Source organism: Lathyrus oleraceus, chromosome 2 (genome assembly GCF_024323335.1).
Source record: "Lathyrus oleraceus cultivar Zhongwan6 chromosome 2, CAAS_Psat_ZW6_1.0, whole genome shotgun sequence".
In the NCBI taxonomy this organism is placed as follows: Eukaryota; Viridiplantae; Streptophyta; class Magnoliopsida; order Fabales; family Fabaceae; genus Lathyrus; species Lathyrus oleraceus.
This window is the reverse complement of record NC_066580.1, coordinates 142,335,919-142,480,097: the sequence shown is the minus strand read 5'-3', so window position 1 is coordinate 142,480,097 and position 144,179 is coordinate 142,335,919. Positions and strand designations below refer to the sequence as shown.

Here is a 144,179-nt window from a genome sequence, read left to right as displayed (position 1 = left end):
CGTCGAATTTCCTCCCGGTCATTGGTTAATGTCTGGTCGTGTTTTCTTTGGTGTCAGTAAACATCATTGTTCGATGTCCACTAAACGTCGAGTTGCCTCCTAGCCATTGGTTAATGTCTGGTCGAGTTTTCTTTGGTGTTGGTAAACATCATTGTTCGATGTTCAGTAAACGTCGAGTTTCCCTCCCAGTCATCAGTATATGTCTGGTCGAGTGTTTTCTTTGGTGTCAGTAAACATCATTGTTCGATGTCTAGTAAACGTCGAGTTTCTTCCCAGTCATTGGTCAATATCTGGTTGAAGGTGTACCCTCTGATATGTCGCCATTGGAGCGGTGTTTTGGTGTTATTTCCGATGCTGCCAACAGGATTATCACAAGTGGAGAACGGGGTTCAAACAGAGAAAGGGAAATGTTGAGGCATTTTCTGGAGAGCGGGGTTCACGATGGCGATCGCGAGTTATCGTCAGGCGACTGGGGTTCAAATGGAGAATGGGGTTCATTATGTTGGCAAACAAGATGTCGGGGTTCAAATGCAGTGATCCGGGATCACTTGCGCGAAAGGAAATTTCGGGGTTCAAGAAAACGGAAAAAAAAAGGAAATAGAAAAAGAGAAATCATCAGAAAATTTCGGGGTTCAAGAAAAGCAAAAAAAAAAGAAGAGATGATAATCCCCAGCGGATGTGGTGTTCAGGCCATGGTTATCCCTACGCTACCATTTATTTTGGTATCCAGGTCGATGTTTCTGTTTCGGTATTCCGGCCGACTTCTCCGTACCAGACGGATTCTTCTTCGAGGTTGCTTCTTTGCCGATTCTGACAGGCATTGTTAATTATTTTCCCATCAGAGTGCAAATTGTTCGTCTGTTCTTGGTATTCAATCACTCTTCATCCTGATCATCTGAAAGCCGAGGCTATTCATATCGACAGGTTCACAGTGGATTGAATAGGGGCAGCTGTAACACCTCAAAATTTGCCCTCCTCTCTTGGGACTAGCTTAGCACATTGCATTTCATTTGTAGGTCATTAGGCATTGCATAATTGCATATCATGTGGCTACATCAAGCAAGTCATCCTCCTAAGTCTTGATCAAAAGATAAGAGGTTGAGATATTCAAGCTAGGGTTTCATTGATTGATCACTAGCCATCTGAGGGTTGTGCATCAATTAGGGTTTCATGGTGCCTCAAGGAGGTTGAGCATCATCTTGGTTGAAATGGTACATCATCATCATCATGGTTTCATCACCACCAAGAGATTCAGAATGCTTGATCAGATTCCTTGAGATTAGGGTTTTGACCTCTGGTCAACCCTAATCAGTTGCATTGGGCCAATCAGGGCTTGTCAAGGAGATGAGGTTTTTAATGGGCATGGGGATCATCATATGATTATATTGAGCTTATGGAAGCTAGGGTTTCATCTTTGAGCCATTTCATCAGGAGTTTGAGGCTCAAGTTCATCAGTACATGGCCAATTCATCTATCAGTCAAAAAAGTCAACTGTGGTCAATTGTGCCTAAATTCAGGGATTTGAAGGTGGGAGAGGGTTAGAGACACTTCATTCATGTCTAAACAAGTTTCATTTGACATTTCAAACATCAAGAATGAAGAAAATAAAGTCAGATGAAAACTTTCCAAAAATAGAAAGTGACTTGTAATTGAAAACTGCCAAAAATGGAAAGTTTTTCTCCTCAAAATTACATGTCCAAAAATGATTCAAATGAAATTTTGTTGAACATGAAAGTTGAAGATCTTGCTCTCACCTTTCCAAAAAGTTCAAGAACATGAATTTCTCATTTGTGGTTGGCAAGTTATGGATTGATCATTGTCCAAAAAAGTTGAATTTCAAAGTGGCATAACTCTTGAACCATTTGGCCAAATTGAGTGAGGTTTTTTTTGAGAAAACTCCATTTGACATGCTCTATCATGATCCATCATCACATTTCATCAAAACTCATCACATAAAAAGTCCATTTTTCAAGTGGACCAATTTTGAAAAAGGGAGGGAAAAAGGTGATTTTGAGAAATATTCATTATTTTCACTCCATTCCACTTGCATTAGCTCACATACACCATTTGAAACTTGCTGCAACAAAGAATTTCTACTGTTACATTGGTTTGGCATAAGTGAGGTGAAATGACCAAATTGGCATTTAGCATGAAAATGCATTTTCACTAATCCATTTCATTAGCACTAATCTTGATTACTAACATCATTAACATCACATATATATTGCTAATTGTAACTGTTTTCATGATAATCATAACAGAATTTCAGATCTAGATCCAAAATTGCACAATTCTCTCAACTTTTCATCTTCACTTTTTTGCAATTTTCTTCAAAAACCTTGCTTAGATCTTCATTGTTTCATCATCTACAATCATTATTGAAGCTAATTGGAGCAAGAACCATTGGAATTCAAGCTGGATTTTGGACTGCTAAAGAGAGCTTCATCCATGGAAATTTGAGATTTCATCAAGATCGTGCACAATCAACACATGAACCTTGCTTCATTCACTTCTACAAGCATCAAAGCACATCTGTTTTCACATTCCATGGCCTGAAACACGCGATTCACAACTGTCTTCAAATTGAAGGTGATTTTTCGACTTCAATGATTCTTGAAATTGATTGATGATTTGGATAGATCTTTCTTGGTAGATCATTCTGCAATTTGTTTCACTAAATTTGGTTGAGAAATGAGAGAGTTATGTTGATTTGAACTTTCATGCATGATTATGTTTGGCTTCGATTCTCTTAATTTAGGAAGAATTAGGACAAAATAATTATGGATTCGTGATGTACATTAGAAGAGCTTTCCATTGATATATGGTTTGTGCAATTTGGTGGAGATTTGTTCTTGAGCATATGAATGTATGAATGTCATGAAGAACGCATGAAGAACATTCAATTTTTTTCCAGAAACTGCTTTTAATCCAAATTTCGCTGACTGCGCGTTTGCGCGCTGGTTTTTGAATGAGGACACCGTTCGAGTCCTGCTGGCGCCAATCCACCTTTTTGCCTTTTGTATTTTTTTTCATTATGCTTCATGATTTCACATGCCATTCCATACTTTTTTTATTTTTCTTTCAATTGAAAAAATCATAACTCATGAAATACAACTCCAAATTGCATGATTCTTTTTTTGAATTGTTCATCATGTTGTTTACTTTTTTATGGACATTTTTTCAAGATTTATGCACGGTTGGATTTTAAAAATGCTTAGGGTTTGTTTTCACATGTCACTTCTTGCACCATGTTTACTCTTATGATCATGAAATGATGATGGCTAATTAGAAATTCTTGAAATATTACATGTGTGTTCTAGACTCATTCCTGGTCATTTTGGTATATGATTTGTGATTTTTGAGTTCCTGGATTGTGAGATATGACCTGATCATTAGAGGTGTGACAATTTGTGTCACACCATGTCTTGTGCAACTTCATGAATTTTGTTACCATGCCATATGAACTTGAATTGAGCTGAAATTTTGCATGTTGAATATTCTGGATGTTAAGTTTGAATGTGAATTTTTGTGGAATTTTTGGAAGTGTTTCCAATTTGATTGAGAATTTCCTTTCTGTTTGGCCAAATGTGGACTTTGTGTGAGTCATGTTTTTAATTGATTTGTGAAATTCTGGATATGTATTGGATGAACCTGAAATTTTATGGAGTGATTGTAGACACATTGAAGTTTGTCATGGTTTTGGTTTGGTGCATTTATCATGCTCCTACACTGTTTTATGCTTGCTTGAAGTTGATACATGAAATTGTGCTTTGTATGGGCTTGTTTGAGTATGCTTTGACTTGTGGAATTTAATTGACTTGCTTCCCATTTTCCAATTGGCTTGAAATTTGGTGTGATTGACATGTTATGAGTGTTGTTTAACCATGAATTTTTTGATGATTTATTGAAATGTTTTGGTTTGGATTTGAGTGGAATCATTCTGTTTGGTCCAATGAGCTTCTAAATGGCATGTTTTGTACTATTTGCTTCATGAAATAATAATGATGAATGATATGAACATGAGACCAATTGGATTTGCTTCTTATTTGGTTGAACTTGATTTTGGATAAATTTCATGTTCTGTTTTGAACGTTTGATCCCTATTGGACCCTAGGCTTTGTCCTAGGGGTTTGCTTCTCATGTTTGAAGTGTGTTTTCAGGACAAAAGGCAAAGGGAATGGAGGAATTAATGCACTTGGCTTAAGTTGCTCATTTGAATGATGTTGATTAACATTAATTTTGTTTTGTAGGTGGTTTATAAGTCATTTGTGTTGAGCATGGGCTTATGCTTTGCTTGATGCATTGCTTGTGTACAGTTAACTGTTGACTGTTTAGCTTATCTGTTTGACTGTTTGAGCTGTGTACTGATCATGTTAGATTGATTTCAGGTACATTAGTTGCTTGAGTTATTTTGAACTTGTGTTGGCTATTGCTTGGTTGCTTAACCAATAGAGCTAGAACACTCTAACTCCATGTAGTCTGGAAGACCTGGCATGTTACTTGGCCAGGCACCTGTCTGAAGTCCTCCTTAAGAGGCAATGCTTGTGCTTGTTTATATTTGTGCCAAGCAGGAAAAGACCTTTGTTAAAGCAATTGGCAGATAAAAGAGATGTGCAATCCATCTTCTGCTATTCAGTTGAGTCATCCCTTTGCTCACACAACTGGTGTTGATGCATTGTGGATACTAACCCAAGATCTTTGTGCAGTTGTACAGTTGAGTCATAAGTGTAGAAGGGTTCCCACTTTCTGGACCCACACTTCTTTGTCTGAAGCTCTCCCTATCCAGGGATAAGAGCTGTGAAGTCTAATCTTCACTCACCTTTCATCAGCTTCACCCTGACTCTCAATGTCAGGGTTAAGAGCTAACCTCACCCTGATACAGTTGACTTGCTTTGGCAGTCTAACCCTTTGTTTGAGCCCACTTTGTATGGATATAGTGTGTGCTAACTGTGAATGTTTTCTTTGTTTTGTTTATGCTTGCATGCTTGCTCTGCCTGGATAGGAGTAGCTTGCTGTTGTGCAAGTAGATAGAAAACTCAACCTAGGACCATTGTGGAATACATGATAACTATTAGGCTCGAGTCAGTCTCCCTTTTAGTTGGTCATTTCCCGGTCTCTGGTTAGGAGAAAGTTTCTCCCCTGTTGAGGGGAACTACGTTGCCCTGATCCTCATACCAGATGAGGTACGTAGGCAGGAGGTCTTCCGAGATCTCTCCGGGCACCCTTTGTTTTCTTTTTGTGTGTGTTTGCTTGACAGTTGCTAGGCTCGAGTTCCCGACTCCTTAGTAACTTGTTGCTTGTTTGTTCTTGTGTGTGTAGGAGATGGATGTAAGCCCAGCGATTGGCATTCCGTATCCTCTTGTTGTGTGCTTGGAGTCCGGTATAAGTCCAGTCAGTGGCATCTGGTTTCCAGTGTGGGTTTGTTTGGTTCGGAAGCTGATGTAAGTCCAGCGATTGGCATTCGGGTTCCGTGTTTGCCTGTCTGTGTTTTGTTTTGTTTGGCGTGCGTGAGCCGAACTACGGTAGCTCTGATTCTCATTCCAGATGAGATACGTAGGCATAGGATGCGATATCCTAGCGAGCCCGTTCCTCTTTTCCCCCACCTGTGTTGTTTTCGATGTGTGTGTGTGGTGTTTGTTTTAGCAACCTTTTCTTTTTCTAGAGCGTGGATCCCGTCGAGTACGACGGATGCGTAGGGGTGCTAATACCTTCCCTTCGCATAACCGACTCCCGATCCCATTTGTAGGAGAATTGCGGTCCAAAACACAGCGGAAATTAAAATTTTCTCCTTTAGAGATCCTTACGAATGGTCATGATCAGTGATAGAATATTTACCTCTTGTGACGACTGAAACCTTTGGTGCAGATCTCTTGTGACGATCAAAACCTTTGATGCATATCCACGAAGCGATCACGAACGTTGAACGATGACAACGTCTCTACTCAGTCCACACGAACGGGTTCCTTCAATCTCAGTGCTAGCTGGTACGAATGAAGGCTTTGAGTGAGAGAGAGAGAGAGTGATAGAAAACAAAAATAATGCAACCGCCAATTTTTGCTTTTGCACAAGGGTTCTATTTATAGAACCACTTGTGTGGGCTTCAAGCTAAAAGCCCACTTAAGTGTATTTTGGCCCATATCTTATAATATGCCCAAAATCACTTAAGCCCATGGTACCTTACCATATTTCGTATTCTACTCAAGTACACCGTACCTTACGATGTTCTATAATTCACTTAAGGGCACCGTACCTTACGATATTCCTTAGTTACTCTATCTCTCATCAATCCGTCCTTTGTGTGTGACCCTGTAGGTTTTCGTGACGTTGGCAATTATACTAAATCACGCATTTAACATAATAAACAGTGAGCGGTATCTAGCAACACATCACTGCTACCCAAGACACGAAAATGTCAAGTGATCTGACAATTCCTTCTGTGATAATAATTATGTGTATAATTACCCTTTTGCCCTTATGTCTATATTGAACACAAGGCATAGACCGTGTCATCCTTGTGCAGTTCAATATTGGGCCCATAGACATTTATCCTGTTATGCAGGATGGGAAAATTCCATCTAGGTCACTCATGTCCCTCAGCATGCTTCGTGGGGTACCCATCAACTGTCTTTATGGTTATCCAGTTACGGACAACGTTGGATCAGCAATAAAGCACTCGACTCTACATCTAGGATCCATAGTGGTTTCAGGTCGAAGAGTGGAATACACTATTATCACCATGAGAATAACTTATGACACTTTGCATAACTTTTTATATAGTATTCTCATAGCGGGTCAATCCGGTATAAATATTACTCCTAATATTCATACCTATGTTTAAGACTTGATAACTCTTTATCCATGATCCATGAGATGTGATCATCAGTCTACAAACATAATAGTCTTAATGCTTTAATGTTATCCCACTTCACACTAAAGCTCGACTACGGATACTTTAAGAATAGTGTCCTTATGTTTAATGTGTTCTCACGATTAAGTCACACTTAATACATTAAACGGACTATCTATTCCAGGGACTTTATTAATCAATCATAATAAAGAAAAAACCTTTTATTAATTCGATACAAGTACCAAAAAGTATTGGCCTCTAGGGCTTACACCAACAATCTCCCACTAGCACTAGAGCCAATCAGGCATACCCCGTATGCCCATTGATCTAGTATAGCCATCATGCTTCTGCTGTGCAAGAGGCTTTGTCAGTGGGTCAACTATATTGTCAAGTGTAGGTACTTTACATATTTTCACATCTCCTCTATCTATTATCTCTCGAATGAGATGATAACGCCTAAGTATGTGTTTGGATCGTTGGTGAGATCTAGGCTCCTTGGCTTGTGCGATAACACCATTGTTATCATAATAGAGACCAATGGGATCCACAATGCTAGGGACTATGCCAAGTTTATTGATCCAAATAGCTTCCTTTGCTGCACTTAAGGCAGCAATATACTCGGCCTCGGTTGTAGAATCAGCAACTGTATCTTGCTTTGAACTTTTCAAGCTCACAGCGCCACCATTTCAGCAAAACACATAACCAGATTGTGATCTAAAGTCATCCTTATCTGTCTGGAAGCTAGCATCGGTGTATCCAATTACAGCCAACTCTTCCTGACCTCCATATATCAAGAATGAGTCCTTAGTCCTTCTCAAATACTTAAGGATATTCTTGACAGCTACCCAGTGAGCATCACCAGGATCAGATTGGTACCTACTCGTTGCACTTAAAGCATACGAGACATCTGGTCGAGTACATAACATGGCATACATGATAGATCCTATTGCAGATGCATATGGAATCTTATTCATGCGATCCCTTTCTTCCTTAGTTAAAGGGGATTGTGTTTTTGATAGACACAGGCCATGTTGCATAGGTATGAATCCTTTCTTGGAATCATGCATATTAAAGCGTCTCAACACTTTGTCTATGTATGTACTCTGACTTAGGCCAAGCAGTTTTTGTGATCTATCTCTATAGATTCTGATTCCTAATATATAGGCTGCTTCACCTAGGTCCTTCATAGAAAAGCATTTCCCTAACCAAGACTTTACTTGTTGTAGGGTAGGGATATCGTTTCCAATGAGTAATATGTCATCCACATATAATACCAGGAAAACGATCATGCTCCCACTAACCTTCTTGTAGACACAAGGCTCATCTTCGTTCTTGATGAATCCATATTGTTTTACTGTTTCATCAAAACGAAGATTCCAGCTCCTGGAAGCTTGCTTCAATCCATAGATTGATCTTTGTAACTTACATATCTTTTGGGCTTCCTCTGGTATGTCAAATCCTTCAGGTTGTGTCATGTACACATCCTCAAGAAGATTTCCATTAAGGAAAGCAGTTTTGACATCCATCTGCCATATTTCATAATCATGATATGCAGCGATAGCAAGTAAAATCCGAACAGATTTAAGCATTGCAACTGGTGAAAAGGTTTCATCATAGTCAATCCCATGAATTTGTTTATATCCTTTTGCAACCAGTCTTGCCTTATAGGTATGTACCTTACCATCCATGTCAGTCTTCCTTTTGAAGACCCACTTGCATCCTATAGGGTTAACCCCTACAGGAGGCTCTACCAAGGTCCAAACTTGGTTTGTGTACATGGAATCTATTTCGGATTTCATGGCTTCTAGCCACTTCTCAGACTCGGGACCAGTTATGGCCTCTTGGTAGGTCACAGGCTCATCTTGATCCATGAGTAATACATCACCTTGATCAGTTATGAGATATCCATATCTCTCAGGTAGTTGACGTATCCTGCTTGACCTACGTTGGTCTTGTTCTACTTGAGCAGGTTGCTCTTCCACAACTTCTTGTGTTCCCTGCTCTAATTCCTCCATAGGTGTATCTATGCTTTGTGATTCTTGAATTTCTTCAAGCTCTACTTTCCTCCCACTGGTTCCTTTGGAAATAAAATCCTTTTCTAGGAAAACTCCAGTTCGAGCAACAAATACTTTGCCCTCAGAAGGATTGTAGAAGTAATACCCCTTTGTTTCTTTAGGATACCCCACAAATAAGCATTTGTCAGATTTGGGCTCAAGCTTAGTTGAAATTTGTCGTTTCACATAAACTTCGCAACCCCAAATCTTCATGTAAGACATATGTGGTTTCTTACCACTCCATATTTCATATGGTGTCTTGTCAACCTTCTTGGATGGAACACGGTTAAGTGTGTAAGCTGCTGTCAATAGTGCATGTCCCCAAAAGGAGTTTGGAAGATCGGCGTGACTCATCATGGATCGGACCATGTCTAACAGGGTTCGATTTCTTCTCTCAGATACACCATTCCATTGGGGTGTTCCAGGAGGAATAAGTTGGGATAGGATCCCACACTCTTTCAGATGGTCATCAAACTCTAGGCTTAAATACTCACCACCTCGATCTGATCGAAGAGTTTTAATATTCTTACCTAGTTGGTTTTGTACTTCATTCTTGAATTCCTTGAACTTTTCAAAGGACTCTGATTTGTGTTTCATTAAATACACATAACCATATCTACTGAAATCATCAGTGAATGTGATGAAGTACTGAAAACCTCCTCTGGCTGGTATGTTCAGTGGTCCACATACATCAGTATGTATGAGGGCCAAAAGATCATTAGCTCTTTCACCTTTTCCTGTGAATGGAGACTTTGTAATCTTTCCAATTAAACAAGATCTGCATGTCTCATATGATTCATAATCAAAAGAGTCCAAGAGTCCATCTTTATGGAGTTTGGAAATGCGTTTCTCATTTATGTGGCCTAATCGACAATGTCAAAGGTAAGTTGGATTTAACTCGTTAGGTTTCATCCTTTTAGTATTAATGTTATATATAGGCATTTCGAGATCAAGGACATACAGTCCATTGCTCATTTGTGCAGTAGCATAGAATATATCATTCAAATAAATTGAGCAACAATTGTTCTTTATTATAAATGAAAAACCAAACTTGTCCAAACAAGAAATGGAAATAATATTCCTGCTAATTGCAGGTACATAATAACAGTTCTCTAACTGAATTATTAAACCACTAGGTAAAGTTAATACATAAGTTCCTACGGCTAAAGCAGCAACCTTTGCTCCATTGCCAACTCGTAGGTCAACTTCACCTTTTGCCAAATCTCTACTTCTTTTTAGCCCCTGCACATTTGTACAAATGTGAGAACCGCATCCAGTATCTAATATCCATGATGCAGAAGTAGATAAATTTATTTCAATAACAAAAATACCTGAAGTTGAAGTCTCTACTCCATTCTTCGTATCTTCCAGGTACTTTGGGCAGTTTCTCTTCCAGTGTCCGGTCTTACCGCAATGGAAGCAGGTGCTTGCCTTTGCTATGCCTCCACTAGGCTTCAAAGCAGCAACAGTGGGTCTGGGTTTGGCAACTTGCTTGCCTTTCCCTTTATCACCCTGCTTGGTGGGCCTTTTGTTCTGTCTCTTTCCATTTCCGATCATCAGAATGGACTTCCCTTTTGTCTTCAGATTCTGCTCAGCAGTTCTTAACATGCCTAGCAGTTCAGGAAGAGATTTATCCATATTATTCATATTGAAATTTAGGATAAATTGACTGAATCTATCTGGCAACGATTGCAAGATCAAATCAGTTGCAAGTTCCTTTCCGAGGGGAAAACCCAATCTGTCAAGGTTTTCCACATACCCAATCATCTTGAGCACATGGGGACTTACAGGGGCTCCTTCAGCTAACTTGCTTTGAAAAAGGGCTTTTGAAACTTCAAACCTCTCATGCCTTGCTTGCTCTTGATAGAGCAACTTCAGGTGTTCGATCATATCGAACGCTGACATGTTCTCATGTTGCTTTTGCAATTCTGAGTTCATGGTAGCTAGCATGAGACAAGCAGTTTCATTGGCATCATCGACATGCTTCTTATAAGCATCTCTTTCTGCCTTAGGTGCAGAACTAGGAGGTTCCTCTTCAGGAACAGGAGTCTCCAAGACATACAACTTTTTATCATGTTTGAGGACAATCCTCAGGTTTCGGTGCCAATCCAGAAAATTTGTCCCGGAACATTTTTCCTTATCAAGGATTGATCGCAAGATGTTGTTAGAGGTGTTTGCTGTCATGGTAATCTACACAAGGATTAATGAAAATATAAGTATCATTGACATATTTAATTAGGCCTTTAATTAAATATGCTCCCACTATTTTACTCAAAACAAATGACCCTCATCATTTGATTCGGAAAATCCCGTTGGAAGATTTTCTAGTGGGTCGAGATCCATATTTCACTTCGTTCTAAGTCCGCGTAGGCGGATTACACAAAACTAGGTTATTTAGGTAGGAACTCCTTCCAATTGTATCTCATACAACTCTCGAAAATTTCAGTTGGGTGAATAACTCCTTATTCGAATCCATCATATGGATCATTCCCAACTCTTGCTTCTAAAACATATATGATATTATTATAATTAAGTTTGACCCATTGTCTTAGCAGTTGGATATTACAATTATCCCATCGCACCTTACTAATATAGAACATGCACCTCGCTTTGGCGAAACCTACATTATCCGATACTAGTCTTGATGAGTGCTAAAACTTGGAAAGCAAACACATATAATATCATCATAATTTGTTTAGTTAAGTTTGACCCATTGTTTTAGCAGTTGGATATTACAATTATCCCATCGCACCTTACTAATATAGAACATGCACCTCGCTTTGGCGAAACCTACATTATCCGATACTAGTCTTGATGAGTGCTAAAACTTGGAAAGCATAAACTTAATATTTTAGTTTGAGGGAATTGCAATTGTTATGATCTCACCGGCTTATTTATCATATAAATCGTCTCTCACATGCATCAACATACATACACATGCATCAACATACATACATAATGAAACAGTTATGGCCCCTAGCGCAATTGTTCTCCCAAGCCAATGAGAGAACCTAAGCTAACCTAATAACGATCTAAGCTTCTCCAAGCAAGATCTTCAAGGTTGTCCTCCTTTAGTATTGAATTATTCTCTAAGGTTCTCCGAGCAAGATCTTCAAGATTGTCCTCCTTTGATCTTCAAGATTGTTCTCCTTTGATCTTCAAGGTTGTTCTCCTTTGATCTTCAAGGTTATCCTCCTTTGATATTGAAATCTTCTCTTTCTTCATAACATTACATTCCAGAAGAAACTCGTTTTACATACGAGGGTTTGAGATGAGAAAAGAAGTTACATTAAGAGATCAAAAGGAGAGGCACGACACGCAGGTCGTATTTAAAAACCCAAAACAAAATAAAGGAAGACTAAGGCCATAACTGATCACAACAAGGCAACAATAATAAAACATTATTATTATTATTATTAATCTTAATTCCTTTAATTAATTAAAACAAAATTAAATTTCGACGACCGATCACACTACTCTGTGAGTGTGACGACCATCACAGGCGTGTGACGACCGTCACAGGCCATGTGAGTGTGACGAGCGTCACAGGACACGTTACGACCGTCACAGGTCAAAACAAAAACGCCTAGAATTTTGTGAGTGTGACGACCGTCACAAGGCATGTGACGACTGTCACGTCCTTGTTACGACCGTCATGGCCGTGTTACGACCGTCACACATCCAGTTTGTTACGCTTGTTACGCTCGTCACACGAGCTTCACGCGGCCAAAATAACAGAACTTTGAAACAGTCTACAGACCTCTTCCAAAAGCCCTAAATTCACAACTCCTTGACGGCACAACCCTTGCGCCGTCACCAACCCTAATGCGCCAATTTCAGACCGTCAAACACACCTCGATTGTTGATTCAGTATGATTGATCAACAGGTCATTGCTTCACCATACTAATGTCGGATTCCGAAGCAAATGACCATTGATCGCTCAAAGGAAAAAAATCTTTTAGTGTTCGAATGAACGAAACAGAAACAGTATATCACATATACCGTATTTTGCATTAGGATTACTTATATCATATATAAGTTGATCGGTCTCAATTGCGTAACCTATGGACGATCGATGTATCGCTGCTTCACCATACTAATGTCGGATTCCGAAGCATAGTCAACATCAATCATCCAACTCGTACACTCATGATGCCAAATTTAATTTCTCGTTTAATTAATTGATTCATTCTGTCTTTTAATCATATTAATACAGAAAATAAACAACTATCCGAGTCATGGTTTCGTAAGTGGCTCTGATACCACTGAAGGAGAATTGCGGTCCAAAACGCAGCGGAAATTAAAATTTTCTCCTTTAGAGATCCTTACGAATGGTCATGATCAGTTATAGAATATTTACCTCTTGTGACGACTGAAACCTTTGGTGCAGATCTCTTGTGACGATCAAAACCTTTGATGCATATCCACGAAGCGATCACGAACGTTGAACGATGACAACGTCTCTACTCAGTCCACACGAACGGGTTCCTTCAATCTCAGTGCTAGCTGGTACGAATGAAGGCTTTGAGTGAGAGAGAGAGAGTGATAGAAAACGAAAATAATGCAACCGCCAATTTTTGCTTCTGCACAAGGGTTCTATTTATAGAACCACTTGTGTGGGCTTCAAGCTAAAAGCCCACTTAAGTGTATTTTGGCCCATATCTTATAATATGCCCAAAATCACTTAAGCCCATGGTACCTTACCATATTTCATATTCTACTCAAGTACACCGTATCTTACGATGTTCTATAATTCACTTAAGGGCACCGTACCTTACGATATTCCTTAGTTACTCTATCTCTCATCAATCCGTCCTTTGTGTGTGACCCTGTAGGTTTTCGTGACGTTGGCAATTATATTAAATCATGCATTTAACATAATAAACAGTGAGCGGTATCTAGCAACACATCACTGCTACCCAAGACACGAAAATGTCAAGTGATCTGACAATTCCTTCTGTGATAATAATTATGTGTATAATTACCCTTTTGCCCTTATGTCTATATTGAACACAAGGCATAGACCGTGTCATCCTTGTGCAGTTCAATATTGGGCCCATAGACATTTATCCTGTTATGCAGGATGGGCAAATTCCATCTAGGTCACTCATGTCCCTTAGCATGCTTCGTGGGGTACCCATCAACTGTCTTTATGGTTATCCAGTTACGGATAACGTTGGATCAGCAATAAAGCACTCGACTCTACATCTAGGATCCATAGTGGTTTCAGGTCGAAGAGTGGAATACACTATTATCACCATGAGAATAACTTATGACACTTTGCATAACTTTCTATATAGTATTCTCATAGCGGGTCAATCCGGTATAAATATTACTCCTAATATTCATACCTATGTTTAAGACTTGATAACTCTTTATCCATGATCCATGAGATGTGATCATCAGTCTACAAACATAATAGTCTTAATGCTTTAATGTTATCCCACTTCACACTAAAGCTCGACTACGGATACTTTAAGAATAGTGTCCTTATGTTTAATGTGTTCTCACGATTAAGTCACACTTAATACATTAAACGGACTATCTATTCCAGGGACTTTATTAATCAATCATAATAAAGAAAAAACCTTTTATTAATTCGATACAAGTACCAAAAAGTATTGGCCTCTAGGGCTTACACCAACACCATTCTCTTTGGTCGCGAGACCATGCTTTTTCCAGGTTTACTCTGAGCGTTTCCTTTCCCTCTTTTGGGATAAATAATGCACGGTGGAGGCTCTGTTTGTTTTTGTTTTAGCCCGCCGGTTGTTTTTCGCGGATGCGACACATATTAATCCAACTTGTCACCCCCGTGTGACCAAAACTATTTTCAGAAAGAACACCATTTAATCCTTTCTAATGCGCATAACAAACCAATGCTTAAGCCTCCGCCGAGAGTAGACAAGCCAATGTTTAGCCTTTAGAACACGATCTAAAGAGTTGTTCACTAAAAGACACCAACCAACCGTAGTTCCCCGAACTACGAATGCTCTGATTTCCTTATTGCACCATAAGGATACGTAGGCAGGAGATTGTTGTATCTTCGCGAGCACACTAATAAAAAACCTCCCTTTCTCCTTTCTGAGGTTCTCATCCATTTCCATTTTCGATATTTTATAACCCAAAGATAACAAACAAACATAAATTAACACTCGAAACACAAATTAGAACTAAAAGGTTCTCGTTGAGTACAACGGACGTGAGGGGTGCTAATACCTTCCTCTTGCGTAATCCACTCCCGAACCCGAATATGGTTGTGACGACCATTATTCTATTATTCAAAAGGTTTTATCAATATTTTCCTATCCCTTTACTGGATGAATAAAGTTCGGTGGCGACTCTGTTCGAACATAAAGTTTTCCGCGACCATCGCGAGGAATCGTATTTTTCGAGATGCCACACAGAGCAACGTGCATAAAATGAATTTCCAAAAACCAATTCATATATTCTCTACCCGGTTTAGACTCACCAAGTACTGAGTTCCCTTGTAATAGCAAATGCCTTCTTTTTTTTCATTTTTTGACCTCTTCTTTATTCAAATTTTGCAAATGTGTATCCCAAGCTTCGACCATAGTCATGTTATGGTGTTCCCTTAGACATCTTGGCTGAGATGGGATGTGTTGTTCAAATCCAAATTGGATTTTGACCCTATCTGTCTGATGCATCTCAACGGTAAAGAAATATAGTATATATGGTGTCACACTCCAGACTCAACTATCACTATAATTAGGCACTAGGTAATGTAGGTACGACCTCCATATAAACTGTCATAAGAAATATAATTGTTATAATGTAAATAAGAAGTTTAGATAACTTAAGGATTATAATGTACGATACTTATATCATTTTCTTCCATGTGTTCAATTGCAACTCGGTACCCACGTAGATGACGACAAGGATTATTTCCGTAATGCATACCTTGTTGGCACCATCTTGCGTTTACAAAAAATATATATTAATATTATTTATAATTTACTGTGAGAATAATAAAGTGCATTAAATAAATTTGAGTACCTTAATGCATAGGGATATTATTGCACCTCAATACTAACAGGGGAAAACAACTGTATGCGTGTGAATGCCTAAACACTGAGTAAAAAAACACATCTTCCTATGCTTTTCACTCCTTTTTGGGCTGCCTTGCATATATGTATATACAATGTTGCCAGACAAGCAAAACTCCAACTGTATGTGTTACATTTTTCTAAGTCGCATACTAAAGGTAACCAAGATGAATGCAATAAATTGTGACCCTTATCTGACATCAAGAATGTAACAATTAGTAGTAGAATATATACTTTAGCATGAAGAATGTTTTCTGCTTCCGTCGGGGAAAAATTATTTTTTAACATTGTTAACAGAGCTTCTAACCAAACAATTTTCACAGAAACCCCATTTTTATCCGAAATCGTCGGTTCTACGCCTAAATTCTCCATGTAAACATCGTTAGTTACATTAGTTGGGCCATTAACAAGTTTACCGTTAATTCGGAGATCGAGTAACATACTAACATCCTCCAAAGTAATGGTACATTCACCAGTTGGTAAATGAAAAGTATGTGTCTCGGGTCTACATCTCTCTAACAACACAACAACTAGTTTGGAGTCTATTTTTAAACTTGATATTTTTGCTAATTTAGCAAAAACGGCTTATTCAAAATACGGTAATATAACAACACTTGGTTGAATATGAGTATGGTAATGGACTCGGAACCTAGTGTCTTCCTGAAATATAATAGAAAACATAATGAATATGTTGATGATAGAAGCTGAATTTATAAAAAAACTTAATGAATACGTAGAGTATAAAATACTTACATATTCTGTGATGTTTGTTGTTGTTCCACTGTGTGATTCTCCCATCCACAACAAAGTCATTTTATAAGTTAGAATTTGAACTTGTAGATGAATAGATTTGATGAGTGAATGTTTTGGAACTAAAAGCTCATTTTATAGAGTCTGAAAATAATATTTTGGAGTTTTTTTATGTTGATGTAACATAGCATTGCATGCATGCAAACCTAGACTATGCATGCAAACCTATACTTGTAGCATTGCATCCAAGATTCACTGACTGGAGAGACAATGCAATGAAAAACAAAGAGGTCAACCAATGGTTGGCCGAGTTGCATCTACCCTATTTTTCCTCGCCCAACCATTGGCCGAGTTAAGCCTGCATGTGTTATGCTCGTCCAACCATTGGCCGAGTTAAGCCTACATGTATTATGCCTCGTCCAACCATTGGGAGAGCTAAGCAATGATGTTTCTCATGCTATGACCGAATTTGGTATTCTTCCATCCATTAGGAATCATTTTTTGACTATAAAAGATGTATTTAGTAGTATCCTCATTCCACATTCCACCACCACTTCATTCATTTCTAATATCTAAATGACTCAGAAAAATTTAGTAGTATCCATTCACTATAACGGAACTATTTTCACATATATTAATGAGTGATTCTCATTTAGCAATACAAATATCCATTTATTCAAAATCCACATCAATTTTAATTTCCATCATCTGAAAGATCGAATTAAAAAAAGGTTGCAAAGTCGCGTTGAAGAAATTATTTATCGCCATCCATTAATTAATGAAGACGATGATATTGTCTTTTACATAATGACACCTATTGAGAATGACGAACAAGTCAAGTCAATGTTTCAGTGTCACATAACATTTTCTCAATTATCCACCATTGAGATATATGTTCATCTACATGAACATCTTGAAACATGTTCGACTAAATCCATACAATCACACTAGTATGGAATGAGTCAAACCATTGACGATGAACCGACACAAAATAATGAACCTTTCATACCGAATGAAGAGGTTGGAGAAGACAGTGAGGATGATCAAGAAGAGGTCCGCTTTGAAGATCTATTTAGTTATAGCGATGACGATGGCAATGAAGACTCATCGACACACCTACTGTAGAAGTAAGAGCCCAACTGATTACTTTGTACAATCCACCTGTTCACATGCAAAATATAAGTTTGGATGATGCTCAACAGATCTCTGTTTTTGGAAGTTTCACACCAATCCACAATGTTGACGACATAGAGGAGGGCATGGAGTTTGAAAACAAGCAAGTGTGTGTTGTCGCGTTGCAACATTGGCATATAAAATGTAGTCTTGATTATTCAGTGACTAAATCTGACAATGTATGATACTTCATCAAATGTAATAATTTTGCTTGCAAATTCAAACACAAGGCTTCTTTGCGTAAGGGGAACTCAAAGTGGAAGATTGGTAAGCTTGGTGGGCCTCATACATGCACAACCACTTCTATGTCACAAGACCATAGAAAACTCAATTTAGAAATGATTAGTAAGAGCATAATGGAGAATGTTAATTGCGACGCTTCTCTTAAGGTGAAGGTGATCATTGCTCATGTTATAGAAAAATACAGGTACATAATATCGTACAAAAAGACATGGATTGCAAAGTGTAAGGCAATAGAATTGATGTATGGAAATTGTGAGACATCTTACAACGACCTGCCGTAGAGGATGCTGGTAATGAAAACATATCTTCCAGGTACTATTACAGAATTGCAAACCTTACTTATGATTTCATACGATGGATCCTAATTGGGTGACAAGAGGATCTTCCATCGTCTCTTTTGGGCGTTTCGACCATGTATACGTGGTTTCGCCTATTGTAAACCTATTGTGCAGGTTGACGGAACATGGTTATATGAGAAGTATAAAGGGACTTTGTTGATGGTTGTGGCACATGATGGGAACTGGAACATTTTCCCAATAGCTTTCGCATTAGTTGAAGGTGAGACAAACTATGCTTGGAGTTTCTTTCTTAGGAATTTGAGAATACACGTTATTCCACAAGCAAATATGTGTCTTATACCAGACAAAAGATGAATCAATAAAGAGTGCATATAATAATCCTGAAAATGGATGGCAATATCCTTTATCTTCACACGTCTATTGCATTAGACACATTGCACAAAACTTCATGCGTGAGATTAAAGACAAGGAATTGCGCATAAAAGTTGTTAACATGGGTTATGCGTTGACAGAGGCGACATTTAACTACTATCACGGGGAAACCCGAAGAACAAACAATGACACTTTATCATGGATATACAACATCCCTCGGGAGAAGTGGACAATGGCATATGACGAAGGGGAACACTGGGGTCACGCGATAACTAATTTGGCAGAAACAATGAAGGTACTTAAAGAAACCTAAAACCTTCCAATCACTGCATTGGTCCAGTCTATGTATTATCGGTTAGGATCACTCTTTGGTAAAAGAGGCCATCAGTGGATAAAATTGTTGTTCTCTGGCCTAGTTTTCACTGATAACTGCAACAAGGGGATGACTGAAGAAGTGAGTAAAGCTAACACACATAACGTCATGCAATTTGATCGCGAGAGATTCTATTTCATGGTCCATGAAAAGATTAATCAGAATGATGGTCGACAAACCGGTACTTTCAACGTTGATCTTAGGAAATAACACTGTGATTGTGGGAAATTTCAGGCATTTCACTTACCTTGCTCCCATGTAATCATAACATGTTCGAGTATACGCCAGGACTACTCCATTCACATATCAGACGTGTTCAAAATTCTTAATGTCTTCAAGGTCTACAAGGAGACTTTCCTAGGACTTCCCCATGAGGAGAATTGGCCATAATATGAAGGATTTACTCTTTGCCACGACGGCTCTATGAGAAGGAGGAAGAGAGGATGCCTAACCAGCACCCGGATTAGAACCAAAATAAGCAACGTTGAAAAGGAAAATAAAAGGTGTGGGATTTGTCGCAAAATAGAACACATGTGTAGGAAATGTCCAAATGTTGCAGGATCCTCTAGATGATTATGTTGTTTTTTTATTATCAACTTTTAAGCATGTATTATGTTATCAACCCTTATGTACTTCTAATGCCTTTTGGAAACAAACATTATGGAATATATTTAATAATAAAGGCTTCCGGTTACAAAGTAGAGTAGTCTACAAAGTACAATCACAACAACTTAAATTTATATAGCGTGTTAACTAACTAATCAACAACAACAACCAACACAAATGGACATTCAACTCCTCTGTTAACTTCACCACTATATGCTGAAAACACACACTGAACATCTAAATCATTTTTTATATGATCCAGGTAATACATGTACGTACCCTCATGGCTTGCATCAGTCAACGTTATGTATGAACAATGATACTCTACTTTTCTCACCTTCATACGACGCTGATCAGTCACCATTTATGCTAGACAGTCCACTATTTAACCGTAAATAAGTCAGGTAAACTGTGTAAATTGAAGCAATTTTAGTTAGATATAAGCTCAATTCTATAATATTAAGTGTGTTGTTACTTATGAGTTTCTTGAGGATATTTTACACTTTTTGGTATGTAGCAGGTAAAAAGCTAGTTTGGAAGCTCAGGAAATCAAACGTAAGATGCGAAATCGAGCCCGAGCAAGAAAATGGAAGAAAAAGCCAATTTTTGGAGAACCTGTTGTCCATACGCGTATGGCCCTACATGATACGCGTATGGACCTTCCCAGTACGCGTAGCATACGCAAATGACCAGAGGGATGGAAAATTCAGCCAAAAGACAAGCTTCTGGTGATACGCGTACCAGTCTGGGCAATACGCGTACCAGTCTGGGCAATACGCGTACCAATGGTTGTGTTACGTCCAATACGCGTTTCATACTAGGCAGTACGCGTATGGGACAGCGCAGTACGCGTATGGAGCACAAATTCAGGAAAAATCCAACTGAATAGCTATTAAGAGGCCAGACCACGATTTTCCGGGGGTTGGACATTCTTGGAGAGAAAAAAGACGCGTTTTGAGAGCTGGAGACTCAACGAATATCAAAGGATTCATATGTTCAAGAGTTTTCAGACGATTGAAGATTGATTCCTCACGAAATTCTGTAATGACAACAATATTAATCTTTGTTTTTACTTCTATTATGAGTAGCTAAACCCCCAATTGCTAGGGGGTGACCCTGATTCTGAATGTGACAGATTTGATGTTTATGAATGTATTGCTTATTTCTTCTTTTCCATTGATTTGTTCTTATCGCCGTTCTTTATGCTTTATTTGTCGGACCAACGAATGATGATCAATATGAATAGTGTAAGCGGGACTGCGATTATTCATTGACCTGGATAAGAACTTTGGATAGTAAAAATAACCTAGGACTAGGGATTTTCTATCTGACCGGTAATTCTTGATATTTGAATGCTTGAGTATGAACCTAATCGTTTGTGGACATAGTAATTAGGTTACATAATTGTCATACCCCGATTTTGGTCCTGAATTTTTCTTTTTCATTTCGTCATTCATTTTCTTTTTCTCATTTATTCGAGGTTTGGAAATTCCCTCCATATTTCTCCATTCATGTTTTGTTTATTTCATTCATTTATTCAATCATAATCATCCATTTACATGACATGTGGATAATGTATCTCATCACCTGAATACCGGGAAGTTCTAAGAGTCCATGCAGCTTGATACACTCTTTGGCTTACCGCTGTTGCCACTCGCAAGTAGTTCCTTTACATTAGTTGATAAGGAAGGAATTAGAGAAAGATTTTACATTGCACGTGATAGCAAAAATATTTCTTTCTTGTCATGCCATGTGCTCAAGAAATTTCTCGTGAAAGGACTTCCTGTAGAATAGCAACATGCCTCCCAATTAACACCGAATTCAAATGTGATGAAAATGGCAGTCAGAGACTTAGCAGTATGTCACTATGGTAATGATGAGAAGAATGAGTCAATGGAAAAGCTTAGTGTAAGGTCTAGCGCAGTGTTCGACAAAATAATGTTGATGGTACTTAATGAAATGGATGGAATACTAAGAAAGTCGTCGAAGATTCTTGCCTCCGGTGGAAGAAAATAGATTGTAACGGATTTGATGAGCACAAAAGCAGTGGAGGACTTATGGCCATATAGTGAAGTCCTACATTGGAAATGCTCTCCACATTTTGAATCAAATGACTGACTCGCAAATGATATCATTTGCTTTACACCGGCTTAAATATTCTTCATTGTTATTGGCTGCTTTTCCTTCGCTCATAAGGAAATACCTGAAGGTGGCTCTTCATTTCTGGGGTACTGGTGGAGGTGCCTTTCCAGTGGCTTCGTGACTAAATAGAATTGTACATTTGTATTGGATTTGGCTGCATAGACAAATTTTCCAAAGGAATGTATAAAGCCTATGTTTTGAATTGCCGTTTCGTAAAGGCTGTGAAACTTAAACACATTCGTTTTCTTAACAACTGCGGCGTGGATCTTCCAATTGCGTATCGGCATGCTTTCATTTTATCCAACAGCTGGCCATGATTTCAAGGAATGCACTTAATACAAAAACTAAGGAAGCTTTCCGCAAGGAGACATTTGGATTTGCATTTGAGTATCAGGCATATTTTCCCAGTTCGATGAGAGCATGCTGTGTTTGCTGATTCGGCTCCAAGATTTCAGCTTTTGGCAGGAGAAATGTTACAGAGGCAAGTCCACTTTGTTATTTATAACTTGAAGTTATTTATAACTTAAAGGAGGCTATAGATAGTGCTGATGGATTTCAAAAGACTCCTCAAATGCAACAATTTGAGTCTGTTAAATTCAGCATTGATCAGGTTGTTTTCATTCTGGAAAATTTTGTATCATATGAGAACCATTCTTGTTTCACGCAACTTACCGGAAAAGCATGTGTGCAGTATTATGATCAGTTTTTTCTCTAGAATTTCAAAAGAGATACTTCTGCTAGATGACATAGCTGCAGATGAGACTTTACAGTTACAAAAACTAATCCATTTTATGCTGGAAAGCCTATCATCGTTGTTTAAGGAGGATGCAAAATACAAAGCTTTTAGGATAAATCTAACTTAATACATGATGTGTAAAGTTTAAAACACTCTGGATGACCATCTTTTCGCGGAGCAAGTGAACTTGATGCTACTATAGAAAAGGCGGAGACCTACAACATTAACACAATTCAGCAGGTTTTGAACGACTCCGGTCCACCTAGTCAGCTACAGCCACCAACCTATCAAATTGATCAAAGAAGCGAAATGTCAAAATAAATATCCAAACAAATTCAGCAATGAAGGATGTTCAAAGAGACATAATTTGTGCAGACCTGGTAAAACAGATTAAGGATGCTGAAGCTGCTACAGAACGTTACTCTCAAGAACTTCATTCTCTTAGGATGGAGGAGCATGATTTGAAAAAACAGGTAGAAGTGATTGAGGGAGAAAAGAAAAACAGCAGTAGTAATGATCAACCAGCTTCCGGCGGCATTCGTTTGTGAAAGATCTTGTGCCATGGATGATTTTTGATGTGAGGAAATTTAAACTCTGTATAATTAGGATACATACACTTGATGTCTTCCCTTGTTGGAGTCCCTAAAGCTTTGATAATTTCCACGAGTTGGTCGACACCACTCTCACCAGAAAAAACCGGCTGACCAAATATCAATGGCTGTGGTGTATTCATTTGCGCCAAGTATATGCTCATGAGCTCTATAGTACTTAGAACAAATGTAAGATATGTTCGGTTCACCTTTAACCAAGACTTTAGCACTTTCGAATGTCGCATATCTTCAGTTGGTGCGTGTGAGGATTGACCAGTAAATTTTGAGGTTTAATATCCCTGTGACATACTCCGACACTGTTATGAATATACGCAAGTGCTCTACAAATCTGGCAACTTCTCAACACCAACAGAACCTGCATTCTTGTCTATAAATCCAGAAACAGGTGCTGCAACACCACCTGATGCCATCGACACAGTTTACTTCTTTACTTCAAAAGTGAACATCCAATACCAAAATCAACACTTCAATTTCAACCCTACAAAGAAATCAAAACCTGCATCAAATTCAGAGGAGAGGAAAGCAAGGATCGGATTAATGGAAGGAATAGACCTCTCACCCGTTGAATGTCGCAAATGACTACTGATCAACTTTATGTTGCTGCTGCTATCGCAGACTCCGCGGGAATGAGGAGATCAAACCAATGCTCAATTTCACTGCAGTAAAAAAAAAGAGCACAAACTAATTAAGGCAGTAAAATCCGAAATACCCAAAATGGAATCAAGACGAAACAGAGGAAGAAAAAGCAAGAGCTCAGGTTACCTTTCCCAATTTGTAGCATCAAATAGGATAAAAGTGATTCTGAGCAGACAAAAGATTTTCTGGAGCTTTCTCCTTTGAATCTTCATACACCAACCGAAACCCTAATTTGCAAGGATAAATAGAAAAGGCAGAGATCAGCAAAGGGGACGAAAAAATTGAAAAGAGGAGAACGGCAGAAGCTTAGCAAAAAACCCTAATTTTCAAAACGAAAAGAGAGGAGAGGTTAGCGGCGAAGAACTTCAAAGCAAAAACCCTAATCCCCAAATTAAAAAAGAAACCAGTAAAGAAGCGAAGAGAGAAGAGTGAACCGTTACCTGAACCGTTGAGTTATCGCCAAAGGTGAGCCCAGTTTGGTTTCCTTCATCTTGTTTCCATTTTCGCCTTTGGGTTTGATAGCGTGAGAGAGATGAGAGAGACGCGATGAGAGGTGAAGGATTGAGGGCAAGTTTGAGACGCAGGAGAGTGAGACGAGCGTGTTGAGAGAGAGAGTTTGCACGTGAGAGAAGAGAGATGATGAGCGATTTTGTGGAAGAGGTATTGAGAGAGAGTGATTGAGAGACGCGAGAGGTTGAGGGAGCTGGAGGGAGTCTTCGTGGAGAAGACGAAGGATTTGTGTTCCTTGTCTTCTGTTCCATTTTCTTTTATCTTTTTTTAAGGAATAGTATTTAAAATAATGATTAAAGACCATTACCTTTGGTATTCCTTGGCATTAATTTAATTATTGGTATGTTGTTAGTGCACCTATTAATTTCCCTTTGAAAACCCAACAGCCATGCGGCTGGGTTTAATTACCAGTAGACCAATAGTTTTCTTTTATTTTGGTTTTTATTTTAATTCTTTTTTTAATTTATCTTAGTTTATATATATTTAGGTTAGTCTTAAAATAACAGTTAGTTGTTAAGTGGCCTGGTGGAGAGGAGTGGTGTTTAGGTCTTTAGTGTAGTGAGTTCGATACTCCTAGGTGTAGTTTTTTCGTTCTTTTAATATTTTCTTTTTATGCTTTATTATTCATATTTCTTTTTTCTATTTATTGTTTAATAATATGGTTTGTTTTTTTTCTTTTAACTGTATCATGCATTCGAAACCATTTTTTTAACTTATAAAAATCATATTTTCTCGATTTAATATCGAGCCCCTTTTTCAAACCCTTGTAAGTCGATTGCTTTTTTAAGCATCGCCGCCAACCTCACATATCTTACTCTTGGGCTTTCTTACAATGAGCCGGTTCTCTTGCACTTACACGCATGCATTATTTGTTTGGGCCCGATTTTATTTATTTAATGATTTTTTTAATCCCCATTTGACAACATGTACCCCACTCCCTCGATGTGTAATAATCCTGTACTATTTTATTTCCTTATTGTTTGACTGTGTGGTTAGCTACTAACACAAGAATAAAATCAACAAATTTCAAAAAAAAATACAAAAATAAAGACTCGATCCAACGTCGAGCATTTTCTCAATAAACAAATCAACTCATTTCTCCCTCCTATTCCATCCCATTTCAAAACTTCATCAAATGCTTGATCCAACGTCAAGCCATTTTCATAATAAAAACTCAAAAAATATTAATCCCTATCTAGACATTTTCAATAAAGATGGAAATGGAACGTGGTGTATACCGCGCACTCCTGATATTAGGATTCGAGATGTATATCTCGCCAATCCTAGCTCTCGCCATCATCCAAATTTATCCATTTTATTTTCTCAAACACTCAGTCAAATCTTTCTTAAACGTCCATCAATACTTGATCTAGGTCAAGTCATTTTCACAACAAAACTCAAAATACCTAATTCATATTTAACACTTTCTCAATAAAGGTGGAAATGGAACATGGTGTATACCATGCACTCCTGAGGTTAAGATTCGAGACGTATGCCTCGCCAATCTTAACTCTCGCCATCGCCTAAAATTGTCAATGCGGTTTCTTCAAACTCTTTCTCAATCAAATTCCAAAATACTTAATTCCTATCTTAAACTCTTTCAATAAAGATGGAAATGGAACATGGTGTATATCATGCACTCCTGAGGCTAGGATTCGAGATGTATATCTCGCTCATCCAAGTTCTCGCCATCACTCAAAATACATCCAACCAATCAAACTCTTTTTCGCCGTCGTGCGATTAATCAAAAACCTTTTTCATAAATGAAAGATATATTGTCTTAAGTGATACAAAACAATGTTTCGGCCACGATTGTTGAGTAGAGATAAGTGACGCTTTTCCGAATGTAGATTTATAAATCCGTTCGATGTGTGGTATGCGTCCATTCCTCATCTGTTTTGGGTAAAACAATGTTTTCGTCGATTAATACAGTATAGCTTTCGCTAAAATCGACCAACAAACAAACATTTTTCTACCCAGAACTACGTAAGCCTTGATTTCTCTTTTGAGATACGTAGGAGCAGGATTTTTAAATCTTGTCAGGCCCACTAATAAAAAACTTAGGTTTAGTCCTTCGTTAAAAATCCAAAAACATTTCTTCTATCTTCTATTCTTTCCTTCCCACCTAATAATTCGAAAAGCCTAACATTTCAAACTAACATTAATGCACACAACTGACCTAATGGTTCCCGTTGAGTACAACGGACGTGAGGGGTGCTAATACCTTCCCCTTGCGTAATCGACTCCCGAACCCTGATATTGGTTGCGATGACCATATCTTATCCTTTCTTTTTGTCTTGGGTTTTATCGATATTTCCCCTTTCCTTTTTAGGAATAAATAAAGTTCGGTGGCGACTCTGTTCAGTCCATCATTGTGAGCGTGCGATCGCGCTTCGCTTTGTAGTCGTATCCCCATTTTTTCGAGGTGCGACAATAATCAAAGGTCTTTTACTAAGGACTTAGGAATAGATACCCTTGAGGACCGGAATTAATTTGACAGGAATAATGTCTATGTTTTCATAAATTATATCTGTTACAGGAAGTTTCATTCACCGAACCCTAGCAATCTTCTCTCATTTGTATCTCGTTCAACCTTTTTACTTGTTTTCTTTATTTGAAATTGGTAGTATAATTACTCACCACACAAAAACCAAAGACTTTTGTCTAATTGAAACAATCTATAAACTCTGTATCGTCAAGCAGTCCTTGAGATCGACAAACGGGGAAATTCCCTTTTATTACTACAGTGAGCAAAATAGTACACTTGCTATTTTCCCATCAAGTTTTTGGCGCCGTTGCCGGGGACTGCCAAAGATAGTAGAGTTTATTAATTTATTTTCAATTAGAATTTTGTTGCTCTGCATCTAAAATTTTATTTTTTGTTAATTGTATTTTTATTATTATTATAACTAACTTCTGTCTAATCTGTGTATGCGAGGTAAGGCCTCAGCTGATTTTCATTTTGACGCAGAACCAGAGAGAACATTGCGCAAAAAGCTCAAAGAAGCTAGAAGAAAGAAACTGGCCAACTCTGACACCGAAGAACCGGTCACACCTGTCACACCAGTTTCTGTTCACTCCGAAAAATCTGAGTCAGACACAGATTCACATCCAGACACTGAAAACATGGCTGCAGACCCACCTCTAGCGGAAAGACTTTTAGGTGATTATGGCAGACAGAATAACCCAGCAGTGCGGTTGACCATTGTTAACCAACCTGTTAATGTTGCTCACTTCCAGTTACATCCCTCAACTATCCTCCAGTTAGAAAGCAAACCTTTTGCAGGAAAGATCAATGAGGATGCAAACAAGCATTTGCAGAGGTTTCTGACTATGACTACATCATTAAAAATTGATGGGCATTCTGAAGAGGCAAAGAGATTGGTCATGTTCCCATTCACGTTATCTGAGGACGCTGAGGAATGGTTCTATTCCCTACCCGCCGGAAGCATTACTACTTGGCAACAAATGGAAACAACATTCTTGAACGAATATTTTCCTGCTTCTGTGTATATCCGTAAGAGGTATGACATTGTGAATTTTAAACAGAAAGACGGAGAGACACTTGGAGATGCATACAAAAGATTCAAGAGATGTTTAGTTGCATGTCCTACACATAATCTGGATGAAACTGAACAAATGCAGAATTTTGTAAACGGGCTGAAAATGAAAACTAAGCAACTCATTGATACAGCTGCTGGTGGCTCATCTAATTTTTCAACAGCAACCGGTATCAAAAAGATCATCGAAGCTATTGCAGCAAATGAGCATTTGGAATTATATGAGCGTACTGTGAATCAGCCAGAGGGAAAAATTGACTTGAAATTAGCAAATCAGGTAGTGAAAATGGAGGACCAGGTTGCTGCTGAGGTTGAAAGAAGATTGAAAGCTATGAATTTAGGTACCCAGGCTGTTGCTCAAGTGCAACCGGTTCCGACCATGATTTGTGAGATTTGTAGTGGACCACACTTTACCATGCATTGTGTTGCAACCGCAGAACAAGTGCAAGCTATAAATTACTTGAGGCAGAATAATCCCTACTCAAATACTTATAATCCGGGGTGGAAAAATCATCCTAATTTCTCTTGGAAAGATCAGCAAGGTAATATTCAGAACCAAGGACCTCCACAACAACAACCACCGTACCAACAGCAACCTTATCAGCAACAAGTTCCAAAGAAAGCTGATTGGGAGATTGCTATAGAGAAGATGGCTACCCAGAGTATGCAATTTCAGGAAGAAACCAGAAATAATCAAAAGAGCACCAATGCATCCATTAAAAATCTGGAGATTCAATTGGGTCAGATAGCACAACAGATAACAAATTCGCAAACACCAGGCGCATTACCTAGTGCAACAGTGACAAATCCGAGGGAGCACAATAATGTGAGTGCGGTAACAACAAGAAGCGGGAAATCTGTTGAAGATCTTAAGAAGAAGGATGAAGAAGAAGATCAATTGCTTGAAGTGGACCTGGAAATCTTAGAAAACAAGACACCAACTGAGGAAGAAAGTGTGACACTGCCGGTGGTGCAAGAAAAGCTACCTGAACCAAAACCCATCATTAAGCTTCCATTCCCACAAAGAAACAAAAAGAAGAAGCAAGATGAGAAAAATTTTCAGAAATTCATGGAGTTGTTCAGGAAACTAGAAATCAATATTCCATTCTCTGAGGCACTCGAGCAGATGCCTATCTATGCGAAGTTCATGAAAGACATCATCTCCAAAAAGCGCACCACTGACACTGACCCTGTTATATTAACTGAAACTTGTAGTGCTATTTTGCAGGGTATGAAGATTCCAGTAAAGAAGCCAGATAGAGGTTCTGTGACCATCCCGTGTACCATTGGAGACAGGTCTTTTAAAAGGGCACTGATTGATTTGGGGGCTAGTGTTAGCCTTATGCCTTTGTCTATTTACAGGAAGTTAGGAATTGGAAATGTTCAAGATACCAGAATGACACTTCAATTTGCTGACCACTCAGTGAAGAAACCTTTTGGGGTAGTTGAGGATGTTCTGGTCAAAGTTGATAAATTTGTTTTTCCTGTTGATTTTGTAATTTTGGAAATGCCAGAAGATGAAGAGATACCTCTGATTCTGGGCAGACCTTTCTTAGAAACAGGTAGATGCATGATAGACATTGAGGGAGGTACCTTGACCCTAAAGGTATATGATGAAGAGCTCAGAATTGATGTCCGAGATACTATGAAACATAAAGAGGAGATGTGTACAAACCACTCTGTGGAAGTAATTGATCAAATGGTAACTAGCACAATGCAAAGAAAGTTTCCTGAATTACATTGGAAAGAGTTCTTAGTCTGTCGGTCAGAGAGATTGAAGAGAATGATGATGAAAAAGAAAAAGAAGTGCTTGCCATGTTGGATACACAACCTCTTTGGATGAAATCCAAACCACGCCGGTGGGAGGATCTGAGATCTTCACCAGAATTAGAAAATGAAAAGGTAAGTAAACCAGGTATAAATTTTGAATTAAAACAATTGCCTGTAAATCTTAAATATGTTTTTCTAGGATCTGGAACAAATTATCCTGCTATTATCAGTTCTGAGCTAAATGTCATAGATGAGGAAAAGTTGATACAGGTACTAAAGAAGCATAAAAGTGCTATAGGGTGGACTATTGAGGATTTAAAAGGTATTAGCCCCACAGTATGCATGCATAAGATACTGATGGAGGATAATCAGAAACCAGTAGTACAACCGCAAAGGAGGTTAAATCCAGCAATGAAAGAAGTGGTAAGGAAAGAGGTTGTAAAGTTGTTAGATTCGGGAATGATTTACCCCATTTCTGACAGCTCGTGGGCGAGTCCAGTGCATGTGGTACCAAAGAAAGGAGGAACCACAGTAATTTTAAATGAAAAGAATGAACTGATCCCAACTCGCACAGTGACAGGGTGGCGAGTATGCATCGATTACAGAAGACTGAACACTGCAACAAGAAAGGACCATTTTCCTCTCCCGTTTATTGATCAAATGTTAGAAAGACTTGCAGGTCATGAGTATTATTGCTTTCTGGATGGATATTCGGGATACAATCAAATTGCTGTAGCCCTGGAAGATCAAGAAAAAACTGCATTTACATGTCCTTATGGTATTTTCGCTTACAGACGGATGCCATTTGGGCTATGCAATGCCCCAGCTACTTTTCAGAGGTGTATGACATCTATATTCTCCGACATGCTTGAAAAGTATATGGAGGTGTTTATGGATGATTTCTCTGTATTTGGTTCTTCTTTTGATAATTGTTTAGCTAACTTGTCTCTTGTTTTGCAAAGATGTCAGGAAACTAACCTTATTCTCAATTGGGAGAAATGTCATTTCATGGTGTAGGAAGGAATTGTGCTAGGACACAAAATTTCCCACAAAGGAATTGAAGTGGACAAAGCCAAAGTGGAGGTGATAGCTAACCTCCCACCTCCTGTGAATGAAAAAGGGATAAGGAGCTTTTTGGGTCATGCAGGTTTTTATCGCAGGTTTATCAGAGACTTCTCAAAAGTCGCCAAACCGTTGACTGATTTGCTAGTCAAAGACAAGCAATTTAATTTTGATAAAAACTGCATGGTAGCTTTCGAAACTTTAAAGAGTAAGTTGATCAGTGCACCTGTTGTAATCGCCCCCGATTGGTCCTTGCCTTTCGAAATAATGTGTGATGCAAGTGACCTTGCTGTGGGGGTTGTCCTAGGACAGAGAAAGGACAAATTATTGCATGTGATTTATTATGCTAGTCATGTCCTTAACCCGGCCCAAATGAATTATGCAACTACCGAAAAGGAGTTGTTAGCCGTGGTTTATGCTTTTGACAAATTTAGATCATATTTGCTTGGTTCAAAAGTCATTGTGTATACTGATCATGCTGCTTTAAAGTATTTGTTTGCTAAGCAGGAATCAAAGCCGAGACTTTTGAGATGGATTCTCCTCCTTCAGGAGTTTGATTTGGAAATCAAAGACAAAAAAGGGTGCGAGAACACGGTCGCGGATCACTTATCTCGCATGTCCCCAATCAAAGAAACTGAGGAGGAACATCCTATTCGGGACACATTCGTTGATGAGAAAATACTTGCTGTTCAGGAGATACCATGGTTTGCTGACTATGCGAACTATGTGGTAGGTGGGGTTATACCTGATGACTTTAATTCTCACCAAAAGAAAAAGTTTCTTTATGATTGCAGGTTATACCTATGGGATGATCCATTTCTCTACAAAAAGGGAGTGGATGGTTTGATCAGAAGATGTGTTCCAGAAAGAGAGCAAGCCGACATTCTGAAAGCTTGTCATAATTCAGAGTATGGTGGACATTTCAGTGGAGATAGAACTGCAGCAAAAGTCCTCCAATCAGGTTTGTATTGGCCGTCACTATTCAAGGATGCAAATTCTATAGTCCGAGAATGTGACAGGTGCCAACGAATAGGTAACATTACAAAACGGAATCAGATGCCGCAAAACTCCATGCTAGAAGTGGAGCTGTTTGATGTTTGGGGAATTGATTTTATGGGACCCTTTCCGCCATCATCTGGTAAGAATTACATATTGGTTGCGGTCGATTATGTGTCAAAGTGGGTAGAAGTTGTGGCATTACCAACAAATGATGCTAAAGTGGTGGTGAAGTTCTTGAGGCATAACATCTTCTCTAGGTTTGGGGTACCACGGGCTTTAATTAGTGACCAAGGTACGCATTTTATAAATAAACTCTTGGAGAATCTGTTGAAGAAGTATAATGTCAAACATAAGATAGCCACACCATATCACCCCCAGACGAGTGGGCAAGTGGAAGTATCCAACCGTCAAATAAAGCAGATCTTAGAAAAAACGGTAAGTGCTTCTCGGAAAGATTGGTCAATAAAGCTGGATGATGCATTGTGGGCATACAGGACTGCATTTAAAACACCAATAGGTATGTCCCCCTATCAATTAGTTTACGGTAAGGCTTGTCATTTACCACTCGAACTCGAGCACAGAGCTTTCTGGGCCTCCAAATTCCTAAACTGTGATCTTTTTAAAGCTGGTGAATCCCGAATTCTTCAACTTCATGAGTTGGAAGAATTCAGGAATCAAGCTTATGAAAATGCCAAAATTTACAAAGAACAAACAAAAAAATGGCATGATCAAAAGATACAGAAGAGGGAATTTCGGGAGGGACAACTTGTACTGCTGTTTAATTCCAGGTTGAAGTTGTTCCAAGGGAAATTGAGGTCAAGATGGTCAGGACCGTTCGTCATTAACAAAGTACTTCCTTATGGAGCAATAGAGCTTAAAAATGAGAAGAATGGCGACACCTTCAAAGTTAATGGTCAGAGGTTGAAACCATACAATCCTGGTGAAGGGGGACCGATTGAAACTGTTAAACTCATCTGAGTATGAGGTGTCCCGTCGAGCCATGCGACGTTAAACGAAGCGCTGCTTGGGAGGCAACCCAAGGGAGGTTTGATTGTTAGTGTCATTTTATTTTTGCCGAGTCAGTTTTTTTTTAAGAAAATCAAAGAAATGTTATTAAAATAGAAAAAAAATTTGAAAAAGAAAGTGAGACACTGCCAATACGCGTATGGGTCTTATGATACGCGTATTGGACACAAAAAATGCGCCCCTCTGGTGAAACGCGTATGATACGCGTATAGGAGAAGAATACGCGTATGATACGCGTAGGGGACCAGGCCATACGCGTATCACTTTATGATACGTGATCTGTTACGCAGCTCATTTTTTTGTACTTGTTTCAGCAGCGTATGATACGCGTATGGCATATTGATACGCGTATGGTACGCGTATGTGCACCAGATACGCGTATGGGCAGCGTATGATACGCGTATCAATTTTATGGGCATGCTTATATAGTTTTTGTCCGTACGGACTTTATTTTCTCACTTTTTCGTTACGTGTTTTGTGCGCATTGCTGTGATTTTTCTCTGTTTTCTTCCCTTTCATTCAGTTTGCAGATCAATATCATGTCTCAATCACCAAACGAAGTCAACACATTCCGTACCACCTACCATGAAGAAAGATATGAGCAAATCAAGAGTCGAAGCATGGTCGAAGAAAAACATTGGATGTATCAGAATGACACGTATCCAGAGGTCACTAATATTCTAAAAAGGCAGAAGTTGATCTACTTCAATGACAAAATCCAACCGGTTTCACTGGATCTGATCTGGGAGTTTTACGCCAATGCACTACGGGTAACATCCGACGAAGACGATCCCACAGGAAATGCAACGTTCGTTTCATGGGTGCGGGGCAAAGTCATCAAATATGATGGGAAGACGATTAACAGTGTGCTGAAATGCAAATTCTATGATTCCGTTTGCCCGTTTGCCGAAATGAAACGGTCTGACAAGAACTACTGGCCTTACACTGATATGAAGAACTCACTGATTAGGCCAGGTCACGATTGGGCACCCACTTCAAAAATTTCTCCGGCGAAGATTATGGCGGTTGATCTCGCTCCGATTCCTAAGGCATTGGCTTATTTCATTCATCACAATTTGAGTACGAATCGGAGCGGGTCAGAATTGATATCCGAACGTGCCCTACTTCTCCATCAGATCCTGCATCAGAAACAAGTGAATATTGGACAGATCATCGCTGCTGATATGGATGACATCGCTCAGTCGCCTAAGAAATCCTTAGGCCACGCGACTGTGATTTACCTGCTGTGCAAGAAAGCGGGTGTTCCGGATTTCTCTGATTCGCTGATGTTGCGGCCGGCTGCACCGCTGAACACCCATTGGATGAAGGAGAGGACGGTCACAGATGATCCGCCCCGGCCTCTGAGGCGACCACGAGACAGGGAGGGAAGCCCCAGTGCTCTGCACCAGGAGGCTCAGCCGAATGCAGCAGAGACACAGCCACCTCAGCCTCCTCCAATTGATGAGAACTCCAGAGAGTACCGGATGCAGATGTCACAGTTCTGTATTATGCAGGACTTCTGCTTTCAGTATGGACTGTCAGGCAGAGTTCTTACTCATCAGACAGATCTGTGGGAGGAGGCACAACGCTTCAGAGATAGATTCTCCAGACCGCCTCCAACACCTCATTTTGGCCAGTTCACCTTTCCTTGGTGGAACCAGCCAGTTCAGATAGGGGGAGAGATTCCGCAGCAGCCACCGCAGCAGCCACCGCACCAGACACCTCCTCAGCAGCAGCAGTCTCCGTCGGGCCACACAGAGACGTTGACGCCTATCTCTGCCTTCGCACGAGGGCAGACTATGTTGGATCCGACAGATATGATTAACTTTGATACCCATATGCAGGACGGTGGACAGAGTGATTGATTTTGCTTGTTGTTTTTGTACTTTTGGTTTTCTTTGTGTAATTTTTGTTTTTTTTAGTTATTCAGTTTTTAATTTCTGTTGCTTTGATGTAACCACCTATTATGGGTTGGCTTATTCTAATGAATTTGATTTGGTTTACCTCCAGTTTCCTGTTTATTTCATTAGATACGTGACTATGTCTGGCTATTGGTTTTCTTGATCACGTACACCAACTACTTGGGCGTTCTCTCTTTCAGTCCCCTGACTGTAGATACTGTTGTTTATGATTGGACGCACTGGTTAAGATTAACATTAGAACCACGAGCATGAGCTTTGGAACTCAGAGGTATGATAGAACAAGTCAGCTTAACCCGTCCTGGTGAGTTCATAAAAAGCCAAACACTTATTATCATATGAGCGATATCAGGTATGTCTTTATCAATCTTGGTTTGCGTACGTTCTTTTGTTATTATTAGCTGTACGAATACACACACTGAGGCATGTTTTTTGTTTATCACCTAGAGCCTTTCTAGCCATCCCATTATTATCATTATCCATTGTTTTACCCTGTTGAGCCTTTAATCATTTATTGTTGATATACCCGTTTTTTTTTCTAAAGCCATGACCTTGGACCTATCTTACCCTGTTCAGAGTATGTGAGAATTGATTTCATATCTACGTTTCTATCTAAGTTTGGGGTTGCTGTTGGTATAGCAACCTTTAAGTTTGGGGTAGCTTTGCAGTACATGAATAGTAAGTGAATGTCGTATAAAAGAAAAAAAAAAAAAAAAAAAAAAAAAAAAAAAAACAACAACATGAAAAGAAAGAAAGAGAAAAGCGAAGAACAACTTTTGAAAGATGCTACATTCACTAGAAATAAAAGGAAAAGAGGATTGCATAACCCTACAGGAATAATAAAAAAAAAAGAAACGTAGTAAGAGAATGGTTTCATGTACTCTGAACCAAAAAAAAAAAAAAAAAAACCCCTAGGTTCAACTTTCATAGCCTACCTAAACCCAAGCCCCGTTACAACCCTAAAAGACCTCAAAAAGTGTGTGTGATTGTACATGTTGATAGGATGAGAGAATTTATTCAAACTGCTGATTTGATATTGCATATTGTGACTTGAGAGTGATAACACTTTAACCCAGAGAGACTTGGTGAGAGTGTGATATAAGCTGACAGGTAAAGTCATATCTCTGAGGGAAAGAGTTTCTAGCTCGTTGGCTATGTGGAAGAATCAGAAAACCTGAAAAACATCAAGAGGTCCAGTGCGAAAAATTTCAGCAGTATTGTGGTAAGAACTGTTTTACAGTAAGTTTGGGGTGACATGATCTTTGATGGTAATAAAATGTTACTTGAGGACAAGCAACAAGCTAAGTTTGGGGTTGTGATCAGTCACCATTTATGCTAGACAGTCCACTATTTAACCGTAAATAAGTCAGGTAAACTGTGTAAATTGAAGCAATTTTAGTTAGATATAAGCTCAATTCTATAATATTAAGTGTGTTGTTACTTATGAGTTTCTTGAGGATATTTTACACTTTTTGGTATGTAGCAGGTAAAAAGCTAGTTTGGAAGCTCAGGAAATCAAACGTAAGATGCGAAATCGAGCCCGAGCAAGAAAACGGAAGAAAAAGCCAATTTTTGGAGAACCTGCTGTCCATACGCGTATGACCCTACATGATACGCGTATGGACCTTCCCAGTATGCGTAGCATACGCAAATGACCAGAGGGATGGAAAATTCAGCCAAAAGACAAGCTTCTGGTGATACGCGTACCAGTCTGGGCAATACGTGTACCAGTCTGGGCAATACGCGTACCAGACTGGGCAATACGCGTACCAGTGGTTGTGTTATGTCCAATACGCGTTTCATACTAGGCAGTACGCGTATGGGACAGTGCAGTACGCGTATGGAGCACAAATTCAGGAAAAATCCAACTGAATAGCTATTAAGAGGCCAGACCACGATTTTCCGGGGGTTGGACATTCTTGGAGAGAAAAAAGACGCGTTTTGAGAGTTGGAGACTCAACGAATATCAAAGGATTCATATGTTCAAGAGTTTTCAGACGATTGAAGATTGATTCCTCACGAAATTCTGTAATGACAACAATATTAATCTTTGTGTTTACTTCTATTATGAGTAGCTAAACCCCCCATTGCTAGGGGGGTGACCCTGATTCTGAATGTGACAGATTTGATGTTGATGAATGTATTGCTTATTTCTTCTTTTCCATTGATTTGTTCTTATCGCCGTTCTTTATGCTTTATTCGTCGGACCAACGAATGATGATCAATATGAATAGTGTAAGCGGGACTGCGATTATTCATTGACCTGGATAAGAACTTTGGATAGTAAAAATAACCTAGGACTAGGGATTCTCTATCTGACCGGTAATTCTTGATATTTGAATGCTTGAGTATGAACCTAATTGTTTGTGGACATAGTAATTAGGTTACATAATCAAAGGTCTTTTACTAAGGACTTAGGAATAGATACCCTTGAGGACCGGAATTAATTTGACAGGAATAATGTCTACGTTTTCATAAGTTATATCTGTTACAGGAAGTTTCATTCACCGAACCCTAGCAATCTTCTCTCATTTGTATCTCATTCAACCTTTTTACTTGTTTTCTTTATTTGAAATTGGTAGTATAATTACTCACCACACAAAAACCAAAGACTTTTGTCTAATTGAAACAATCTATAAACTCTGTATCGTCAAGCAGTCCTTGAGATCGACAAACGGGGAAATTCCCTTTTATTACTACAGTGAGCAAAATAGTACACTTGCTATTTTCCCATCATGGCTTGCATCAGTCAACGTTATGTATGAACAATGATACTCTACTTTTCTCACCTTCATACGACGCCCACCCAATTGTCGAAAACTGGTGTGGATGGCTGCAATCAGTGTTCTGAAATTCCATTACAGATCTAGGCAAACGCTGATTTTTTTTGTCTTGCTCATAAAACATAAGACCCCAAACAGACATTCTTACAAAAACAATTTGCTATGTGATCTGAATTACATTTCTGCAATTCAAGTTATTTATAGAAAATTAAGATGTGAATACTCGGTCATTCATTGACCGAGACTCTACAATCAGTGGCATCTCTCGGTCAATGAATGTCATGAGCGATAAAATTATTATTTGAAAGCAATAGAACATGAAAGTTGAAAATCTTTCTCTCCTCTTTTCAAAAAGTTCAAGATCATGAGCATCTGGTAAAGGGTTGAGAAGTTATGGCCAAAGGATCACAATGTGTACATGGAAGTTCAACATGGCATAACTTTTAATTCAAAACTCCAATTTGGTCCACTCTTTTTGCAAAATGACTTATGACCAATGCTTTCCAAATGAATCATTGCCTTACATGAAAAAAGTTCATATGACCACTTGTTCATTCAAGTGCATTTTGGAGGGAAAATGCATAATTTGAAATTGGTTGAACACATGAGCCAAATACCAATCCTATCATGTTCATGAGCTGATTTTAAGTGGAATTGCACACTTGCATGGCACTGTTCACGTGCATACCATCACATGCTAAGCACACTTGTGTATTTTGCACTTTCACCTCATTCTTCCTTAATTTTCAATTAACCATTGCTTAATCTCCATTTCAGCATGATTAGTGGGAAGTATAAAAGCTTAATCATAACTGAATTGGCTCAGAATCACAATTTCAGATCTAGAAATCTCATTTTCCCTCTCAATTTTCTCTCTCTTCAAAACCAAAAATTCTTCACATATTTCTGAAATTTCCTTGCATAATCATGATCATGGAGTGCTACTGAGCAAGATTCAACGTTTATTTGGTGGAATTCAGTTCAAATTCGTGCATGCCAAAAGCTTGAACACATTAATGGAAGCTTCAAATTGAGCTTGATTCAGGTCGTGTCAAGTGGTAGTTTGCGCATAAAGCTTCAGTAGAGGATTGAGGGAGAAGATCTGGAAGGTTTGAGAGCTGTAGCACACGAAATCAACACACTGCATCTCAAGGTAGGTGAAATTCGATCTTCACTATTTGCCTTTTCATGAACATAATCTTGTAGATCTTGTTGTGCTAATGATTTTGATATCTTTAGATCTTGATTTGGTTAAGAAATGAGTTAGATACATGAACTTTAAGTTTGTATGCTCAAAATGTTTTCCTTCGATCTGCTTAATCCATGAAGTTTTAGGCTTAGATAATGTGAGATTTGTGATGTACGTAGAAAGACCTTTCCATTGATGTATAACATGTTAGTTTCTGGAAAAAAAATTGGAACCTCCACCGGCGATGCAACCGGGGAAGACGACCGGAATCACTATTCCGGCCGTCTGGTTCGTGACCTAAGGCTTGGCATTTAGCGCGCCTGTGACCTTGCTTACTTCAGTTTGATTCTTACGCATGGCAATTGTTTTAATTGATTTTCCTCAAGCGCGCCTGTGAACCACACAACCTCTGTTCGAATCTTGCCTAGCGCATATTTCCATTTGATTTTCCTTGAGCGCGCGTTAACCTCACACACCTGAGTTCGAATCCTCATGTGTGCGCTTCTGATTTTAATATTGCATATTATTTTTGACCATTGGAGCGTGGGTTCAACACTGGCCTCGTGCATTTTCTAATTTCTTTCACATTTCATTGTCCATATATTTTCCTATTATTTCATGTTATTTCAATATTTTTCATCAATTTCCAAAAATCATAACAAATAGAAAAATTGTCCAATTTGATCCAAACTTTTTTCCACATGCTTGTGTTGGTGTCTTTTATTTTTTGATGTGAGTTTCATGATTTTTGTGCTGCTGGATTTTTAATTGTGCTTGATTGTTTGAACATGATGCCATAATGATATGTTGCATTCATTTGCTTGTAAAATGCTCATGTTTAATCCAATTACCCTGAAATTTGACATGCTTAATCATAACATGTAACATGATTTTTTGGCTTTGGTTTGAGATTTTTACCATTTAATACCACTGTTTTGGACACATGGACATATGTTGTGACATTTGGTGTAACATTCTTGACCTTGTACTTGTGCATTTTCATTCACACACCATTTGTTATCTCCTGGACTTAATTTTTGGTATGATGCTTGTCCATAACATGTTAAGTGCAGATAAAAAATTTCATGATCATTGGATTCATTTCTGTTTTAATGTGAATTTTCTATTCTTGATGTCCAATTTTGATCACATTGCTTGCCTTTGCCTTATCTTGTTCATGTGATGACTTTGCTTAATGATTTGGCTTTGGTCCTTTTGAGGACTCTTTCTTGTTTGATTGAATGTGCTTCATGTGAAATATTTACTTCTGTTTTGGTCATTTGACTTGCCTTTGACCCTAGTCTTTGTACTAGTGGTTTGTACTCACCAATTGCGTTTGTGTTTCAGGTATTTAGCACTAATGATTGGTGTGGTCTCATTATTTGAGATGCAAGTTGCTTTGTTTACTAACTCTTGTTGTGTTGTAGGTCCATTGATGTGATGAACTCACTTGAGTGCTTGCACTTGTGACTTGCATTGTGTATAATTGTTGGATGATTCCACTGTTGTCTGTCTGGGTTGCTGAATACAATATTGACTGTTTGGTTTTTGTACAGGTACATTAGTTGCTTTTAGCTCTTGCTTGAGCTTTTCTTTGGAGTGTGGTTGGTACACCACTGAGGTAGCTTAGCCTTCTAACTCCATGTAGTCTGGAAGCCCTGTCACTTTTTTGGCAGGCGTTTTGGCTGAAGTCCTCCTTAAGAGGTAATGTCTGTGTTTGTTTATATTTGTGCTAAAGACCTCCTTGTCGAGGCATGTTACTTGTTAAGTCCTCCTAAGTGAAGAGGCAATTGACAGATAGAAGGGATTAGCAATCAATCCCCTGTTATTCAGTGAGTCTTTCATTATGCTCGCACTATGTGCTGATGCTTTTGAATAAACACCCAAGATCTTGTATAGAGTCAGTCAGGTGGAATAGGGTCCCTCATTCTGAATCCCCACACCTTCTTTATCATAAGCTCACCCAGGCCAGGGTTAAGATCATGAGGTCTTATCCTCATTTCCTATTCATCAGCTTCACCCTAACTCTCAATGTTAGTGGTTAAGAGCTTCAGAACACCCCTACAGTTTTGGCTTGTTTGTCGAGGTTGATATGACCCCTTGACTAAAGCCCAACTCTTGTCTGAGCCTCTTGTTTGTATATAGAGAGTGATGCTGGATTGCTTGTTTGCTTACTTGTGAATCTGTCATGTGTTTGCTTTTCATGCATGTTTGTTTGTTTGCTGTTTAGATTGACTTGCTTCCTGTGCAAGTTAGGTTCTGATTAGAGACCTCAACTTAGGGATCGTTTGCATGATAACTTTTAGGCTCGAGTCGTAGTCTCCCTATTAGTTCGTTATCTCCCTGGTCTCTGGTTAGGAGAGAGTTTCTCCCCTGTTAAGGGGAACTACGTCGCCCTGATTCTCATACCAGATGAGATACGTAGGCAGGAGATCGAGCGAGATCTCTCCGGGCACCCTTTTTCTTTTTCACCCTTTTGTTTTTGTTGTGTGCATGTGCACCCTTTTATGTTTTTTGAGTCAACCTTTTTGTTTCTTGTTTGTTTGAGGAGTTAGATGTAAGACCATTGATTGGCTATCTGTTTCCTGTTTTATTTTGAGGAGTTAGATGTAAGACCATTGATTGGCTATCTATTTCCCATTTTGTTTTGAGGAGTTAGATGTAAGCCCATTGATTGGCATTCCATTTCCAGTTTTGTTGTTCTCTTATGAGACTTGCTTATCGTCTCCCCATAGGATTGCTAGACTTCGTATAGTCTCTCGTTTGCATGTCAATTAAGGTAGCACGGTTCCTTCGTCTAGGACTTCCTTTCTTGCATGAGCATTCCTAAAACACAAACAAACTCTATCTTCTCTTAAGGACACGTTAACTCCTTCTACTACAGGTGAGTAAGTCTCCAAAGGTCGAGCATCCGGTAGATTGCGTAGTAACGTCGTTCATCTAAAAAACACAAAAACAAAAAGAAATAGATTAGCCGAGCTACGATGCTCTGATTCTCAATCCTTCTTGAGATACGTATGCAACAGGGTAGGTCCTGTGCGAGCAATAACTCTTTATTTTCCCTACTTTGATTTTCTCTCTTTCGCATTGCATGTAGGACTTTTACACACACTTTAGACATAAATAGCAACGTGGATCCTGTGGAGTACCACAGACGTGAAGGGGTGCGATAACCTTCCCTTCACGTAACCGACCCCCTTACTCAGTTTCTTTGGTTCGAGACTTTGTTTTATCCGTTCCCTCTAGGTCATGCAGTACTACCTTTCCCTCCTCTTGGGATAAAAGTACATAGCTGGCGACTCTATTCTTTTCTCCTCGCCACTCTTTTTCGCGTTTGTACCTGGATCTGGGAAATCCTGGGGAGCGACAACAGGCTCCTTTGAATACTTGCATAATTTACATTCTTATAATGGCAATCAGCAAATTCAAATTGTTGATGGTAATAAACTCACTATCACTGATGTTGGTGACATAAACTCTAACTTTCGTGACGTGCTTGTATCACCCGGACTTGCTTCCAACTTATTGTGAGTTGGTCAATTGGTGGATAACAATTATAATGTTAATTTTTCTCGTGTTGGTTGTCTTGTGCAGGAGCAGGTGTCGGGGAAGGTGATCGCGAAGGGGCCTAAAGTGGGAAGATTGTTTCCGCTCCAGTTTAGTTCTAGTCATTTATCTTTTGCTAGTAATAGTGTTTTAAACTCTTATGAGGATTGGCATAGAAAATTGGGCCATCCAAATTCTGTTGTTTTGTCTCATTTATTTAAAACTGGTTTGTTGGGAAATAAACATGTTTGTACTGCTTCTATTTCATGTTCTGTTTGCAAATTGGCTAAAAGTAAAACACTTCATTTTCCATCAGGTGCTCATCGTGCCTCCACTTGTTTTGAGATGATTCGTAGTGATGTGTGGGGAATGTCTCATGCAGCATCTCATGCTCACTATAAATATTTTGTCACATATATTGATGACTACAATCGTTTTACTTGGATATATTTTCTTCGATCTAAGTCTGAAGTGTTTTCTATGTTTCGGAAGTTTTTGACATATGTTGAAACTCAATTTCAAGCAAGTGTGAAAAATTTTCGATCTGACTCTGGAGGTGAGTATATGTCTCATGAGTTTCAGGAGTACCTTCAACAAAGATGGATCTTATCTCAATGATCTTGTCCCAATACCCCCCAACAAAACGGGATGGCAGAGCGAAAGAATCGTCATTTGCTTGATGTAACGCGCACTTTACTTCTTCAAGCTTCTGTGCCATCCAGATTTTGGATAGAGGCTCTTTCCACAGCCGTATTCTTGATCAATCGTCTTCCTTCTACGGTTATTGATTTTTATTCTCCTTTCTTTCGTCTTTTTAAAACTCAGCCTGATTATAGTTATTTACATACTTTTGGATGTGTGTGTTTTGTTCACTTACCTCAGTTTGAACGAAATAAGCTTGGAGCACAGTCTATTCAATATGCATTTATGGGGTATAGCAACTCTCATAAGGGTTTTGTATGTTATGATGTGTCTAATCACCGCTTTCGAGTTTCTAGGAATATTACATTTTTTGATAATCAATTTATGTTTCATTCTCTTTCTCCTGTCACAAATGAAATTGTTATTCTTCCTAATTTTTCTGTTATGCCTCGATCTATAGAACGTTACAAACCAGGAATCACATATGTCAGACAACGCAAAAAACAGGTTCCCACTGCCCCTCCCAACACAGATCCGCCACCTGATCCTGAATCGGTCAAACAACGACGTTCTAGTCGAATATCTAATGCACCAGATAGATATTCACCAGACAGGTATGATTCCTCACATACTTCTCTGACCGCCTCACTGTCTAGCATATCTATTCCTACTTGTTATGCACAGGCTGTTAAAGACGTGCGCTGGATAAAAGCAATGAATGAGGAACTTCAGGCTCTTCAAGAGAATTTTACATGGGATATTGTCTCTTGTCCCCCTGATATCAAACCCATAGGTTGCAAATGGGTGTATTCTGTGAAATTGAATTCTGATGGGTCTCTCATGAAGGTGAGAAAAACAAGAAAGGGGGGTTTGAATTGTTTGAAAAATTAAGCGCTTTTGCAAAATGAAATCACACAATGATTTTATACTGGTTCGCTTATAACACAAAGCTACTCCAGTCCACCCGGCCAAGGTGATTTCGCCTTCAACAAGGACTTAATCCACTAATCTTGAAAGATTACAAACAACCCCTAAGAGAGAAGAAAATCTCTTAGTCCTCTCAAGTCTACAGACTACAAAGAGTCACTTGAGGAAATCAAATAAAAATTAGATACAAGATGTGTAATCTAGAGTGCTTCTAAGAAAGCAAATATTACAAACTTAAGAACAAATTTTTCACTTGATAAGCAAAAGCTTAGTGAAAATCTTTGAAGAACAAAGATGTTTTTCTTGAGCGTGATATGATTTCAGTATAGTTTTGGCTAGTGATTTCTTCGTGTATACTGAATGAGATTTCTTCTCTTATTTATAGGAGTTGAAGTAGAGTTGAAGTAGCGTTGAATCTGTTGGATATTGAGATGTAATTACGCCATTCCATTAATAGCTTCTGCAGTAGACTTTTTCACTTAGAAGTGACTACTTACCACAATTAGTATCTTCTTTCTTGGAAGTGGAGATTAACGTCTCTTTCTAATTAAGGAAATCCATTTGCAGAACTTTAACTTGGCTTAAACGTTACTTCATCATGATTAACAATTCTGATTAGAGTCTTTGTGTATCTGGAGAAACTTGCTTCTGATGTTATTTCTTGAATGTTCAGATGGCGCTGATAACTTCAGAATTTACAGAAGGCATTTGTTCAGAGTCAGAGCTTCTAGACTTTACTTCATGTTCAGATGCTTCTGATACTTTGCAGTTTTGTCCAGAGTCAGAGCTTCTTGAAACGAGATTCCACTTTAGATGCTTCTGATACTTGAGATTTTGCATCTGATCTTGTTTTGCATCTGATGACATCATCAGATTTATTTCTTCTTTCTTTAGAACCCTGCACACTTAGAAACTTTTCGTTAGGGTACCACTTTTGGTTTCATCCTTTGTTATCATCAAAATCATGGAATCTATTGTAGAACTATTTTTGTTCTTACATCTCAATTGTTTCAAGACTCGATTGGTTGCCTTAGGAAATAAGCAGGAATATGGAATTGATTATGATGAGACATTTGCACCGGTTGCCAAAATGACATATGTTCGTACAATACTCTCCATAACTGCTTCTAACGGGTGGTCTCTTCATCAAATGGATGTGAAAAATGCTTTTCTTCATGGTGACCTGACGGAATATATTTATATGACTCCTCCTCAAGGTTTATTCTTGTCATCTAAGGGTGTGTGCAAGCTCAAACGTTCCTTATATGGTTTGAAACAAGCGCCTAGAGCATGGTATGAAAAATTCCGCTCAACTCTACTTAGGTTCTCCTTTACTCAAAGTCAATACGATTCTTCTCTATTTATTCATAGAACTTCTACTGGAATTGTCTTACTTCTTCTGTATGTTGATGATATGATTATTACTGGTTTTGATCATGCTTCGATTCAAAGCCTTAAACAACAGTTACAAGCATCGTTTCATATGAAAGATCTTGGTAATTTGCATTACTTTCTTGGTCTTGAGGTTCATTCTACATCCAAGGGCATATTCCTCCATCAACACAAGTATGCCACAGATTTAATTTCTATGGCTGGTCTACAATCGGCTAATCCAATGGATACTCTTCTTGAGGTTAATGTTAAATATCATCGTGATGATGGTGATCTCTTGCCTGATCCCTTATTGTATCGTCAACTCGTGGGTAACCTTAATTACCTGACTATTACTCGCCCTGACATATCTTTTGTTGTTCAACAAGTAAGTCAATTCATGCACTCTCCTCGTCATCTTCACTTGGCAGCAGTTCGTCGCATAATTCGCTACCTGAAGGGAAGCTCTCATCGTGGTTTATTCTTTCCCACTAGAATTGCTCCTAAACTGAGTGCTTATAGTGATGCCGATTGGGCAGGATGTCCTGATACTCGACGATCTGTCACTGGTTGGTGCATGTTTCTTGGCTCTTCATTGATATCATGGAAAAGTAAGAAACAAGCGAGAGTCTCTAAATCTTCTACTAAATCTGAGTATCGTGCCATGTCTGCTGCCTGTTCTGAAATAATTTGGCTTCGTGGTCTTTTGGCTGAACTTGGATTTCCTCAAACAGAGCCAACTTCACTTTATGCGGACAATACAAGTGACATCCAAATCATTGCGAATCCTGTTTTTCATGAACGCACCAAACATATCGAAGTTGATTGTCATTCGATCTGTGACGCATATGATGACAGACTAATATCACTTCCACATGTCAGTACTCAGTTGCAGGTTGCAGATATTCTTACCAAGGCCGTTCCGCGTCCACGTCATCAGTTTCTTGTTAGCAAATTGATGCTCATTGACCAACAACATCAATTTGAGGGGGGATGTGAATAGGAATTAGTTTATTCATAGATTAAAGGTTTGTTCCTAAAATAAGGGAAACAAATCAGTGTGAATAGGAATTAGTTTATTCATAGGATTTGTTTCTAGAATAAGGGAAACAAATTAGAAATTAATTTGTTTTCATTAAATATAATTAATTAGTGTAATTACTTGTATAACTCTATAATCTCTATATATATATACCAGAAATAATAATGAGAGAGACATCAATCCTATTTTAATGAGATATTCACGTGTTTTTCTCTCACATTCTGATCTTATCCTCACCTCTCAACCACTTCTACACCTGTCTCCATTTCATTTGCTATTCAAGATTTTCATTGCTTGCATCAGTTATTGAACTTTGCACTGGCTATATATGCTTGCTTACTTGCTACCATTGCATTCTACTCACACTTCTTTCTGCTTACTTCAACACTCCGAAATTCAATCTAAACCAATTATAGTATCATCTTCTTATTTTTTCATCTCTTTCTATACTGAAAAAATGGCCGAGGCCTTGCTTGGATTTGTGTTAGAAAATTTGTCATTTCTGCTTCAAAATGAACTTTCCACCATGTTCGGAATCAAGTCAAAGGCTGAAAAGCTATCAACCACGTTAGGTCTCATCCAGGCTGTCCTTGAAGATGCTGAGCAGAAACAAGTCACTGACCGGTCTATTAAGATATGGCTGCAACAACTCAAAGATGCTGTATATGTGCTAGATGATATCCTTGATGAATGTTCCATTGAATCTAGCCGACTGAGGGGCTCTATCAACCCGAAGAACTTAATTTTTCGTCGTGACATAGGTAACAGGTTGAAAGAAATTACAAGGAGATTAGACGATCTTGCTGATAGTAAAAACAAATTTCTTCTACGAGAGGGTATTACTATTAGGGAAAGCTCAATTGAAGTACCTGAATGGCGCCAAACCAGCTCATTTATTGCTGAACCTAAAGTTTTTGGACGACAAGATGATCAAGACAAGATTGTTGAGTTTCTTCTCACGCAAGCGAGGGACTCTGACTCTCTTTCCATCTATCCCATAGTTGGCTTAGGCGGTGTTGGAAAAACAACTCTTACTCAATTGGTCTACAATGATGTTAGGGTGACTGGAAATTTTAATGCAAAAATTTGGGTTTGCGTTTCTGAGGTATTTTCGGTCAAGCGGATTCTATGTTCCATTATAGAATCTATAACATCTCAGAAGTGTGATTCCTTACATTTAGATGCAATACAACTAAAGGCGCAAGATTTGTTGCAAGGTAAAAGATATTTTCTAGTTTTAGACGATGTATGGAACAAGACTCAAGAACTAGAATCTGGATTAAGCCAAGAGAAATGGAATAAGTTAAAATCCGTGTTGTTTTGTGGATCTAGAGGCTCTTCCATTTTAGTTTCCACTCGAGATGAGGATGTTGCGGAAATTGTGAGAACATGCCAAACTTATCATTTGTCTGGTCTCCCAGAAAATGAATGTTGGTTGTTGTTCAAACAATATGCATTTGGACATGATAAGGAAGAACGCGCAGAACTTGTGGCAATAGGGAAGGAGATCGTGAAGAAATGCGGTGGATTGCCTCTTGCGGCACAAGCATTGGGAGGTCTGATGCGATCAAGGAGTGGAGAAAAAGAATGGCTTGAAGTTAAAGAGAGCAGAATTTGGGCTTTAGCACATGAGAATACAATCTTGCCTGCCTTGAGGTTGAGCTACTTTCATTTAACTTCGACCTTAAAGCAGTGTTTTTCTTTTTGTGCTATATTTCCCAAAGATTGGATAATCATGAAAGAAGAACTCATTCATCTTTGGTTGGCTAATGGATTTATTTCGCCTAGAAAAAATTTGGAGGTCGAAGATGTTGGCAGCATGATTTGGAATGAATTGTGCCAAAAATCATTCTTTCAAGACATCAAGATTGATAAATATTCTGGAGACATTTCTTTCAAGATGCATGATCTTGTCCATGATCTTGCTCAGTCGATAATGGGGCAAGAGTGTGTGATTTTAGAGGATGAAAATATGGCTAGTTTGTCAAAAAGTACGCATCATATCAGTTTTCACAAAGCTCTTCATTTATCAGCCGACAAGAGTGCCTTGAAAAAAATAGAATCCTTACGCACAATGTTTTACTTGAATCATAATGGTTATCTAGACACCGATTACTTCCCAGGAAATTGTTCTCTTCGTGTTTTATGCATCTCCCTTCACCAGGTATCATCACTCAGAAGCTTAATTCATTTGAGGTATTTGCAACTTTATGGTCTTGAAATTGAAAACATCCCTGACTCAATTTACAACTTGCATAAATTAGAAATCTTGAAATTGATAAAATTTTCAAAACTGAGATATCTACCGAAACGTTTGACTTGCTTACAAAATCTTAGGCATCTTGTTATTGAAGATTGTGATGCACTTTCTCAATTGTTTCCCTACGTTGGAAAATTAACTTGCCTTAGAACACTAAGTGTATACATCGTTAGTTTAGAGAGAGGACAAAGTTTGACAGAATTACGTGATCTAAACCTTGGAGGAAACCTGAGTATCAAAGGGTTAAAAGATGTTGGAAGTTTATCTCATGCTCAAGATGCCAATTTGACAGCTAAAAAAGAACTCCATGAAGTATGCTTGTCATGGAGCGTCAATGATGAAATCCTTGAGACTCCGACTTTTAGTTCTGAGCAAGTACTAGAAGGGCTTCAACCTCACACAAATCTCAAAAGCTTGAAGATACATTATTATAACGGATTATGTTTCCCAAGTTGGATCCAAACTCTAACAAGTTTAGTTTCTCTTGAACTTAAGGGTTGCAACAACTGTGTGCAGCTTTCAGGACTTGGTAAACTACCATCTCTTAAACAACTCCAACTATATGATATGGATAATGTGAAATTTGTGGATGATAATGATGAAGATGATGACGAATCTCATGACAGTATGGGTGTGAAGATTTTCCCTTCTCTTGAGGTACTCATATTATACTCGTTACCAAGATTAGAGAGGTTGTTGAAAGTGGAAAGAGGGGAGATGTTTCCTTGTCTTTCTATCTTAAGAATTAAATTTTGCTCTCAACTTAGATTGCCATGTCTTCCTTATGTTAAACACCTGAGGGTATTTGACTGTAACAATGAGTTACTGGGTTCAATCTCTAGCTTCTATGGTCTTACTACCCTCTGCCTTGTTCTAGGTACAGGAATAACATCCTTTCCAGAGGGGATGTTCAGAAAACTTACTTGTCTTCAAAGTCTAGAAATAAGTTTATTTTCTAGCTTGAAGGAGTTACCAATTGAACCCTTTAGCCTTGCTTTGGACTCTCTTCAAGTCTCACCCTGCAAAGAGATCGAGTCTTTACCAGAAAAAATTAGGGAAGGTCTGCAATCCCTTCGAACCTTGACAATTAATTATTGTAAAGATATGAGATGCCTGCCGGAGGGTATTCGACACCTCACTTCTCTAGAGGTTCTGAACATTTTTGGTTGCCCAACATTAGAGGAGCGATGCAAGAAGGAAACAGGGAAGGACTGGAACAAGATAGCGCATATTCCAAAAAAAATTATTCGTTAGAAGGAAGAAGTAGAGACGTCCACAGTTCCACCTCCACCATTTGCAATGGAGTATAAAAGAAAGCAGTTGATTGATCAAGTTATGTCTACTGTTTTGTTTGAAAGTAAGATCTTCATGCAGTGGAAGTTCATATGATTGCTCAATTTTATTGTTCTTTTAGTTCTTATGATTGCTCAATTTTATTGTTGTTTATGTGATTGTGCTCTGCGAGTGATTATGTATAAATTTGGTAAATGTATGACAGTGAGCTTTCTGATGGTACCAATATTATTGTTGTTAGTGTTTTTGTTTGGGAGAGTTGGTTTCATGGTTTTTTTTTTTTTGTTGTTTTTTAATTTCATTTTTTGAAACTTTTTTGGACTATTCTTTTAATAGATTTTTCTTTGTTTTGTTAGAGCGGTTCTGTTAGGACATCTAGGCAAGGAAATATTAGTCTATAATTTTTTTTTAAAATTAAAATTAAAAAATTATTATTTACAGGAAAGTGATACTAACAATGAAAGCAATTCCTGTTGGAAATTTTTTTAAACTATTTAATTTATTAGTAAAAATGAATAATTTCATTTTATAAATATTTTCAATAAAAAATTGTTAATTATGATTTTTGATAAATATTAAAATGTCACGGATTCAAGGTTTTGAACATTTTTTTTGAAATTTTGAATTTATTTATTAAAATAACAAAATAAATGGTCAAATATTACATTTGTTTTAGAATGTCATGAGTTCAACAGATTTTGAACATTTTTTTTAATTTACTTATTAAAATAACAAAATAAATGGTCAAAATTACATTTGTCATAGAATGTCATGGGTTCAGCACTTTTGATTTTGAATATTTTTTGAATTTATTTATGAGATTAATTATTATGCACTGTCAGTGTAAAATTTTTTACACTGTCAATATATCACAATCATCCGTTTGAGTTACTTTACATGTGATTATAGAAAAAGTCAAACTTTTCTAAAAAATCAATGGCTGTGATTAACTGACAGTGTAAACTTTACACTTTCAGTGCATTAAAATTAAACTATTTATTTATTAAAATAATAAAATAAATAGTTAAAGATTGCATTTGTCTATATTAGAAGTTTAGAACCAAAGATCTCTTGGTCAATAGGCACAAAAGCCAAAGGTACCATGACATCCATTTGTTATATATTAATGTTAGTAGTATATAACCGTTTCTGACTCATTATCTTGAAAATCATATGAAACATTGCTCCTCCCATCAATTGTTATAAATTTTTGTTAGACTCTATATGAACATCAAAATTCCATATTTTAGAGCCAAAATTTATATATAAGTTATTCTTTTATTTTTTTAGTACACGAAAATTAGTAAATGAATTTTATTCTATAAAATATCATTGATTAATATGTTTAATGTAAATATGCGATTCATATTAAGATTTCAAAAGTATCACGAAAGGGATTCGCCGGATTAACCATTTATATCCAATTTGTCTAAATTGGTGGGGTGAATCAAACTTAAAGTTTAGTGTAAACACATGTTTTGTAATTTATTTTGTGCAACTTTCATCATTCAATTTTTGTCTTCTTCTTGTTCTTGTGTTGCATCAGACCCAAACACAAGATTTATCAATCCTTAAGTTTGATTTTCGATTTTGATCCATATTTTTTATAAATAATATTAAAGGATGCAACTTTAAAGAAGATGTTAACAACTTTTAATGACGGTGAAAGATACACAACTAGTTTATATAATTTTTAAAACTATAGAATTTAGGTTTAGGTAGTTGACTTTAGATTTATTCAGTAATGAAAAATGGTGATTTTGTAATGGTAATGCCCTTTTGAAATGAAATGTAGCTTGTATGTTAAGAAAGATGAACTTTCCCTCAAAATTGAGTTTGAATGTCTCTTGACTTGCTTCTGACCACTTGAATGAAATACCATGTCATAAACAAAAAAATAATCAATGGTGATCACTAAGTAAGATTTTTAAATAAAAATGGTCAACAAAAAGTCAATTGTCATTGGTTGACTTTTATTGACTAGAATCAAGACTTGAAAATGACCCCTAAATCTCAATGACATAGTGTAACTAAAATGATCAGAAGTAAAAAACCAAGGATTAGGGTTCTAAGAAGATTCAACTCAAGAACAAAGATTAACCACCAATTTGTTATGCTCACAATCCACAATATTAAGATAAAGCATAATGACCATAAGCTTACAAATCATAAACTACTGTCTTATATCTTAAATAACAAGAAACCTGTAAATCAATTATGTTATTTGCATCTATAAATGAATGTCTTATGATGGATGACTAGGGAATTTGAATTATACAAATGAAATGAGCCATGGGCTAGATGCAATGAAAAAAAGTAGGACAAATTTTGGGGTATGACACACGTGTGCAAGGACAATTCCCAAATTTCCCCTAAAATCAATTTTCCCTCCAAAACACACTAACTAACTTTTGAAGTCCTAACTTCTAAATTGTCAAATAAACACACTTGTATCCCTTTTTTACACTGATTTCAGTTAAAAACCAAACACAATCACTCGAATTTTCTTCACTTCAACTAGCACAGAAACCCTAACTAATTCATCAATGATTGAACTAAGAGCATTGGGAGGTCTGATGCGATCAAGGAGTGGAGAAAAAGAATGGCTTGAAGTTAAAGAGAGCAGTATTTGGGCTTTAACACATGAGAATTCAATCTTGCCTGCCTTGAGGTTGAGCTACTTTCATTTAAATCCGACCTTAAAGCAGTGCTTTTCTTTTTGTGCTATATTTCCCAAAGAGTGGATAATCATGAAAGAAGAACTCACTATTCTTTGGTTGGCTAATGGATTTATTTCGTCTAGAGAAAATTTGGAGGTCGAAGATGTTGGCAGCATGATTTGGAATGAATTGTGCCAAAAATCATTCTTTCAAGACATCAAGATTGATGAATATTCTGGAGACATTTCTTTCAAGATGCATGATCTTGTCCATGATCTTGCTCAGTCGATAATGGGGCAAGAATGTGTGGTTTTAGAGAATAAAAACATGGCTAGTTTGTCAAAAAGTACACATCATATTAGTTTTCATGATGCTTCTCATTTATCAGTCGATAAGAGTGCTTTGAAAAAAGTAGAGTCCTTACGCACAATATTTGAGTTGAATTGTGATAGATTTGTACGAACTGACTACTTCCCATTTCCAACAAACTTTTCTCTTCGGGTTTTACGCTTCTCCTCTTTCCAGGTATCATCACTCGGAAGCTTAATTCATCTGAGGTATTTGGAATTTTGTAGTCTTAACATTGAAAACATTCCTGACTCAATTTACAGCTTACATAAATTAGAAATCTTAAAATTGAAAAATCTTAAAAGACTGAGATGTCTTCCGCAACTTTTGGCTTGCTTACAAAATCTTAGGCATCTTGTCATTGAAGATTGTGATGCACTTTCCCAATTGTTTCCCTACATTGGAAAATTAACTTGCCTAAGAACTTTAAGTGTATACATCGTTAGTTTAGAGATAGGACAAAGTTTAACAGAACTATGTGATCTAAACCTTGGAGGAAAACTGAGTATCAAAGGGTTAAAAGATGTTGGAAGTTTATCTCATGCTCAAGATGCCAATTTGAAAGCTAAAAAAGAACTCCATGAAGTATGCTTGTCATGGAGCGTCAATCATGAAATCCCTGAGACTCCGACTTTTAGTTCTGAGCAAGTACTAGAAGGGCTTCAACCTCACACAAATCTCAAAAGCTTGGAGATACATCATTATAACGGATTATGTTTCCCAAGTTGGATCCAAACTCTAACAAGTTTAGTTTCTCTTGAACTTAAGGGTTGCAACAACTGTGTGCGGCTTTCAGGACTTGGTAAACTACTATCTCTTAAACAACTCCAACTATGTGATATGGACAATGTGAAATTTGTGGATGATAATGATGAAGATGATGACGAATCTCATGACAGTATGGGTGTGAAGATTTTCCCTTCTCTTGAGTTACTCATATTAGACGGGTTACCAAGATTATAGAGGTTGTTGAAAGTGGAAAGAGGGGAGATGTTTCCTTGTCTTTCTATCTTACAAATTTACTTTTGCTCTCAACTTAGATTGCCATGTCTTCCTTATGTTAAACACCTGAATGTATTTGACTGTAACAATGAGTTACTGAGTTCAATATCTAGCTTATATGGTCTTGCTAACCTTTTCCTTGGAGGTACAGGAATAACATCCTTTCCAGAGGGGATGTTCAGAAAACTTACTTGTCTTCAAAGTCTAAAAATAAATTCATTTTCTAACTTGAAGGAGTTACCAAATGAACCCTTTAACCTTGCTTTGGACTCTCTTCAAGTCTCATGCTGCAAAGAGATCGAGTCTTTACCAGAAAAAATTTGGGAAGGTCTGCAATCCCTTCGAACCTTGTCAATTCATGATTGTACAAAATTGAGATGCTTGCTGTAACACCCTTCTAAAATACCCCAAATATTTAATTAAAATAACAATATATCAATCAAAGTAAATTATGCAGTTAAGGGTGTCACACAAACAACTTCACACCATTCATCAAAGTAGCTTGTCATGCTCATTTATTTATCAAATAAAACATTTGCATAATACGCAGCGGATAGAGACCAATTCAATCATGCAAAACATGTAACCCATTACATGTAAAATGGTTCACAACCAACAATAAAACATTTAAAACATCCCATCCCGATGTTACATCTACCAGAGCATGACCCACTAAGGAACTACACTAGACTCCAAGCATTAGCTCCTACTCAATCACTGCTCGTTACCTGAAAAATAGTTGTAAGGGTGAGTTCCTCAATCGATATAATAAGCATTATAAAATATCATGCAATGTTAAGTAATTTAACACATTTCGTCACCCTAATCAGATTACACATTCAGCAACGGCAATATCAACTCAATCATACTCAACATCAACACAACACACAACACACATCACAAGTATAATACTGGAATACATCCATTCATATCATACGCCATACATACATTATGCAATGAGACTCCATGCATGCGGTACCGACTATTCGTGAACATATAGTTCAACCTCACCGACCAACTCCAGGTACGGCTACCAAGCCCACTAGTCCCACTCATTTGAGACCTAGTGACTCACTCACTAATTCCTCACCATGGGAATTAGCTACCACCCCAAGGCCATGCTATGCACGCTAATTCACCTAGCATGCAAACATCAACAACAGTCCATAATGACTAACTCACTAATTCCTCACCATGGGAATTAGCTACCACCATAAAGGCCACAATATGCATGCTAAATCACCTAGCAATGCAAAATCATCAACAATAATCCACAATGGACATATGCTCACACTCTAAGCCATAAACAGTCCATTCACAATAGCATACATAACATATACATTCACAGCATTATGCATACCATCATACATCATCAACATATGTATCAAAACATCATATCATGTCAAATAATTAATCACAGTATTAGCACACTCTACTAATACCTATACTGCTCAAAACAACGGGAAATGATCCCTATTACATCATACGCCAATATAGGCCAACCATCAAATAAGTACACAATATTTAAATACCAATTTTTCCACTTTTCAACAGTGTTAACCGGTTAACGCCCTGGGTTAACCGGTTAACGCAACACAGAACACGCTTTCTGGCAAAACTCAACAGTGTTAACCGGTTAACGCCCTGGGTTAACCAGTTAACGCAGACAGAACAGCAATTTCTCAGAACTCACAACAGTGTTAACCGGTTAACGCCCTGGGTTAACCGGTTAACGCAAGCAAAACAACAATACTTCACAATTCCTAACAGTGTTAACCGGTTAACACCCTGGGTTAACCGGTTAACGCAAGACAGAAAGCTGTTCCTGCGCTAACACAAAGCAGAATGCAGAATTCTCCGCATTTTCCGCCATTGGGGGACTTCCGGACCTCCGATTCCAATTCCGTAAAAAGCTACACTTTTGGAAAATCACTACCCATCCAATTACAGATTCAATTACAGCTTTAACATAGTTTATTCATCACAATTTTTCAGCATTCAACATCCCAATTAGGGTCAATTCAACGGTTTATCACTACCCATTTCATGTTAACCCATAATACCCATTAAACGACGATAAACCCCCCTTACCTGAGTTAATCCGGAAATCCTTAAGCTCCAATCTTTTCCGTTCTTCAAACCTTGCTCTCTTGCTCTTCCTCTTTGCCCTTTCTCCCTTTTCAGCCGCTTCTCTGCTTTCACGTGAAAACCTTCTTTACCAAAAATGAGACTCTTTTTACTTATTTCCCACTTATATACCAACTCCAAATTATATTATTCCAATAATAATAATAATCCAATAATATTAATCCAATAATTCCAATTACTTAATTAAATTAATAAATATAATATTAACTTAAATTAAATAATTATCTTATTTTTATCGGGGTGTTACAACTCTCCCCCACTAAAAGAGTTTTCGTCCTCGAAAACATACCTCAAGCGAATAACTCTGGATAGGACTCCTTCATCTGACTCTCAAGTTCCCAAGTCACATTGCCACCTGCTGGTCCTCCCCAAGCTACCTTCACCAAGGCAATCTCTTTACCCCGCAACTGCTTCAACTCTCGATCCTCGATCCTCATAGGTGATGTCTCAATAGTCAGGTTATCTCTCACCTGTACATCATCTACTTGGACCACATGCGACGGATCAGGAATGTACCTCCTCAACTGAGACACATGAAAAACCTCATGCAAATTCGCAAGTGACGGCGGTAAAGCGATACGATAGGCTACCTCCCCTATCCTCTCCAAAATCTGATAAGGACCAATAAATCGAGGTGTCAACTTCTTCGACTTCAAAGCTCGACCAACCCCAGTTATCGGAGTAACACGGAGAAACACATGATCTCCCTCTTGGAACTCAAGTGACTTCCTCCTCTTATCATGATAACTCTTCTGACGACTCTGAGCAATTCTCATCTTCTCTTGAATCATCTTAATCTTTTCCGTAGTTTGTTGAACAATCTCCGGTCCAACCACAACACTCTCACCGGACTCATACCAACATAAAGGTGTCCGACATCTCCTACCATACAAAGCTTCAAACGGTGCCATACCAATGCTCGAATGAAAACTATTGTTGTAGGTAAACTCAATCAAAGGCAAATAACAATCCCAAGCACCTCCTTTTTCCAAAACACAAGCTCTCAAAAGGTCCTCTAATGACTGAATCGTCCTCTCAGTCTGACCATCAGTCTGCGGATGATATGCAGAACTCAATCTCAGCTTAGTTCCCAAATCCCTCTGCAAACCTTCCCAAAACTTCGATGTAAATCTAGGATCTTTGTCCGAAACAATACTCGACGGAATACCATGCAAACTTACAATTTTCTCAATATACAACTCGGCTAATCTCTCTAACGGATAATCCATTCTGATCGGAATGAAATGAGCCGATTTTGTCAATCTGTCAACAATCACCCAAATAGCTTCAAAATTCTTACTTGTCCTCGGTAAACCAGAAACAAAATCCATACTGATACTATCCCACTTCCACTCTGGAATAGCCAACGGTTGCATTAGCCCAGACGGCTTCTGATACTCAATCTTTGACTTCTGACAAGTCAAACAAGAATAAACAAAACTTGCAATTTCTCTTTTCATTCCCGACCACCAAAATAACTTTTTCAAATCATGATACATCTTCGTAGCTCCAGGATGAATACTCAGGCCACTACGATGTCCTTCCTCAAGAATACTCTTCTTAAGTTCGGTAACATCCGGAATACACACCCGATTACCAAATTTCAAAACACCATTCTCATCAACTCTGAATTCACCACCTTGACCTTGATTCACTAGAGTCATCTTATCAACCAAAAGCACATCGGATTTCTGACCCTCTCTAATCTCATCCAGAATACTACTTGTTAACTTCAACATTCCCAATTAACACTATTGTGAGTACTCTCACACACCAAACTCAAGTCTCTAAACTGCTCAATTAAATCCAATTCCTTAACCATTAACATAGACATATGCAATGATTTCCGACTCAATGCATCAGCCACTACGTTTGCTTTACCCGGATGGTAATTCAAACCAAAGTCATAATCCTTCAGAAACTCTAACCATCTCCTCTGTCTCATATTCAGCTCTTTCTGATCAAACAAATACTTTAAACTTTTATGGTCACTGAAAACCTCAAATCTTGACCCGTACAAGTAATGCCTCCATAACTTCAGAACAAATACCACGGCTGCCAACTCTAAATCGTGTGTCGGATAGTTCCTCTCATGAACCCTCAGTTGTCTCGAAGCATAAGCTATAACCTGCTTATTTTGCATCAACACACCACCCAAACCCAACAATGAAGCATCACAGTAAACCTCAAATGATTCCGACGAACTCGGTAATATCAGAATAGGAGCAGTAGTCAACCTTCTCTTTAACTCTTGGAAACCTTCTTCACATTTTGAGTCCCAAACAAACGCTTGCCCCTTTCTAGTCAACATCGTCAACGGTAACGCCAACTTAGAAAATCCCTCAATGAACTTCCTATAATAACCAGCCAAACCAAGAAAACTCCTTATCTCAGAAACTGACTTCGGAGCTTCCCACTTAGATACCGCTTCTATCTTAGAAGGATCAACAGCAACACCATCTCTTGAAATCACATGACCAAGAAAACTAACCTCTTCTAACCAAAATTCACACTTTGACAGTTTAGCAAATAACTTCTTTTCTCGCAGAACTCCTAGAACCACTCTCAAATGTTCAGCATGCTCTTCTTCAGATTTCGAATACACCAAAATATCGTCAATAAACACCACAACAAACTTGTCTAGGTACGGATGGAAAATCCTATTCATATACTCCATAAATACCCCAGGCGCATTAGTCACACCAAAAGGCATTACAGAATACTCATAATGTCCATACCTTGTTCTGAAAGCAGTCTTCTGAATATCCTCAGTTTTCACACGTATCTGATGATATCCCAATCTCAAATCTATTTTGCTGAATACACTCGCACCAACCAACTGGTCCATCAAATCATCAATCCTCGGTAAAGGATACCGATTCTTGATCGTCACTTTATTCAGTTGCCTGTAGTCCACACACAACCTCATAGTACCTTCTTTCTTCTTAACCAATAACACTGGTGCACCCCACGGTGACACACTCGGACGAATAAATTCCTTATCCAACAGATCTTCCAACTGACTCTTCAATTCAGTTAAGTCAACAGCAGACATACGGTACGGAGCCATCGATATCGGCCTAGTACCAGGTACCAAATCAATCGAGAACTCAACTTCACGCTCTGGCGGTAATTCATTCACTTCTTCAGGAAACACATCAGGAAAATCACACACCACGGCTAGATCGCAAATCGCCAGTCTATCTTTAGCCTCCAAAGTCGCTGACAGCATAAACAACTCTGCCCCATCGGCTACTTCCTCATTCACCTGCCTTGCTGATAGAAACAAACTCTTTCCTTCCTCAATCTCAGGAAAGATCACAGTCTTATCAAAGCAGTTGATATAAACTCGGTTACACACCAACCAGTTCATACCCAGAATAACATCAATCTGCACTAGTGGAAGACACACTAGGTCCATCCCAAAGTCTCTACCAAAAATACTCAAAGGACAATTTAAACAAACTGAAGTAGTAGTTACTGAACCCTTCGCAGGAGTATCAATCACCATACTTCCATGCATCTCAGATATCTCTAACTTAAGTTTCACAGCACAATCCAAAGATATAAAGGAATGAGTCGCACCTGTGTCAATAATAGCTACAAGAGGAAAGCCATTAATATAACACGTACCTCGGATCAAACGATCATCTGCAGAAGTCTCAGAACCCGATAGAGCAAAGACCTTGCCTCCTGACTAATTCTCTTTCTTCGGCTTAGGACACTGTGGGCTGATATGACCCACCTCTCCACAGTTGAAACAAGTCACAGTCTTCGACCGGCACTCTGCAGCCAAATGACCACCTTTTCCACACTTGAAACACTTCCTCTCAGCACTGGTACACTCATGGACACGATGTCCAGCCTGACCACATCTGTAACACTTAGCAGGGGCACTAGAGTCTCCCCCACTAGGCCTCTTCATCCCACTCTGTCTCTGGAAACCTTTGCCAGCTGCATACGGTTTCCCACGATCATTCTGATTCTTGCCCTTCCTATCAACCCTCTGCTGATAGCTCTCCGCTCTGGCCTTGGTATCCTGTTCAAAAATCCTGCAACAGTCAACCAAATCAGAAAACACTCTAATCCGCTGATACCCAATAGCCTGCTTGATCTCGGGACGTAACCCGTTCTCAAACTTCACACATTTTGAAAATTCCCCAGTAGCCTCATCATAGGGAGTGTAATACTTCGACAGCTCTGTGAACTTAGCAGCATACTCAGTAACAGACCGGTTGCCCTGCTTCAGTTCTAAGAACTCTATCTCTTTCTTTCCTCTGACATCCTCTGGAAAGTACTTCCTCAGGAATCTCTCTCTGAACACTGCCCAAGTGATCTCAGCACTCCCAGCAGCTTCCAACTCAGTGCGGGTAGCAACCCACCAATCATCTGCTTCCTCTGACAGCATATGCGTACCGAACCTGACCTTCTGGTTATCGGCACACTCAGTCACTCGGAAGATCCTCTCTATCTCCTTCAACCACTTCTGAGCGCCATCTAGATCGTATGCTCCCTTGAACATTGGAGGATTGTTCTTCTGGAACTCACTCAGTTGACGAGCAGCTCCCATTCCCACAACATTCGGATTCCCTCCAAGTACTCCAGCTAGCATACCCAGAGCCTCAGCAATCGCAGCATCGTCTCTACCTCTTCCAGCCATCTCTATTCTGAAAGCCCAACAAGCTAAAACAATAAGTACTGATAGGGTTACACAACACCTATCCCGTACAGAGAAACAGAATAATTACGACTCGACTCGACCGACTATGCTCTGATACCACTAATGTAACACCCTTCTAAAATACCCCAAATATTTAATTAAAATAACAATATATCAATCAGAATAAATTATGCAGTTAAGGGTGTCACACAAACAACTTCACATCATTCATCAAAGTAGCTTGTCATGCTCATTTATTTATCAAATAAAACATTTGCATAATACGCAGCGGATAGAGACCAATTCAATCATGCAAAACATGTAACCCATTACATGTAAAATGGTTCACAACCAACAATAAAACATTTAAAACATCCCATCCCGATGTTACATCTGTTGGTGTAAGCCCTAGAGGCCAATACTTTTGGTACTTGTATCGAATTATTTATTAATAATAAAAGGCATTTTTCTTTATTATGTTTGTTTAATAAAGTCCCTGGAATAGATAGTCCATTTAATGTATCAAGTATGACTTAATCATGAGATCACATTAAACATAAGGACACTATTCCTAAAGTGTCCGTAGTCAAGCTTTATTATGAAATGGGATAACATTAAAGCATGGAGACTATTATGTTTGTAGACTGATGATCACGTCTCATGGATCATGGATAAAGAGTTATCAAGTCTTAAACATAGGTATGAATATTAAGAGTAATATTCATACTGGATTGACCCGCTATGAGAATACTATATAGAAAGTTATGCAAAGTGTCATAAGTTATTCTCATGGTGATAATAGTGTATACCACTCTTCGACCTGAAACCACTATGGATCCTAGATGTAGAGTCGAGTGCTTTATTGCTGATCCAACGTTGTCCGTAACTGGATAACCATAAAGGCAGTTGATAGGTACTCCACGAAGCATGCTGAGGGACATGAGTGTCCTAGATGGAATTTGCCAATCCTGCTTAACAGTATAAATGTCTATGGGCCCAATATTGAACTGGACAAGGGTGACATGGTCTATACCTTGTGTTCAATATAGACATAAGGGCAAAGGGGTAATTATACACATAATTATTATCACAGGAGGTTTTGTCAGATCACATGACATTTTCGTGACTTGGGTAGCAGTGATGTGTTGCTAGATACCGCTCACTGTTTATTATGTTAAATGCATGATTTAATATAATTGCCAACGCCGCGAAAACCTATAGGGTCACACACAAAGGACGGATTGATGAGAGATAGAATAATTAAGGAACATCGTAAGGTACGGTGTACTTAAAAAGAATACGAAATATGGTAAAGTACCAAATACTTAAGTGATTTTGGCATATTCTGAGATATGGGCCAAAATGCACTTAAGTGGGCTTTTTGGCTTGAAGCCCACACAAGTGGTTCTATAAATAGAACCCCTTGGGTAGAAGCATTCACACTCCAGACAACACAACTGAAGAGTTGGAATTTCGTATCTCTCTCTCTCTCTCTCACTCAAAGCCTTCACTCACAAACAGCTAGCACTGCGATTGAAGGAATCCGTTCGTGTGGACTGAGTAGAGACGTTGTCATCATTCAACGTTCGTGATCGCCCCGCAGATTTGCTTCAAAGGATTCGATCATTATCAGAGATCTGCACCAAAGGTTTGAATCGCCACAAGAGGTAACGATTCTATCACTGATCATGCCCATTCGTAAGGATCATTAAAGGAGAAAATTTTAAATTCCGCTGCGCCTTGGATGGCAATTCTCCTTCAGTGGTATCAGAGCCACTTACGAAACCATGAATCTGATATCTGTTTTTGTTCTGTAATAATATGATTAAAACAGAATGAATCAAAGGTTAAATTGAGATCGATCAAGTTACATATATGTGATATATGTGATCCTGATGCAAAATACATTATATATGATATAGTGTTCTCGTTTCGTTCATTCAAAAACCTCGATGATTGTTTTCCTTTGAGCGATCAATGGTCGTTTGCTTCTTGATCCGACATTAGTATGGTGAAGCAATGACGTGTTGATCAATCATACTGAATTAACAATCGAGACGTGTTTGACGGTCTGAAATTGGTGCATCAGGGTTAGTGACGACACAAGGGTTGTGTTGTTAGAGAGTTATGCGATTGGGGTTTGATTGCACAAGAGTTGTGCGTCCTAAACACTTTTCCGAACAGTGTTAACTGGTTAACGCGTATGGTTAACCGGTTAACGTAATTCGAAATATTTTTTTTTTAATTTTTGGAACAGTGTTAACCGGTTAACGCATATGGTTAACCGGTTAACGGAATGCGAAATAAAGTTTTTGAGATTTTCAAACAGTGTTAACCGGTTAACGCATTTGGTTAACCGGTTAACGCAAGGCAGAAAAGAGTTTTTTAAATGTTTTCAAACAGTGTTAACCGGTTAACGCATATGGTTAACCAGTTAACGCAAGGAAAAATTCACCAGTTCGGCTAGAAAAAGTGCTTTGAAGTATCAAGTGTTGATACGAAAAACGACGTCAATTTTAAATGAATTGTTCATTAAAATTTTCGAGCAGGGGCGCTGCCCCTTAGACCCCGCAAGGGGCGCTGCCCCCTTGACCCCTGTCCGCTAACCGGGCAGCGGAACACCCGTTCCCGCTGTCCGGGCAGCGGACCCCCGGCTAACTCTGCGTAGTGTGATCGGTCGTCGAAATTTAATTTGATTTTATTAATTAAAGGAATTAATAATAATAATAAAGTTTTTATTATTGTCTTGTGGTGATCGGTTATGGCCTTAGTTTTCCTTTGTTTTGTTTTGGATTTTAAAATACGACCTGCGTGTCGTGCCTCTCTCTTAATCTCCCAAATGTAACTTCTTTTCTCATCTCACTCCCTCGTATGTAAAACGAGTTTCTTTCATGTAATGTAATGATATGAAGAAAGCAAAGAAGTCAGTGCCAAAGGAAGACAACCTTGAAGATCTTGCTTGGAGAAGCTTAGATCGTTATAGGTTAGCTTAGGTTCTCTCATTGGCTTGGGAGAACAATTGCGCTAGGGGCCATAACTGTTTCATTTTGTTTATATGTATGTTGATGCATGTGTATGTATGTTGATGCATGTGAGAGACGGTTTATATGATAAACAAGCCGGTGAGATCAGTAAAATTGCAATTCCCTCAAAACTAAATATTAAGTTTTAAGCTTTCCAAGTTTTAACACTCATCAAGACTAGTAATGGAAATTGTAGGTTTCGCCTACGCGAGGTGCATGATCTATATATTAGTAAGGTGCGATGGGATAATTGTAATATCCAACTGTTAAAACAATGGGTCAAACTTAACTAAACAAATTATAATAAGATTATATATGTTTAGAAGCAAGAGTTGGGAATAATTCATATGATGGATTAGAATAAGGAGTTATTCACCCAATTGAAATTTTCGAGAGTTGTATGAGATACAATTGGAAGGAGTTCCTACCTAAATAACCTAGTTTTGTGTAATCCGCCTACGCGGACTTAGAACGAAGTGAAATATGGATCTCGACCCACTAGAAAATCTTCCAACGGGATTTTCCGAATCAGATGATGAGGGTCATTTGTTTTGAGTAAAATAGTGGGAGCATGTTTAATTAAAGGCCTAATTAAATATGCCAATGATACTTATATTTTCATTATTTCTTATGTAGATTACCATGACAACAAACACCTCTAACAACATTTTGCGATCGATCCTTGACAAGGAAAAATTGTCTGGGACAAATTTTCTGGATTGGCACCGAAACCTGAGGATTGTCCTCAAACATGATAAAAAGCTGTATGTCTTGGAGACACCTGTTCCTGAAGAGGAACCTCCTAGTTCTGCACCTAAGGCAGAAAGAGATGCTTATAAGAAGCATGTCGATGATGCCAATGAAACTGCCTGTCTCATGCTAGCTACCATGAACTCAGAATTGCAAAAGCAACATGAGAACATGTCGGCATTCGATATGATCGAACACCTGAAGCTGCTCTATCAAGAGCAAGCAAGGCATGAGAGGTTTGAAATTTCAAAAGCCCTTTTTCAAGGCAAGTTAGCTGAGGGAGCCTCTGTAGGTCCCCATGTACTCAAGATGATTGGGTATGTGGAAAACCTTGACAGACTGGGTTTTCCCCTCGGAAAGGAACTTGCGACTGATTTGATCTTGCAATCGTTGCTAGATAGATTCAGTCAGTTTGTCCTAAATTTCAATATGAATGATATGGACAAATCGCTTCCTGAGCTGCTAGCCATGTTAAGAACGGCTGAGCAGAATCTGAAGTCAAAAGGGAAGTCCATTCTGATGATCGGAAATGGAAAGAGACAGAACAAAAGGCCCATCAAGCAGGGTGATAAAGGGAAAGGCAAGGAAGTTGTCAAACCCAAACCCACCGTTGCTGCTTTGAAGCCTAGTGGAGGCATAGCAAAAGCAGGCACCTGCTTCCATTGCGGTAAAACCGGACACTGGAAGAGAAACTGCCCAAAGTACCTGGAAGATAAGAAGAATGGAGTAGAGACTTCAACTTTAGGTATTTTTGTTATTGAAATTAATTTATCTACTTCTGTGACATGGGTATTAGATACTGGATGTGGTTCTCACATTTGTACAAATGTGCAGGGACTAAAAAGGAGTAGAAAATTGGCAAAAGGTGAAGTCGACCTACGAGTTGGCAATGGAGCAAAGGTTGCTGCTTTAGCCGTAGGAACTTATGGATTGACTTTACCTAGTGGTTTAATAATTCAGTTAGAGAACTGTTATTATGTACCTGCAATTAGCAGGAATATTATTTCCGTTTCTTGTTTGGACAAGTTTGGTTTTTCATTTATAATAAAGAACAATTGTTGCTCAATTTATTTGAATGATATATTCTATGCTACTGCACAGATGAACAATGGACTATATGTCCTTGATCTTGAAATGCCTATTTATAACATTAATACTAAAAGGATGAAACCAAATGAGTTAAATCCAACTTACCTTTGGCATTGTCGGTTAGGCCACATAAATGAGAAACGCATTTCCAAACTCCATAAAGATGGACTCTTGGACTCTTTTGATTATGAATCATATGAGACATGCAGATCTTGTTTAATTGGAAAGATGACAAAGTCCCCATTCACAGGAAAAGGTGAAAGGGCTAATGATCTTTTGGCCCTCATACATACTGATGTATGCGGACCACTGAACATACCAGCCAGAGGAGGTTTTCAATACTTCATCACATTTACTGATGATTTCAGTAGATATGGTTATGTGTATTTAATGAAACACAAATCATAGTCCTTTGAAAAGTTCAAGGAATTCAAGAATGAAGTACAAAACCAACTAGGTAAGAATATTAAAACTCTTCGATCAGATCGAGGTGGTGAGTATTTAAGCCTAGAGTTTGATGACCATCTAAAAGAGTGTGGGATACTATCCCAACTTACTCCTCCTGGAACACCCCAATGGAATGGTGTATCTGAGAGAAGAAATCGAACCCTGTTGGACATGGTCCGATCCATGATGAGTCACGCCGATCTTCCAAACTCCTTTTGGGGACATGCGCTATTGACAGCAGCTTACACACTTAACCGTGTTCCATCCAAAAAGGTTGATAAAACACCATATGAGATATGGAGTGGTAAGAGACCACATATGTCTTACATGAAGATTTGGGGTTGCGAAGTTTATGTGAAACGACAAATTTCAACTAAGCTTGAGCCCAAATCTGACCAATGCTTATTTGTGGGGTATCCTAAAGAAACAAGAGGATATTACTTCTACAATCCTTCTGAGGGCAAAGTGTTTGTCGCTCGAACTGGAGTTTTCCTAGAAAAGGATTTTATTTCCAAAGGAACCAGTGGGAGGAAAGTAGAGCTTGAAGAAATTCAAGAATCGCAAAGCATTGATACACCTATGGAGGAATTAGAGCAGGAAACACAAGTAGTTGTGGAAGAACAACCTGCTCAAGTAGAACAAGACCAGCGTAGGTCAAGCAGGATACGTCACCTACCTGAAAGATATGGATATCTCATAACAGATCAAGGTGATGTATTACTCATGGATCAAGATGAGCCTGTGACCTACCAAGAGGCCATAACTGGTCCCGAGTCTGAGAAGTGGCTAGAGGCCATGAAATCCGAAATAGATTCCATGTACACGAACCAAGTTTGGAACTTGGTAGAGCCTCCTGTAGGAGTTAATCCTATAGGATGCAAGTGGGTCTTCAAAAAGAAGACTGACATGGAAGGTAAGGTACATACCTATAAGGCAAGACTGGTTGCAAAAGGATATAAACAAATTCATGGCGTTGACTATGATGAAACCTTTTCACCAGTTGCAATGCTTAAATCTATTCGAATTTTACTTGCTATCGCTGCATATCATGATTATGAAATATGGCAAATGGATGTCAAAACTGCTTTCCTTAATGGGAATCTTCTTGAGGATGTGTACATGACACAGCCTGAAGGATTTGACATACCAGAAGAAGCCCATAAGATATGTAAGCTACAAAGATCAATCTATGGATTGAAGCAAGCTTCCAGAAGCTGGAATCTTCGTTTTGATGAAACGGTAAAACAATATGGATTCATTAAGAACGAAGATGAGCCTTGTGTCTACAAGAAGGTTAGTGGGAGCATGATCGTGTTCCTGGTATTATATGTAGATGACATATTACTCATTGGAAACGATGTCCCTACCCTGCAACAAGTAAAGACTTGGTTGGGGAAATGCTTTTCTATGAAGGACCTAGGTGAAGCAGCCTATATATTAGGAATCAGAATCTATAGAGATAGATCACAAAAACTGCTTGGCCTAAGTCAGAGTACATACATAGACAAAGTGCTAAGACGCTTTAATATGCATGATTCCAAGAAAGGATTCATACCTATGCAACATGGCATGTGTCTATCAAAAACACAATCCCCTTCAACTAAGGAAGAAAGGGAACGCATGAATAAGATTCCATATGCATCTGCAATAGGATCTATCATGTATGCCATGTTATGTACTCGACCAGATGTCTCGTATGCTTTAAGTGCAACGAGTAAATACCAATATGATCCTGGTGATGCCCATTGGGTAGCTGTTAAGAATATCCTTAAGTACTTAAGAAGGACTAAGGACTCATTCTTGATATATGGAGGTCAGGAAGAATTGGCTGTAATTGGTTACACCGATGCTAGCTTCCAGACAGACAAGGATGACTTTAGATCGCAATCTGGTTATGTGTTTTGCTTAAACGGTGGCGCTGTGAGCTGGAAAAGTTCAAAGCAAGATACAGTTGCTGATTCTACAACCGAGGCCGAGTATATTGCTGCCTCAAGTGCAGCAAAGGAAGCTGTTTGGATCAAAAAGTTCGTTAGTGAACTTGACATAGTTCCTAGCATTGTGGATCCCATTGGTCTCTATTGTGATAACAATGGTGCTATCGCACAAGCTAAGGAGCCTAGATCTCACCAACGATCCAAACACATACTTAGGCGTTATCACCTCATTCGAGAGATAATAGATAGAGGAGATGTGAAAATATGTAGAGTACCTACACTCGACAATATTGCTGACCCACTGACAAAGCCTCTTGCGCAGCAGAAGCATGATGGCCATACTAGATCTATGGGCATTAGGGATATGTCTAATTGGCTCTAGTGCTAGTGGGAGATTGTTGGTGTAAGCCCTAGAGGCCAATACTTTTGGTACTTGTATCGAATTATTTATTAATAATAAAAGGCATTTTTCTTTATTATGTTTGTTTAATAAAGTCCCTGGAATAGATAGTCCATTTAATGTATCAAGTATGACTTAATCATGAGATCACATTAAACATAAGGACACTATTCCTAAAGTGTCCGTAGTCAAGCTTTATTATGAAATGGGATAACATTAAAGCATGGAGACTATTATGTTTGTAGACTGATGATCACGTCTCATGGGTCATGGATAAAGAGTTATCAAGTCTTAAACATAGGTATGAATATTAAGAGTAATATTCATACTGGATTGACCCGCTATGAGAATACTATATAGAAAGTTATGCAAAGTGTCATAAGTTATTCTCATGGTGATAATAGTGTATACCACTCTTCGACCTGAAACCACTATGGATCCTAGATGTAGAGTCGAGTGCTTTATTGCTGATCCAACGTTGTCCGTAACTGGATAACCATAAAGGCAGTTGATAGGTACTCCACGAAGCATGCTGAGGGACATGAGTGTCCTAGATGGAATTTGCCAATCCTGCTTAACAGGATAAATGTCTATGGGCCCAATATTGAACTGGACAAGGGTGACATGGTCTATACCTTGTGTTCAATATAGACATAAGGGCAAAGGGGTAATTATACACATAATTATTATCACAGGAGGTTTTGTCAGATCACATGACATTTTCGTGACTTGGGTAGCAGTGATGTGTTGCTAGATACCGCTCACTGTTTATTATGTTAAATGCATGATTTAATATAATTGCCAACGCCGCGAAAACCTATAGGGTCACACACAAAGGACGGATTGATGAGAGATAGAATAATTAAGGAACATCGTAAGGTACGGTGTACTTAAGAAGAATACAAAATATGGTAAAGTACCAAATACTTAAGTGATTTTGGCATATTCTGAGATATGGGCCAAAATGCACTTAAGTGGGCTTTTTGGCTTGAAGCCCACACAAGTGGTTCTATAAATAGAACCCCTTGGGTAGAAGCATTCACACTCCAGACAACACAACTGAAGAGTTGGAATTTCGTATCTCTCTCTCTCTCTCACTCAAAGCCTTCACTCACAAACAGCTAGCACTGCGATTGAAGGAATCCGTTCGTGTGGACTGAGTAGAGACGTTGTCATCATTCAACGTTCGTGATCGCCCCGCAGATTTGCTTCAAAGGATTCGATCATTATCAGAGATCTGCACCAAAGGTTTGAATCGCCACAAGAGGTAACGATTCTATCACTGATCATGCCCATTCGTAAGGATCATTAAAGGAGAAAATTTTAAATTCCGCTGCGCCTTGGATGGTAATTCTCCTTCAACATCTACCAGAGCATGACCCACTAAGGAACTACACTAGACTCCAAGCATTAGCTCCTACTCAATCACTGCTCGTTACCTGAAAAATAGTTGTAAGGGTGAGTTCCTCAATCGATATAATAAGCATTATAAAATATCATGCAATGTTAAGTAATTTAACACATTTCGTCACCCTAATCAGATTACACATTCAGCAACGGCAATATCAACTCAATCATACTCAACATCAACACAACACACAACACACATCACAAGTATAATACTGGAATACATCCATTCATATCATACGCCATACATACATTATGCAATGAGACTCCATGCATGCGGTACCGACTATTCGTGAACATATAGTTCAACCTCACCGACCAACTCCAGGTATGGCTACCAAGCCCACTAGTCCCACTCATTTGAGACCTAGTGACTCACTCACTAATTCCTCACCATGGGAATTAGCTACCACCCCAAGGCCATGCTATGCAAGCTAATTCACCTAGCATGCAAACATCAACAACAGTCCATAATGACTAACTCACTAATTCCTCACCATGGGAATTATCTACCACCATAAAGGCCACAATATGCATGCTAAATCACCTAGCAATGCAAAATCATCAACAATAATCCACAATGGACATATGCTCACACTCTAAGCCATAAACAGTCCATTCACAATAGCATACATAACATATACATTCACAGCATTATGCATACCATCATACATCATCAACATATGTATCAAAACATCATATCATGTCAAATAATTAATCACAGTATTAACACACTCTACTAATACCTATACTGCTCAAAACAACGGGAAATGATCCCTATTACATCATACGCCAATATAGGCCAACCATCAAATAAGTACACAATATTTAAATACCAATTTTTCCACTTTTCAACAGTGTTAACCGGTTAACGCCCTGGGTTAACCGGTTAACGCAACACAGAACACGCTTTCTGGCAAAACTCAACAGTGTTAACCGGTTAACGCCCTGGTTAACCGGTTAACGCAGACAGAACAACAATTTCTCAGAACTCACAACAGTGTTAACCGGTTAACGCCCTGGGTTAACCGGTTAACGCAAGCAAAACAGCAATACTTCACAATTCCTAACAGTGTTAACCGGTTAACACCCTGGGTTAACCGGTTAACGCAAGACAGAAAGCTGTTCCTGCGCTAACACAAAGCAGAATGCAGAATTCTCTGCATTTTCCGCCGTTGGGGGACTTCCGGACCTCCGATTCCAATTCCGTAAAAAGCTACACTTTCGGAAAATCACTACCCATCCAATTACAGATTCAATTACAGCTTTAACACAGTTTATTCATCACAATTTTTCAGCATTCAACATCCCAATTAGGGTCAATTCAACGGTTTATCACTACCCATTTCATGTTAACCCATAATACCCATTAAACGACGATAAACCCCCCTTACCTGAGTTAATCCGGAAATCCTTAAGCTCCAATATTTTCCGTTCTTCAACCCTTGCTCTCTTGCTCTTCCTCTTTGCCCTTTCTCCCTTTTCAGCCGCTTCTCTGCTTTCACGTGAAAACCTTCTTTACCAAAAATGAGACTCTTTTTACTTATTTCCCACTTATATACCAACTCCAAATTATATTATTCCAATAATAATAATAATCCAATAATATTAATCCAATAATTCCAATTACTTAATTAAATTAATAAATATAATATTAACTTAAATTAAATAATTATCTTATTTTTATCGGGGTGTTACACTTGCCGGAGGGTATTCGACACCTCACTTCTCTAGAGGTTCTGGATATTTATGGTTGCGCAACATTAAAGGAGCGGTGCAAGAAGGAAACAGGGAAGGACTGGAACAAGATAGCGCATATTCTGAATTTAAATATTCGTTAGAATGAAGCAGTGAGCTAAGCAGTTCTACCTCCACCATTCGCTATGGTTATGCTGTTTTGCTGTGGAGTGTATGTCTGAGTCTGAGACTTGAGTATAAAAGAAAGCAGTTGATTGATCAAGTTATGTCTACTGTTTTGTTTGAAACTAGGAGCTTCATGCAGTGGAAGTTCTTATGATTGCTCAATTTTATTGTTGTTTGTGTGATTGTGATTTGGGAGTGATTATGTTTAAACTTGGTATTATGTATGACAGTGAGCTTTCTGATGGTACCAATATTATCGTTGTTTGTGTTTTTTTTTGGAGAGTTGGTTTCATGGTTTTTTTTTTGTTTTTTTTAATTTCATTTTTTGAAACTTTTTTGGACTATTCTTTTAATAGATTTTTCTTTGTTTTGTTAGAGCGGTTCTGTAAGGACATCTAGGCAAGGAAATATTAGTCTATAATTTTTTTTTAAAAATTAAAATTAAAAAATTATTATTTACAGGAAAGTGATACTAACAATGAAAACAATTTCTGTTGGAAAATTTTTTAAACTATTTAATTTATTAGTAAAAATGAATAATTTCATTTTATAAATATTTTCAATCAAAAATTGTTATGTACATGTAGTGATTATGACTTTTGATTTTCGATTTTGATCCACTTTTTATAAGTAATATTAAAGGATGCAATTTTAAAGAAGATGTTAACAACTTTTAATGACGGTGAAAGATACACAACTAATTTATATAATTTTTAAAATTATAGAATTTAGGTTTAGGTAGTTGACTTTGGTTAACTCTTTGACCAAAAAGTCAATAGTTGACCAAAAGTCAACTCTAAATAAAAACATGTAGTTTTTTGTATGGATTTGTGATTTGATTTATTCAGTAATGAAAAATGGTGATTTTGTAATGGCAATGCCCTTTTGAAATGAAATGTAGCTTATATGTTAAGAAAGATGAACTTTCCCTCAAAATTGAGTTTGAATAAATCTTGACTTGCTTCTGACCACTTGAATGAAATATCATGTCATAAATTAAAAAACAATCAATGATGATCACTAAGTAAGATTTTTAAATGAAAATGGTCAACAAAAAGTCAATCATCAATGGTTGACTTTTATTGACTAGAATTAAGACTTGAAAATGACCCATAAATCTCAATGACATAGTGTAATTAAAATGATCAGAAGTCAAAAACCAAGGATTAAGGTTCTAAGAAGATTCAACTCAAGAACAAAGATCAACCACTAATTTGTTGTGCCCACAATCCACAATATTAAGATAAGCATAATGACCATAAGCTTGCAAATCATAAATTATTGCCTTGTATCTTAAATAACAAGAAACCTTTGAATCAATTATGTTATTTGCAACTATAAATGAATGTCTTATGATGGATGACTAGGGAATGTGAATTATACAAATGAAATGAACCATGGGCTAGATGCAATGAAAAAAAGTAGGACAAATTTTGGAATATGACACACGTGTGCAAGGACAATTCCCAAATTTCCCCTGAAATCAGTTTTCCCTCCAAAACACACTAACTAACTTTTGAAGTCCTAACTTCTAAATTGTCAAACAAACACACTTTTATCCCATTTTTTACACTGATTTCAATTAAAAACCAAACACAATCACTCAAATTTTCTTCACTTCAACTAGCACACAAACCCTAACTAATTCGTCAATGATCCTCAACCCCCATGATTTATGTACCATGGCTTAATTTCAGTTTCTAACATGTCTTCCATGATGTCTGAACCATGATCTTTAACATTTTGCTCTATAGTGTCAGCAACCATCCCCATCTTAACAAATATCATTCTTTTATGGATATCATAAAATGTAACACAATTTCTTTCTCCTATCAACTGTGTATTGCAACTACTTTCAAAATAACAATCTTCACGGTATAATACCTCGTGGGAGGAACAAGCAATACGAACAAGAATATGAGGCTTGTCATGCCAAACTTGTTGATGATTCCTTTGAGACTTCTCATTCCACTGAGGATACATATTTTGATGGAGTGATTGTCTATCATACAACTTACAATAGTACAAGGGAATGGATGAAACAAAGTTATTGCACTAGTAATCATGTGTGACAAGTTGTTGAGACATGTTACCTGACATTGCGCAATATGATTTTTGGTAAGAATGTTTGACAAGATGTTGAGACATGTTACTTGATATTCTGCAATCTGTTTTCTGAAGAGGAGTAGTACTCTTTGAATTTGATGTCTCACCAATATGTATAACCTCTTTCATATCTTTAAAGGTCAGAATATTGTTTGCTTGATTGGATTCATCTTCATCATCATTAGGGACAGCTAAGATTCTTCATTGTTTCCTTAAGACACTTAGCAATTTTTTTTTTGCATTTAAGACATTGAATCCCTTTGCACTCGTAAGAATAATTGAGATTTTGTCTTTCACCATTCTTTTCTTTATGCTGAATGTTCTTGACATTGGTAGGGATATTATTCCCAGATCTCTTGTCAAGTTTTCTCATGACTTTATTAAAGATCTTAGCAAGTCTAAGATTTTTATTAGAATTACATTCTACTTGATCTACACAATCTTCATAACTTCCTTTGGCTCTACTCTTTGAAGGATAAATAATCTTTGATCTATGAACTGCTCCTCCTTCATTATTATTATTTGAATATGATATAATGATTGAAATGCAACACAAAGAGGATTAGGTAAGTCGTGTCTGAGGGAAATGGAGGTCAAGATTCAGACCTAATTCGTTGAACAAATATGGGGTAAAGCAATCTCTTGTGAAACTGTGCAGATTCGCTGGACAAGCATACATTTGATCAACTAATGGAAGGTTGCCAAAAACTTTCTTTGAAGCGAACTAAACTCAATTCGTTTAATGAGTCATTTTATAATTGTTGCATATACATTAAACCATAATTTTTTCTTCTTTTCTTCTATTTATGCAACACATTTTAAAATCGGCCTGAAAGATTAAGCAACACATTTCAGTTCAATGGTGTAGATTTGCCAAATATTTTGGACATATAGATATATAGATATATGACTTATTGTTGCAAGCCTTGCTTATATATTTTTAAGTCACATTTTCTATGCGTTTAGACCATGTTTTAAATTGCATTCCGCAACTACAATTGCGGTGGTAATATTATTGATGTAGTAGCCTTCACAACTGTATTATATCACAATTGCGATGTGAATTAAAACGGTGTGTTTGGCCGCAATTTAAAATCACATGAGACAATTTCACATATGTTTCTTCAAGTATTTTCTTCGACACTCAATTTTATAAACCAAAGACGCAATTTATTTCCTTTGTATTGAAAAATCTTACCATTTAGTGTTTTTATCGGTATATTTCAAATACCTCTCAAATAAAAATCACGCTGCAACGATTGCAAAACGCATCACAACAATTGCAATGACCGCAATCACAACTGCCGCAACCGCAATTACAACTGCCGCAACCGCAATTACATCCGCAATTTAAAACCATGGTTTAGACGACAAATAATCACTTGTTGCGTGTTTTGTTCAAACATATATGTATTAATCATTTACTAATATTCTTAAAATAAATAAACATTAATAAAAAAAAATATAACTTAAAATAAAACAAATGTAAAACAAATTACATGTAACATGATAACTTGTCCTAAAAGCTAAATAAAAAGTTATTATAAAGCAAAGTTAATTAATCACTCTATTGACCGCATTCTATGGGTAAAAGTGGCGCAATCAAACTCTTTATTCTTGTTAAACTATGAAAACAAAACAAAGGCAAGAATAGATTTTTTACTCCTTAGAAATCGAATGGAACTTGAATCAATTATTGAAAATTGCATTGTTGTTTCGTGGATGTTTCCTCATAATTCCCATTGACTTTCTAGTTTAGCATATACTTATATACTCACATTTCATCTGTTTACTTCAGCACTCATTCATTCAATCTAAACAAGTTTCTCATATTTTTCAACTTTTTCTTTTCTCAAAAAATGGCAGAGGCCTTACTAGGAGTTGCATTTAAGAATTTGATGTCTCTGCTTCAAAATGAATATTCTAGGGGTGGCAAAACGGGCTCGGCCCGCGGGGCATGTCCGTTTTGCCCACACTTTTGTGCGGGGCGGGCCAAGGATTTAGGCTCTCACCCCTCAAATGTGTCCGTCCCACCCCGCCCCATTTTTTTCGCGGGCTTTTGCGGGCATATGTGTATTTACATAATTTTTTTCGTTTTTAGGCTTAAATAGTGCAGTGCCCGCGGGCTTTCCCCGTCCCGTCCTCACTTTTTTGCGGGGCGGGTCTAAGTTTTAGGCCCACATCCTCAACTATGACCGCCCCGCCCCCTTTTTTTGCGGACTTTTGCGGGGCGGGCCTAAACGGGGCGGGCATGCCCGTTTGCCACCCCTAGAATATTCTATCACTTCTCAAATCAAGTCAAAGGCTGAAAAGCTATCAGCCACCTTGGATCTGATCAAGGTTGTACTGGAAGATGCTGAGCGGAAACAAGTGGCGGACCGGTCTATCAAAGTATGGCTGCAATAACTCAAAGATGCTATATACATGCTCGATGATATTCTTGACGAGTGTTCTATTAAATCCCATCAACTTAGCGGAGTCTCATCTTTCAAGCCAAAAAACATCATGTTTTTTATAGAATATAATATTTTGTTATAATTAGTCATAATTAGTTTCCTATAATTATGGTGTATCATAATTAGATAGTTAACCAAATGTTACACATTGATGTATATATATTCTATTCAGATCAATGAGAAGGACACAATTTCTATTATCTTACATGGTATCAATCCTAACCGATCCCTCTTTTTAAAAAAAAATGCGTTTCTTCTTCTCCCTCATTCAGTCGGCCACCGCACGCTTCTTCTCCCTCCTCGAAGTCTGCTGCTGCAACAGGAGTATTGTACTCTGTACCGCCACCGCCGAACACGAGAACCACCCTATTCTCTCGCCTTCCGCTTCTGTTCGGCCGTCGTCGCAGCTGCAGCCATGTCTGAATCAGACCATTCAGAACACAGTGCCGCCGATACCCATAAATCTGCCGCCTATTCCCAAAGATCCGCTGATACTGGGGATTCCGGCCAATCTAAGAACACCACGTTTCGAGGTTCCAAATCGGAGTTTCATCCCGCACTTGCCGTCTCCAATATTAGGAACCACATTCCTATTATTCTTGAGATGGAAAAAGATCAATATGGTACCTGGGCCGAGCTTTTCCGCATCCATGCTCGCTCACATCGAGTCTTGCATCACATCGTTCCATCTATCGGAAAAGAGCCACCAGCCATTACCGACGCCAACCATGAGCAATGGTCCACTCTTGATGCCACTGTTCTTCAGTGGATTTATTCCACTATTTCTACCAATTTGTTGACCACTATTCTAGAACCCAACTCCATTGCAATAGAAGCATGGAATCACTTGGAAGATATTTTTCAGGATAACCAAAATGCTAGAGCTGTCACTCTTGAGCAAGATTTTTCTAACACTCGTATGGAGGATTTTCCCAATGTCTCATCTTACTGTCAGCGTCTTAAGATGCTTTTTGATCAGTTGAGAAATGTCGGTTCCCTTGTCAACAATCATCGTCTGGTCCTTCAGCTGATCTCTGGTCTCCCAGAAGCTTACCACAGTGTTGCTACTTTGATTCGTCAGAGCAACCCTCTTCCGACATTCTATCAGGCTCGTTCCATGCTCACTTTAGAAGAAGCCGGTATGGCTAAGATGGCAAACACGGGCTCTCATGCTGCTATGCACACCACTCAGCCGAAACCTACTGAAGACACCTCTCAGCGTGGCAACCGCCGCCCCGGCAACCGTTCTCGCTCCCGTGGCAACCAGGGTCGTGGAGGAGGACGTGGTAACCGCAGTGTACTTCAGTTTGGAGCTCCCAACGCTCCCTCACCTTGGTCCGCTCCTCCTTTGCAACAACAACAGCAGTACCCAACCTGGCAACCATGGGGTTGGACTCCACCACCATGGACTATGCCACCGTGTCCGTATCCCACCTCTTAGTGGACACGCCCTACCGGTCCTCCTAAGCAGCCAGGCATTCTAGGACAACGTCCTCAGGTGTATGCAACCTCTACCTCATCTTAGATACCGACAGACATTGAGACCGCAATGCACACCATGTCACTCCACACTCCTGACAATCAGTGGTACATGGACACGGACGCAACATCTCACACAGCCACATCACAAGGTAATCTCTCATCTTATTTTCCTGTAAGTAATTCAAATCAGAAAGTCATTGTAGGCAGTGGCCATGGAATTCCAATTCACGGCACCAAACACACACAAATAACCACATCTCACCAACCCCTTCACCTTAACCATGTCCTGCATGCCCCGAAAATTATTAAAAATTTAATTTCTGTGAGACGACTCACCACTAACAACAATGTTTCTGTTTCCTTTGATCCTTTTGGTTTTACTGTCTCTGATTTTCAGACGGGGATCACCCTTCTCAGATGTGACAGTCGTGGAGATCTTTATCCAATTACCACTCCTCCCAGTTTTGCCGGTCTCACATCCAGTCTTTGGCATAGTCGTCTTGGTCATCCTGGCGTATCTGTTTTGAATTCCCTTTGCAAAAATAAGTTCATATGTTGTGAACCTTTTAATTCTTCTGTCGTTTGTGACTATTGTGTTTTAGGCAAATAAGTTAAATTGCCATTTTTTTATTCTCAAAGTACGACTTTGATGCCTTTTGACATTTTACATAGTGATTTATGGACGTCTCCAATTTTAAGTTCTGCTGGTCATAAATATTATGTCTTATTCTTAGATGATTTTACAAACTTCTTGTGGACTTTTCCTATTAGCAGAAAATCTCATGTGTTTGGAACGTTCAAGTCACTTACTCAACTCATTCAAACTCAATTTTTGCAAAAAGTCAAAACTTTTCAATGTGACAATGGCGGTGAATATAATAATGAGCTTTTTCAAAAATATTGCATTGATCATGGTCTAGTTTTTCGTTTCTCTTGTCCCCACACATCCTCACAAAATGGGAAAGCGGAGCGCAAAATAAGAACCATTAATAATATGATACGCACTATGCTAGCTCATTCTTCTGTTCCCCCCTCGTTTTGGCATCATGCTCTCCACATGGCAACTTACCTGTTAAATATTATTCCCTGTAAAACACTTCATAATCAGTCACCAACACAACTCATGTATCTTCGTGATCCCACCTACAGACATCTCAGAGTCTTTGGTTGTCTATGTTATCCATTATTCCCATCATCTACCATTCATAAGTTACAACCCCGCTCTACTCCGTGTTTCTTCTTGGGTTATCCGTCGAATCATAGAGGTTATAAGTGTTTTGATTTGTCTAATAGAAAATTAATAATTTCGAGGCATGTTATCTTTGATGAAACTCAATTTCCCTTCACCAATATACACTCCCCTTCACCTCACTCTTATCAATTCCTAGATGATGACCTTCACCCCTACCTTATACATCAGTGGCAAAATCAAATTTCACCATCTGTTGCACATAACCAACCAACACCCATAATCCCAATTGACCAACCACTACCCTCAATAAACTAACAATCATCATCTCCTACCTTTTCGATCAACACACCATTACAATAAACTCTCCATCACCACCATCAATTCAACCGCATCCACCTCCACCTACACGAACCATCACCACCCGAAGCATGAAAGGCATTGTCAAACCCCGCAGATATTTAACTTATCAATCTCTCACTCTGACCACACCATCTCTCCCATACTTAAAAACCCCAAACTAGCCTTATCAGACCCGAATTGGAAATCCGCAATGCAATCTGAATTATTCAAAATAAGACGTGGGATTTAGTTCCTTGTCCTTGTGATGCTAATCTTATTCGATGTATGTGGATTTTTAGGCATAAGAAAAATTCTGATGGCTCCTTTGAGCGTTATAAGGCTCGTCTTGTAGGTGATGGCAGGTCACATGTTGCAGGTGTGGATTGTGATGAGACTTTTAGCCTCGTGGTGAAACCCGCTATCATTCGAACAGTGCTTACCATTGCTCTATCCAAATCCTAGCCCATTCATCAATTGGATGTCCAGAATGCCTTTTTACATGGTGATCTTCATGAGACTGTTTACATGCATCAGCCATTGGGTTTCCGCGACCTCCGTCATCCAGATTATGTATGTCGGTTGAGGAAGTCATTGTATGGTCTCAAGCAAGCGCCTAGGGCATGGTAGTAACGTTTTGCTGACTATGTCGCCACCATTGGCTTTCGCCATAGAACATCAGACCACTCCCTCTTCATATATCGACAAGGTTTAGACATGGCCTATGTTCTGCTGTATGTAGACGACATCATCCTCATCACCTCCACTTTGGTCCTCCGTAAATCAATTATGTCACTCTTAGCATCTGAGTTTGCAATGAAGGATTTGGGCCCTCTGAGTTACTTTTTGGGTATTGCAGTATCTCGTCATCCTGATGGAATATTTCTCAGTCAAAGCACTTATGCATCAGAGATCATTGAACGTGCTGGCATGGCGTCCTGTAAACCATCAGCCACTCCTGTTGGCACCAAGCAGAAACTCAGCACCTCCTCCGACACTTCTTATGAGGATCCCTCCTTGTATCGGAGTCTTGCAGGGGCCCTACAATATCTCACCTTCACTCGACCTGATATATCATATGCGGTTCAACAAGTTTGTCTTCACATGCATGCCCCTCGCACGGAACACATGCTTGCTCTTAAGCGTATTTTGTGCTATGTTCAGAGCACCTTACATTTTGGACTACACTTATCCCCATCTCCCATTATAAAGCTTATCACATACACCGACGCTGATTGGGGTGGATGTCCTGACACCAGACATTCTACATCTGGGTACTGTGTTTTTCTAGGTGACAACTTTATTTCTTGGTCTTCCAAAAGGCAGCCGATTCTCTCCCGTTCCAATGCTGAAGCTGAATATAGGGGGGTTGCCAATGTTGTCTCCGAATCGTGTTGGATTCACAATCTTCTCCTAGAACTCCATTTTCCTATTCCTCAGGCCACTTTGGTGTATTGTGATAATATTAGTGTCATCTATCTATCTGGTAATCCTGTGCAGCATCAGCGTACTAAGCATATTGAGATGGACATTCATTTTGTTCGGGAAAAGGTAGCTCGTGGTCAGGCTCGCGTCCTTCATGTTCCCTCAAGACATCAGATCGCATACATCTTCACCAAAGGACTTCCTCGCATTCTCTTTGATGATTTTCGGACCAGTCTAAGCGTCTGTGAACCTCCCACTTCGACTGCGGGAGTGTGATAGAATATAATATTTTGTTATAATTAGTCATATTTAGTTTCCTATAATTATGTTGTATCATAATTAGATAGTTGAACATAATTATAGGAAACTAATTATGACTAATTATAACAAAATATTCTATTCTATCGGTTTCGCCATGTCATTGGCAACAGGTTGAAAAGTATCACAGAGAGATTTGATAAAATTGCTGAAGCAAGAAACAAGTTTCTTCTACGAGAGGGTATTACTATTAGGGAAAACTCAAATGATGTACCTGAATGACCCCAAACCAGCTCATTTATTGCTGAATGTAAAGTTTTTGAACGGCAAGATGATCAAGACAAGATTGTTGAGTTTCTTCTCACCCAAGCAAGGGACTCTCACTCTCTTTCCATCTATCCCATTATTGGCTTAGGCGGTGTTGGAAAAACAACTCTTGCTCAGCTGGTCTACAATGATATTAGGGTGCGTAACAACTTTAATACAAAAATTTCGGTTTGTGTTTCTAAGACATTTTCGGTCAAGAGGATTCTATGTTCAATTATAGATTCTATCAAATCTGAGAAATGTGATTCCTTAGATTTAGATGTATTACAAATAAAGGTGCAAAGTTTGTTGCAAGGTAAAATATATTTTCTAGTTTTAGACGATGTATGGAACAAAACTCAAGAACTAGAATCTGGATTAAGCCAAGAGAAATGGAATAAGTTAAAATCCGTGTTTTTGTGTGGATCTAGAGGCTCTTCCATTTTAGTTTCCACTCGAGATGAGGATGTTGCGGAAATTGTGAGAACATGCCAAACTTATCATTTGTCTGGTCTCCCAGAAAATGAATGTTGGTTGTTGTTCAAACAATATGCATTTGGACATGATAAGGAAGAGCGCGCGGAACTTGTGGCAATAGGGAAGGAGATAATGAAGAAATGTGGTGGATTGCCTCTTGTGGCACAAGCATTGGGAGGTCTGATGCGATCAAGGAGTGGAGAAAAAGAATGGCTTGAAGTTAAAGAGAGCAGAATTTGGGCTTTAACACATGAGAATTCAATCTTGCCTGCCTTGAGGTTGAGCTACTTTCATTTAACTCCGATCTTAAAATAATGTTTTTCTTTTTGTGCTATATTTCCCAAAGATTGGATAATCATGAAAGAAGAACTCATTCATCTTTGGTTGGCTAATGGATTTATTTCGTCTAGAGAAAATTTGGAGGTCGAAGATGTTGGCAGCATGATTTGGAATGAATTGTGCCAAAAGTCATTCTTTCAAGATATTAAGATTGATGAATATTTTGGAGACATTTCTTTCAAGATGCATGATCTTGTCCATGATCTTGCTCAGTCGATAATGGGGCAAGAATGTGTGGTTTTAGAGAATGAAAACATGGCTAGTTTGTCAAAAAGTACACATCATATTAGTTTTCATAATGTTTCTCATTTATCAGTCGATGAGAGTGCTTTGAAAAAAGTAGAGTCCTTACGCACAATATTTGAGTTGAATCATTATGGATATATAAAAACTGATTACTTCCTAACAAACTGTTCTCTTCGGGTTTTATGCATCTCATCTTACCAGATATCACTCGAAAACTTAATTCATTTGAGGTATTTGAATCTTTGTGGTGATAACATTGAAAACCTTCCTGACTCAATTTGCAACTTGCATAAATTGGAAATCTTGAAATTGAAAAATCTTGAAAAACTGAGATGTCTACCGAAATATTTGGCTTGCTTACAAAGTCTCAGGCATCTTGTCATTAACGATTGTGATGCGCTTTCTTAATTGTTTCCTTACGTGGGAAAATTAACTTGCCTAAGAACATTAAGTGTATACATCATTAGTTTAGAGAGAGGACAAAGCTTGACAGAATTACACGATCTAAACCTCATAGGAAATCTGAATATCAAAGGATTAGAAAATGTTTGTAGTTTATCTCATGCTCAAGAAGCCAATTTGACGGCTAAAAAAGAACTCAATGAAGCATGTATGGCATGGAGTGTCAATGATGAAATTACTGACACCCTGACGGATCGTTTCGAGCAAGTACTAGAAGGGCTTCAACCTTATACAAATCTCAAAAAAATTGGGAAGGTCTGCAATCCCTTAGAACCTTGACAATTAAACATTGTAAATAATTGAGATGCTTGCTAGAGGGTATTCGACACCTCACTTCTCTAGAGGTTCTGAACATTTATGGTTGCCCAACATTAGAGGAGCGATGCAAGAAGGAAATAGGGAAGGACTGGAACAAGATATCACAAATTTCAAGATTAAATGTTTCTTAGAATGAAGAAGTAGAGATGTTTGCTGCATCCATATTCGGTGCAGTTCCTGCTGTTATGTTGCGATGTGTGTGTGTGTGTGTGTGAGACTTGAATATAAAAAAAGGCAGTTGGTTGATCAAGTTATGTCTACTGCTTTGTTTGAAAGCAAGAGTCTCATGCAGTGGAAGTTCTTATGATTGATGATCTTCTCCATTAATTAATTGAGCTTCTTCAAAAGATTGTGCTAAACAGTTCTGTTTTTATTTGTAACTTGAATGTGCTTAGTTCTTGTGATTGCATAATTTTAGTCCTGATTTGATAATGTGATTGTGCACTTTCGATATAAAGAAGTATTACACCGATATTTAATCAGAATATTTTACACTCTGTATTAGTATTTTAAAAATAAAAGTGGGATGTGGCGAGATACAAATCTCATTGATTGACACTGTCACTAGGCTCAAAAACTAAAGGTGCTTCCACCAAACCATAACAACCCCTTGTTATATATTTGAATGTTACTAGTATAGAACCGCTTGTGAATCACTATCTTGAAAACTATTTGAAACATTGCTTTTCCCATAAATTGTAATAAGTTTTTCTATAAATATAAACACTTGTTTGACTCTACATGAACATGAAAATGATATATTTCCGAGCTAAAGTTTATATATAAGTCATTCCTTTATTTTTCTAGTGTACGAGAATTAATGAATGAATTTTATTTTATAAAATATCATTGATTGATATGTTTAATGTGAATGTGCGATTCATGTTAAGATTTTAAAAGTATCATGAAAGAGATTCGTCGGATTACCCATTAATATCCAATTTGCCTAAATTGGTGAGGTGAATCGAGTTTAAAGCTTAGTGTAAACACATGCTTTGTGTCATACCCCAAAATTTGCCTGTTAATTTTTATGATAAATTAATTCATGCATGACATTCATTTCACATTTACATTCATTCATTAACATACATTCTCATATAAATTATAAATTTTAATTTATTTATTATGTGATACAGATATAAAAAATAATAATAATTTTGGTTATCTGTATGATATCAATAAATTTTATATATATAAATAAAATAGTTTTAATTTAATGATAAATAAAAATAGATTTGAAATTTTAATTGTATAATTAAATTTTAAATTAATTTTATTTGTTAAAGTTCATTAAATTATAATAACTATTTTTTATAATTTAGTGGCTCATGTTCCATCTATTCATTATTTATAAATAGTATTTATTTAGTAATTCACGTTTTTTACTTAATAAAATTGATTTATAAGAGTAACATTTTTTTAAAAGCCCATAAATTATAAAATAATTTTGGTTGATATAAGTAAGAATAACTTTGATTTTTTTTTTAAATGATGAAAGTAAAAATAGAAATAGGTTTAAATTTTAATTCAATTATGTAACTAAAATTTAAATTAATTTTTATTTAAATTATTCATTATTTATAATAATATTTGTATTTAATAAATATTTAGCAAGGTTAAACCCTAACTCTCCTAAAGTATAGGAAGGGATCCAAATATTTAGCAAGGTTAAACCCTAACTCTCCTAAAGTATAGGAAGGGATCCAAATATTTAGCAAGGTTAAACTCTAAAGTATAGGAAGGGATCCAAATATTTAGCAAGGTTAAACTCTAATCCACATCATTATAAATACTTCATATGGCTGCAGCGAGAGAGAGGAGACGAAAAAGAGGAGAGATACAGCAGAAGAAGATACACAAGGCAAGGCAGAAGCAAGAAGATTCACGGGCAGGGAAAAGAGAAGCAATCATAAAGCACTCATAGCCTGAATAAGAACAACACACATACAGTGAGCAAGCTAGAAGAATCAAATTCCCAGTAAGTGTTCATTATGGAATTTGCATCCATCATGATTATCTTGTAATACTCCTTAATTCATGCATGAATAATATTGGTTTAGTATATATATTGAGATGATGTATTCATGGTTTGGCGGATGTTGATATTGCTTTATTCAAGTATGCATCTGTTCTTGATATGTCATAGCATGTTGGAGAAATTCTGTTTGCATGATTAAAGAATTATATCTGCCATTTAATTATTATTATATGGGTGTTGTTTCTAGCATGATTATGTTTATTTCACATGTTGTTATTACATAATAGTGATGATGATGATATAATGGCGATAATATAAATCTTTGATTGTCTTTAACATGTATGTGTAAGGTTTGTTTTATCATTATCGCTTGCAGTAAAGAGAACTAATACATGAGTAAAATAATATAAGCTTCTTGATTTGTGCATGGCTATTTTTATTATTGCATGATGATTACATATGATCTTATTTTATGTGTGTGGTTTGATATAAGATGAAGTTACAGGTTTGTTGTATTCACATGAAAGAAACAGCATGAGAAAAATAAAGTAGCTAGCCATAAGAGAGAAAGCTGTAACATGCATGGTGGTGTTGTGTCAAAAATGGAAAAATCCATGTAGAATTAATATATATTTTAATGAAGGCGAATAAATAACGAATGGACCAATATGGCTCGTTGGTAGCTCCCCCCTCACTGCAATGTAGAGTATAATTTTTCCGTACTGTGAATATAACTGTCTAGATGTATGCTAATAGGATTGCATGGAAAGATAAATAATCGAACTTAGATAAATTAATTCAAGATAATATATCTGAATCCAATCATTTCCACACTTGCACCTCTAGGGTAACCCTCTCTTTGTTGCCTTACGATATTACGATCATGTCCCGCGAATGTGGGGATACTCTTAGCAAAGACCCTTTCGATTAAATTATCATCATCCCTAAACAGATAAGTCATAGTCCCTTCGATCAAAAGGTCAATGTCCCTACAAGATAAATCATAGTCCCTCGAACGTTGCCTTCGAATATATGACCTTGTCCCTCGAACGTTGCCTTCGAATATATGACTTTGTCCCTCGATGACCCTTCGTTGTAGCCTACGATTAAATGATGATCGTCCCTTCGAATGCTAAGGTATCCTTACAAATGTTGCCTTAAATGACAAATCGACGACCCCATGATGTCCCTTTACATCCAAAGGATAAGACTACTTACTTCTCAATAGTAAGGACATTTTTACCCTCCTAACGATAGGGAATACCTATAAAGACCTTGGTTAGGTATAACTCTTAAATGCTTGCTCACAGCTTAAAATACTTTTCACACCTCACACTTTTCAAAACATCTTTTAGAAAATCACCACTTGATATACATTCGCACCAGAATCATCGCCGAGTTATATTTTTCTAAACATCTTTCAAACTCAAACGAGATAAACACTTTGTATACATTCGTACAAGAATCATTGCAAAGTTAAACTCTCCTTTAAAAATATTTTCTAAACACACCATATTTCTCAAACACTTTCTCAAACAAGGAAAACGTAAGTGAGTTAAGCAATTAAGAGCCCATGGATAACCATGGATACAAAGAGTGCTAACACCTTCCCTTTGTATAATGTACCTCCCGAACTCAAAATCTAATCAGGGTCTTTCCTGTTCTTTTCCGTCTTTTCTTATTGGATAAAAGAAAAGTCGGTGGCGACTCTTGCTGTCCGCAACATTACTTTTCAAAGCAAAAACACAAAGTCAATTCACCGTATCACACTTTGAAATTTATTTTGTGCAACTTTCATCATTCAATTTTCATCTTCTTCTTGTTCATGTGTTGCATCAGACCCCTAACACAAGATCTAGCAATCTTTAGGTTCGATATTTGATTTATATCCATATTTTTTATAATTAATATTAAAGGATGCAACTTTAAAAAAGATGTTAAGAACTTTTAATGAAGGTGAAAGATACACAATTAATTTATATAATTTTTAAAATTGCAGAATTTTGATTTATGATTTTTTGTGATTAATTTGTAGTTGCAACTTGGATGGAGGGATAAACATACATGTTTATTTATTCATAATCATGATGAAAGGTACATAATTATTTAAAATAAATATACGTTATATGATGTTCTAAATCTTTGTAAAATATGTTGAATATAATATTTATTTATGTTATATTTAATATGCGCAGTAAATTGATATATGCATGATTTATAAATTGTTCAAATATATATGTGAATTTGTGTAATTAAGGATATATTTGGTTTATGGCGTACATTTATATAAAATACATGTTAAATATTATTCTTTGGTGCAAGTAACTTATTTTAATTAATAGTGTATTATTTTTTAATGAAACGATTTGGTATAAATTAAAAAATCACGACTTTGAATTTATGGTGCATGTATTTGTAACATAAAATTAAATTAAATATTAAAAATATCTAGGAGATGTTTAAATTGTATTTTAGTTTATGCAAGAATTTATTAAATTTAGATTATTGTAAGTTGACAAATATTTATAGAGAAAAGTTATAGAAAATATTAATGATGTGAATTCATTGTTTATTTTGTATTGTGATTTTTATTTAGATATGTCATAATACATTGTTAAATATGAAACATAAGTTTATCACATAGAAAATTGAAAATTGTTATGTATGTGTTAGTTATGGAAAAAAATTATTTATTTTAAAAGAATAAAAATAAATTCTATGGTGTTATATTTATATGGAGTTTATGAATAACATGTTTGAGCATACTTCATTAAATAAAAGTTAGTCACGAGTATATATTTTTGATATATTTAAGTGGAAGTAAAACTTCAAACTAAAAAAGGTTAAACCTATTTGTATGATCATGGTTGTCGATTGTTATAAATGTTTAATGCATTAAGTATAATTTTGATATATTTAAGTGGAAGTAAAACTTCAAACTAAAAAAGATTAGCAAATGAAGAATGACATAAAATATGTGTATATGAAAAAATGAATGACAAAAGTTTCATGGTGATAGTTTGTCAAAATTATCAAGAATATAGAATATATTTTATATATGATAATTGTAGTAATATGACAAAAGTGTCATGGATTGATGATAGTTGTTAAATACTATCAAGAGTACGTAAAGTAATCTTATGCATGACTGGTTGAAGATTCATATTAAAAGTTTATCAAAGTTTGAAACATTTTGCAATTCTTTGACGAAATGATTGTCAAAGATATGATGTTTTTGGATATAATTAAAGACAATGAAGCTGTCATTAGAGATGTGAAATAAACTCATATCTAATTAATCATTGATAGAGGAAACTCAACTCACACTTGATTAGCATTAAGTCTTGAGTTCAATGATAAAAATACACTACACGAATGCTTGAAGTACTTGACAATAGATACATTCCAATGAGTAAAATTACTTGGACCCTAAGAATAAATGTGGTAGGATGAGTTTTTTTTTATCTTAATAGACATATAACATATACTTGATGGAATGCATAATTATAAGTGCATCTTTGATATAGTCTACATATATGAGAATAAAGTGATGCCGCTTTATAGAGTTCAAGGGCTTGACTCTTAAATTCTCGTGAAAAGTATATGAGACACAACACATTATTTAATGTGTCATATTGATAATTCGATCAATGATACTGAGATTTCATGTGTGAATTATGCATACTTATTCTAGTGAATAATTGGTTCAAAACTTATCTATTAATCTATTTGGGGGTGAATGAAAACTTAACTTACTAATTATGATTCAAATCATAAGATACCTTTATCTAAAACCATGAATTTTTTTGAATAATAGATTTAAATATATTTTGAAAATTATGGGTATTGTTGGAGAAATTTCTAAAATATTTAGTTGATAAGTAAAAATGATTAAATTCATTTTATGAATGTTTTCGGTCAAAAATTGTTTTGTTGATGCAGTGGTTATGACTTTTGTTAAATATTAGAATGCCATGGGTTCAACACTTGGTTTGAATATTTTTTATTTATTTATTAAATAACAAAATAAATAGCCAAAAATTATATTTGCCCAATTTTGAATGAGAGTCATTAGGCGCACAAACTAAAGTGCTTCCCACTTCTCACTTACACCCCTACTCTGAATCCAAAAACAACAAAAAAGATACTCAGATTCTGGACATGAGTACTTATTGCCATTCACACTCCCTTTTCACTTTCACACCCCCTAGCAGAGTTAATTTATTCCTTTATTTATTTTAATTCTTTTTTATTTAGTTTTTTTTACTTCTAAAATCATTGTGAATAACAATTAGATTTTAATTCTAAACTAGAATTAATGTTAGGATTAGAATTAAAATTCCAAATTAGAAATGGATTAGAGTTAATACCAAGTTAGGGTTATACTTTTATCACTTTGCTCTTTTCCTTCTCTTTGTTTGTTTCTTTATAATTGCATGCTTCTTAATGTATATTGTTTGACCTATTATTTTGCATGATCCCCCATGTGTCTTGCTTCAAATGATTGATGGAACTTCTTTTGGTCAATTAATTGAATTAAGTACTTTAAGACTTTTTAGTCACTCCTTTGATCAATAATTATATGCTCTCTTAGGTTCTTTTATTCAATTAGATGATCGAAAGTCCCTTTATCATTTAACTTGAATTAGAAACTTTAGGACTTGTACCACACACGTCCCTTAGGTCAATCCTACTTCATTCATCTTTAAAACCTTAAAAGTAGGTAACCATTAAATGCATGAAAACATCAAGCTTCATTTCCACTATTTGGTACCATATCTCATTCTTTCAATCATATTTCTCTATTTGTCCCTTCATGAATAAAACTTCTTTTTGCAAATAAACTTGATCAACCATCAAGTATAAAACACTTAACAAATACAATGCGAATTATGCGCCACGAGCCTTAATAAATGAAGAAGAATGAGAGGGAGAATTCTTATCCTTATTCTGAATACCTTTGGATATGGGACGTATGACCTAATTGTTCACAGTATTCACATTCATTCATAGACTTTAATGCAATTTAAATCAAGACAATTTTCAACATTTATTTTCGGAATAAAATCAATCACAACCAAGATCATTTCATAATCTTTCTCTCTCAATCTCTTTGGGTAAATCATCATCTTATGGTTAAAACACCAATCTCTTTGGGTTAATCACCGTCTTGGTTAAAACACCCACCTTTTTGGTTTAAGCACCCCTTTTATTTTTATTTTTGGTTTAAACACCACTCTTATTTTTCTTTTTGGTTTAAATACCACTTTTATTTTCCTCTTTGGTTTAAACACCACTTTTATTTTCTCTTTGGTCCAAACACCACTTTTACTTTATCTTTGATTTAAACACCACTTTTATTTTCTCTTTAGTTTAAAAACCACTCTTATTTCCTCTTTGGTTTAAACATCACTCTTATTTTGTCTTTGGTTTAAACACCACTTTTATTTTCTGCTCTCGGTTATAACATCACTTTATTTTCTACTCTTGGTTATGACACCACACTTTTACAATTCGTTGTTCTTGGGTCAGACACCACCTTTTCAATTCTTTCCGACACCACAACAATTTATTTTCATAAAAGAACTGTTATAATCCATTCCTTAGCAATCAGATTAACATCTTAGAGCATCTGAATCAGGATCAAATAGCTAATGTCAAAACACTTATAGGATACGATTATGACACCGTTCCCTAAAAACAACCAATAAATACTCATTTTCTATCCCACAAACTACAAAGCTCTAATATTCTCATTGCACTATGAGAATATGTAGACACAAAATTTCGAAATCTTGTCGAGCACATTAATTAAAAACTTATTTTTCCGCTTAATTAAAATCAATCACAAGTAAACTTTAGATAATAATACTCATTCGCGCAAAGAACAATCAAAATGATTTCTGTTGAGTACAACAAATGTGAGGGGTGCTAATACATTTCCCTTGCATAATCGACTTCCTTACCCTTTTTTTCTCTTTCCTTTGGGTTTTATTGATATTTTTCCTTTCTCTTAGAATAAATAAAATTCAACGGCGACTCTGTTGTATTTCGAGCGTGTGATGCGCGACAATAGCTTATAATCACGGTCTCTTATGTAGATTTAGAGTTAGATCTTCAAGGAAATATATTTCATCCTTTCTGATGTAGGTTTAGATTTAGATTTGTATCAAGGATCTTTTGTTTCGCCGTGTAGCGGAGTTCTTGATGGAACTAGAAATTTGAGAATCCTCCGAATCGCAGTTGAAACAGTGATTGGTTGCTCAACTGTGATTGATTGAATCGACAGCGACAAATATCTATGTTCGCTTTTGAACGTTCTTGATTCGGTGACGTAAGGAGGTTGCGAACTGATAAATCGGAGATTGGATATAAAATTGTGGAAATCGTAACAATTATAAGTCATTTTTCACAGACGGCGCCCATGTTCTGTTCATGAATAAAAAATGGACTCAGTTGAAAAATTGAAGATCTTAAAAGGGTGGTGTTGATCTCTATCAAGACGGCGTATGGTGGACCTTCATGGTTAGTACTGTAACGTCCAAGTCAGTTCGATATTCAAAATGAGTATAATAAAAAATGAAGATCAGAAAATATACTTTACTATTTTCGTGTGAACTGATTTTATACTTTAAATCAAGTAAAATAAATTTGAGAGAAATTAAGACTTAATCATTTGAACATCCGACAGTCCATAACACATAACACTCGTAGCATAAGAAAAAAAATAAGACATGTCACTCTTACCTCATAAATCTAATGAAAGATCAAAATAAAATAATTTTCATAAGACATAAGAAATTCATGTTTTTCTACCATAAAATTTTCAGGTTTGTGTCATATGGCATAGAGAAAATAGAGTATTAACCTTAAATTAAATAATACTCGTCCGTGTGGAACATTAACACGATTCAACTATGCATGGATGACTAAACTTCTCTATGTTCCTTGGAGAGTGTTTCTTTGCTATGAGTTATAAAACTAAAACAACACTTCATTTTTCATTTACCTTCAACATTTCTCATTGACCAGCTTACACTAACTAACTTTCTAGCATTAAACTCTTGCTTGGAATGGTGTTTGAGAACCATTTCTGGAATCAAGTCAAAGTCAAAGTCTCATCAAAGCTGTTCTTGAAGACACTGAGCATAAACAAGTAACACACCGTTCTATAAAGGCATGGCTCCAGCGACTCAAAGATGCAGTCTACGTGTTCGAGGATATGCATAGCTAATTATAAAGGCATGGCTTCAGCAACTCAAAGAAAGGTGCAAGATAGATTGCAAGGTAAAAAATATTTGCTTGTTTTGGATGATGTGTGGAACAAAAATCAACAAATGGAATTGGGATTAAGCCGAGATAAATGGAATAAATTGAAATTTGTGTTGTCTTGCGGATCCAAAGGTAGTTGAATTTTGCTTTCCGCTGGTGATGCTATTGTTGCATCAATCATGGGAACATGCCAAGCTCATCTTTTGTCGGGTCTCTCTGATAAAGAATTTTGGTTGTTGTACAAACAATATGCACTTGTACACGACAAAGAAGAGTGTGCATAGCTCGTGGCAATAGGAAAGGAGATTGTAAGAAAAATGTGGAGGATTGCCTCTTGCTGCACAAGCATTGGGAGGTCTGATGTACTCAAAGAGTGAAGAAAAGGAATGGCTTGAAGTTAAAGATAGTGAGATTTGGGCTTTGTCGGATGAGAATTATATTTTTCCTGCTTTGAGGTTATGTTACTTTTATTTAATGCCAACCTTAATACAATGTTTTTCTTCTTGTGCTATGTTCCCCAAAGATACAAAAATTATGAAGGAAAATTTGATTCAGCTTTGGATGGCTAATGGATTTATTTCATCTAGGGAAAACTTGGAGGTTGAAGATGTTGGCAGTATGATTTGGAAATATTTGTGCCACAAATCATTTTTTCAAGAAATCATGACAAATGATTATCCAAGAGACATTTATTTCAAGATGCATAACCTTGTCCATGATCTTGCTAAATCAATAATGGGGCAAGAATCTATGGCTTTGAAGGAACAAAACAGGATCACTTCCCAACAAACTGTTCTCTCAGGGTTGTACGTGTTGCTTCTTTTCAGATATCAAATCTCGAGATTTTATTTCTTTTGAGGTATTTAGAGCTTTATTTTCTTGACATGAAAACTACCCTGACTCAGAAAACTGGTTTGTCTTCCCAAAGGTCTGGCTTGCCATATCTTAGACATCTTGTTATTGAACACTGTGATTCATTGTCTAAATTGTTTCCTTACATTGGAAAATTATCTTTCCTAAGAACATTAAGTGTACACGTTAGTTTAGAGAATGGGCATAGCTTGACAGAGTTACATTATCTAAACCTTGGAGGAAAACTGAATATCAAATGCTTAAAAGCTGTGGGTAGTTCCTGAAGATTGGTTCTTGTATAGGCTTGAAATGCTTACCCGAACGGATTTGACACCTCGCATCTCTTGAGGTTGTGTATATTGATTCTTGCCCAGCGATGCAAGGAGGGAACAGGGGAGGATTGGGATAAGATATCACGTATTCCAAAAATAGAGATTAATTAGAATGAAGTAAAACAGATGTTTCAAGAGAATTGATTCAACTTGTTTACTCTTATCTGATTTCGTTGCTGTTAAGGAAGCCATGGAACATGACACATAAATTATTTGCCACTATGCATCATTAGCTATGAAACATGGACACCACGAACACGACATCGACACTGACACTGCGACACCGGTAATAATTTTAAAAAGTGAATAAATTAAACGTAATCACAAGTGTCGGTGCTGGTGTCCGACACGGACACGCATTTCTGTAGAGGTGTCGGTACTACATAGATCATTAGTTATTTGCCACAGGATACATATTCACATGATTGGGGTAACCAAAGGCTTGCTTTTACGGAGTTTATCAATAATCATTTTCCCTGTCATCAATTTCTAATGTATGATACAATTGGTTTCCCTTTTACAATTCTCTGAGAATGGCTTTAACTGTATCTATTATGAATTAGATAACACCAAGGGTTATTCCCAATTCCATGTCTTGTATAGTACTATTGTATTGTCTATTTTCAAACTTTTGTTAATAATATGAATCATCAATTTTTGAAATATCTTATGTCTTTATTGTATATTTTCCAACTTCCAAATTCCATTTTTCTATTCTTAACAAGCTATTTAGGACCGACATTACATGTCAAAGATGTGTCTGGTGTCCAACATGTGAAAGTATGATGTCCGTGTGTATATTTCTTATCTGACAAACCTTGATGATTCATATTATTAACATAACATGTGTTAATATCTATTGTAAAACCTATGTTTCCCACTCGGATTCCCTACTATTTCTTTTAGCAGGTAAAGGCACCATAGTGAATGTAGCAAGAACAGAGTATTGGAGTTGATTCATTAACATGGATTCCGTGTGTATGAATCCCACATCAAAAACCCGTTTTTCTTTCATGATTTTGAAAGAGAAGATTGGTCAGATGACCCAAATTGAACACTCTGGTACTAGTACTTCTGCCATTAAAGATGTCAATGTTGGTACTATTCTACCTTCATTTCTGCTTGTGCTTCCTCTTACTACTTTCATTCCTTGGTATGATAACTTTTCTCTCATCTTTTTTCTCCTTTAATTTGCATCTTTCAGATTTTAGCTAAGCTATCAACAAAGACATGTTTGTATTAACGTATTTAAATTTATCTAGTACATAATCACTTGGGAGACTATTCGAGAGAGTTTATGGAAAGAGTTATGGTGATGTGGGTGTCCCACATCGACTAGGTTCGTGAACATTTAGCCCCATTGAGATTTCTGGCGCTCTCTGGGCTCCCCAACAAGTGGTATTAGAGCCGTCACCCTTTGAGTTTGCTTTTCGGGTTCAGATCCGAGCTGTTCATTTTTATGTCCTGTTGAATTGTACAGGCCAGTTTATATCCTTATGTTCATTATAAGCTGTCCCAACCCAAAAGTTCAATCAAAGTTATTATCAAAGCAAAGTTAGTTCATCATTTTGTCTGCCACATCTTAGTGGTTAAAGTGGCTCAATCAAACTCTTCCCAACAATCTTTACTGGCCAGTGGGGATTAGTTTCATATACTTTATTTAAAAGTAGATTCTTTCTTCATATGAAAATAAATAAATAAATAAAATACAAATAGAGTCAATAATGGAACCTTGCATCAATTATTGATCTTTGCACTGTGGCTTTCATAATTCCCAATATATCAGCTACTTGCTTACTTGCTAGCACAGCATTCTGCACACAGTTCTTTCTGTTTACTTCAGCACTCAAATTCAATCTAAACCAACTATTCATTTTCTTTTTTCTTTCATTTCTTTCATTACTGAAAAAATGGCTGAGGCCTTGCTTGGATTTGTGTTAGAGAATTTGTCATCTCTGCTTCAGAATGAATTTTCCATCATTTTCGGAATCAAGTCAAAGGTTGAAAAGCTGTCGACCACCTTAGATCTCATTAAGGCTGTCCTTGAAGATGCTGAGCAGAAACAAGTCACCGACGGCTCTATTAAGGTATGGCTGCAACAACTCAAAGATGCTGTATATGTGCTAGATGATATCCTTGATGAATGTTCCATTGAATCTAGCCGACTGAGGGTATCAACCCAAAGAACTTAATTTTTCGTCGTGACATAGGCAACCGGTTGAAAGAAATTACAAGGAGATTTGACGATCTTGCTGATAGTAAAAACAAATTTCTTCTACGAGAGGGTATTACTATTACGGAAAGCTCAACTGAGGTACCCGAATGGCGCCAAACCAGCTCATTTATTGCTGAACCTAAAGTTTTTGGACGGCAAGATGATCAAGACAAGATTGTTGAGTTTCTTCTCACGCAAGCGAGGGACTCTGACTCTCTTTCCATCTATCCCATAGTTGGCTTAGGCGGCGTTGGAAAAACAACTCTTACTCAATTGGTGTACAATGATGTTAGGGTGACTGGAAATTTTAATACAAAAATTTGGGTTTGCGTTTCTGAGGTATTTTCGGTCAAGCGGATTCTATGTTCCATTATAGAATCTATAACATCTGAGAAGTGTGATTCCTTACATTTAGATGCAATACAACTAAAGGCGCAAGATTTGTTGCAAGGTAAAAGATATTTTCTAGTTTTAGACGATGTGTGGAACAAAACTCAAGAACTAGAATCTGGATTAAGCCAAGAGAAATGGAATAAGTTAAAATCCGTGTTGTTTTGTGGATCTAGAGGCTCTTCCATTTTAGTTTCCACTCGAGATGAGGATGTTGCAGAAATTGTGAGAACCTGCCAAACTTATCATTTGTCTGGTCTCCCAGAAAATTAATGTTGGTTGTTGTTCAAACAATATGCATTTGGACATGACAGAGAAGAACGCGCAGAACTCGTGGCAATAGGGAAGGAGATAGTGAAGAAATGCGGTGGATTGCCTCTTGCGGCACAAGCATTGGGAGGTCTGATGCGATCAAGGAGTGGAGAAAAAGAATGGCTTGAAGTTAAAGAGAGTAGAATTTGGGCTTTAGCACATGAGAATACAATCTTGCCTGCCTTGAGGTTGAGCTACTTTCATTTAACTTCGACCTTAAAGCAGTGTTTTTCTTTTTGTGCTATATTTCCCAAAGATTGGATAATCATGAAAGAAGAACTGATTCATCTTTGGTTGGCTAATGGATTCATTTCGTCTAGAGAAAATTTGGAGGTCGAAGATGTTGGCAGCATGATTTGGAATGAATTGTGCCAAAAATCATTCTTTCAAGACATCAAGGTTGATGAATATTCTGGAGACATTTCTTTCAAGATGCATGATCTTGTCCATGATCTTGCTCAGTCGATAATGGGGCAAGAATGTGTGGTTTTAGAGAATGAAAACATGGCTAGTTTGTCAAAAAGTACACATCATATTAGTTTTCATGATGCTCTTCATTTATCAGCCGACAAGAGTGCCTTGAAAAAAGTAGAGTCCTTGCGCACAATATTTGAGTTGAATTGTGATAGATTTGTACGAACTGACTACTTCCCATTTCCAACAAACTGTTCTCTTCGGGTTTTACGCTTCTCCTCTTTCCAGGTATCATCACTCAGAAGCTTAATTCATTTGAGGTATTTGGAATTTTGTAGTCTTAACATTGAAAACATTCCTGACTCAATTTACAGCTTACATAAATTAGAAATCTTAAAATTGAAAAATCTTACAAAACTGAGATGTCTACCGCAACTTTTGGCTTGCTTACAAAATCTTAGGCATCTTGTCATTGAAGATTGTGATGCACTTTCCCAATTGTTTCCCTACATTGGAAAATTAACTTGCCTAAGAACTTTAGGTGTATACATCGTTAGTTTAGAGATAGGACAAAGTTTAACAGAACTACGTGATCTAAACCTTGGAGGAAAACTGAGTATCAAAGGGTTAAAAGATGTTGGAAGTTTATCTCATGCTCAAGATGCCAATTTGACAGCTAAAAAAGAACTCCATGAAGTATGCTTGTCATGGAGCGTCGATGATGAAATCCCTGAGACTCCGACTTTTAGTTCTGAGCAAGTACTAGAAGGGCTTCAACCTCACACAAATCTCAAAAGCTTGAAGATACATTATTATAACGGATTATGTTTCCCAAGTTGGATCCAAACTCTAACAAGTTTAGTTTCTCTTGAACTTAAGGGTTGCAACAACTGTGTGCGGCTTTCAGGACTTGGTAAACTACCATCTCTTAAACAACTCCAACTATGTGATATGGATAATGTGAAATTTGTGGATGATAATGATGAAGATGATGACGAATCTCATGACAGTATGGGTGTGAAGATTTTCCCTTCTCTTGAGGTACTCATATTAGAGTCGTTACCAAGATTAGAGAGGCTGTTGAAAGTGGAAAGAGGGGAGATGTTTCCTTGTCTTTCTATCTTAAAAATTTACTTTTGCTCTCAACTTAGATTGCCATGTCTTCCTTATGTTAAACACCTAGATGTATTTGACTGTAACAATGAGTTACTGAGTTCAATCTCTAGCTTCTATGGTCTTACTACCCTTTTCCTTGGTCGAGGTACAGGAATAACATCCTTTCCAGAGGGGATGTTCAGAAAACTTACTTGTCTTCAAAGTCTAGAAATAAATTCATTTTCTAACTTGAAGGAGTTACCAAATGAACCCTTTAACCTTGCTTTGGACTCTCTTCAAGTCTCATCCTGCAAAGACATCGAGTCTTTACCAGAAAAAATTAGGGAAGGTCTGCAATCCCTTCGAACCTTGACAATTAATTATTGTAAAGAATTGAGATGCCTGCCGGAGGGTATTAGACACCTGACTTCTCTAGAGGTTCTGGATATTTATGATTGCCCAACATTAGAGGAGCGGTGCAAGAAGGAAACAGGGAAGGACTGGAACAAGATAGCGCATATTCCAAATATAATTATTCGTTAGAAGGAAGAAGTAGAGACGTCCACAGTTCCACCTCCACCATTTGCAATGGAGTATAAAAGAAAGCAGTTGATTGATCAAGTTATGTCTACTATTTTGTTTGAAAGTAAGATCTTCATGCAGTGGAAGTTCATATGATTGCTCAATTTTATTGTTCTTTTAGTTCTTATGATTGCTCAATTTTATTGTTGTTTATGTGATTGTGCTCTGCCAGTGATTATGTATAAATTTGGTAAATGTATGACAGTGAGCTTTCTGATGGTACCAATATTATCGTTGTTAGTGTTTTTGTTTGGGAGAGTTGGTTTCATGGTTTTTTTTTTTGTTTTTTTTTTTAATTTCATTTATTGAAACTTTTTTGGACTATTCTTTTAATAGATTTTTCTTTCTTTTGTTAGAGCGGTTCTGTTAGGACATCTAGGCAAGGAAATATTAGTCTATAATTTACAGGAAAGTGATACTAACAATGAAAACAATTCCTGTTGGAAATTTTTTTAAACTATTTAATTTATTAGTAAAAGTGAATAATTTCATTTTATAAATATTTTCAATCAAAAATTGTTAATTATGATTTTTGATAAATATTAGAATGTCACGGATTCAAGGTTTTGAACATTTTTTTTGAATTTTTGAATTTATTTATTAAAATAATAAAATAAATGGTCAAATATTGCATTTGTTTTAGAATGTCATGAGTTCAACAGATTTTGAACATTTTTTTTAATTTATTTATTAAAATAACAAAATAAATGGTCAAAATTACATTTGTCATAGAATGTCATGGTTCAACACTTTTGATTTTGAATATTTTTTAAATTTATTTATTAAAATAATAAAATAAATAATTAAAGATTGAAACATTGCTTCTCCCATCAATTGGTACAAATTTTTCTATTAATATAAACACTTTTTAGACTGTACATGGATATGAAAATGACATATTCATAGCCAAAATTTATATTTTAAATCATTTCTTTATTTTTTTAGTGCACGAGAATATATGAAGGAAATTTATTCTGTAAAATATCGTTGATCGATATATTTAATGTGAATGTGCGATTCATGTTAAAATTTTTAAACTATTCTGAAGAGGTTTTGTCAGATTACCCATTTGTACCCAATTTATCTAAATTGGTGGGGGCGAATCGAACCTAAAACTTAGTGTAGATACAAGCTTTAGGATTTTTTTGTGTAACTTTCATCATAGCATTTTTATCTTCTTCTTGTTCATGTGTTGCATCAGACGTCCAACACAAGATCTAACACTTTCTAAGAATGTGTTTGGAAGAGATAAGTGAAAATGATAAAGTTAAAATTCGAAGCAATTCAAAATCAAGTAACTTAAGTGAATATTTTTAATTATAATTTCTTTTATTTAGATGGAATAATAAAATTCTTTACTTTAAAATAATTTTTATAAATTCTAAAGAAACCAAAATATTATTTACTGGTAAATTTGGTAAACAAAACAAGTTTTTAATAATATTTAAGGGATCAAACTCGAAAATCTCTCGGAACATATTTGTGTGAATTTAAACCTTTGAACACCATGTTATGATTGAAATTGAAAACACAATGCGAAGATAACAATGTGAAATTTTGACAAGACTTGGAATGTAAAAGATTTTGAAGACAAGGATAATTGAAATCGAAACGTAAATATGAAGATAAAATGATAAATGATCAAAATGTAAATGAATGCAGAAACAAGCTTGAATGTAAAAGTACTTGGAATTTATAAATATGACACACATACATACATTTTCTTCACTCGTTTCTCAATCATGCAGATACTTTGTATATGAAGAAATATGAGTACAATTGCGGACCCCTATAATGTAAATAGACACTCTGTTATATAATAATCTAAAATAACCACCTACAAATTATATACTAAACAAATCACGACACATTTTACTTTCATGCGACTGTTATCTTTGACGAGCCTCCACGAGTTTTCGAGTAACCACATGTTCTAATCCAATTCATGATCTTTCAATCAAACCAAATAACCAACTTAGAGCATTTGAAATTTTCACTATGTCCACAGATGCTACCAATGCTTCTCGACCTTCAGCTGCTTCGACCCCACTTGCCACATGCATCATTTCGACATGTTCAATAGCTTTTACGGCGCTTTGTCATTTTCAATGACATTTGTTCAGAATCTCATTATCATTCCTATTTTCCAAGAAGTCATGGATGTGCAAGTCTTCTTTAACTACTCCACTCACATTAATGCCCCATTCCATGACGCACGGAATTGTTTCAACATCTCCACCGGATGTCATGTGTCCGTACTTAGGCATGCAAGGAAAAAAGCTATAAATATCCAGCTCCATCTTCTTTCTCTTATTATTCATTCAACTTTTTTCATAGCTTTCTTGCACAGAGAAAAAAAACCTTTATTCTCCTAAAAAATGCTTCCACTTTCAGCAATGGCATCCACTAAGGCATCATCTTCCAAGCTTGACACAAGAAAGAATCTGGTAGCTTTCACAGTCCCCCCAAGGAAGGTGAACAAGGAAAAGATTTCATCCCTGAACCTCCATTGTCAAAAGAAAAGATCTTCAACTGGGTCAAAGAGGTAATAATTCTCTTTTATATATCCAACAAACTCTTCGCTTTCTTGAGGTCCTATTCGACTTCCAGGTCACAAGTTGGGAGAATTAAGATGTTTTCCCAAGTTTCCCTGTTACCATGCCATCGGCATTCGAAGAACGCTCCCTCGATTTGTCCTTTATGTACAAACCTGCACGAGTGTTTCAATCTGCCCCACCCGCTCCCACTACGGAATACATTACTTGACTCGACAAAGTCCAACCCCATTGGAAAGAACAATGGGGAAAACCTAGGCACTTATGACATGGTCGATATATCTAGAACTAGCCCTAGGTATAACCCAACCATGTTATTAGCGTCGATCTTCTTCTGGGTAGCTTTGACCAACACTTTTAAGTTTCCTTATGGCATGGCAACGCCAACTTTGTTTGATGTAGCAACCATCACAGGATTAAACCCCTTAGGAGAAACTTTTACTCCAACCTTAGAAACCATCAACGAATTCACCATCAAACGATTCAGCTTCAAAAACTTCATCCTCGACAACCATGATAAAAAAACGATGAAGTCTCTGACTAGGAGCACATAGCCTTCTTGACCTTTTGGCTCTCTTATTATGTTTTCTGCTCTAACTCTTTACAAGTGGCTAAGAAATACGTACCTTTATCCATTCAAGTTCACGAAGGTCGACACATCTCATTAAGCAAACTTCTCCTAGCCAATCTCTACCAATCACTTGGAGAAGCCTCATATAAATTAAAGCATCTCCCTGAAACCAACAAGTCTTTCCTGGCTTTAGGTCCTTTGTGGCTTTTGCAAATTTGGTTAAACGCCACATTCAAACAAAAACTTCATATCACTACCTCTCCAGCCTTGATAGCACAGGATGTTTGCAGAACTATAAAAGGCACTAGGATTTCTCTAACTACTCCTCGAGAAACCCCCTCACAAAAGATACTTATGAAATACATAAATCTCTTCCTTGAGTCGACCATTTTTAATTCGACAATGGCCCATTTCGTGGATCGATGTGTGGGTCATTCCTAGTTCTGGAACATATTTCTAGGGGTATCTCTTTTAGAAAATGCCATGTCGAACTCTGTTTGTGCCCGCCTACCCACACCGCTTTAAGCCTGTCCTGCCTTAAGCCCGCAAAAAAATGGTCGGGTTGACCAGCCAACCTAGTTATCAAACACTCAAAAATATTTATTTTGGTTGGTTGAAGGTTAATACTTGAACTACAGTTTTGAAATATTTGTTGACGATTCTATTTTATATATTTGTTTGTGAATATATGCAATATTATTTTAAGTAAAGTTTGTTTAAAAGATGTTTTATTAAAACATATTCAAAAAATAAGTGAAAAATCTAATTTAAATGTAAAAATAAGCCTACTAATTTATTAAAAAAAATAAAAGAAGAGGGCAAGCCCGCTGCCCGCCAACCCGCCACCTTGGCGGGGCAATGCTAGATTTGTAAGCCCAATTTCACTTGGTGTGCTTGTCCGCCCTGCCTCCTTTTTTGGCGGGATTAAGGCAGGGCAGGGCAGACGACCCATTTTGCCACCCCTATGAGGGATGCTAATACCTTCCCCTTTCATAATCGACTTCCTTATGCATTTTTCTTCCCCTGGGGTTATCGATATTTTCCCTTTCCTTCGGGAATAAATAAAGTTTGGTGACAATTTTTTTTATTCTTCGAGCATGCGATGCACTCAGGTATTTTTCGTGGCGCGACAATTATGTTGTAGAAGAGACTTATATGAGTTAAATCCCTCGGGTTGCGCTTTGGATTCATGAACATACGTAGTTTGATTTTGGTTTGAAATTTTTTAGGGCGTGCATTTAGGTTAGGATTGTAGTGGCAGGTGTGATATTTAGGGAAATCAAGGTTTAGGAATGGGTAGAGCGTGAGAAGAGGTTTGAGTTTGTGGCAGTTTGACAAGGTATGGGCTCCACCCCGCCAGAGGCGATATCTGGTATGACAAAGCGATTTATGATGAGTGGAGGGTGAGGTAGATAAGGGATAGGAGATCTGAGACTTGGAACGTGAATGAGGGATTCTTCCCCCCTTTTCCCTCATTTTGGTTGTTTCTTGGGCTTCTATACCAGACTCAAAGCCTTTTGCTGCACATACACCCACTTCTCACTTACACCCATACTCTGAATCCAAAAACAACAAAAAAGATAGCATTGGGCTTCAGGTTCTAGGCATGCGCCCTTATTGCCATTCATAATCCCTTTTCACTGTTCACACCCCCTGGCAGAGTTAATTTATTCCTCTATTTATGTTAATTCTCCTTCCTTTAGTTTTTTTACTTCTAAAACCATTGTGAATAGCAATTGGATTTTAATTCTAAACTAGAATTGATGTTGGGATTAGAATTAAAATTCCAAATTAGAAATGGATTAGAGTTAATACCAAGTTAGGGTTATACTTTTATCAACTTTCCTCTTTTATTTCTCTTTGTTTGTTTATTTATAATTGCATGGTTCTTAATGTACATATTTTGACCTATTATTTTGCATAATCCCCATGTGTCTTGATTCAAATGATTGATGGAACTTGTTTTAGTCAATTAATTGAATTAAGTACTTTAGGACTTTTTAAACACTCCTTTGATCAATAATTATAGGTTCCCTTAGGTTCTTTTATTCAATTAGGTGATTAAAAGTCCCTTGATCATTTAACTTGAATTAGAAACTTTAGGACTTGTACCACACATGTCCCTTAGGTCAATCCTACTCCATTCATCTTTAAAACCTTAGAAATAGGTAACCATTAAATGCATGAAAACATCAAGCTTCATTTCCACTCTTTGTTACCATATCTCATTCTTTCAATCATATTTCTCTATTTGTCCCTTCAAGACTAAAACTTCTTTTTGCAAATAAACTTGATCAACCGTCAAGTATAAAACACTTAACAAATACGATGCGAATTGTGCGCCACGAGCCTTAAGAAATGGAGAAGAATGAGGGGGAAAATTATTATCCTTATTCTGAATACCTTTGGATACGGGACATATGACCCAATTGTTCACAATGTTCACCTTCATGCATAGACTTTAGTGCAATTCAAATCAAGACAATTTTCAACATTTGTTTTAGGACTAAAATCAATCACAACCAAGATCATTTCATAATCTTTCTCTCTCAATCTCTTTGGGTTAATCACCATCTTATGGTGAAAACACCAATCTCTTTGGGTTAATCACCATCTTGGTTAAAACACCCACCTTTTTGGTTTAAGCACCCCTTTTATTTTTCTTTTTGGTTTAAACACCACTTTTATTTTCCTCTTTGGTTTAAACACCACTTTTATTTTCTCTTTGGTTTAAACACCACTTTTATTTTATCTTTGATTTAAACACCACTTTTATTTTCTATTTAGTTTAAAAATCATTCTTATTTCCTCTTTGGTTTAAACACCACTTTTATTTTCTGGTCTCGGTTATAACACCACTTTATTTTCTACTCTTGGTTATGACACCACACTTTTACAATTCTTTGTTCGTGGTTCAAACACCACCTTTTCAATTCTTTGAGACACCACAATAATTTATTTTCATAAAAGAATTGTTATAATCCATTCTTTAGCAGTCAGACTAACATCTTAGAGCATCTAAACCAGGATCAAACAGCTAACGTCAAAACACTTGTAGGATACGATTATAACACCGTTCCCTAAAAATAACCAACAAATAATCATTTCCTATCCCACTAACTACGAAGCTCTAATTTTCTCATTGCACTATGAGAATACGTAAGCACAAAGTTTTGAAATCTTGTCGAGCACATTAATTAAAAACTTATTTTTCCGCTTAATTAAAATCAATCACAAGTAAACTTTAGATAATGACACTCATTCGCGCAAAGAACAATCAAAATAGTTCCCGTTGAGTACAACAGATGTGAGGGGTGCTAATACATTCCCCTTGCATAACCGACTTTCTTACCTTTTTTTTCTCGTTCCTTTGAGTTTTATTGATATTTTCCATTTCTTTTAGAATAAATAAAATTCAACTGCGACTCTGTTGTATTTCGAGCGTGCGATGCGCGACAATAGCTTATAATCACGAATGTAGATTTAGAGTTGGATCTTCAAGGAAATATATTTCATCCTCTCTGATGTAGAATTAGATTTGATCTGTATCAAGGATATTTTGTTTCGCCGTGTAGCAGAGTTCTTGATGGAACTAGAAATTTGAGAATCCTTCGAATCGCAGTTGAAATAGTGATTGGTTGCTCAACTGTGATTGATTGAATCGACTGCGACAAATATCTGTGTTCGCTTCTGAACGTTCTTGATTCGGTGATGTAAGGAGGTTACGAACTAATAAATCGAAGATTGGATATAAAATCGTGGAAATCATAAAAATTATAAGTCGTTTTTCACAGACTGCGCCATTGTTCCGTTCATGAATAAAAAATGGACACATTTGAAAAACTAAAGATCTTGAAACGGCGATATTGATCTCTGTCAAGACGGCGTAGGGTGGACCTTCATGATTAGTACTGTAACGCCCAAATCAGTTCGATATTCATGATGAGTATAATAAAAAATAGAAATCAAAAAATATATTTTACTATTTCCGTGTGAACTAATTTTATATTTTAAGTTAAGTGAAATGAACTTGAGAGAAATTGAAACTTAATCATTTGAGCATGTGATAGCCCATAACACATAACAATCACAACCTAAGAAAAAAATATGACATGTCACTCTTACGTCATAAATCTAATGAAAGATCAACATAAAATAATTTTCCTAAGACATAAGAAATTCATATTTTTCTACCATAAATTTTTGAGGTTTGTGTCATATGGCATAGAGAAAATTGAGTATTAACCTAAAATTAAATAATACTCCTCCGTGTGAAACATTAACACGATTCAACTATGCATGGATTACTAAACTCCTCCGTGTGAAACATTAACACGATTCAACTATGCATGGATTACTAAACTCCTCCGTGTGAAAACTCAAAGATGCAGTCTACGTGCTCGATGATATTCTTGGTGAATGTTTTCGCCATGAAATTGGCAACAAGTTGAAAGAGATTACAAATAGATTCGATCAAATTGCTGAAAGTAGCAACAATTGAAGTAGCTGAATGGTGCCAAACTAGCTGCATTATTGATGAACCAATAGTGTTTGGAAGAGCAGATGATAAGGAGAAGATTATCCAATTTCTTCTCACTAAAGAGAGGGACTCTGACTTACTTTCTGTCTATCCTATTGTTGGCTTAGGTGGTGTTGGAAAAACAACTCTTTCTCAGTTAGTCTACAATGATCATAGGGTAAGTTGTAATTCTAATAAGAAAATTTGGGTTTGTGTTTTTGAGACTTTCTCGATCAAGAGAATTATGTGTTCCATCATAGAACCTCTCACAGGAGGAAAGTGACATGTCTTGTTTTGGATGGTGTGTGCAACAAAAATCAACAATTGGAATCGGGATTAAGCCGAGACAAATGGAATAAATTGAAATTTGTGTTGTCTTGGGGATCCAAAGGTAGTTGACTTTTTGTTTCCGCTGGTGATGCTATTGTTGCATCAATCATGGGAACATGCCAAGCTCATCTTTTGTCGGGCTGATAAAGAATGTTGGTTGTTGTACAAACAATATGCATTTGGACACGACAAAGAAGAGTGTGCATAGCTCGTGGCAATAGGAAAGGAGATTGTAAGAAAAATGTGGTGGATTGCCTCTTGCTGCACAAGCATTGGGAGGTCTAATGTACTCAAAAAGTGAAGAAAAGGAATGGCTTGAAGTTAAAGATAGTGAGATTTGGGCTTTGTCGGATGAGAATTATATTTTTCCTGCTTTGAAGGAGGATTTGGTTCATCTTTGGATGGCTAATGGATTTATTTCATCTAGGGAAAACTTGGAGGTTGAAGATGTTGGAAGATGATTTGGAAAGATTTCTGCTACAAATCATTTTTTCAAGAAAGCATGACGAATGATTATCCAAGAGACATTTATTTCAAGATGCATGAACTTGTCCATGATTTTGCTCAATCAGTAATGGGGCAAGAATTTATGGCTTTGAAGGATGCAAACATGACTAATTTGCCAACAAGGATTCATCACATTAGTTTTCACTCAACTAACATTTTATCTTTTGATGAAGGTGCCTTTAAAAAAGATGAATCCATGCTAATACCGGAACAAACAGGATCACTTCCCAACAAACTGTTCTCTCATGCTAATTCTGCTGAGGTATTTAGAGCTTTGTTTTCTTGACATGAAAACTACCCTGACTCAATTTAAATATTTAAGAAAACTGGTTTGTCTTCCCAAAGGTCTGGCTTGCCTTATCTTAGACATCTTGTTATTGAACGCTGTGATTCATTGTCTAAATTGTTTCCTTACATTGGAAAATTATCTTTCCTAAGAACATTAAGTGTACACGTTAGTTTAGAGAATGGGCATAGCTTGACAGAGTTACATTATCTAAACCTTGGAGGAAAACTGAATATCAAATGCTTAAAAGCTGTGGGTAGTTCCTGAGGATTGGTTCTTGTATAGGATTGAAATGCTTACCCGAACGGTGTCGACACCTCGCATCTCTTGAGGTTGTGTATATTGATTCTTGCCCAGCGATGCAAGGAGGGAGCAGGGGAGGATTGGGATAAGATATCACGTATTCCAAAAATAGAGATTGTTTAGAATGAAGTAACACAGATGTTTCAAGAGAATTGATTCAACTTGTTTACTCTTATCTGATTCCGTTGATGTTAAGGAAGCCATGGAACATGACACATAAGTTATTTGCCACTATGCATCATTAGCTATGAAACATGGACACCACGAACACGACATCGACACTGACACGATGACACCGGTGATAATTTTAAAAAGTGAATAAATTAAACGTAATCACAAGTGTCGGTGTTGGTGTCCGACACGGACACGCATTTTTGTAGAGGTGTCGGTACTACATAGATCATTAGTTATTTGCCACATGACACATATGAAGAAATCACATGATTGGGGTAACCAACGGCTTGCTTATACGGAGTTTGTCAATAATCATTTTCCCTGTCATCAATTTCAAATGTATGATACAATTGGTTTCCCTTTTACAATTTTCTGAGAATGGCTTTAACTGTATCTATTATGAATTAGATAACACCAAGGGTTATTCCCAATTCCATGTCTTGTATAGTACTATTGTATTTTCTATTTTCAAACTTTTGATAATATACAATACATGACATGCAAATATTTTAAAACTTTTGTTAATAATATGAATCATCAATTTTTTGAAATATCTTATGTCATGTATTGTATATTTTCAAACTTCCAAATTCCATTTTTCTATTCTTAACAAGCTATGTAGGACCGACACTACTGATCAAAGATGTGTCTGGTGTCCAACATGTGAAAGTATGATGTCCGTGTGTATATTTCTAACTGACAAACCTTGATGATTCATATTATTAACATAACTTGTGTTAATATCTATTGTAAAACCTCTGTTTCCCACACAGATTCCCTACTATTTCTTTTAGCAGGTATAGGCACCATAGTGAATGTAGCAAGAACAAAGTATAGGAGTTAATTCAGTAACATGGATTCCGTGTATATGAATCCCGCATCAAAAACCCGTTTTTCTTTCATGATTTTGAAAGAGAAGATTGGTCAAATGACCCGAATTGAACACTCTGGTACTACTACTTCTGCCATTAAAGATGTCAATGTTGGTACTATTCTACCTACATTTCTGCTTGTGCTTCATCTTACTACTTTCTTTTTTGGTATGGTAACTTTTCTCTCATCTTTTTTCTCCTTTAATTTGCATCTTTCAGATTTTAGCTAAGCTATCGACAAAGACATGTTTGTATTGACATTTAAATTTATCTAGTACATAATCACTTGTGAGACTATTTGAGAGAGTTTATGGAAAGAGTTATGACACGTCAATAAAGATTAATTGTCAAAACAGAAAATTGTAGGCTATCTTTTCTCCTCCACCCTTATTTCCACTGCCTTTCTTATTATGTAGTTAATCTCTTGTACTATGTTTGCAGGATATGTCACTCATTGGTCTTGTCTCTCTACTGTGTGAGTGTTCTATCTGATCAAATCGTTAAGACCAACAATCTGCCATAAGGGATTTGGTGCCGGTGGATTGTGATGCAGCTAGCCTACACTTTATGGCCAAAGGTGAAACTATAGGATTCTTGTAAATATTAGCTACTTAGTAGTTCTATTAATATTTAGTACTTCACTTCAAATTCTATTATAAATCTGAAATGAATCTAGTAGTTATGCAGAAATATAAAATTGTTCAAAACACAATTTTGTAACTTTAATGTAACACTGGCTCACCATTTTAATATTTAATACTTCACTTCAAATTCTATTATAAATCTGAAATGTATCTAGTAGTTATGCAAGAAATATAAAATTGTTCAAAACACAATTTTGTAACTTTAATGTAACACTGGCTCACTTATTATAAACTTCTAACTTGCATGAAGCTTCTATACAATGCTCATCTAAGGGAAAGATACGTTCAAACCACCAATTTTTTTTATATAATTTCTTGGACCCTGGCATAAATCAGACACCCAAACACACCTTCAACTTGTAATGTAGATGATATATAGGTTTCTGTTGAAGTTGGAGTTTATTTGAAGTCCCACATTGTTTAGGTTCCTTGGCTGTTGAATGTATAAATATGTGACGGCAACCTCACCCTTTGAATTAGCTTTTAGGGTTGAGACCCAAGCATATTTAACATGGTATGAGAGTCTGATTAAGCTCCATGCGATGAGGGAGCAGAAGTGGATCTAGTGTGGATCAAGGCCTGGTGATGCGGGTGTCCCTCATCGACTAGATTCATGAACATTTAGCCCCATTGAGCTTTCCGGCGCTCTCCGGACTCTCCAACAAGTGGTATTAGAGCCGTCACCCTTTGAGTTAGCTTTTAGGGTTGAGATCCAAGCTCTCCATTTTTATGTCCTGTTGAATTGTACAGCCACTTCATATCCTTATGTTCATTATTAGCTGTCCCAACCCAAAAGCTCAATCAAAGTTATTATAAAAGCAAAGTTAGTTCATCATTCTGTCTGCCACATCTTAGTGGTTAAAGTGGCTCAATCAAACTCTTCTCAACAATCTTTACTGGCCAGTGGGGATTAGTTTCATGAACTTTATGCAAAAGTAGATTCTTTCTTCATATGAAAATAAATAAATAAAATACAAATAAAGTCAATAATGGAACCTTGCATCAATTATTGAACTTTGCACTGTGGCCTTCATGATTCCCAATATATCAGCTACTTGCTTACTTGCTAGCACAGCATTCTGCACACAGTTCTTTCTGTTTACTTCAGCACTTCAAAATTCAATCTAAACCAACTATTCATTTTCTTTTTTTTTTCATCTCTTTCATTACTGAAAAAATGGCTGAGGCCTTGCTTGGATTTGTGTTAGAGAATTTGTCATCTCTGCTTCTGAATGAATTTTCCACCATTTTCGGAATCAAGTCAAAGGTTGAAAAGCTGTCACCCACCTTAGATCTCATTAAGGCAGTCCTTGAAGATGCTGAGCAGAAACAAATCACCGACGGCTCTATTAAGGTATGGCTGCAACAACTCAAAGATGCTGTATATGTGCTAGATGATATCCTTGATGAATGTTCCATTGAATCTAGCCGACTGAGGGGCTCTATCAACCCGAAGAACTTAATTTTTCGTCGTGACATAGGTAACAGGTTGAAAGAAATTACAAGGAGATTAGACGATCTTGCTGATAGTAAAAACAAATTTCTTCTACGAGAGGGTATTACTATTAGGGAAAGCTCAATTGAAGTACCTGAATGGCGCCAAACCAGCTCATTTATTGCTGAACCTAAAGTTTTTGGACGACAAGATGATCAAGACAAGATTGTTGAGTTTCTTCTCACCCAAGCAAGGGACTCTGACTCTCTTTCCATCTATCCCATTGTTGGCTTAGGCGGTGTTGGAAAAACAACTCTTACTCAATTGGTCTACAATGATGTTAGGGTGACTGGAAATTTTAATGCAAAAATTTGGGTTTGCGTTTCTGAGGTATTTTCGGTCAAGCGGATTCTATGTTCCATTATAGAATCTATAACATCTGAGAAGTGTGATTCCTTACATTTAGATGCAATACAACTAAAGGCGCAAGATTTGTTGCAAGGTAAAAGATATTTTCTAGTTTTAGACGATGTATGGAACAAGACTCAAGAACTAGAATCTGGATTAAGCCAAGAGAAATGGAATAAGTTAAAATCCGTGTTGTTTTGTGGATCTAGAGGCTCTTCCATTTTAGTTTCCACTCGAGATGAGGATGTTGCGGAAATTGTGAGAACATGCCAAACTTATCATTTGTCTGGTCTCCCAGAAAATGAATGTTGGTTGTTGTTCAAACAATATGCATTTGGACATGATAAGGAAGAACGCGCAGAACTTGTGGCAATAGGGAAGGAGATAGTGAAGAAATGCGGTGGATTGCCTCTTGCGGCACAAGCATTGGGAGGTCTGATGCGATCAAGGAGTGGAGAAAAAGAATGGCTTGAAGTTAAAGAGAGCAGAATTTGGGCTTTAACACATGAGAATTCAATCTTGCCTGCCTTGAGGTTGAGCTACTTCCATTTAACTTCGACCTTAAAGCAGTGTTTTTCTTTTTGTGCTATATTTCCCAAAGATTGGATAATCATGAAAGAAGAACTCATTCATCTTTGGTTGGCTAATGGATTTATTTCGTCTAGAGAAAATTTGGAGGTCGAAGATGTTGGCAGCATGATTTGGAATGAATTGTGCCAAAAATCATTCTTTCAAGACATTAAGATCGATGAATATTCTGGAGACATTTCTTTCAAGATGCATGATCTTGTCCATGATCTTGCTCAGTCGATAATGGGGCAAGAGTGTGTGATTTTAGAGGATGAAAATATGGCTAATTTGTCAAAAAGTACACATCATATCAGTTTTCACAATGCTCTTCATTTATCAGCCGACAAGAGTGCCTTGAAAAAAATAGAATCCTTACGCACAATGTTTGACTTGAATCATAATGGTTATCTAGACACCGATTACTTCCCAGGAAATTGTTCTCTTCGTGTTTTATGCATCTCCCTTCACCAGGTATCATCACTCGGAAGCTTAATTCATTTGAGGTATTTGCAACTTTATGGTCTTGAAATTGAAAACATCCCTGACTCGATTTACAACTTGCATAAATTAGAAATCTTGAAATTGATAAATCTTTCAAAACTGAGATATCTACCGAAACGTTTGGCTGGCTTACAAAATCTTAGGCATCTTGTTATTGAAGATTGTGATGCACTTTCTCAATTGTTTCCCTACGTTGGAAAATTAACTTGCCTTAGAACACTAAGTGTATACATCGTTAGTTTAGAGAGAGGACAAAGTTTGACAGAATTATGTGATCTAAACCTTGGAGGCAAACTGAATATCAAAGAGTTAAACGATGTTGGTAGTTTATCTCATGCTCAAGAGGCCAACTTGATGGCTAAAAAAGAACTCCGTGAAGTATGCATGTCATGGAGCGACAATGGCATTGACGAAATCACTGAGACTCCGACTTTTAGTTCTGAGCAAGTACTAGAAAGGCTTCAACCTCACACAAATCTCAAAAGCTTGAAGATACATTACTATAACGGGTTATGTTTCCCAAGTTGGATCCAAACTCTAACTAGTTTAGTTTCTCTTGAACTTAAGGGCTGCAACAACTGTGTGCGGGTTTCACGACTTGGTAAACTACCATCTCTTAAGAAACTTGAACTATGGGATATGAATAATGTGAAATTTGTGGATGATAATGATGAAGGCGATGACGAATCTCACGACAGTATGGACATGAAGATTTTCCCATCTCTTGAGGAACTCATATTATATGGTTTACCAGGATTAGAGAGGTTGTTAAAAGTGGAAAGAAGGGAGATGTTTCTTTGTCTTTCTATTTTAAAAATTTACTTTTGCTCTCAACTTAGATTGCCATGTCTTCCATATGTTAAAGAATTCTCTGTATTTGAATGTAACAATGAGTTACTGAGTTCAATCTCTAGCTTCTATGGTCTTACTAGCCTTTACCTTAGTCGAGGTATAGGAATAACATCCTTTCCGGAGGGGATGTTCAGAAACCTTACTTGTCTTCGATCTCTAACAGTAACTAGATTTCCGAACTTGAAGGAGTTACCAAATGAACCCTTTAACCATGCTTTGAACTGGCTGAAAATCTCTTCCTGCGATGAGCTTGAGTCTTTACCAGAAAAAATTTGGGAAGGTCTGCAATCCCTTCGAACCTTGTCAATTCATCATTGTACAAAATTGAGATGCTTGCCGGAGGGTATTCGACACCTCACTTCTCTAGAGGTTCTGAATATTCGATTTTGCCCAACATTAGAGGAGCGATGCAAGAAGGAAACAGGGAAGGACTGGAACAAGATAGCGCATATTCCGAATTTAAATATTCGTTAGAATGAAGTAGTGGAGATGTCTACTCTTATATGCATCCATATTCGCCACAGTTCCACCTCCACCAATCGCTATGGTCGTGCTGTTTTGCTGTGGAGTATGTCTGAGTCTGAGACTTGAGTATAAAAGAAGGCGTTTGATTGATCAAGTTATGTCTACTGTTTTGTTTGAAACTAGGAGCTTCATGCAGTGGAAGTTCTTATGACTGCTCAATTTTATTGTTGTTTGTGTGATTGTGATTTGGGAGTGATTATGTTTAAACTTGGTAATATGTATGACAGTGAGCTTTCTGATGGTACCAATATTATCGTTGTTGTTTGTGTTTTTGTTTTGGAGAGTTGGTTTCATGGTTTTTTTACTTGTTTTTTTACTTCAAATCAAATATTAATCCATTAAAAATCAATTAACATTGAAATCTCTCCTGCATTTCTTTTTCCCACACTTTATCATTTTTATTTTAAATTTTTTCTCAATTTATTTATTATCATTAAAAATATTAATAATCTATTTTTTAATTTTAATAAAATTAATAATTTATGTTATTTCATAAATCACTATGATCATAATATCTATTTTATTTTAATCAACCATTATTTTAATTAAATTATTTCAAATTTTACATGTGTATCTAAATACATTTCATATTATATCAAATAATTTTTTTTATCTCATGTGTCGTCATCAACACAATGTATATTTTATTTTAATTAATAATTATATTTAATGGGTCACTATCAACATAATAAATAGTATTTTTTATATAATTATTTTTATTTTAAAATTAAGAAACTCATTTCAAATTTATATCCGTAAATAAATAGATTTTACATTTGTAAATAAATAGATTTTACATTATATCAAATAAACTTTATATTTCTCCGGTCACTATTAGCATAATATATATTTTATTTTAATCAATAATTATTTTAATTTCAAAGATAAAATATTTATTTTTAAATATTAAATATTTATTTTTCATTCATCTCATTTTTTATTTTTTATTTAAATAAAATATAATTATTATTTATTTTGAAATTAATAATTAATTTTAAATTTAGATACATATCTAAATATATTTTATATCTAAATACATTTTATATTATATCAAATAAATGTATCTGTGGGACTGCCACGGGTATCTAGTTAATTCTTCTTTAAAACCTTTTTTTTTATTATTCCTTTAGTAGATTTTTTTTTTCTTTGTTAGAGCTGTTCTGTTGGTTCATTTAGGCAAGAAAATATTAGTCTATAATTTAAAAAAAAAATAAAAGTAGAGAAAACTATTATTTACAGGAGAGTGATACTAACAATAAAAATAATCTTTAAGAATGTGTTTAGAAGAAATAATTAAAAATAATAAAAAAATAAAATTTAAAATTATTTAAAATTATATAATTTAAGTGAATCTCTTTAATTCCAAATCTTTGGTTTAGATAGAATAATAGAAAAAATTAATTTAAAATAATTTTGTAAATTCTAAAAGTTTCGCTTTTCATTTGAAATTTGAAAAAAAAGAATCAACTTGTAATTTTTCAAAACTCTAAAGCAGCCAAAATACAATTTCCAAAAATTAGACGTTCTGATTTTCACTTTTTAGAAAATTGAAGGGGTAATATAAAGGCTAATTGGACTTCATCTTTATGTTAAAATAAGTTGGATTGCAAATTTCTTTTAGTCTCAGTTAAATATGAGAAATTTTTACAAAAATAATTCAATTTTTTAAGGAAATTTCCAAAATATCCATGATTTCCAAAATATCCATGATTTCAATTGGTGACTTCTCTTAAAGATTGAATTGAGACGCCAATTGGATTGGCTAGGGAACATGCCCTAGCCAATCCAATTGACGCCCGTGTGTAATTTTACAAAGGAGACGCCAATTGGATTGACACCTCAGTGTAAAATGCAATTTTTTTTTGGCTAAATGGTCTACGTTATACATAATTTTGAAATAAGACCAATTGATATTAATAAAATTTTCCGTTTACACAAAAAAGCCTAATGGTGATGACCGGGATCACCTAACCGACCTCCAGTCCCACATCCCCTAGCTACCCTAACACGTGGCCCTAACCCACGTTGATGATTCACTACTGGTGTTTGAGCATCTGAGGGGCCATGAGCGTCACTACCAACTACAAGAGATGACCTGTTTAGGTAGTTAGACAAGTCGGCATAGTCTTCAGTATGCATCGAGGGTATACCACCGTAGCTGAGTTCATGACCCATGCCAGAGTAGTTGGGTTATGGTTGACTCATTGGTGGGCGACCGGGACGGTTGAAGGGAGACATGTGTGTGAATGATGCGTCGAGGAAAGGTTGGAAAGGTTGTTGGGGTGTTTCGTATATATAGGATTGTTGGAGGTTTTGATTTTGTGAGGTTTGGGCTTCTTGGCTATGGTAGGAGGAGGGGCGGTTGGTGTTGAATGATCGTTGGGTGTTCTGGCTAAGGCGGCTTTGGTAGGGTGATGTGGTGGGTGCGAAGCGATGTTGGGTCTCAGGTTGATGGTCAATTTGTTGGTGGTGGTATGGGGTACGCTCTTGGTATTAGAGTTGGGTGTATGACATGTTTTGGTTGTATGTTTGTGTGTTGGTTGAATGGAATGTTTGACGGACATGGCGTTGTGTGTATCCGGTCTGACAATGTTGTTGGGGGTTTGATGTTGAGGTGTCAGGCGTGTAAGTTTGTTGGCGTGGGTCGTACAGGTACATATCCTCAACGATAAACTGAAAACCAACTGTCATACGGTGAACTGGACTTTTTGTGGTTTTAATCGCAATGTCGCGGTTAGCAAGAGTCGCCACCGACTTTTCTTTTATCCAATAAGGAAAGGTGGAAAAGAACAGGAAAGACCTTAATTTAGATTTTGGGTTCGGGAGGTACATTATACAAAGGGAAGGTGTTAGCACCCTTTGTATCCATGGTTATCCATGGGCTCTTAATTGCTCGATCACTTATATTATTTTTGTCTAAAAAAGTGTTTGTGAATTGTTTGGAAAATTGTTTTGAAAAGAGAATTTAACTTTGTAATGATTCTTGTATGAATGTATACAAAGTGGTTATCCCGTTTTAGTTTTGAAAATTGTTTAGAAAAATATAACTCGGTAATGATTCTAGTATGAATGTATACCAAGTGGTGATTTTCTAAAGGCATTTTGAAAGGTGTGAGGTGCAAAAAAATGTTTTAAGTTGTGAGCCAGCAATTAAGAGTTATACCGACCCAAGGTCTTTACGGGCATTTCCTATCCTTATGAGGGTAAAACTGTCCTTATTATTGAGAAATAAGTAGTTTTATCCTTTGGATGTAAAAGGGTCATCGTAGGGTCATCGATTGGTCATTGAAGGCAACAGTTATGAGGATACCTTAGCATTCGAAGGGACTATCATCATTTAACCGTAGGCAACATCGGAGGGTCATCGAGGGACAAAGTTGTATATTCGAAGGCAACATCCGAGGGACTATAATTTATTTTATGATGATTTAACCGAAGGGTCTTTGCTAAGGGTATCCCCACGTTCGCGGGACATGACCGTAATATCGTAATCGTAAGGCAACAAAGAGAGGTCCAAGATCACTTATTCAAAGGCAAAGTTTTACAATTAATTATATAATTAGGATGAAACTCCACATTAAAATTATTAAAAATAATATATTAAAAAATTAATACATTAAAAAATTAATTTAGGGTGAAACTCCACAAGGGTATCCCACAAATAAAGTGGAATACCTAGCCAATAACCTTTTCCTGGGATATGTGAACCTTTACGAAACTCAAAAAAAGAAACATGTCAGAACACCAAATCAGGGTGCAATCGAAGATTACACCGGAGAAATATCACAACAATAAATAGGATAGGATGAATAATGCATGGCTATGATAAAAACATAAAAAAACAGACTAGAAGAATCAGGTACTGTCTCGTTCGCCTCTGCCTCGCCTAGCGAAGGCCACGGATTTTGAATTTGAAAACAACCCCATGTTAGGAACTTTGAATTTTATGGCATTTTATCACAGGAATAACATGGTCAAACATTCAGGGTATTCAGGCATATTTAAATTCCCATACGAAAGCAAATTATATATCAACATTTAATCATGATGCATTATATATGTAGATATGGCCAATTGAAAGTATAAACAATAGAGATACGCAAACCTGTTTGCCAATTCAAGGTTGAAGGGATTGACCACTTGTAGTATCGGAATAAGTTAGGCAGCGGGAATTGGACGGCGATGGCTTCGGTGCAGATGGGCTGCCTTCAGGGTTTCTTTACTCTGAATTCTCCGGGTAGGTAGGGTTCCTATGCCAAAGTTTCTATCCGTCCTTCTCTGTTCTCTCTCTTTCTTTTTCCTCAAGGTTTTGTTCCAAGGAAACCTCAGAGTGTTTTGCTTCTCTTCCTTCTTTCTCCAGTGAATCTCCCAGTGTAAACTCCAAGTCTAACTCCCCCTACTGAAACTTCAGTATTTATAGACTAATTTCGTGGGTAATGGGCTTGGAATGAGGGAGACCCAAGTCCAAAATAATTTGTTATATTTTATTTATTTATTTATTTTAATTATTTAATTAATTAATTAATTAATTAAAAAAATTTTTCTTTTTCTTTGTTTTTTTTTTTTTTTTTTTTTTTTTTTAGGAAAAATGATGGGTAATTTTTGGGGTATGACAGCTGCCCCTGTTCAATATTCTTGAACCGAGAGAGTTAGGATGGCGTGTATGCCATTCGTGGTCTGGAGGTGGAAGATTATTGAACACTAGAATGCCCCAAAAATTTGCACTTGAGAATCGACAGTTGGTCTTGATGGAGATGGGCTTAAAGATGCCATCCGGGAGGTTTGATGACGAAAGCTTCAGATCGAGCCGTACATTAGGCCAATTTGAAGACATGGGTGCCACACTGGGTCGTACATTAGACCGAATAATGAGTCATCCGTTAGGCTGCCGACTTCGCTGGGGAGTCGGAGTGTGTCATATGCTGTTGGGGATAAAGGATCAGAATGGACCATACGCTAGATCGTATCTGAGTTGCAGAATGAGCCGTACGTTAGGCTGAATCTGATGACGAAAGGGGTAGTCGTACGTTAGACTACACTTCAGAAATGTACCGTATGTTAGGTAGGATCTGATGATGAAAGGGGTAGTCGTACGTTAGACTACACTTCAGAAATGTACCGTATGTTAGGTAGCATCTGAGGGTTGTAAGATCCAAACGGGTCGTACGTTAGACCGCGTTGGGGTTGTTGAAGTTCAGAATGGATCGTACGTTAGATCGTATCCGAGTTGTAGAATGAGCCGTCCGTTAGGCTGCATCTGAAAAAGAAAGTAGTCGTACGCTAGACTACACCCCTGAATGTACCGTACGCTAGGCAGCATATGAGGATTTGAAGGTCCAAATGGGTCGTACGTTAGACCGCATTGGAGTTGCTGAAGAAGTCATATGTTGGGCTGAATCAGAATGAACCGTACGTTAGGCTGTATCTGATAACCTGTATATGTTGTACTTGCAATAAATGTCTGGGATGGGCTTAAAGATGCCATCGTTAGGAGGATATCGAAGTGTTGTCAGAATGAATGTTCCCATGAACTGTATTTGAAAAATGTATCTGAATCTTGAATGTGATTGATAAAGGTGTCTGTCTGAATGAACCTTTTATTTTGACTATATCAGGAGGATAAATAACCTGCAAAGAAAAGTTAGCTTCATGCTATGTCATGATGTATGAGATGTTTCGTGTTATGCTAAAATAAATGCGAATGTTGTATGCATGCGTATGCTGTGAAATGATGTAATGAATGAGTTATGCGTATGAGAAGTTCTGCTTGGGGACTCTACTGGGGAAAATAAATCCCCATCTACTGATTGGAGATATTTGTAACGATGACCCTTTCTCGGCAGGGGGTTCTTGATTCTGTCTGATGGTAGAAATATTCCACAGATCTTGGCTGAGGATGGATGAGATGATCAATCTGTCTGATGATGCCGACCTCTGTCGGGGAGTAACTGGCTGTGCCGGGGAATACTGCTAATTTCTTCTGAGGAATAACAGACTTGCTGGGGGAATAGAATTGGTAGCGGATTCATTGGAAGCATGGTTAGACCTTCTCCTCGATCCTGAAGTCGGGTAGTAATTGCTATTGCTATTCTACGCATATATTTTGGTAAACATTTATCATATTCAAATGCACATATTAATTCAAATTAAATCAATGGACATTTACGCAAACAAAACAGAAAAAGTAAAACAAAAGCATCTTTTTTGAAATGAATCGCATTGATTTTGAAAGGAGGCCTATGAACAGGCAATCTGTGTACAAGGAGACAGAAATCCTAGTAAGAGGAAATTGTCGAAAACAAAGAGAAAGCTATGTGGAAGAAGTCCTATTGATTTTAAGCCTACTACTGTCATTATGTCTTCGAGCATCTCATCCCTTGCTGTCGGATAGAAGTGATTGGCTTGGTCAGTCCCTCGAACTTGGATGAAAGTTGACTGAGAACGGGACATAGTCATACGCTTTAATCCCTAATTTTTGCCTGGACCGCCTTTTCAGGTTTTCAGTCCACCAGGATACCCTTTTTTGCCCAAGCCGCCTTTTCAGGTTTTCGACTTGCCGGGTGTACATTTTTTTTATATATCCCTAATTTTTGCCCGAACCCTTTTGGTTCGCCGGGATGCCCTTACTTTTGCCTAGATACGTCGATCTAGCGGGTCTCTTTTATGCGTAGTATTTTTTAACTATGTCCGCGTTCACGGGATGTGGGAAGTCTTCACCATCCATTGTAGCGAGTATCATGGCTCCACCTGAGAATACCTTCTTAACTACAAATGGCCCTTCGTATGTGGGAGTCCATTTGCCTCTGGGGTCAGTTTGTGGTAGGATGATGCGTTTGATTACCAAGTCGCCAATTTGATACACTTGTCTCTTGACCTTTTTGTTGAATGCCCTGGTCATGCGCTTCTGATATATCTGCCCGTGACATACAGCCGCAAGTCTCTTCTCATCCATCAAATTTATCTGATCGAGTCGAGTCTGAATCCATTCGTCCTCGTCTAAGCCCGCCTCTTTCATGATCCTTAGAGAGGGAATCTGAACTTCCACTGGTAAAACGGCTTCCATTCCGTAGACTAAAGAGAAAGGAGTTGCCCCTGTCGAAGTTCGCACGGAAGTACGATAACCATGAAGAGCAAATGGTAACATCTCATGCCAGTCTTTGTATGTTACCGTCATCTTTTGTATAATCTTCTTAATATTCTTATTAGCCGCTTCTACAGCGCCGTTCATCTTTGGCCGGTACGGAGAAGAGTTATGGTGTTTTATTTTGAACTGCGTGCAGAGTTCAGTAATCATCTTGTTGTTCAAATTAGTGCCATTGTCAGTGATAATTCTCTCAGGGACGCCGTATCGGCAGATGAGGCTGTTCTTGATGAATCGTGCCACCACATTCTTAGTAACAGAAGCAAATGAGGCTGCCTCCACCCACTTTGTGAAGTAATCAATAGCAACAAGGATGAAACGATGTCCATTAGAGGCGGTAGGTTTAATCTCGCCAATCATATCAATGCCCCACATTGCAAAGGGCCACGGCGCGGTCAACACGTTTAATGGAGCAGGAGGCACATGTACTTTATCCGCATAGATCTGGCACTTATGACAAGTTCTGGAGTGATGGTGGCAATCAGTTTCCATGGTAGACCAATAATACCCTGACCTCAGAATCTTCTTGGCCATTGTATGTCCACTAGAATGAGTCCCAAAGATACCGTCGTGCATGTCTTCCATAATCTTCTCTGATTCCTTTCTATCCACACAGCGAAGCAAAGTCGAATCATGGTTACGTTTGTACAATATTCCATTACTCAAAAAGAATTTAGCGGAGAACTTCCTCAGAAATTTCCTGTCATTGATGGATGTCCCTTCAGGGTATTCCTGAGCTTCTAAATATCTTTTTATCTCGTGGAACCAAGGCTTCTCTTCTACTTCATCAGCGTTAAGTTCATAACAATATGCTGGTTCGTCTAGTCGTTCAATGGTAATCCGGGGAGCTTCATTGTCCCATCTGACTCTGAACATAGATGACATGGTAGCTAATGCGTCTGCCAACTGGTTCTCCTCTCGTGGAATATGTTCGAATGTGATCTCTTCAAAGTATGGGATTAATGTCAACACCCGTTCTCGATAAGGGATGAGATTCGGATGTTTAATGTCCCATTCTCCTTTGACCTGACTGATTACCAAGGCTGAGTCTCCGTACACCTTCAAGAACTTGATTCTTAGGTCTATAGCAGCTCTGAGTCCCAAAATACACGCTTCATACTCAGCCATATTGTTGGTGCACTCAAAACATAGTCTAGCGGTGAAAGGCGTATGGCCACCCTTGGGGGAAATGATCACGACGCCAATACCGTTGCCCAATGCGTTAGACGATCCATCAAAAACCATAGTCCATCGGGATCCCACTTCAGGTCCTTCCTCTGGTCCAGGTTCTTCATAATCAGTAACAAGCATGACATCCTCATCTGGGAACTCAAAATTCATAGACTGATAATCATTCACTGCCTGATGAGCCAAATGATCAGCTAGCACGCTTCCTTTGATTGCTTTTTGGGTGGTATACTGGATATCATACTCTGTTAAAATCATCTGCCATCTTGCTATTCTTCCGGAGAGGGCGGGTTTCTCAAATATGTATTTGATAGGATCCATCTTAGAAATCAACAAAGTGGTGTGATTCAACATATACTGTCTTAGTCGGCGAGCAGCCCAGGCCAAAGCACAGCAAGTTTTCTCGAGCAGTGAGTATCTTGTTTCACAGTCGGTAAACTTTTTGCTAAGGTAGTATATGGCATGCTCTTTTCGACCAGACTCGTCATGTTGCCCCAACACGCACCCCATTGAGTTTTCTAAAACGGTCAAATACATGATTAGAGGTCTTCCCTCAACTGGTGGTACCAGAATCGGAGGTTTTTGGAGGTACTTCTTGATTTTGTCGAAAGCTTCTTGACATTCATCATTCCATATCATCTCTTGATTTTTTCTCAGTAACTTGAAGATGGGTTTGCAAGTAGCGGTCAAATGGGAAATAAATCGGGCAATGTAATTCAAACGTCCCAAGAAACCTCTGACTTCTTTATCCGTACGGGGAACTGGCATCTCTTGAATAGCTCTCACCTTGGCTGGGTCGACCTCAATACCTTTACCACTGACAATAAAGCCCAAGAGTTTACCAGATCTTACTCCAAAGGTGCATTTGTTCGGGTTCAATCTCAACTTGTATTTCTTCAGCCTCTCAAACAGTTTGTATAAATGATCGAGATGTTCTTCTTCAGTATGAGATCTGGCTATCATGTCATCCACATACACTTCTATTTCGTGATGGATCATGTCATGGAACAAAACCACCATAGCACGCTGGTATGTTGCTCCTGCGTTCTTTAAACCGAATGGCATTACTTTATAACAGAAGGTGCCCCATTGCGTCACAAACGTAGTCTTCTCCATGTCCTCAAGTGCCATTTTGATCTGGTTATAACCCGAGAATCCATCCATGAAGGAGAATACCTTGTGTTGAGCGGTGTTGTCTACCAGAACATCAATATGTGGCAGTGGAAAATCATCTTTGGGACTCGCTCTATTCAAATCTCTGTAATCCACACACATTCGCACCTTACCATCCTTCTTTGGCACTGGTACCACATTAGCAACCCATTGAGGATAAGAAGTAACAGCCAGAAAACCAGCGTCAAATTGTTTCATCACCTCGGCTTTGATTTTCTCGGACATTTCAGGACGCATGCGACGAACCTTTTGCTTAACAGGACGACAATCTTCCTTCGTCGGCAAACGATGCACTACTATATCGGTATCCAGCCCTGGCATGTCTTCGTAAGACCAAGCAAAAATCTCCACATAGTCATGTAGCATTTGAATCAATCTTCTTTTGACACTGATTTCCAAGCCTGCTCCTATTTTGACTTCTCTCTTGTCCACCTCGGTACCCAGATTTACAGTCTCAACTGACTCCTCATGCGGCTGTATAGTCCTTTCTTCTTGCAGTAACAGTCTGGCAAGTTCTTCAGGTACTTCACAATCTTCCTCACTTCCATCTTCGGCTCGGTAGATCGGATTTTCAAAGTCATAATGAACAGTAGTAGAACTATTATCAACAGGATCCAGAGTGGATAGGGATCTGCAATTCGTTACGTGCGTGTGTGTAAGAAAACATAGCTTGTTTGAAAGATGATAGGAAAGACAAAGAGCGCAATATTTGAATGCAAAACGTCCATTGATTTATTGAATATAAATATGCTTATGAAAATGACAAAAACCCTTAACAAATTAGCTATCGTGCCCCGGGCATAGACACGATGCCTTAAGAAGTTTAATTGTAAAAGAAAATTAAAATTTGCAACTCTAAAATAAACAATAACAATTACTCCTGACTAAAGGAAATCGGGATAATGTCTTCGGCCTTCCAATTGTTGAGTCTGTCACCAATTGTTGGGAAAATCCAGCTATCCAAGTCGCAATCGCTATCAGCATCTTCTACAGCATTAATCTGATTTTTGACTACCTTTCCAGAGTTAAACCCCAGGCCAGCTTTATCAGACTTGTACGGTACATTAATCAGTCGACCCCAACCAATACGATCACCACTTTCAATCGCGGCTTGAGCATCTTTGAGAGAGATCATGACAGGGGGAGCACGAACAACCTTGGGCACAAGGGGAGTTGGCTTAAGGACAGGACTGGGTGGAGGAACCACTTCAAATGACTGAGAAGGAGTCTCAAAGAATTCACCATCCATCTCGACGTATTTGAAGGCTTGCACACTACTGACAATATACTCTTCTTCTCCACATACAGTGACAACCATGCCTGCTGTTGGATACTTCAGCTTTTGATGAAGCGACGAAGCTACCGCACCTGCCCCATGGATCCAAGGGCGCCCCAACAAGCAGGAGTAGGCGGGACGAATGTCCATCACGTGAAAGGTAGTGTTGAAGACTTGAGGTCCTATCTTGATAGGGAGAATCACTTCACCATAGACAACACTCTTCGCACCATCGTAAGCACGCACCACAACATCACTAGGTTTCAGTTCAATGCTTTTATAGTCAAATTTATCGAGCACAGCTTTCGGGAGTACGTTCAAGGAGGAGCCATTGTCGATCAACACGTGAGCCAAGGTGATCCCCTCGCACTCGATGGAGATATGCAGAGCTTTATTGTGATTTTTTCCCGCTGGTGTCAGGTCAGCATCGGAAAAGCCTAGGCCATTGTCAACAGTCAAATTAGCAACATAATGTTCGAATTGATCGACGGATGTTTCTTGAGGCACATGGGCGGTCTTCAAGAATTTCATCAATGCATTGGCATGGGATTCAGAGGATAACAACAAGGACAACATTGAGATTTTAGACGGAGTATGCCCCAATTGTTCCACTACATCAAAATCGCTCTTACGGATGATTTTCAACATCTCTTCCATTTCCTGTTTGGCAACATCTTCAGAAGTAACTTCGACCGATGTCTCTGACTGAGGAGGATTGACTGGTCTTTTTCCTCGAATTTCGGGAGCGGAAGGTGAGATTTCTGGAGAGAAGATCCTTCCACTTCGAGTAATTTTACTAGTCCCCACAATATCATTAGGATTAGCAGAACTACCAACTTGCTTTATGCCATGGATGTAAACGTCGCCTCCATAGTTCCACGGAATAGCTTTGCTGGAGGAATATGGCACGGGGCCAGGTGCGGTAATAATCAGGGGAGCCACTTTGGGCTCAGCGGTAATCTTCACAGGCACTCTAGTAGCGGTAATCTTCACTGGAGCTTTGGACCTAGCAATCACAGATACCTCTTCAATAGAGTTGTCCACCGTAGGAACCCTTTCAAATAGAATTGTACGATCATCCATCAGCCGTTGAATGCCGTTCTTCAACTTCAAACAATCATTGGGTCGGAGTACACAGAGATCGCAATCTTCAGCACAACCTGGAAATAAACCAGCTTGCAATAAATTCTTCTTAACGATCAGGAGAGGAGATGCTAAATCAGCAACGTCAGTAACGTGAGAATTGTCGTCCACAACATTAACATTCTGGTCATGATTAGGCATAGGTGCTGTGATGACATTGGGGGTCGCCGGAGGATCAAATTCAATTTCTCCAGCGTCGATCATATCCTGAATCTTGTTCTTCAACAACCAGCAATCATTCGTATCATGCCCGGGGCTATCGGAGTGATAGGCACACCTGGCGTTGGGATTATAACGAGGAGAAGTAGTGTTGGGATTTGCAGGAGGGCCTCTGAGGGTAATCAAATTGGCCTTTAACATACTCTGCAGTGCTTGGGTTAAAGTCATATTGATCTTGGTAAACTGTCTTCTCGACCTGTCTTGTCTGTGTTGGAAGTTCTGAGATGGCGGTGCGGCAATTGTAACTGCCCCAACAGTATGGTCACGATTCTTCTTGTTATGCTTCCTCTCACTGTACACAGCATTTGATTCATTCTTTCCCTGATAGGACTTTTTGGTGCTTGCAGAAGTAGCTGCCTGTATCTTTCCACTTCGAATGCCGCTTTCAACCCGTTCACCTGTCAAGATAAGTTCAGTGAAACCTGACGAGGAACTTCCCAGTAGATGGCTGTAGAATGGGCCAGTCAGTGTACCCATGAACATGTCCACTAACTCTCGATCAGTCATAGGGGGTTTGACTCTGCCAGCCAAATCTCTCCACTTTTGAGCATATTCTTTGAAACTTTCTTTAGAGCCCATAGTCATATTTTGTAGTTGTAGCCGAGTAGGCGCTAACTCAGAATTATACTGGTAGTGCTTGTAGAAAGCTGTTGCTAAATCAGTCCATGTGCGGATGTTAGAGCTCTCAAGCTGATAATACCACTCTAACTGTGTGCCAGACAGACTCTCTTGGAAGAAATGGATCCACAGTTTCTTATCAGTAGTGTGCGGCTGAATCTTTCTCACATAAGCCCTTAGATGCATCTGAGGACAAGAGGCACCATCATACTTAGTGAAAATGGGAACCTTGAATTTGCGGGGAATGACCACATCAGAGACCAGACCCAAGTTTTCGAAATCCAGACCGGGCACTTTCTGCCCCTCCATAGCTAGCATACGTTCTTCCAGCAACTTGTACTTATCATCCTTCGGAGAGTACTGTTCATGTTCATAATCTTCATCGTCGTCCTCAGAATTGACGAGATTAGGATTCTCATCTTCCGAATCATTCTCGGTCTCTTCTTCTGAATCCTTCGGAATTCTAATCTTGACTCCTGTAACCTGTCCCTTAAGCCTTCTCCCCGGGTTGATGTAACCCACAGGTTTCTGGTCCTTCTTCTTCTCCATCAAAAGAGCTTTCAGTTCTTCCTGCCCCTTAGATAAGCTCAGCATCATTTCCTGGAATTGAGCATTCTGGGCCTGGAGATCTTTGACAGTTTGTTCGAGAGCCATTGTTCAATCTGTTTGAATCTGCTGGAATCTGTTTGATAGGAAAATCGTGAGAACACTGATCCTTTAGAATACCTGTTATGCGATGCAATGCAATGTATGAAATGTTTTCAAGGACTTTCGGGATTTAACTTTGCATAAACTAACAAAAAGAGCTTTTTTTTCTTTTCTCTTTTGTTTTTGCTTTTGTTTTTGTTTTTTCTGTTTTTTTTTTAGCAGAGTTAAATCCCTAAATCCTTGAAATGGTTAGTACAATGCCATGATGTTATGATGTTATGTTGTTATGATGTCATGTTGTTAGATAAATAACAAGCACAACCAAGTCACACAACAATCATTCCTAGGTTTTAAGGCTTGCGTGAGTTCCATAGATAAATACCCTCCCCACTGAAGTTTGGTTGGTTCAACCTGTCTTAGAATAGTAACCGGGTTCTAGAAGGATCTCAAATCATTGACCTTTCCTTAAGTCCACTTCAGTGCAACACCAAGTGGTTGACCGAAGCTTCCCTAAAGTCCAATCTCAAAGAGTGTAGTATCGAGTCTCAACCAACTCCAGTCGGAACCGAAGCCAGTTATCTCACTACTTTCTAATGGCCAGGATGAGTCAATTAGGGTTCTAAAGGTCTGGTTAATGCTTTTATGACACCACGCGAATGCCAAATATTTCCTCAACTAACATGAGGAACATCAGGACATCCAAAGTGCCACATTAACCGTAGCCATCATTTTGACCATTCCAGTATACGCCGGGCAGTCGCGATGATCTCTTGCTACTTACCTAAGGTACACTAGATCCGGGTGTAGGATCTTTCACTCAAGCATAACATACCCAAGCAATCCCTTAAAAATAAATCAGACAAATTGAATAAGTGATCTTGTTTTTAAGGTAACCTCTCTTTTTAAATATTTCGCGTCCCCAGTGGAGTCGCCAGTTCTGTCATACGGTGAACTGGACTTTTTGTGGTTTTAATCGCAATGTCGCGGTTAGCAAGAGTCGCCACCGACTTTTCTTTTATCCAATAAGGAAAGGTGGAAAAGAACAGGAAATACCTTAATTTAGATTTTGGGTTCGGGAGGTACATTATACAAAGGGAAGGTGTTAGCACCCTTTGTATCCATGGTTATCCATGGGCTCTTAATTGCTCGATCACTTATATTATTTTTGTCTAAAAAAGTGTTTGTGAATTGTTTGGAAAATTGTTTTGAAAAGAGAATTTAACTTTGTAATGATTCTTGTATGAATGTATACAAAGTGGTTATCCCGTTTTAGTTTTGAAAATTGTTTAGAAAAATATAACTCGGTAATGATTCTAGTATGAATGTATACCAAGTGGTGATTTTCTAAAGGCATTTTGAAAGGTGTGAGGTGCAAAAAAATGTTTTAAGTTGTGAGCCAGCAATTAAGAGTTATACCGACCCAAGGTCTTTACGGGCATTTCCTATCCTTATGAGGGTAAAACTGTCCTTATTATTGAGAAATAAGTAGTTTTATCCTTTGGATGTAAAAGGGTCATCGTAGGGTCATCGATTGGTCATTGAAGGCAACAGTTATGAGGATACCTTAGCATTCGAAGGGACTATCATCATTTAACCGTAGGCAACATCAGAGGGTCATCGAGGGACAAAGTTGTATATTCGAAGGCAACATCCGAGGGACTATAATTTATTTTATGATGATTTAACCGAAGGGTCTTTGCTAAGGGTATCCCCACGTTCGCGGGACATGACCGTAATATCGTAATCGTAAGGCAACAAAGAGAGGTCCAAGATCACTTATTCAAAGGCAAAGTTTTACAATTAATTATATAATTAGGATGAAACTCCACATTAAAATTATTAAAAATAATATATTAAAAAATTAATACATTAGAAATTAATACATTAAAAAATTAATTTAGGGTGAAACTCCACAAGGGTATCCCACAAATAAAGTGGAATACCTAGCCAATAACCTTTTCCTGGGATATGTGAACCTTTACGAAACTCAAAAAAAGAAACATGTCAGAACACCAAATCAGGGTGCAATCGAAGATTACACCGGAGAAATATCACAACAATAAATAGGATAGGATGAATAATGCATGGCTATGATAAAAACATAAAAAAAACAGACTAGAAGAATCAGGTACTGTCTCGTTCGCCTCTGCCTCGCCTAGCGAAGGCCACGGATTTTGAATTTGAAAACAGCCCCATGTTAGGAACTTTGAATTTTATGGCATTTTATCACAGGAATAACATGGTCAAACATTCAGGGTATTCAGGCATATTTAAATTCCCATACGAAAGCAAATTATATATCAACATTTAATCATGATGCATTATATATGTAGATATGGCCAATTGAAAGTATAAACAATAGAGATACGCAAACCTGTTTGCCAATTCAAGGTTGAAGGGATTGACCACTTGTAGTATCGGAATAAGTTAGGCAGCGGGAATTGGACGGCGATGGCTTCGGTGCAGATGGGTTGCCTTCAGGGTTTCTTTACTCTGAATTCTCCGGGTAGGCAGGGTTCCTATGCCAAAGTTTCTATCCGTCCTTCTCTGTTCTCTCTCTTTCTTTTTCCTCAAGGTTTTGTTCCAAGGAAACCTCAGAGTGTTTTGCTTCTCTTCCTTCTTTCTCCAGTGAATCTCCCAGTGTAAACTCCAAGTCTAACTCCCCCTACTGAAACTTCAGTATTTATAGACTAATTTCGTGGGTAATGGGCTTGGAATGAGGGAGACCCAAGTCCAAAATAATTTGTTATATTTTATTTATTTATTTATTTTAATTATTTAATTAATTAAAAAAAATTTTCTTTTTCTTTTTTTTTTTTTTTTTTTTTTTTTTTTTTTGTTTCTCGTTTTTTTTTTTTTTTTTTTTTTTTTTTTTTTTTTTTTTTTTTTTTTTTTTTAGGAAAAATGATGGGTAATTTTTGGGGTATGACACCAACCGATCTGTACCAAGCCATATAAGTACGACTTGGTTTTTCTTCATTTGGCATGACTGTGTCAGTTAAGACATGGTCATGGCGGTGCTTCCATTTGCGACACTCCGATCTTGCGAAGCTTTGCCATGGATTGAAGTTCCATTGGTCGTTAACTTTGCGTAGATGCCATTCTCCTAGACTTGCTGGGGGATCTGGGGTGTTTTGGGGCATACCGAACTGCAACTTCACACGATCACTGTTGTGCATCTCCACAGTTGTGAATCGTATTATCGGTGTGCATGCAGTTCATACGGCCGCGTCTTCAGCGTTGACCTCATGGTCATGATCCAAATTAAGGTATGGACGCCAAATGAACTGAAATGTGAAAGAAAATAGGATTATAATCTAAGTAGAAGAAGTTAACAAATTATAACGAAATAATGAGGTTATTATCCTTACGTCTGTCGGTCGAAGGTGATCCAACAGATTGCGATACTGAGTAATACAGTGTCTAGGACATTTGTTGTAACTCATACCACGTGCAGACCATCTACACCAAAAAGATAAAAATATTAGTTATAGACAATAATCTTTAAAGAAGTAAGTAAATATATAGCAATTTAAACAACTTACTTTTGTGCATACGGAAAAGTGAAAGGGTTGTTGTTGACGGGTGCTAGGGACGGTAGTCTTGACCAACCCTATGCTTGGAGCAAAACAACATACCCAGAAAATGTAAATGTGTCTTTGTGTGAGTTTTTGCACAAGGAGCTATAGAGATAGGCTAGACAAGCAGATCCCCAACTGTAACTTCCTATTCTATCTACATGTCTAAGTAAAGGTAAATACATAATATGCATACTAGAACCACTACCTTCAGGAAATAAAAAAGAACCAATTAAAAGCATAATGTAACACCTAGTTTTTATTATTCGAGCATTTTCGGTAGAATGCTCATCTAAGTATAAACTGTTATAGTATGACTTAAGGCGTGAAAGGAGTATACCTCGACCTCTTGAGTTATCATCTAACAAATCAGTCTCCAAGAGGTCCATGCAAATTGAATTTGCATAGTTGGTTTTACCATTAACAGCCTTATCTTCAATGGGCAGTCCCAAAAGCATGTAGACGTCTTCTAACGTCACGGTACACTCACCGGTTGGGAACCAAAATGTGTGTGTCTCTGGACGCCATCTTTCGCATAAAGCAAGAATGAATTTGTTATCTACGGACCAAGACAAAATCTTGCTTATATGACCAAAACCGACGAGTTCAACATAAGGTTGAATCATCGGGTCCATATGGACATATTCGTGGACCCAAGTCCGGAACCTTGAAACATCCTATAAAAGAAAGAACAAAAAACTTGACTAAGTTGGTATGTTATTAAAAGGGACTCTATTAAAACAAATAACAAAAGAAGAAAACGCTTACATAAGTTGTTATATTTGCAACCGTTCCTCTATGCGATTCGCCCATTATGAGGATAAACATTTTATTGCAGATGAAACTACAAGAAGTTGTTGCAAATGAAATTATAGAAGAAGTATTGTAGAAGAAGTAGTGAGTGATGGTGTGGAAGAAGTGTTGATGGTGTGGATGTATTTATAGGAAAATGGCTCGGAGCATGAAAAATTATGTTTGCATGTGGTCTCCAATTGAATTGGCGCCCATGTGCATTTTGTACATGGTGTCGGCATTCAAATTGGTGCCTCCATAGAGGTCTGCATGCATGAAAATACAAGGTGTCGCCAAATGGATTGGCGCCCATGTGCAAGGAATGAATGGGGGCGCCAATTCAATTGGAGTGTGTGTTTGCATGTCTGACACGTGGTTGTCCTCTCTCTTGCATGCTGAACATGTCACGTCTTAGTAGCTTGCATGGTTGACACATCATTTAGGACTAGCTTGCATGTGTAATACATTATTTCGGACTAGCTTGCATGTGCGACACATCACTTCGAACTAGCTTGCATGTGAGACACATCACTCTCCTATTTAAGTGTCTTACTATCAACATCCAAGACTCAACCCACATTCATCTGCAGCAAGAAAATATTTTTCATCTACATGTCATCTTCACCAAAATACAGTGTCAACGTTCACTGTAACGGTGAAACATACGAGTCTGAGTTATACGGTTTTTATTTTCGAAACACCGATACCATTAGACTTACGGTCAAGAGAAATACAACCTTCTTGCATTTGAAAAAAAGAATACAATCCTGTATAGGATCGGGCATTGTGTCAAAGATCACGTATCAAAATCCAATATTTTTTTTAAGAACAGTCAATGCAAGTTTCTCCCGCTTAAGGTACGGGACGATGAAGATGTTGAATACATGTTTGTTAGTCATGAACATTCAGGCTGCAGCTGTATTGAGTTGTATATTACTCTTCAACCATGTATACCATCTCAGCAGTCTCAAATAATTAGTCAGGATGAATATGGTGAGTTTGATCCACAATGGTCAGATGACGTCAACCCAGAAGCAGAAGCAGAAGTGGACGCCGTTGATGAAGAAGAAGAGGAGACCGAGATACAGGTTGATCACATGCTGAACAACGACATTGAAGATGATGATCAACCACCGACATTACCTCCTACTCATGTCTATAATCCTCCTCAACATATGACAAAGATGGATCTGCATGACGATGAAACCTCCGACAGTGTTTTCTATAACCCGTATCCACAATCAGAAGGCGAATTAAAGGTGGGAGACATGTTTCGTACCAAAGAAGAATGTGTGCGAGCTATCAAAAAATTCAACATGAACAACTTGTTACCACGAGAAATCACTAAGGCATGCTAAAAGCATAATTGGTGATAGGGTCTTGTGAACTTGGGGGTTATACCCCATCAAAGGATGAAGATATGCCTGAGATGAGCAAGAGGGGAAAAAACACAAGTCAAGGGATGAAGCCGATAGGAGAAGCGTGGTTGGTCGACAGGCCATTCCGTCGACTGAAGTGAAGCTTGGGACTTAAAGAATTTTCTTTCATGCCAAATGCTTAGAAGACAGTGTCGCCCTGAATATCTGGGCGGGAGAAATTTGAAATTAGAAAATGATTAGCAGTTACAAGAAGAATAAAAACGCCAGAGTCTGAAGCAGTTTTGGAAGACGTGGGTAGAACAGTTTGCAGATCGTGTGACACGACGTCTGCTAGTTTTTAGGAGTTTTAGCCTGTAGGCAGTTTCTTTAGTTTAGTATAAATAGAATATCTCACGAGGGGCTCGGGGTGTTCACTTTGTACTAAAAAATCACTTGTAAGAAACTTCTCATTCCCAGCTGTCATACCCTGATTTTGCTCCTGAATTTTTTATGTTTGTTTGGCATGCTTGGCCTAACCTAACTTTGGTTCTACATGAGGATTGATTTGGATCCAAAGTCATGGTGTTGTGATTGTGGATACCTCTACGGTCTGGGTCATCTGAACAACCAAGTTTCTTGTGTTTCTAACCACATGCCAGTCATGTTATAAGTTCATGGATACTATGACCTTATGGTCTTATTTCATGGTCTTGTTCATACACATTATCAGTCAAGTTATTTGCTTCTCAAGAGTCAAACATTCAAGCCAATGGTGAAAACAATCTCCAATCATTTTTTCAAGCCATTCCAATCCATTTCATCCATTTTAAGCCAGTACATGTGATTCTATACAAGAAAAATAAAAAAATGAACTTTGATCAAAGTCAACGCAACCTCTGTGCATCCCTAAACCCTATCTAGTGCAGTCTTTGACGAACAATGGATGGAAACGAAGAAGATTCTAACTCTCAGGTTATTGAAGTTTACAAGCATGAGGAGAAGTGTATCATTTCTTGCACAGGAGATGAATCCGTTGTTTTTTTTTATGGAAAACCTGCTTTGAAAATTAGGACTGGTAGATGGAGGAGTGCATCGTTGTTGTTAGTGAATCGTTGTTGTTAGTGAATCAAGGACTGATTGCATTGGTTTTCTTTGGAGTTGAAGCAAATTGGATTCTCTTCTCAAAATTAGTATTGAAACAAACCAATGTTAATTTAGTTTCAATGTCGAACACTACCAATTGCACATGCCACAATTTTCAACGTTACAAAAATGTGGATGCAAGAATATTAAAAAAATTAGCCGTTACATATAAAACAGTAATGTAATTATTTACAGTAGGGTGTATACAGGATAAGAGTGAGTCTTTGGGGCTTCTTTAGTTTCACTTCTAGATACACTCAACAGAAGCTACAACTGTAGGTTTGATCCTGTCACCACTTGAATAGACGGCGAAGTCTCGGGGATTAAGAGAGAACGAATTAAAGTCCTTTGCACTTCTGGGAAGATGATTGTTGTTAAAACTCCCAGTATTTATCATGAAGATGCCAAAGTACCGCTGTGCGAAATGGATGATAGGACAAAGCTCGCGTACCTGCATAAACCCGAGTCATTAAAAGATGCAACCTGAAATCCAACCATGTTGCGAAACTTACCTTTAGAGCAACAACAGGAATTAGCAGCAAACCATGACATTTATGGCATCCTAAGTAGGTCTTCCATGCTGGCTAGCCTTGTAAGTTTGTAGACCGGGATTTAAACCATTGACACTACCAGCACAAATCAGTACAGGAAGAGAGTTATCTACATGACGACACTTCCTAACATAGAAGACCACGGAGAATGCATTCGTGCGCAAGGAAACATCTGGTATGAGGTGTTTCAATTTCCTGCATCAGCCATACACCATGCAGTCAAGTGCAATCCATGTTGATTAGGGTGTGCATATGCAGAATGGTGGATACCTAAATATCCCTTAACCAGCAGCTCAACCTAGCACAACAACCCATACCCATTCACATCAGTTCAAGCAAAACCTGCAGAGAACAAATCAGCCAAAAATTAGATCAGCAAGCTAAGTGCTTTGTTCCTTTTGATGTAACCACGGCTCAAGAAATGAAACAGGGCATTTTCAACAAATACCTATCCATAGCCTACAAAGATCTTCCAAACTCATATCAGCCAACCTAAAACCACTTTCAGCAAGGGCTTTCCATGAATTCTACACCATGAACCATTAACATGCACAGGTGGGACACAAAATCAAGCCAAATATGTAACCTGCACCATTTTCCAAGGGTTGGAACACCAGCGCATGACCTGTAAATCCATTCCTAACACAAAGCCCTGCATAATAATTCAGATCTGCAGTTAACCAGCCGTTAATTCACTTAACATAAATTTATGGAAAGTTGTTTTAACATAACTCAACTAACGGTTTAGCAGATCCAGTCCAACAAGACAGGGTCAGTTCAAGCTGAAAAGAAACTTAGGTCAAGTACACGCAATCGGGTTAATTCTCTGAGGCCCTCAATGGTGCTGATCTTGTTTCTTGACAAATTTAGTGTGTGAAGACTCTTTGGGAAAAATCCAGGTGTGATATGAACTGCAAATCAATGAAGAAGAAACCAGTCAAAGGAGCTTGTATTGTTTCTAATTTGAAATCATATTGAAGGGATGGCTTTTATACCAACACCATATATATGAGCTGCAGATGAGGCTGAATTCAGAGATTGGACCACGCTATTGGCGTACAAAAAATCCTTGAAGAATCGGCATCTTGATGTCGGGCCAACTGAGTCGTGCTTCTTGCAATTGATCTATCAGCATCTGGAGAAGGTGGCAGAACAATGGTTCCAATACTGTCAACAAAAAAAAGATATATCAAAGACCCCTAAAGTACCTAAGCAAAGTCAAATGAAAATCGACACCCAGAATCCTGTCATAGTTTTGATGTCGTCGTTACACTTGCAGCAAACAATCCAATAACTGCCAATGCATTTGTTAACCATAAGAAGCTCTTTCTTTGATTCAAAATACTAAATAAATTGAAACACCAACCTTGAGGGAAACCTTGAAAAATGATGGAGCAGATCATGTGACAAATTCCGGAGTTGAAGCCCAGACAAATGTTCACACCAATGCGGCAGTGTTCTCATGCACAACCAAACCAGTTCCTGTTGTCACGTCTGTTATATCTTTATTTCCTGCAAGTATCAACAATAACAGTTACGGATTGATACAATCCCGTTCCAATAATCCATAAGCGTCACGTTCCGTTTGTTTCAAGTGTGTCAAAAATTTACAGTAGTGACTTGCCTGTTACTCACGGTAAAGGTTGAGGAGCCTAAGAGAGGGACCACCTGCTGAAAGAGGACAAAATTTCCCTAACATCCTCCGTACGAAGGCTCCACTACACAGCAGAAAACGCAGCAGAGGAAAGAGGGGGGTCCTGTATAAAAAGGGGTTACTATTCATGAAACCCTAGAAGGGAGAAAGAGGAGATAGCGGCGAGAAAAAGAAAAAAAACCCTAATCAACGAAGGTGAAGGAGGAAAAGTCTAAAGAACCCTAGACCTTTTTTTCACCGCCGTTGGACGAAGCTCACACCAGAGGCAAGGAAGGCGAGTTTCGAGTGCACCGTTGGGATTCGATTGGCGAAAGAGTGAAAGGTTCAAGCGTCAGCCGTCCAATCGTCGTTGACCCCTTCGTCAACTGTTCTTGTTGTTGCTTTCCGGTCGGGCTTCATTTCCGTCGCCGACCTTCGTTGTTGTCGCGATTACTCACTTTCGGACCTCCTCAAGTTGTGAAGGTTTGCTTTCTCTGAAAATAGTCTGGGACTTGTGATTATCCTTTGCATTTCATTTTATTTTTTCTGCATTTAAAATGATTGAAGCCTTTTATTGATTGCTCATTTGCTGTGCCATTGGGACTTGTGTGGCTTTCTACTACATCAGCTTCTCATCAATACCGCCGGTTGGTATTATTGTGAGAAGGTTTTACGTTTTCGTCACCCAACAGCCATGTGGCTAGGGTGACCGTTGGGCTCTTTGTTCTTTTATTTTTTTTATTTTTTTGTATCTTGGCCACTGCTTCGTGGGGTTTGGGCTAACTTAATCCATGCGGTCCATAGTTGGCTTTTTTGTTTGTTCTTTTTTTCCTTGGAGGGTCACGGTTGGTATTTAGGTTTTTGTGAGCTTTGGTTTTCCAGTGAGCAGCTTATGGCCTGACGGGAAGGGAGTTGGTTATCTCCCTCTTAATAGTGGGTTCGATACCTGTGTGTAGCATGTTTGGTTTTTTTGCGGCATTTAATTTTCTCTTTTATCCTTCATGTTTATGTTATACTCTCATTTCTCCGATACTCATAGTTTCATAACATAAGTTTGGTTGTTTTTTAATTTCACCATTTCATTCAAAACCATTTTTAAAACTATAAAAATCATACTTTTCTCGATTTAATATCGAGCCCATTTTTTACACCCTTGTAAGTCGATTGCTTTTTAAGCATCGCCATCGACCTCACATAGCTTACTCTTGGGCTTTCTTACAATGAGCCGGTTCCTTCGCACTTACACTCATACATTGTTTAATGCTTTATTATTTCATTCTTTGATTATTTGATTCGATTACATACTTGTTTAAATATCTTATTGTCTGATTGACTGTTGCCAACTTGTATGATGTATGAGGCATATATTTATGTTGTTTGATTGCCATGACAACCCCCATTCATAACAAATGTATCCCTCTCCCATGAAATGTATAATATTCTTTCATTCTTTATTCATCTGTTAATACAAGAAATAAAATGAACAGCCGATAACCATTTCAAAACAAGACCAAAACCTCGATCCAACGTCGAGTAATCATTTTTCAAAACCTAACAGAACCAGCACGTATTCATCCACCCTTTTGTAAGTCGATTGCTTTATGCATCGCCATCAACCTTGTAAGTCGATTGCTTCATGCATCGCCATCTACCCTAATCCCTAACACTTCTCCTTGCTCCATTCGTCGATTCTTGCTCCGATTAGGTAGCACCCGTTAGATAGAACCCTTTGTATGATAACATAGGTAGGATTCCCTTATTCTTTTATATGATAACATAGGTAGAATTCCCATATTCTTTGCATGCCAACATTAGGTAGATATTCCCATTTGTAAATCCTAATACCTAAGTACATATTGCATGACAACTCTAGGGCAGAGCTTCCCCCTTTTCTTTTAGACCTTTCCGAGCGTCTCCGATCTTGTGGCATGTAGTCCGTTCTATTGCAAAGAGGTAACTGCCTAAGACTCGATTCAGCGAGCTGCGACACCTACTGCTAGGACGTGAACACATCGCCCACTCTCCTTTGACACAACTGGTGTCCTCCTTCTCTAAGTCCATGTTCAGATGGCAACCCCTATGTGGGGGAACTACATCGCCCTGATCCTTGTTCCAGACGAGGTATGTAGGCAGGAGATCGTGCGAGATCTCTCCGGGCACCCTTTTTCTTTTTTAACCTTCTTGTTTCTTTTGACGTCTCAGCGTCTCTTTTTGCTTGTGTGATAGCCATTAGGTCCGAGTTCCAGACTCCCTATTAGTTTGTGAGTTCATCCTTTCCCCTATGTAGGGGAACTACATCGCCCTGATCCTTGTTCCAGACGAGGTATGTAGGCAGGAGATCGTGCGAGATCTCTCCGGGCACCCTTTTTCTTTTTTAACCTTCTTGTTTCTTTTGACGTCTCAGCGTCTCTTTTTGCTTGTGTGATAGCCATTAGGTCCGAGTTCCAGACTCCCTATTAGTTTGTGAGTTCATCCTTTCCCCTATGTGGGGGAACTACATCGCCCTGATCCTTGTTCCAGACGAGGTATGTAGGCAGGAGATCGTGCGAGATCTCTCCGGGCACCCTTTTTCTTTTTTAACCTTCTTGTTTCTTTTGACGTCTCAGCGTCTCTTTTTGCTTGTGTGATAGCCATTAGGTCCGAGTTCCAGACTCCCTATTAGTTTGTGAGTTCATCCTTTCCCCTATGTAGGGGAACTACATCGCCCTGATCCTTGTTCCAGACGAGGTATGTAGGCAGGTGGTCGTGCGAGACCACTCCGGGCACCTTCCTTTTCTTTCTTTTTGTGTGTGTGCTTGACAGTTATAGGCTCGAGTTCCCGACTCCCTGTTAACTTGTTTGGTTGTTGTGTGCTTGGAAGCTGATGTAAGTCCATCGAGTGGCATTCGGGTTCCAGTGTGCGTGTGTTTTGGTTCGGATGCTGATGTAAGTCCAGTGATTGGCAGTCGGGCTCCACGTTTGCCCTTTTGTGTGTGTTTTGGTTCGGATGCTGATGTAAGTCCAGTGATTGGCAGTCGGGCTCCATGTTTGCCACCTTTTTGTGTGTAGGTGTCTTGTTTTGTTTGGCGTGCGTGAGCCGAACTACGGCAACTCTGATTCTCATGTTCAGATGAGATACGTAGGCACAAGATGCGATGTCTTGCCGAGTTTGACTAACAACTAACAACTAATCTTTGTTTGCTTTCGCCCTCGTTGCGATCCTTTCTCTCGCCCTCGTTGCGACCGAGACCTTCCCTTTCTCTTGCCCTAGTTGCAATCGAGACTTTTGTTCCCGTAGTTAGCTGAACTACGTTTTTGCTCTGATTCTCATTCCCGATGAGATACGTAGGCATAAGACGCGATGTCTTAGCGAGCACACTTATCCTTAACCCTTAGGTAGCCGAGCTACGAAGACTCTGATTCTCATATTCAGATGAGATACGTATGCAGTGGATGCGACATCTGTGCGAGTCATTTCTTTGACCCCTTTCTTTTAGTAAATAGTACATTAGATAAACATACACCCTTTAGACAAGAAACAAACAAGAGTGGATCCCGTAGAGTACTACGGATGCGTAGGGGTGCTAATACCTTCCCTTCGCATAATCGACTCCCGAACCCAAGATTTGGTTGCGAGACCTTGTCTTTTCCTTTCCTTTCTCCAGGTTTACTTCGAGCGTTTCCTTTCCCTCCTTTGGGATAAATAACGCACGGTGGCGACTCTTCTGTCATTCCTTTCTCGCCGGTTGTTTTTTTCGCAGACCGTATTTTTCGGGTTGCGACAGCTGGCGACTCTGCTGGGGACATAGTTTCCCTAAGCGAGTCCCTCCTAGCTTTTGTAGGTTTCTTGTTTGTTGGGTGTTTATTCTTTTGTACAGTTATTTATTTTCAGCATTTACCTGCTTTACCTTATTGCATTCATGTACATATGTTTGCTGTATCTGCTGCCGTTTATCTGTTTGTTGGGGTGGGGTGTTCTATGAGAGGTAAGCCCATTACCCAGGCTTGAGTGTACACACAGATTTTAGAGTGGATGTTCATGAGGCTTGCGTGGCATGTTGCTACGTTAAGTCGTTCGTGAAGAACCACACCCAGACGAGGTTTCTCTTGGATATATTATGTCCTACGGATGTTCCGTAACGACATGATGTTCCTCTAGAAATTGTCGACTCTGGTGACCATTTTCCGAGAACTCAGTTGAGGCCTCTCCTCCGAGACGTGATTATGTTAGCTCTGGTGGGCGCATTCTCGCTGATCAATCCGAGGACCCTGAGACTGGGAACTTGCTTTAGGATATCCTGTTGAGGGGAGTCAGCAGAGGTCTTTTATCCCGTAATAATGCCAAACCTTCAGTGGTAAACGTATTATTCTCGACTGAAGGGCTGAAGCTGACAAACTTCTGTTCTTAGAACCTACCTGTGAGGGGAGGGTTTGATCTCTACAGATACGGTTTCTGCCAGTGGTGCTGTGATGGTGACTTTGGTTCAGCCAAATTTATGGACGTTTATTTCTGGGACGCCGGAGTTCTGTCCGTGGTTTATCAGCGGGTTCCGTTTATTTCGGATCCCTGGGCTGAATCTGTGGGTGCTCACTCAGATGGTGACTCAGTTCTCCAGACATGGGTTCAGATGCCAGTTGATCAGATTGACTTTGGGTTTCAGATGGTTGTGATCAGAGTTCAAGCCGAAGCTTCGGATCCTGTGTGCCGAGATGCACAGCCTGCCAGTCTTGGCTCCATCATTTGCATCATAGCATGTTTATTTTCCAAAAAATAATAATGCATGAAAAAGTTAACTCACATGTGCATATCCTTTTCAGGATCATTCATGATAAAATAGCATCCGCATCATGTGCATATCATGCACATATCATCCTTGCATTGCGGACATGCTTGGGAGAGACTTCTCACTCTGGGTTTTGATTGAGACTGGATTGTTGATCATCGTCCGCACCGCAACCAGATTGAATCATTAGAGGAGTATGGATCAAGTCCAAGATGAGTTGGCTGAGATGAGGGCAAACATGGCCCAGTTCATGACCATGATGCAAGGAGTTGTTCAGGGGCAAGAGGAGCTGCGTGCCTTAGCCCAAAGACAGGACATGGCTCAGTTCATGAGCATGATGCAAGGGGTTGTTCAGGGGCAAGAGGAGCTGCGTGCCTTAGCCCAAAGACAGAACATGGCCCAGTTCATGACCATGATGCAAGGAGTTGTTCAGGGGCAAGAGGAGCTGTGTGCCTTAGCCCAGAGACAGGAAGCTGTGATTCTGCCGCCCAGTCGTGCTTCACTAGAGAGGGTCCCTGTCAATTATCAAATTACTGCTGTCACTATTCCCGTCAACAACTATGTCGTGGGTGAAGATTTGAGGGGTATTATAATCAGTGGACAGCCCCTTGCTACAGAGACTGTTAATGTCAGAGCAACCCTTGCTCCGGTTCGCCATCCTAGCTCTTCAAATCCTTCAAGTTCTAAAAAGCCATCCTCTGGGGCACCCAGAAGGGGAGAGGGTGAAACAAGCGTTGTGCACCGTCGGAGGAGCGTGAACAAAGGACAACATCGGCAAGTTGCTGCTGTGACTATTCTAGCCACTCAAACTCAACAACAATAGAGAAGACCAACTCAGCAATATCAGCATCAACAACATCGTCCTCAGCAGCAGACTTACCGGCCTCCCATTGGTAATCAAGCCAGTACGAGTAATGAGAGGAAGAAGATCATTTTTGATCCGATCCCTATGTCCTATGCAGAGCTGTATCCCTCTTTGATAGAGCGGAACTTGATTACTCCCAGAGACCCGCCGGCTATACCCGTCAACCCTCGGTGGTGGTATAGGCCTGAACAGCATTGTGTGTATCATTCGGGTGCTCCTGGTCATGATGTGGATAGTTGTTTCCAGCTAAAGATGAAGGTTCAAGACCTTGTGAGGTCAGGGATTCCGAGCTTTGAAGACTTAGGTCCCCGTGTTAATCAAGCTTGAAGACGGCAAGTCCCGGGTTGGTGATGGTTATTCTTCTGAGGTCTTCAACGAAGAGGTTTGTTCAAAAGCAGAAGTTGCTGATGCAAAGGATACTGACAGTTGTTATCCCTGGTGGGATCTATCACAAATGGGTCACTGTGGGTGTTCCTACAGTTGTTCAGAAGTCAGAGTAATAATCACTTTGTTTAAAAACCCTTCTCCCATGCCAAAAGGAGAAGTGATGACATTGTTGGCAACATTTTGTGCAATGATATTTTCATTCAAATAAATGCATGTTAAACATTTGTTTTTTCCAATTGTTTTCCTTTTTCGCTTTTTACATGAAATTGGTGATCACAAAAAACCCTAAAAACAGGAATAAAAACAATCTTTTCATCTGCATAACGATTGTCTTGTTTGATTTCCAAAAAGCTTTTCATATCAAAATAATTATGCAGGTTGTTTCTTAAACCCATTGAACACAATGATCTGACGTCATCTCCCAATTGTGAATTCCCTGTATTCGAAGCGGAAGAAGATGATGTTGAAGGGATTCCTGACGAGATTTTCCGACTTCTTGAGCAAGAAAAGAAGATCACTCAGTTGTATCTCGAGAATCAGCAGAACAGCCAACTGGGGCATAAAAGAAAAAGAAAAAAGAAAGTACAAAGAAAGAAGAGGGTGCAAAATCAAAAGAAATCAGAATCAAAAGAAAGAAAGAAAGAAACAAAAGAAAAAAATAGCACCCTCAAAGTCCCAAGTTGACTGATGTTGAATTCGATCGAAAAGAAGAGATTAACTGCCATGTGTCATGGTCAGTTATATCAGCGGAGAGTGACGAAAGCACGCTATAAGAAGGTCAAGCCTCGTGTGTTCCGAGGGACCCTGTGCTCAAGAAAGTCTTGTCTTTCGTACCCGATTCCAGGGGCAAGTGAACCCTAAGCTATGAATGCCCATAGGTTGTCAAGAGAGTCTTTTCAGGCGGTGCTTTGAGACTTACAGCAATGGATGAAGAAGTTCACTCGTCCTGTGAATTCCCGATGCAGTCAAGAAATACTTCGCAAAAAAAAAAAAAGAACAAAAAGCTCGCTAAGTCGAACACCCCAAAGGGCAACTTAGGCAAAAAGGAGCGTCTCGGTGGATTGAAAACCCGAAAGGGCGATCCAGGCAAAAGTTAGAGACATTGAAAAAAAAGAATTTGCATCCCGCTAGATTGATCACCTCACACTGGGGCAATCTAGGAAAAAATTAGGGATTTGGCAAGTAACTGCATCTTGACAAGACCGTGTTCTATATCTGTCATCCGTCAGGAATCCTCGATGCGTCGTCGACTGAAGCTCTGAATACATCGAAATTCAGAATGGTAGAGTAAGGGTCATTATGTTCAATGTAGCCCTCTCCAATATATATCACCGATTTCAAACTTGTACAGATCTATGGAGTCTCGCCCTTTGCAGACTACCATTCCATCACATCAATTTGAGCTTTTATCCAATTATTTGCACTCTTATTTGTTTCAACTCAACAAACGTTTTGCATGTTTTAATTGATAAAGTATCATTGTTTTTCAAAATAAATAAATTTTTCAAAATTGTTCTCAAACTAAGTGAATATTCACAATGATGGAAGGATACTTAGGAGACCCACAGTGCTCTCCCAAGGGTGGTATGATTACCAACAGGTAAGACAATTGTTCGTATCTCGAGCATGACTGTATCTTTTCCCTGTAGAACCTCTCATGGTTTCTCCTCAGCGAGATTGCCCAGTGTAGTGTTGGTTGAAGTTGTTCATCTTCATGTCCCCGGCAGTGCAGTTTTTTTTTTTTCTTCTTCCAAGTCCCTATTAGCACCTATAGTGGGGCATCCCCAGTAGAGTGCTGTTTGAGCCCTATTGTGGGGCATCCCTAGCAAGTTTGCTGTTTGGACGCTTTTTGTGGGGCAGTCCTAGGCAGAGCATTTATTGAAGACTTCAACTTTCCTCTCTCCAGCAGAGCAGTCTTCCTCCCTCCCCCAGCATGGGTGCTATTCTTGGAAGATTCAGTATTTGGTGGATTGACATCCAGTACTCCATCATGCCCTCAGATAGATCCCCAGCGGAGTTGTTAGGATGAGGAGCTTTATTAAGGCCTATCTATCTTCATCAGAGATCTGGTTGCTTCTGAGTATCTCTGATTTCCAGCACGAGTTGTTGTGGCGCGTCCGCCAGTATGTTGAACTCTTTTCTCCGGTTATGACTGACGATCCCTCCGGAAACCTCTGGTGGCCTTCCTCCCCTGCAGGATGGTGTTGCTCCCTGATATCCCAGTCTCCAGTGGATTTTCTCGTCTCTCTGGTGACTTTGGTTTTCCCTC

At 37.9% G+C, this 144,179-nt stretch overlaps 3 protein-coding genes and 2 pseudogenes across 7 annotated transcripts; all 5 read left to right on the top strand.

Annotated features, from left to right (window-relative positions):
- Positions 1-46,596: 46,596 nt before the first annotated feature.
- LOC127118533 (putative disease resistance protein RGA1) lies at positions 46,597-50,857 on the top strand. 2 transcript variants are annotated; one of them, XR_007802259.1, is made up of 2 exons: positions 46,597-50,025; positions 50,837-50,857. XR_007802259.1 is itself a non-coding variant. In XM_051048740.1 (1 exon), the coding sequence occupies exon 1, from the start codon at positions 46,711-46,713 to the stop codon at positions 49,765-49,767; it is 3,057 nt and encodes a 1,018-aa protein (XP_050904697.1). In that variant the 5' UTR covers positions 46,597-46,710; the 3' UTR covers positions 49,768-50,062. The 2 variants fall into 2 exon arrangements, 1 of the variants encoding a protein (XP_050904697.1); XM_051048740.1 differs by lacking the exon at positions 50,837-50,857 and having other exon boundaries at positions 46,597-50,062.
- A 1,495-nt stretch (positions 50,858-52,352) lies between these two features.
- Positions 52,353-82,608, top strand: LOC127122294 (putative disease resistance protein RGA4). The gene is made up of 2 exons (XM_051052657.1): positions 52,353-53,114; positions 82,482-82,608. Exons 1-2 carry the CDS (start codon positions 52,353-52,355, stop codon positions 82,566-82,568), a joined length of 849 nt encoding a protein of 282 aa, XP_050908614.1. The 3' UTR covers positions 82,569-82,608.
- Positions 82,609-91,836: 9,228 nt separating this feature from the next.
- LOC127118535 (putative disease resistance protein RGA1) lies at positions 91,837-113,710 on the top strand. Of its 4 annotated transcripts, none has more exons than XM_051048744.1 (3): positions 91,837-92,205; positions 108,941-109,076; positions 110,352-113,710. In XM_051048744.1, the coding sequence occupies exons 2-3, from the start codon at positions 109,067-109,069 to the stop codon at positions 113,381-113,383; spliced, it is 3,042 nt and encodes a 1,013-aa protein (XP_050904701.1). In that variant the 5' UTR covers positions 91,837-92,205; positions 108,941-109,066; the 3' UTR covers positions 113,384-113,710. The 4 variants fall into 4 exon arrangements, with proteins under 4 accessions (XP_050904701.1, XP_050904699.1, XP_050904700.1 ...); XM_051048742.1 differs by lacking the exon at positions 91,837-92,205 and adding an exon at positions 108,517-108,667; XM_051048743.1 differs by lacking the exon at positions 91,837-92,205 and adding an exon at positions 108,802-108,861.
- On the top strand, positions 95,184-98,656 carry LOC127118536 (putative disease resistance protein RGA4; annotated as a pseudogene).
- On the top strand, positions 98,577-108,561 carry LOC127122293 (disease resistance protein RGA2-like; annotated as a pseudogene).
- Positions 113,711-144,179: the final 30,469 nt, after the last annotated feature.

Bases quoted from the DNA above. Each gene is read 5' to 3' on its own strand.
- LOC127118535 (XM_051048741.1), top strand. From the start codon at position 110,321: ATGGCTGAGGCCTTGCTTGGATTTGTGTTAGAGAATTTGTCATCTCTG.
- LOC127122294 (XM_051052657.1), top strand. From the start codon at position 52,353: ATGATTGAACTAAGAGCATTGGGAGGTCTGATGCGATCAAGGAGTGGA. The intron at 53,115-82,481 runs AAAAGACTGAGA...TTGAAAAATCTT, and splicing joins TCTTAAAATTGAAAAATCTT to GAAAAACTGAGATGTCTACC.
- LOC127118533 (XM_051048740.1), top strand. From the start codon at position 46,711: ATGGCCGAGGCCTTGCTTGGATTTGTGTTAGAAAATTTGTCATTTCTG.